The 135629-nt window shown below is 32.1% G+C and overlaps 13 protein-coding genes, 1 long non-coding RNA gene and 1 other non-coding gene across 28 annotated transcripts; 7 read left to right on the forward strand and 8 right to left on the reverse strand.

Annotated features, from left to right (window-relative positions):
- Nucleotides 1-11: 11 nt before the first annotated feature.
- Nucleotides 12-20333, reverse strand: LOC105255298. Of its 3 annotated transcripts, XR_003123661.1 has the most exons (4): nucleotides 19998-20333; nucleotides 19695-19819; nucleotides 761-975; nucleotides 213-251 (listed from the first exon to the last, which is right to left on the reverse strand). XR_003123661.1 is itself a non-coding variant. In XM_025414723.1 (3 exons), the coding sequence occupies exons 1-3, from the start codon at nucleotides 11099-11101 to the stop codon at nucleotides 75-77; spliced, it is 504 nt and encodes a 167-aa protein (XP_025270508.1). In that variant the 5' UTR covers nucleotides 11102-11427; the 3' UTR covers nucleotides 12-74. The 3 variants fall into 3 exon arrangements, 2 of the variants coding, with proteins under 2 accessions (XP_025270508.1, XP_025270503.1); XM_025414723.1 differs by lacking the exons at nucleotides 19695-19819; nucleotides 19998-20333 and adding an exon at nucleotides 10990-11427 and having other exon boundaries at nucleotides 12-251; XM_025414718.1 differs by lacking the exon at nucleotides 19695-19819 and having other exon boundaries at nucleotides 57-251.
- Nucleotides 20334-26685: 6352 nt separating this feature from the next.
- Trnak-cuu lies at nucleotides 26686-26758 on the reverse strand. Its single transcript has one exon. It is a non-coding gene; the product is annotated as a tRNA-Lys (tRNA).
- A 736-nt stretch (nucleotides 26759-27494) lies between these two features.
- On the forward strand, nucleotides 27495-35405 carry LOC105255299 (dentin sialophosphoprotein). Of its 4 annotated transcripts, none has more exons than XM_025414704.1 (7): nucleotides 27495-27724; nucleotides 28339-28675; nucleotides 28758-29014; nucleotides 29194-29298; nucleotides 29440-29529; nucleotides 29752-30126; nucleotides 30238-35405. In XM_025414704.1, exons 1-7 carry the CDS (start codon nucleotides 27676-27678, stop codon nucleotides 35169-35171), a joined length of 6147 nt encoding a protein of 2048 aa, XP_025270489.1. In that variant the 5' UTR covers nucleotides 27495-27675; the 3' UTR covers nucleotides 35172-35405. The 4 variants fall into 4 exon arrangements, with proteins under 4 accessions (XP_025270489.1, XP_025270491.1, XP_025270494.1 ...); XM_025414706.1 differs by having other exon boundaries at nucleotides 28378-28675; XM_025414709.1 differs by lacking the exon at nucleotides 27495-27724 and adding an exon at nucleotides 27736-27826.
- Nucleotides 35406-35567: 162 nt separating this feature from the next.
- Nucleotides 35568-40868, reverse strand: LOC105255300 (RNA exonuclease 5). Of its 3 annotated transcripts, none has more exons than XM_025414882.1 (10): nucleotides 40770-40868; nucleotides 39922-40081; nucleotides 39655-39824; nucleotides 39332-39578; nucleotides 39052-39250; nucleotides 38621-38840; nucleotides 38298-38442; nucleotides 37976-38226; nucleotides 37501-37897; nucleotides 35734-36027 (listed from the first exon to the last, which is right to left on the reverse strand). In XM_025414882.1, exons 2-10 carry the CDS (start codon nucleotides 40045-40047, stop codon nucleotides 35734-35736), a joined length of 2049 nt encoding a protein of 682 aa, XP_025270667.1. In that variant the 5' UTR covers nucleotides 40048-40081; nucleotides 40770-40868. The 3 variants fall into 3 exon arrangements, with proteins under 3 accessions (XP_025270669.1, XP_025270667.1, XP_025270666.1); XM_025414881.1 differs by having other exon boundaries at nucleotides 40714-40868; XM_025414884.1 differs by lacking the exon at nucleotides 40770-40868 and having other exon boundaries at nucleotides 35568-36027; nucleotides 39922-40047.
- A 312-nt stretch (nucleotides 40869-41180) lies between these two features.
- On the forward strand, nucleotides 41181-42918 carry LOC105255301 (general transcription factor IIF subunit 2). Of its 2 annotated transcripts, XM_011264515.3 has the most exons (6): nucleotides 41181-41394; nucleotides 41888-42039; nucleotides 42103-42192; nucleotides 42288-42412; nucleotides 42485-42628; nucleotides 42739-42918. In XM_011264515.3, the coding sequence occupies exons 1-6, from the start codon at nucleotides 41246-41248 to the stop codon at nucleotides 42895-42897; spliced, it is 819 nt and encodes a 272-aa protein (XP_011262817.2). In that variant the 5' UTR covers nucleotides 41181-41245; the 3' UTR covers nucleotides 42898-42918. The 2 variants fall into 2 exon arrangements, with proteins under 2 accessions (XP_011262817.2, XP_025270645.1); XM_025414860.1 differs by having other exon boundaries at nucleotides 41888-42192.
- A 109-nt stretch (nucleotides 42919-43027) lies between these two features.
- On the reverse strand, nucleotides 43028-45994 carry LOC105255302 (mannose-6-phosphate isomerase). Of its 2 annotated transcripts, none has more exons than XM_011264516.3 (6): nucleotides 45790-45994; nucleotides 44523-44850; nucleotides 44137-44452; nucleotides 43738-43905; nucleotides 43461-43663; nucleotides 43028-43384 (listed from the first exon to the last, which is right to left on the reverse strand). In XM_011264516.3, exons 2-6 carry the CDS (start codon nucleotides 44835-44837, stop codon nucleotides 43181-43183), a joined length of 1206 nt encoding a protein of 401 aa, XP_011262818.2. In that variant the 5' UTR covers nucleotides 44838-44850; nucleotides 45790-45994; the 3' UTR covers nucleotides 43028-43180. The 2 variants fall into 2 exon arrangements, with proteins under 2 accessions (XP_011262818.2, XP_011262819.2); XM_011264517.3 differs by lacking the exon at nucleotides 45790-45994 and adding an exon at nucleotides 45583-45693.
- Nucleotides 45995-46945: 951 nt separating this feature from the next.
- LOC105255304 (60S ribosomal protein L30) lies at nucleotides 46946-48320 on the forward strand. Its single transcript, XM_011264518.2, has 4 exons — nucleotides 46946-47015; nucleotides 47117-47161; nucleotides 47563-47708; nucleotides 48131-48320. The coding sequence occupies exons 2-4, from the start codon at nucleotides 47141-47143 to the stop codon at nucleotides 48306-48308; spliced, it is 345 nt and encodes a 114-aa protein (XP_011262820.1). The 5' UTR covers nucleotides 46946-47015; nucleotides 47117-47140; the 3' UTR covers nucleotides 48309-48320.
- Nucleotides 48321-48536: 216 nt separating this feature from the next.
- Nucleotides 48537-50090, reverse strand: LOC105255305. The gene is made up of 3 exons (XM_011264519.3): nucleotides 49876-50090; nucleotides 49337-49791; nucleotides 48537-49258 (listed from the first exon to the last, which is right to left on the reverse strand). The coding sequence occupies exons 1-3, from the start codon at nucleotides 49877-49879 to the stop codon at nucleotides 48611-48613; spliced, it is 1107 nt and encodes a 368-aa protein (XP_011262821.2). The 5' UTR covers nucleotides 49880-50090; the 3' UTR covers nucleotides 48537-48610.
- Nucleotides 50091-51957: 1867 nt separating this feature from the next.
- LOC105255307 (ubiquitin-40S ribosomal protein S27a) lies at nucleotides 51958-55209 on the forward strand. Its single transcript, XM_011264523.2, has 4 exons — nucleotides 51958-52014; nucleotides 54415-54528; nucleotides 54736-54953; nucleotides 55037-55209. Exons 2-4 carry the CDS (start codon nucleotides 54426-54428, stop codon nucleotides 55184-55186), a joined length of 471 nt encoding a protein of 156 aa, XP_011262825.1. The 5' UTR covers nucleotides 51958-52014; nucleotides 54415-54425; the 3' UTR covers nucleotides 55187-55209.
- Nucleotides 51965-54108, forward strand: LOC105255306 (ribosome biogenesis protein NSA2 homolog). Its single transcript, XM_011264520.3, has 2 exons — nucleotides 51965-52014; nucleotides 53208-54108. The coding sequence occupies exon 2, from the start codon at nucleotides 53250-53252 to the stop codon at nucleotides 54027-54029; it is 780 nt and encodes a 259-aa protein (XP_011262822.1). The 5' UTR covers nucleotides 51965-52014; nucleotides 53208-53249; the 3' UTR covers nucleotides 54030-54108.
- A 3265-nt stretch (nucleotides 55210-58474) lies between the features above and the next one.
- On the reverse strand, nucleotides 58475-65724 carry LOC105255308 (GRAM domain-containing protein 1B). 2 transcript variants are annotated; one of them, XM_011264525.3, is made up of 14 exons: nucleotides 65341-65723; nucleotides 65081-65169; nucleotides 64672-64966; nucleotides 64379-64574; nucleotides 63174-63454; nucleotides 62548-62700; nucleotides 61446-61623; nucleotides 60945-61103; nucleotides 60488-60609; nucleotides 60195-60387; nucleotides 59622-59846; nucleotides 59379-59535; nucleotides 59178-59298; nucleotides 58476-58795 (listed from the first exon to the last, which is right to left on the reverse strand). In XM_011264525.3, coding segments are annotated over exons 2-14 (2208 nt in total). In that variant the 5' UTR covers nucleotides 65083-65169; nucleotides 65341-65723; the 3' UTR covers nucleotides 58476-58669. The 2 variants fall into 2 exon arrangements, with proteins under 2 accessions (XP_011262828.2, XP_011262827.2); XM_011264526.3 differs by having other exon boundaries at nucleotides 58475-58795; nucleotides 59379-59532; nucleotides 65081-65724.
- Nucleotides 65725-66927: 1203 nt separating this feature from the next.
- On the reverse strand, nucleotides 66928-68249 carry LOC105255309 (ribosome biogenesis protein TSR3 homolog). Its single transcript, XM_011264527.3, has 4 exons — nucleotides 68043-68249; nucleotides 67610-67776; nucleotides 67157-67544; nucleotides 66928-67082 (listed from the first exon to the last, which is right to left on the reverse strand). The coding sequence occupies exons 1-4, from the start codon at nucleotides 68164-68166 to the stop codon at nucleotides 66964-66966; spliced, it is 798 nt and encodes a 265-aa protein (XP_011262829.1). The 5' UTR covers nucleotides 68167-68249; the 3' UTR covers nucleotides 66928-66963.
- Nucleotides 68250-68511: 262 nt separating this feature from the next.
- Nucleotides 68512-70949, forward strand: LOC105255310 (geranylgeranyl transferase type-2 subunit beta). Of its 4 annotated transcripts, none has more exons than XM_011264531.3 (7): nucleotides 68512-68555; nucleotides 68913-68986; nucleotides 69117-69221; nucleotides 69418-69774; nucleotides 70062-70206; nucleotides 70274-70449; nucleotides 70658-70949. In XM_011264531.3, the coding sequence occupies exons 2-7, from the start codon at nucleotides 68984-68986 to the stop codon at nucleotides 70868-70870; spliced, it is 999 nt and encodes a 332-aa protein (XP_011262833.1). In that variant the 5' UTR covers nucleotides 68512-68555; nucleotides 68913-68983; the 3' UTR covers nucleotides 70871-70949. The 4 variants fall into 4 exon arrangements, with proteins under 4 accessions (XP_011262833.1, XP_011262832.1, XP_011262834.1 ...); XM_011264530.3 differs by having other exon boundaries at nucleotides 68523-68582; XM_011264532.3 differs by having other exon boundaries at nucleotides 68531-68599.
- Nucleotides 70950-71127: 178 nt separating this feature from the next.
- Nucleotides 71128-73901, reverse strand: LOC112639752. Its single transcript, XR_003123657.1, has 3 exons — nucleotides 73615-73901; nucleotides 72217-72455; nucleotides 71128-71353 (listed from the first exon to the last, which is right to left on the reverse strand). It is a non-coding gene; the product is annotated as an uncharacterized LOC112639752 (long non-coding RNA).
- A 235-nt stretch (nucleotides 73902-74136) lies between these two features.
- On the forward strand, nucleotides 74137-84411 carry LOC105255319. Its single transcript, XM_020028800.2, has 2 exons — nucleotides 74137-74787; nucleotides 81570-84411. The coding sequence occupies exons 1-2, from the start codon at nucleotides 74566-74568 to the stop codon at nucleotides 82905-82907; spliced, it is 1560 nt and encodes a 519-aa protein (XP_019884359.2). The 5' UTR covers nucleotides 74137-74565; the 3' UTR covers nucleotides 82908-84411.
- The last annotated feature ends 51218 nt before the right edge of the window (nucleotides 84412-135629 follow it).

A 135629-nucleotide genomic window follows, 5' to 3' on the forward strand; every position in this document is an offset into this window, starting at 1 on the left:
CTTAGCAGCCTCAAATAGGATTCAAGTGTCATCGGGCATCTCTTTTATCTTAAATTAAGTTAAGCTACAAATTTTTACTTGAGAAAATGATGAAATGCCCGCTTGTCAACGTGTTGCAACTGTAACAATGGTGGTGAATCCGTCGGTGGTGGTGCAAATGGACCTGTGAGCATCGCTCGAAACCATTCTGATCTCTTGGCCAGTTGTTCTCGTTCGACGCAATATGTCCACGAATCGCCGGGCAATCCAGCCTGTGAATCAAAATTCATCACAATCATTCCAATGCGTGTCTTCAGATTGTGCATACGAATAGCAGTGCCTCCGCGTAATTTAAATTTTACTTTCTGCCATTTTAGGCAGTTTAATTGATTGAAGATTACTATTATATTCTCGATAGAATTTAAATGTTTCTTTAGTAATTTTTTATTCTTCTCTCTCTATTTTTACGTTTTTATCTCCTGTTCAAAAAAAGAGATAATCCAAATATATATATAATATATCATTGTATTGTATATATTATAGAAAGTAAGAAGATTCCTCTTACTAAATATAATTTTAAAAATACAAATAAATAATATTTCTTGATTTTTTCGCTTGTTAGAGGTTTTTCTTCCAAAAAATTGAATACCAACTTAAGTATCTAATAAAAATCGACATTATAAATAAATAATCTAAAAAAAAGTTTTACATTAAATTTTACTATATCGAAAATTATATTTAATCGGAAACAATTTACGTTTATAACGCATTAAATGCATACCTCAAGCATTACAACGTTGCAACGATCCCCGGCTTGCAAATTGTTCTCAGGCGTTATAAGAGATGCTCGAGACATGTCTATTGGAAGATCCTTCTGAGATGTCTTTGTCTTGATCAATGGCGAGATCTGAATCTTGGAATAAAATCTGCTTAGCAATCTTCTGTGAGATTTTTCGCGTTCCTTCTTAGACTGGATACGAAAGGATCGAGAATCGTCTATGTAAAACAATAAAATTTTATTTAGATATCTTTGCTCAAATACACAAAACACTTTAGTTATTTAAAAGTTTTCATGAAATAAAGCCATCTTACACGCTATAAAATAATGCATTTTCTATATTAAAAAAAAATAAATTATTCTATTTATTAATAGTAAAATAAATTCTATTTATTAATTATGTTATTGTTTTTTTCGAATTTAATATTTAATAAAATTAATATCTCTAATCTGGATTATTCTATTTATTAATTATTTTATATAAATTATTCTATTTATTATTTTTTATTTATTAATTATTCTATTTATTATTTTTATTATTTATTATTTATTATTTTTTCTTGTCCTGCAAATGCAGTATGTTGCATCGTTTCGCGCTTGCACAATATTGCATCTTCGGAAACACATCCATCATCGATAGATGTTCTGTTGCTGTTTTTTTTTTTTTTTTTTTGAATACTCTTTCTTGCGATAAGACTATTTATGATTCATGTCGCTATCTCATGGCGGTTCAATGATTTCGATTTTTGCGCGTTTTATTGATCATCACAGTTTACTTTACATTGACTGCTGTGCCAATGTTAAGAGGTACAGTATCTAATTTACACATGGGTTTGGCAGTATTTGCAGAAGATAAGACTTATGTTGTAATTACTTATTGATTTTTAATGATAGAGATAGATAACACAATATAAGTGTGTTCTAAATGTAATATATATGTATATATAGAATTAAACAAATATTATTACAAGATATATTGAGTGGAGAGAATGAGAAAGCGATTCGTGCAATTTTGCAAAATGAATGCTTGTAGTGTGACTCTACGAAAATCCAATATCTACAGATAAAAGTATATGAAATGCAATATGTGATATTCTTGTGCAATTTCTGCAACAAATAAGCTTATCATTTATATGAAAAACAAACTCTAAAAATAAATTCTTTGTGATTAAACTGGGAGAAATAGGGATTATTACATAATCATAAAATTCATTTCTTTAAATTGAAAATGTGATAAAAATAAAAGTAATAAAAGAGAAATTTATCTTTCTATAAATAAATAGATTCCTATAAATAAATATATTACGAATGACAAAAAAACAATAAAAATAATAGATAAGTAGAAAAATAATAATACATATACTCCAAATATAAATTCTTCATGATTAAACTGAGAGAAATAGGGATTATTACATAATCATAAAATTCATTTCTTTAAATTGAAAATGTGATAAAAATAAAAGTAATAAAAGAGAAATTTATCTTTCTATAAATAAATAGATTCCTATAAATAAATATATTACAAATGACAAAAAAATAATAAAAATAATAAGTAAATAGAAAAATAATAATACATTGCACTCTGAGTATATTTCGGATTTGAAGCCTCAAAATTAGATACGGTGATTTTGATATATATAGCTATATTATTGCTTATGAATTATTGCATTAATATCAGTTATATCAGCGATATCAATTAAGCTAAAGTTATCAAATCCAAATATCAATTTCAAGAGCAAATAACTTTATTTCGTAACGTGGGAGATGCACTATATACATGTGTATATCGAAATTGATAGTAACACAAGCGACATTAACACGAGTGAGATGCCGCTCTATTGACAAAACAACGAGGAATGTTTGATAGCAACCGTTTAGCCCGATTGTGTGTGAATCTTTTAATTCGAAACTCTTTTATACTCTAATCATCTCTGTACACGCATCTCTATTTTGCATTATCTGAATTAAATTTGCAAATCTTTATTTTATTTATTATATTATATTTTAGTCTCATCATTAATCGGTTCATGCATCGTTCTCTTCCCTTTTTCTCAAAAATCGTATTTTTTTATTATTCCTATTATTTCTATTATTTTTTATATATTTCTCTGTAATTTTTCACTCAGAATTCGAGGCTTGAATACATCTCCATTTTTCACTTTAAATATAAAATGGAACAAAGAATGCGATTAAAATGAGAAAGAAAAAAATTGCTATTAATTATTTATCATACACCGATTCAATTTAAAGCATTTTATATACACACATACACAAACACACTGTTTTATAATAAATTGCAACCTTAAAAAAACCTGTTATTATATCCCCGAAAATAATATTAATAATTTCCTTTCACACAAAAAACTCTTTTTCATGAACATAATTATTTCATGAAATCGAAATGCATTTGTCGCATTCACTAGAAAACACTTTGCTCATCCATCAATACCGTCAATGAACAAAACACATCTACTCGATGAGAAACTCGGGGAGGACAGCCCTTTCGAAACGAGAAATACCGTTCGACTGACAGATCGATCTGTGTTGAGCCTATATTGTGAGTGACTCAGATTCTCTCAGAGGGATCGGTTACTATAATGTGTTTAAATTTCATCGACCATACTAATACTTGTTTATAAACATCGTCGACCGCTTGAGAGACTGTTTAGACCTGGGAAAAGGCGCTGGGGAATATATGCTCATATCCGGTAAAAGGGACTTTATCGATACCGAGAAGCTACGGTCTATAACAGCCAAGGGAAACGGTTTATATTGTGCTTCGAACTCGAGACGAGTGTCGAAGAATGCGTTATCGTCTGCGCGACATCGTTCAAGCCTTCTCGATAAAGCTTAACACGATGAAATTGACAGAAGTATAATTTTTCTCAGAATTATTTGTCAATAGAATTTGCCCGAAAGCTTTTTCTTTATCGGAAATATAAATTTAACACGTGAATTTCATCAGTAAAATTATTCATCGCGGAGAATAGCGGAATTTTTCGGAGTTGAAGATGAAGAAAATAATAATCAAAAATTAAATTAAAAATACAAAGGCAATAAGTAGATCGTAAATGTAGATCGTAAATGTAAAAAAGCTAAAAATTATAATCAAATTAAAAAAATATTATTATTGCAAAAATTAGCAGACTGAAAGTTGTCTAAATAGACGTCTATTACTGTCAGCGTTTCTTACTTATGCGAATCTTCGATGTAACTTTTGATGACGACTTTCAGTCTGCTAATTTTTGCAATAATAATATTCTTTTAATATGATTATAATTTTTAGCTTTTTTAAATTTACGATCTACATCCATGCAATTATTCGATTCATTATGACTTCACGCTGATAAGTCAATTTAATATATTTTTGCTACGTTCAACTTGGCGCAGTGGTTATTGCCTTTGTATTTTTAATTTAATTTTTGATTGTTATCTTCAACCACTCTTTTTATAATTTTAATAAAGAAAATAATATTCTTTTTTTTTACAATGAGGCTGATGTGAGAAATATTGTTGCGCGATGACACAAGAACACCAGAACAAACATGCTCCTTTACACTCCGTGCGCTTAAGTAGATTTCCGGTAGGTAGAACAAATGCTAATTTTTGCAATAATAATATTCTTTTAATTTGATTATAATTTTTAGCTTTTTTAAATTTACGATCTACATCCATGCAATTATTCGATTCATTATGACTTCACGCTGATAAGTCAATTTAATATATTTTTGCTACGTTCAACTTGGCGCAGTGGTTATTGCCTTTGTATTTTTAATTTAATTTTTGATTGTTATCTTCAACCACTCTTTTTATAATTTTAATAAAGAAAATAATATTCTTTTTTTTTACAACGAGGCTGATGTGAGAAATATTGTTACGCGATGACACAAGAACACCAGAACAAACATGCTCCTTTACACTCCGTACGCTTAAGTAGATTTCCGGTAGGTAGAACAATTCCGTCATTGCGAGGAACGCGGATACGCGCCGATCATCCGGGAATATCGAAAAGGTGTTAATCGTCCAACAGCTGAAACGTCGTGGTTCGAATGGATAATTGCCGCGTGCGCTAAACGATCGTAATCGGCTGGTCTCTTTGACGACGTAAGATACAGGAAGGCACTAATGATATTCAGGACGGCCGTGAATGAGTCCGTTTGAAAAGTCGGGATCTCAAGTTCGTTACAGCTTATGCAGTGCAAAAAATACAAGGCATTGTCGTCGATGTACGTTCGTTCGCGAAATAATGGCGGTCCTTAATACACTGTGACGTAAGTTCTTTTCCATACGCACAGAAGATTTGTAGAATAATTAATAAATATCGCTCGTATAAAGAAATATATAATATTAAAAAATATATAAATATTATTATAGAAATTATATAAATATTATATAAATATTATATAAATATTATATAAATATATATATATATTATTATATAAATAAACAAAGTAAAAAATAAATAAAGAAAAAAATTAATAAATAATTGTAAAAATTTTACAGAAATAAAATCGACATACGCGGGAGCATTCTTGAATTACCGAGAAATACGCAAACAAACGTATGAATCATTGTGCACTTTTACAGTATATCGTATTATTACAAATATCCTAAACCAAGTCAATAAAAATTCACATTTTTCAGACCTACATTCGTGCATTACGCGTGTCACACATCACTTCGTATTAACGTAGCAGTAATTTATGACAAAGCGGAGCATCACATATTATGTACCCCATTATTAATCATCGCGTTATAAGAATTTCAATGTACGCGTGTGTTTATGAGTCGAGGAGTGGCTCATTGAAACAGACATCACGGATACTCGTAAACATTATTGATTGTGCATGTAACTGCATTAAATGTTGCGAAGAAAAATCATATATGTAAAGTTACATGTTCGATATGACAAGTTACAGAAATAAAAATTAAAACACTGATAGCGACGTGTAAATGATATAAATAAAAGATAGTTTCTTTTAATACTCTGTCTTATATGTGTCTTTTATCTTAAATCATGACATAATATTGCATAACATGATAAGATTAACTTAGGGTATTATCACGAACATTATAATCTCAAAACAAATGTACGTTTTATTTTTTGTTCTAATATAAACTATTTATTCAAATATTGCAAGTTTTTTTATGCTGTTAGATATTTATTTGTGTTAATAAAATAAAAAAATTCAATTCAACTAAAAAATATCGTTTTTATAATTTTTAAATAAGTATTATTCAACTTATTTATATTTCAAAAGTACAGTGATATGATTAGAAGCATGACATATTACTATACAATATAATTTCAGTCCGACCGGATTCTCGTCTTATAGTACAAAACCACTTGCGAAATCCGCGGATGTTTAGTGAATCACAGTTTTGCTAAAATTAGAATCACGAAATTCCATGCACAAGCGCTGAATGTCTCAAGAAATCCAATGAGATGAAACAAAATATAATTTGAAAGAATATACAAAGAATATAACATCTTTATCGAGAGAAATGATGAAAAAATTCAAATAAGAAGAATAAATGAAATACAATTACATATTTATGTATGATGCATGTGGGTCCCGTATTCTCAAGATATACTTGACGAAGTTTGTTCCGAATGAAAATAAAACAAGGGGAATTTGATAGAATTTAGCGCAACTACAGTGGTTAATGCAAACTGACGGCTACGCAAGTAATTAAGTTGAACGAGTATCCGCTCGACCTTAATCCAATTAATGCTTTCATTCTACGCACCCGCATTTCAACAAGAGGCAATAAATAAAAAAAGCATGCTCAAAAATTCCGAATATTATTTCGGACACTCGACATATTAAATGTGTCCCGATATTTTCCAATTTACGCATGTGCTGAAATTTTTAATCATAGAATAATAATAGATGTTACAGGCTAGAGATAAAAAGTTGCATTGCCATTATCTAAAAATCTATTACGATTAAAATGATGACAATTTTCGATATTAATATCGTTTTCTTTATTGTTCCTATTTATTTTCTATTAATTTCAAAACATCAGGCATCAGAATTAATAATATAAATATGTAATAATATTAATAAATAATATAAAAATATAATATAAATATAAAATATAATATAATATAATATAAATATAAATATAAATATAAAATATAATATAATATAAATATGTTATTACGAGTAGTTTTGCCATGATAATGGATTATTATAGCGAAACTAAAATATGAAATGAACCGTGAATAGCCAAAGAAAAAAGTTAATTATACTTCAGCGATATAATATCGGTCGCTTATTGCAATTATCTATAAATGCGATCATCGGGGTTCGCTAATTGATTCAGTCAAGCAGAAGATGTTGAAGATCTCTTCTTCACTCGAGTTTGCCCGCATGTATATTACAATTGTTTCTTCTCGAACGAATGTAAAGCTAAAAGTTGCTATTATCATCTTTAAATACACTTATAATTTTATTAATTTTACTTAAATATAGTACAATGGTGTATTGATTTAATTAATATTGTTATTGAATTAATAAAATTTCAATCATACCGATATTGTTGATTTAACATTATTTTTTTCTCAGTGTATTATTAATTTATGCTGATTAAATACTTTTCACTTAATTTAGCGAATGTCATTTTAAACTCTCGAAAATCCCTTTCTTTAACTCCTTTTATAGTATAAATAATTTAACTTTTTATTTTTGATTCTTGTTTATTCTTTCTCATTTGTCAAGCTTTAGATAGTAGTTTAGATAATAAACGTATAGAAATGAGACACAAGAAACGAGATGGACACACATACACATATGCACACATACACACAAATTACGTAAACTAAATGTTTAATCTAACTTTTTGCCTTCTTTCCTTCGTCAAGCTCTAATAATTTTAATAGTAAATATAATTCAGCGTGTGAAAATGAAAAACGAGAAACAAAGAAATGAGCAGACGAGCGAAAAAACGGCGAATTGAAACGGCAAATTGATTGAACATATCCATGACGAAGCCTTGAAATCCGATAATGACCTCTTCGTTCAAATCAATTTTGTAAAAAGTCGGAGTCAATTTTATCGCAATGCGTCTCGCATTCCTTTCGATTTACACATAGTTCCGAAAATAGCAAAAAATTCTAAATTTAAGAGAGTTTGAAGTTGATATTTCCTCTATGAGAATTTAATTCTTTGTCTAAAAAGGGTATTTAAATCAGTACAAACCGTGAAATGAAATACTAAAAAATAAACTTCTTTAATTTTACTCTCTAGTGTGAAAATAATTGTAATTTTTATTCAAATTTTTTATGTTTGGCAACAGATAATGTCATACACATAAACAAAATTTATGCCTTTTAAAATCAATTGCACGAAAAATCATCAAGTTTGCGGGAAACATCGCAAAGGGTTGTACATCATAAAGTATCACTTAAGGAGAATCGAAGTTCTTATCTAGTTGATCACCAGTTTTTACTTAAGATTAAAAAAAAAAAGATGAGCCGGAATTGATCTTTTGTCATATTTTTCAACAGATCGCCTAGTTGATACAATCGACGTTAATAAAATTCCTATACAGTACAAAGTCTAACCCCGAAGGTTTTCAATTAAGCAATTGAACGCCATAAAGGCGACATTTACGAGAGTATTCAATACACAAACATCTATTAATAATTAGATATTGCATCAACGACATGCACATAATCGATGCATCGCGAGGGTGACGAGGACAGCAACGGACGCGGACAATGCAGAAACGTGCGAATTGAATCGCCACACGTGGCACAGCTGCAGCCCTCACAATGTGCGAATGTGCGAAAAAATGTGTGCTACACGCGTCTCGCGGAAACCTTGACGATCATCGATGTCGTAAATGTGGTAAATGTTGTTGCTGAATTCAGGAAGAAGCATACCGCGTCTGATATTCATGAATAATTGTGCGTCGGTCGGAGTTTTTAACGACCGCAAGGTCTTCGCATTTGAGGGGATACCGCTAAGCGGATGAGAAATTGAATGTCAATAGAGACGTACTTGTGAAGAGCTAGATAACAGATACATCTCGCGAGTAGCATTCGAGAACTGGCCATAAACACAATGTTTTCAATGATAATACGCGAACATGGCCATGAATTTTAATTTTTTCTTTATTTAAAACGCGAACGAAAAAATTCTAACTTCAGTAATATGCAATTATGGATGTTTTACCTATTTTCAAAATATTGAGAATTTAATGAAAATTGTACAGAATGTCCTTACATGTGTTTAGAATCTTCAGTACAATTTTTAAATCGATTCACTAAAGCGTTCACAAGTTATAAGGATTTTAATTTGCACCGAATATTAACGTGTGTTCTTATGAGAATCGTATAATCACGTCGATTTAAATGACAAAAACACATATTTACCGAGAATTTCGCCTTGTGATAGATAGATGGCTCATTCAATTTCATTGAATTATATTTAATATCTTTTTAACCAGTTAGTACTTGTATAATATTATTTAACCAAATATTTACTCTGTATCTAAACTTTTGCAAATTTTAAACAAATTCTGAAAATTATTTCCATGTGTTTTTGTCATTTAAATCGACGTGGTTATACGATTCTTATAAGAACACACGTTAATTCGGTGCAAATTAAAATCCTTATAACTTGTGAACGCTTTAGTGAATCGATTTAAAAATTGTACTGAAGATTCTAAACACATGTAAGGACATTCTGTACAATTTTCATTAAATTTTCAATATTTTGCAAATAGGTAAAACATGCTTAATTGCATATTATTAAAGTTAGAATTTTTTTGTTCGCGTTTTAAATAAAGTAAAAATTAAAATTTATGGCCATGTTCGCATTTTTTTTTAAATATACTGATGAAAGGAGCCCGCCTCGATTGCCTCGTCCTTAACATATGTTGTCAAGGTCACTGCCCTGAGTAACATCCAAAAGGTTTTAGCCGTCGCTCGTTGTTGAGGCAGGCTCCCTTCATCGGTATATTTACCAAATACATCTCTGCACTGTAGCTAAGATCAAATTGTAATATTCCACACAATTTCTTACTCAAAATACACCAAAAGTGGATATATTCGTCAATATTGATTTTCAACTACTTTTTGCTGGGATTATACATATAAAACATCCTTAAGTCGATTAATATTAACAATAAGTTTGATAAATCTCTCAATCAAAATTAAGGTACTAAAGTATGTATTTGTATCCATACATTTTTACAAATCTTTTATTATTTATTATAAAATATCAGGTTTGTATTATATTATATATTAAGAAATTCATTGCATCATATGTATATACAGGGTGTTCCAGACCCGTACACTCCTTTTAAAATGAAAATAAATAGCTTTTATCAAAAATCGCGAACAATTTTTAAGTAAATCGGGTGCGTTCTATCAAATGGTGATATTTTCAACTTTTGATTCCGACTGGAAATACCATCCGAATCGAAAGTTGAATTTTTTTAGGGAAACATGGTTCTCTTTATTACAGATTTGAATTGTACGTGAAAAAATAAAAAACTTTTGTATCAAACTTTTTTTTTAAAAGTGCCTCTATCAATCTTAAAATTGACTTTGAAAGTAACTGTGATGAAATAATAAAGACAATTTTAAGATTGACAGAGGCACTGTTAGAAAAAATGTTTTTACAAAAGTTTTTTATTTTTTCACGTATAATTCGAATCTATAATAAAAAGTACCATGTTCTCCTAAAAAAATTCAACTTTTGATTCGGATAGCGTATTTCCGGTCGGAATCAAAAGTTGAAAATATCATCATTTGATAGAGCGTACCCGATTCACTTAAAAATTGTTCGCGATTTTTGAAGATTTTTAAAAGCCATTTATTTTCATTTTAAAAAAGGTGTACATGTGATCTGGGACACCCTGTATATTAAGAAACAAACAAATATTAATTTTTTTATACAATTTAGAAGACTTAATTTTTATCACATTATTAATTTTATTTAAACATTAACGAGTGAAAAAAGAGAAATATTCATGAGATCAAAAATCTTTCAAGAATGTCTCTCATCGATCTGCATTACTTATTTCTTTTAGATAGTAGATTAATTCAATTTTTTTTAATTTTACTGTTATAATGCGAGAGCATTGAATTAATTTCTTTAAACATTAATTTCTTTAAAAATTGAATTAATTTCTTTAAAAATTACTTTTCGTACGCGTCATATATAAAGAGATCATCAGATCATCAAATTTGATTAAAGGTGATGGACTTGTCTTACCTGATGCATAATTCATTCCGTTTTCTACACTATTTATCAACAAAGGTGTCGTATCGCGATCGCTTCGCTTCATGTATTTTTTGAAAAGAGTGAACACGTTTAACTTCTCCATCGTTTGCACTTCACATATAAATGATTGACACTCGATCGTCCTGATCGATCACACAATGATCCGCGTGTTATTGTGCGCAACTGCGAACCTCATCTCTCGACGAGGTCTTTTAAGAAAGGCGGAATCGGCGAAACCATATCGGTCGAACAACAATCGGCAAGTGAATCTGTCGCGGATCAAACGTCGCGTTATACGTCACGTCTCTAAGCCATACTCCCCTACTTGGATCCTGAACTTCTTGTAACAGGATTTGATTGGCCAATCAGGATAAAAAAATTTTCGCTTTAATCCTGATTGATCGGTTCGAACGATTCGAAGCGGAGCACGTTTCCAGTGTATCTACGAGAACATAATGAAACCGCGTGAATCATTATCGTTACCGGTACGTTGTAGCTCCTCTCCTCTCTACCCCGCGAGAGGAAAACCCGAGTTGACCTAGAAAAATATGCAATATCGAATATATAATCCTCGACTCTTTTTTTCTTATCGTCCGGACAGGAAACATGGCAGCGGATGCGGTGAACAACAAGAAGAAGAGGGAGAGAATAAAGTGAATGTGGAAAAGTAAGAGGGAAATGCTAGAAATGGAAGAAAACCAAAGCGAACGGGATATACGTTTCCACGATACGGAAAATGTGCGAATTTTTCCATACGCATTAATTCGCTAATACAAAGACGCATATCATGCATTCATAATCAATTTAATTATTTAATTATTTAATTATTTTAATTATTTTAATTATTTTAATAATCAATTTAATTATTTAATATTATTTAATTATTTTAATAATCAATTTAATTATTTAATTATTTAATTTAATTATTTTAATAGCTATAACGATTTGTATTTCAATAGTGTAAAATAGTAATGGTTCTCAATAATAGATCACATATTATTTAATTATGTTATTCTTATTCTCGTTCATATTAAGTTATAACATATATATTTATGACATATATATCTATATAATCATATCAGGATATATCTATGTATCTTGATATAATATCTTGATATAAAACATAATTCTTTGCAAAAAATTATAAGTTTACATTACAAAACAAAATTATTCAATTTTACGTAATTAAAACAACAATAAAATTATGAACTTAATTAATTGTTAATAAAATTAAAGTTTTAATTTAATTCAATGCAATTTAATTGACGTACAGCAATTTCATTTAATTTCGCGTAATTTTATTCAATCGATTTCTATAACGGAATTAATTTCGTTTTTATTTTGATATATTTCAAAGATTTTTTTCACTCACACAATAAATTAGGTATCAATCTTCAGCTAAAAAGGAAAAGTTGAAATCAAATTTAATGTTGCTACAAAGATTCCTTAATTCACTCGAATATTAATCGAACTTGATTTTCGCGGTTTATATAAATTATTTTATTCTTTGATTGTTTATATTATTGAGCGAAATTTTTGAATATTTAAGAACTGAATACAATCACAAAATAAGATAACGTCAGTGTTATACATTTTAATTTATGAAAGAAAACTAAAGCTTTCCCTTTCTTTATCTTTCTTGTTTTACGTAACAGTTTTACCAATGCTCGCGTTCGATAACCGATGAAAACTATCGTAGTTTTATCAGCAATGATAAATTGCGCGAGGTCACGAATAATTACCACGCGCATCGAGAAACGATACACTCGCTCTATCGATCGTCGTTAGGTAACTATAATAAATGTAAAATATATATTTAAGAAAATAATATAAAATTGCATTTTAAATACAATAATAATTACAAATTTTATATCTATGACACATTACTATTTATCGTTTATTTTATTTCACATATAACAATATTCTTTTAACATCAATTTTTCAATAATTAATAATGAGACGTGATCAATATGTAAGAATTTGCACTCCTTTTTTTCTCAGGTATTAAATATTTCAAAGAAATATTTTAATAATCTAAACGTTCCAATAATCTAAAATAAAACAATATGAAATTTAAACCAAGAAACAAGTAGTGAATCAAAGAAATCATCGAGAAATTTTCTGTTTTCCCATACAACATTACTACAATATTGCAATGTTGCAGCTACAAGATTCTGTACAGTAAGGGTCGTAATTTCTGAATCATTTCCAGTGGAATCATAATACAAGATACATCTTCTTTAAATAACAGTCGTTAACATGTAATATTTTAAGATACATACAAATATTTACTTCGCAGCTGCAGAAATCAAAGCAAGATTTATAGTATTTATAGTGTCAAATTATAATATATAAACAGAGCTATATTATTTGTGCTAGAGTTTCGTAACGCGAGATCGTCGTACCAGTGTTTACACTCGTCGAATGCATTAGATGAAGGTGTTTTTATACTGAATCATAAAGTAATCGGGATTTTATTGTATGTCATAGGTGGATGAATCAAGTTGCCAAAGCGGCTCGTATGTCCCATCGAGCACGCAACGCCCGGTGCATAAACTTATTACTCACGCGCATGCACGTGTCTACGGAATACATTATCGAGGATTACACTGTAATACTCGCGAATTTAAAGCGACCGAGCTAATAGCGTTATTCTCTAAGAATCTAAGACCATGGATAATTACGTACGCTATTATCATTTCTCGGGAAAAGGAAATCATCAACATCGAATATTACAGATTCATAAATTGCAGAATCTCATTTTCCTAAAATTTCTTTATTTTTCTAAAATTCCTCGAAATATTTATTCACGCATTAAGGATGTTTTGTATGTACAATCCCAGCAAAAAATAGCTGAAAATCAATATTGATCCATTTTTAGTGTATTTTGAGTAAGAAATTGTGTGGAATATTACAATTTGATCTTGGCTACAGTGCAGAGATGTATTTTTTAATATTTATTGTGTTTATTGCGTTTTGGAATTCCGAATTTTGTTAATCGAAATGATTAATTTTTGGCAGGAAATTTCGCCTTGTGACAGATACATGGCTAATTTCATTGAATTATATTTAATATCTTTTTAACCAGTTAGTACTTGTACAATATTATTTGACCAAATATTTCCTCTGTACCTAAACTTTTGCAAATTTTAAACAAATTCTGAATATTATTTCCATGTGTTTTTGTCATTCGAATTGACGTGGTTACACGTTTCCGATAAGAACACATGTTAATTCGGTGCAAATTAAAATTCTTATAACTTGTGGACGCTTTAGTGAATCGATTTAAAAATTGTACTGAAGATTCTAAACATATGTAAGGACATTCTGTACAATTTTTATTAAATTCTCAATATTTTGAAAATAGGTACAAAACATCCTTAAGGATGTTTTATATGTACAATCCCAGTAAAAAGTAGCTGAAAATCAATATTGACGAATATTACACTTTTGGTGTATTTTAAGTAAGAAATTGTGTGGAATATTACAATTTGATCTTAACTACAGTGCAGAGATGTATTTTTTAATATTTGTTGCGTTTTTACTGGAATTCCGAATTTTGTTAATCGAAATGATTAACTTTTGACAGAGAATTTCGCCTTGTGACAGATACATGGCTAATTTCATTGAATTATATTTAATATCTTTTTAACCAGTTAGTTGTATAACATTATTTGATCAAATATTTCCTCTATATCGAAACTTTTGCAAATTTTAAATAAATTCTGAATATTATTTCCATGTGTTTTTGTCATTCGAATCGACGTGGTTATACGTTTCCGATAAGAACACATGTTAATTCGGTGCAAATTAAAATTCTCATAACTTGTGGACGCTTTAGTGAATCGATTTAAAAATTGTACTGAAGATTCTAAACATATGTAAGGACATTCTGTACAATTTTTATTAAATTCTCAATATTTTGAAAATAGGTACAAAACATCCTTAAGGATGTTTTATATGTACAATCCCAGTAAAAAATAGCTGAAGATCAATATTGACGAATATATTCACTTTTGGTGTATTTTAAGTAAGAAATTGTGTGGAATATTACAATTTGATCTTACAATTAGCTACAGTGCAGAGATGTATTTTTTAATATTTATTGCGTTTTTACTGGAATTCTGAATTTTGTTAATCGAAATGATTAATTTTTGGCAGAGAATTTCGCCTTGTGACAGATGCATGGCTAATTTCATTGAATTATATTTAATATCTTTTTAACCAGTTAGTACTTGTATAATATTATTTGACCAAATAATTCCTCTGTACCTAAACTTTTGCAAATTTTAAACAAATTCTAAATATTATTTCCATGTGTTTTTGTCATTTAAATCGACGTTTCCCATAAGAACACATGTTAATTCAGTGCAAATTAAAATCCTTATAACTTGTGGACGCTTTAGTGAATCGATTTAAAAATTGTACTGAAGAGTCTAAACATATGTAAGGACATTCTGTACAATTTTCATTAAATTCTTAATATTTTGAAAATAGGTACAAAATATCCTTAAATCCCTTTTAATGAATCATGCGATTCTCCTGCGAAAATATTTCATTGTGAAAAATTAGGACAAAAGTTTTATAACATGCACGCTTGTTCTCGCTACGAGACATATGGTGCGACGATTCGATCGCGTTATTGATAAGCGAAGCGTGGCGTTTATTCGTTATCGATGCGGTGAGACAGAAGAGTTCGCGGGATATGCATTATGAATATGCTTCCAGGAAGAATTTACGTTCATCATCGTCGGAGATTCATTCATCTGTACGAAAGTGTGTAATCGCGACGCGACGAGAAGGCAACTGTACGCCGTCTGCATCGAACCGTGTATAATTGCACGATAATAGCCTATCGATACCTCGAATCGCGAACGGACTCGGACACACTTGTGACACTCGGTTTCTGTCCGAGTCGATTTACCTCAAACACGTCGTTAGCGTTTTTTCAACGCTCCTTAAACGCCGCGCTCGATACATTTTCATAATCTGACTCACATCTTTAGCGGGAGATCGTGCGTGACGCTCCGAGAAAACACTATACACGATCCTACACGCGTGTCGCGTTACTCGAGTCTGTTTTCTAGGACTTGTGCGATTTCCATGCTCGACATATCGTCATAAAATGATGAACAAGATAGACACTTTTAAAAGTTAAATTAATTTGCTATCATCTAACGCTAATTTTTAAAACCCCTCAATTTTTTTATAAAAAAAATTCGATGGAATTAAACAAAAAATCGAGAAATTTTTAAATTTTTACTTTCGCAAATAAAGGTTGCAAAAGTCTCATAAAAATAACAATTTTCACTTTTTTTGCATGAAAAATAAATAGAAAAATTATGTATATTTTATCTATTATTGATATAGACACTTTTTCTAAATATTAATGTACAAATAGATATTCACAAAAATCTTCAATATTAATAGTTTAAATGAAAAAAATATTTTTTATTTTATTTTTTTAATTTAGCTATTTGACAGATGGATCCATAAAAGTTGTTGCTCTCTAAAAGTGAATCAGTGAAAATATCACTAATTTAAACAGTAAAATAAGATTTCACTGAGAATCAGTGAGTATTTTACTGATCTTCAACGCTTATTTTTTTGTTATTTTATCTTATATCTCACTGATTATGGTCAGTTAAAATAAAATTCACTGTAAAATCGGTAAATTTTACTGTAAAACCAGTAATCGCTAGTTCGTTCATTTACCGCTACAATTGCTATCTCTCTCGTATTTAATTTTAGTTACAAGAATTATATAAAGTTTGCAAAGAGCGACATTTAAACTTACAATTAGAAGTATTACTTTGATTTAATTTCTGATACAATCTCAATAGAGAGGCTTCAGATATTAAATCGATCTTTATAAGTCGGACAAATAAATGTCTGGCGACTTAATAAAAATTATTCGTTCGTTATCTATTTAAAATAAGTTCAATATGCATGTAATATAAATAAAATAAAATTTTTAATATAATAAATATTTAATAAATATAAATAAAATTTTTAATTTTATATGAAATAGATGGAAAGCTAAATTATAGTTTAATATTACCGACAATAACGAAAGGAATATTACTGATATTGAGAAATATTACTGATTAAAACAGTCAAAATTATTGACTGATTCTTTCAATAAAATATCACTGACTTACAGTGCTGTATTTATAACTACTGTAATCAGTGACTATTTACTGTTTTTCAGTAATAATACACTGATTCACTTTTAGAGAGAATATGCATGTAATATAAATAAAATAAAATTTTTAATATAATAAATATTTAATATTTAATATTTATATATTTATATATAAATATTTAATATTTTTAATATAATAAATATTTAATATTTAATATTTATATATTTATATATAAATATTTAATATTTTTAATATAATAAATATTTAGTAAATATAAATAAAATTTTTAATTTTATATGAAATAGATGGAGAGCTGAATTATAGTTTAATATTACGGACAATAACGAAAGGAATATTACTGATATTGAGAAATATTACTGATTAAAACAGTCAAAATTATTAACTGATTCTTTCAATAAAATATCACTGATTTACAGTGCTGTACTTATAACTGCTGTAGTGACTATTTACTGTTTTTCAGTGATAATACACTGATTCACTTTTAGAGAGTGCGTTATTTTCTACGAGCTAGTTTATTCTTATTATTTTGGGGAAGAGACGCGCGGCTCGGAAAATTGTCGTGCAATTTTGTCGGGAGAAAAGTGCGCGTCAATTTTGCGAGCGATTCCCTCTTTCCTCTAAAGATGGCCGCTCCAGAACGCGCCGACGTGATCAATACTCGCAACTCGTGTACAGTTTGGGGCCAGGTATCTACATTCTCTGCCGCTGTAACTCGCCCTCACTCGGAGGAGGGAAAGAGGGTCTGTGCATCGGGTCGGACAAAGCCACCCCCCGCGATTATTATCGGGAAGCTTGCTAACGATTTTATTGCTTTCAAGCACCGCGCAGGTCTTAGTCAAGCTCCGACGTATTATTCGCGGAACAATCGTTTGCATTGTATTTATATGGTAATCCTCGCAAGATGTCTCATCGTCATTTCAAGATCTTCGAATGACTGAAAGATTAAAATTTAACGCAAAAATTCGTAATTTGCAAATCTTATATTTAAGATAATTATTTTATATTTTTATATTTTTATATTAATTATTTTATATTTGAGATATATGGCTTTTATATTAAATGTGAATTTATTCGATTTTTAACTTTCTCTCTCTCTCTCTCTCTTCAATTTAAAAAAATACTTACTTAAAGTTACAAATTTTTGAAAAAAAAATATCTAGAATTTTTCATAAAGAATTTTATATTTATGAAAAAAAATTAAAATTTAAATCTGTGAAACATCAAATGGTTTTTCAGAATTTGAGAATTCTTCGCTCTTGATCGCACTTCGATTTCTATGAATACGAAATAATCGATATCTTATGTCTTTCTTATGACAACGGAAATTATCGCATAATTTGCATGCGATGCGATTTTCCGCGTAGTATTCAACACTGGAATCAATAGTATCGGTAAACTCAAGGGAAGAAAGGAATGTCGCGAATCGAAAAAAAGATTTTTAAGACCACGTGCATCTTTATATATGCATACGACTAATAATCGACGATGTATTAAAAGAGTCTCGCATTTCTTACTTGATGCTATTTTTAAATATAAGATTATAATTGTTATTTACACATTTTACGTATGGCAAAAATTTTCGAAATTTATTTTGTTCAATTGTTTACTGATTTTATAATCGTTCTTAGCGATGTATAATGTATCACAGCTTTAACTTCTTCGTTAAATAAAAAGTGCAAATTTTAAATTTATCGCAGAAAATTATTTCTTCCTTAATTTTTTTTTCTTTTTCCTTTAATCGTTTATTGTTAGAATTAGTCTTCTCGACGATTTTTTTAATTTACTGACGTTGACGTTGTCGGTACGACAATGAAAATACGGCAAACAATTAACGTAGGCCTTAAGGAGATAATTATCCACGATTAAACAATCTGTGTTTTCTCGGTTGTCAGTCCGTGAAGATAATCGGCGCGAAAAACAAATGTTTATTCGCACCGTCACCATAAACAGGCTCTCGGTGCTGCCGTTTTATGTACGCCGAAATTTATCATTTTCTCGCTGGCAGACACATAACATTTCTGGGTCGATAAATATTGCCTTAATAGCGGCGAACCCTCTACAAGTCAAAATCGTGATCAACGAAGAGCTCGTGAAAATTGTTGAAAACGCGATAGCGCTTTATGTATATTCAATCCAAACACACACATATGCCTGTCCCGACCTCCAAGCATAGCATTTAGCAAAAATAATGCGTTTAACTAGATAAAGATTCTAATTTTAGTGCACTAAAAGGATAAAACAATTGATTATGCAGTCATATTAGTAGAAAATTTTTGTCATTTTTTATTTTGTCGGTTTTCAATTTTAATGACAGACAAGTTTAAAGTTAATTTTGAAATGCAAATTTTGAAAATGTCGTTTTACATATATAATGCTCGTTATATAATTGCTCTCTCTCTCTCTTTATTTTTTTTTATTTAATATTTAATTCTAAATTACTTTAGTAACACTTTTTAAAAATCAGCATTGTAACATAAGTAATACATCGAAGATTTATTTTTTATATAATTTATCAATTTGAACAACTACCTTTTTATTCTTCGCAAAATTATTGCTGGTTCCAAGCGCAATCCTTCCTCAAACTTGCATCGATTCGCATTCATTGAAAAATAAATTTATTCGGCAATCGACAAACAGCTGATGAGGAAACTGCACTATTTCATGAAACATTCACATTTAAATTTCACACACGAGGAACAATTTTTGCTACTTGCTAAAGCTTCCGATATTTTTCACCGTCGAAGAGTAACCGGAATAATTTAATTCGTAATAATTTAAAATTTATTTCGTAATAATTTAAAGGAGGAAAACGCGCATTAAAAAAATATGTACCACTGAGAGAATTGTGAGTCTCTTGCGGGGGGGGGAATCTGCACCTTTTCGTCTTCGGTTGCGCGCTCGCATCGACTTTCGCGAACAGGACGATTTTTTTTTTTTTTTTTTTAAACAACGTTTCCGCACCCGAGAAGCGGCTCGATGCGCTTTGGCCGATGACCGGCCCTGCAATGAACATACATATAATTCGCACGAAGGAACCGATGCCCCAGGCGTATCACCAGGCTATACATAGCGCGACTCGCGCGATGCGCAGACGCCTGGTATGTCCCGACGCTTTTACACATTAAAGTGGGATAAAAAAAAATATTAAACATTTTCCCCCCTCCGTCTTCCTCCAAATCACGTGGACGAAATGTTAAATAAAAGGAAAGAAATGTGAGAAAAAAAATCGCGCCTTAAAAAATCATCGATCGATATTTTTCTCTCGACGCGTCAATGACTCGAGTTAAAATCCGAGTTTAAACCGTACATATGGAGAAGAAAGAACTCTTCTATCCAAATGCCCATGACCTAGATAAATAAGCGGACCCACAAAAATAGCTGAGATCGGCTTTTCAAAATAAAGACAGTCTCTGACCTGCCTAATAAAAACAGTACCTTCATAAGAGTTTCATCAACAGAGTTTTTAAACCGCGATAATAAATATAAACTTATCGTTTCCCTTCCTGTAAGAAAAAAATAGGAGCAGATAATTATATATTTTTCGTAGAACATGTATACACAGTAAAAAACATTTTGTATTTCTGTCAAAATTTTCTCGTGTAAAAATTTTTGTGTTAAATTTTTAACATACTCTTACGTTAATGTTACATATTATCGTTGCGTTATTTTTATATTTCTGCGTTGAGTCAATATTCACCGTTTCTAAGAGTTAAAACAACACATTTAATATGTAAATGCACGAATTTTTGATGAAATATATTATATGTTAAAATGAACAGATAAATTGTGTTATTTTTCTTTCTATAACAGTTTCCATATGTTAAATCGACATATCTCTTTTGTTATTTATCATAAAAATGTAAGAATAACATTTTCTTTTAATTAAATTTAACATTATAAATATGTTAATTTGACATAAACTTTATTTCCAAATAAAGATTAAGTGTTACACTTTTGTGTTAATTTTTAAACATATTATTTGTGTTATTTATTTACATACTTGCCTTCTGTTAAATTAACATTAAAATTAGAGTGGATAAATTGGGACATGTGAAATATGTTAAATTTAACACAAAATTTTTTACTGTGTACAATTTGAAATAACTAGGATAATTTCGAATAAAAAATTAATTAAATGTGAAAAAAGCGTAAACATAAAAAAGAATTCAATTTAAACAAATATAAAAAATATTTGTATCGTCTGTTTTGCTTTCTAATTCTTTAAGAAGGTACATTGACACGAATCATAATATCGGCGCGGGGTTGAAGGCCAATCAATTCAACGCAAATTCATGCACCATTTTCGGTTGAACAATTGATTCGTGATTCCATGAGTGAATCTAATAATTTGCAACACTCGCACTTTAGATCACGACGCTATAGACAATAGTATAATATATTATAAAAAGTATGAATACGATATTAATTCTTTTATTATGATATTAATACTTTATTATGTATTAATACGATAATAACATTTGCTATTTCTCTTGAGAATTATTAAAATTACTTTGTGAATCAAGAAATTAGCTTCTTTTTTAACTTTTCAGGTTTCATAATTGAATGACTCACTCATCGCGACATTTTAAGATCCTAAACTAATTTCAATAAAACGGATGTTATTATGTAACATCACACTCGGTTTCTCAAAATGAACTTGTACGGTATTCAAAGGCATATCCGCTGCATGATAGATAAGGAAATATACGATCCAATCCAAGAAGCAATAAGAGGAGGTCAAGGGACACATAGCTTCCTGAGAAGAAACTGATAAAGAAAGACATTATCTTCCTAACAACTTGTCGTGATTCATCCCGTAAAGCATGCATCACATTGTTTGCATATTTTAATGAAAAGAAAAATACCGATATAATAAAATTTAATATCTCAAAATATTAAATATTAATTTAATATTAAATAAATAATAACAATAATAATATATTATATTTAATTTATTTAGAACAATTTATAAATGTAATCAAAATACGTATGCAACATAAATAAAATTAAACATAGCAAATTCAAACAAATTATTAATCTTGTTGCGCGAAATTTATATATTTCTAATCTATGAATATAATGTAATATTTTAAAAAAACTTTTCTGGAAAAAATTTTCGAAAAAGGCAACGTAGATTTATTTTGATACATAATTGAAAATAAATTTTTTTCAAGATGCTTTTTTAATTTCTTATTTTACTATATTTTTTAATATTTTGCTTCATATATATATATATATATATATATATATATATATATATGTATATATTTATTTATTTATTTTATTTTTTTATTTTTTTATTTACAATGCATTAAATTGTAATTAATTTTTCTTCATACAGAAAACATTCGAAACAAATATTGTGTTTTCCAATATTGTGAAAAATGAGTGAAAAGTATATCAATAAAGGAAAACTTCATTAATGAATTTCTTTCCTGTCAACTCTCTCTCTCTTCTATTGTTGAATCTATAAAAATATATTGCTGAATCTGTTATCGCCTGTCGACCAGGATAATATCGATTCGACAAGACGCAAGCGTACAGCCCTAACAGAATTAGGTCACGTTACGTTATCCGGTTATAAACATGGAGTCGATAGTCGCTGAAAATATGGATCGCGAAAGTCATTATTAAAAAACTTGGAGCTCTATAGAATCTGTTATCGCTTGTCGACCGGGATAATATCGATTCGACAAGACGCAAGCGTACAGCCCTAACAGAATTAGGTCATGTTACGTTATTCGGTTATAAACATGAAGTCGATAGTCGCTGAAAATATGGATCGCGAAAGTCATTATTGAAAAACTTGGAGCTCTATAGAATCTATGATCAAGGAGTGTTTAAGAATTTTTGCAATTTAAGAATTGAAATATTAAAATCGATTTAATCAAGAATTCCCGAAAATCAAATATAAAATATACAGGGTGTCCCGAAACTACCGCTTCATATTTTAAAGGTAGATTCTCTGGCCGATTTTTCCTCAGCGAAAATGTCGAAGGAGATCATTATTTTTTGCATATTCCCAATTTTTGTTATCTAATCATGTCTTTCTAACTAAACCTTAAATTAAAATTCTATTAAAGTAAACTCTACCTAAAATTAACTAAAGAATGTGACTTTATTAATATTTTATTCCCATAAGGCTTAGTTTCCGAAAAACCTTTTATTTTCAATCATTTATAACTCGAAAACTATTAGTGCCTCGACGTTTTCGTTGAGGAAAAATCGTTTTCAAATTAGACATTGAATCTACTCTCTAAAAGTGAATCAGTGAAAATATCACTAATTTAAACAGTAAAATAAGATTTCACTGAGAATCAGTGAGTATTTTACTGATTTTCAACGGAAACGCTTATTTTTTTTGTTATTTTATCTTATATCTCACTGATTATGGTCAGTTAAAATAAAATTCACTCTAAAATCAGTAAATTTTACTGTAAAACCAGTAATCGCTAGTTCGTTCATTTACCGCTACAATCGCTATCTCTCTCGTATTTAATTTTAGTTATAAGAATTATATAAAGTTTGCAAAGAGCGACATTTAAAATTAGAAGTATTACTTCGATTTAATTTCTGATACAAGCTCAATAGAGAGGCTTCAGATATTAAATCGATCTTTATAAGTCGGACAATTAAATGTCTGGCGACTTAATAAAAATTATTCGTTCGTTATCTATTTAAAATAAGTTCAATATGCATGTAATATAAATAAAATAAAATTTTTAATATAATAAATATTTAGTAAATATAAATAAAATTTTTAATTTTATATGAAATAGATGGAGAGCTGAATTATAGTTTAATATTACCGACAATAACGAAAGGAATATTACTGATATTGAGAAATATTACTGATTAAAACAGTCAAAATTATTGACTGATTCTTTCAATAAAATATCACTGATTTACAGTGCTGTATTTATAACTGCTGTAATCAGTGACTATTTACTGTTTTTCAGTGATAATACACTGATTCACTTTTAGAGAGAATATGCATGTAATATAAATAAAATAAAATTTTTAATATAATAAATATTTAATATTTAATATTTATATATTTATATATAAATATTTAATATTTTTAATATAATAAATATTTAGTAAATATAAATAAAATTTTTAATTTTATATGAAATAGATGGAGAGCTGAATTATAGTTTAATATTACGGACAATAACGAAAGGAATATTACTGATATTGAGAAATATTACTGATTAAAACAGTCAAACTTATTAACTGATTCTTTCAATAATGTATCACTGATTTACAGTGCTGCACTTATAACTGCTGTAATCAGTGACTATTTACTGTTTTTCAGTATGATAATACTCTGATTCACTTTTAGAGAATACCTTTAAAATATGAAGCGGTAATTTCGGGACACCCTGTATATTAAAAACGTGTGCTCGAAATCAAAATATATGTCTGTCAAAATATTACAATAATCAGCCGTTACCCGAAAAAAATTGTGCATCAAGGAATGGAATCCGCGGAGGTGTGAAGCGAATCAAAGCGGCAAGTAGTAAGCACTCGACTTAGTCAGACGCGACGAGAGATTTCGTCTCGACGCTCCTTATCTTACTTCTTGCGTACGCGCACCGATTCGTATATTATTACGTCAACAAAGTTGCTTGTACGTGACCCGATCCCTCTCGTTCATCAACTTAGGGATCGTGTTTCATACTAAATCCTGTTGGTGAAATCGTTATAAATATATAATCAGAACCGTAAATGAAGTGATCAGCGAGTTATCAAAGTGCAAACGTGCAATTTAAGTGCACAGAGACTAAATAACGCTTGCAAAATGTATGCTGATTCTCTTCCAACGCAAACTAACTATTGATTCACCGCAAAGAAGAAAAGAATCCTTTGTTTCGTGCAAAATATTTATTGAGAGAGAAAGAGAGAGGGAGAGAAAGAGAGAGGGAGAGAAAGAGAGAGGGAGAGAAAAAATTAATTATTTCTTTCGATAATTTTCTTAAAAAAAATCTACTCTAGATTCGTCAAAGCTTATCATTAAAATTAAACTCTCATTAAATTCTCAGAGTTAATTTTAAAATATTCTGTACATCTATTCGAATATTCACTTATAAAATTCAATTAATTTTTTTTTATTTAAATTCTATTTGAATTAAATTTTATTTAAATTAATTTTTTTTTATTTAAATTCATACATGTATGTTTATTTATCTATAAATTAAAATCTTAATTACAATTATCAAATTTGAGTATTTGCTCTTTAAATGAATAATGATGTCGAAAGCAAAAAACATACGAGTCATTATATGAAGCTACTGTCCATGTCCGCGGAACATGTGAAATGATTCAAGACTGAACTTAATGACACGTTATAGAGAATCTTTCGCGCGTAATTGAGATGAATCGTGCTTGGTTCGACGTCTTTATTTAATATAGCAGACATCAATTAGTTTGGATCTTGATTATTAAATCTAAATAATTATTAATAATAATTATCTAAATAATTATTAAATCTAAATAATTAAGCTAAATTATTTAAACTCCTTAACGTATTTTCTTTTTAATTTTTGTGAAATAACATGTATTCAAAACACACGAAACTCGATTGTTACGTTAGATTACAGTCTGCAAACAATCTAATAGATAACATGTTGTATTTTGAATAGAAAAAATTTAATGTATCTTGTTAATAATAAATAATTAATTGTATTATATTTCCCACATTTAATCGAACGATTATTATAAAATCATTTTAAAAATGCGATAATTATCTAAGAATATCATTGAACAAATTTTAAAAAAGTATAACAAGTCAATTGTAATGTTGAAAGTTATTTCATATCACTTCATTCATTTTAGTATCGCTATTATTTTTCTGAAATTTTCAATTTTTCACTATCAATTACTATTGTCAGTTGTCATTGTATACGATATTATGCGATTTCTATAAATATCAAACAAACTTTTTTAATAAATTAATCGAAATTGATGAAATTGAATTAATGAAATTACAGCTGAAATAGATCGATGTAGCCTCGATAACCAAAAGTCTATTCTATATATTGATATATATTGATTAGAGATTATAAAAGTATCTTTTTTCTTATCAGTATGAGTCTTTCATGAATTATACGCTTTATTCTTTAACTTTTCTTGTTTAAAAGACAAAAACACTGATAAATCAGCCAAGAAAGAAACAAATTCTTTACCTGATCAGGGACAGCCTTTCACCTTATACCGCGTGTATCTCTAATTCGCAGATGGATTAGTGTTGATAACGAATTATTATAAAGAGTATAGCGTAAGATATTCATCCTTGTTTTGTGCTTCCCCTGTAAAAAAGATAAATCAATTAGAAAAGAAAGTTGCATGTATTTCATAATATTATACAATTCTTATATCTTTAAATTTTTTTAAATATTTAACAATTTGATAAAAATAAACTTTAAAAAAATAGCTTTTTCAAAAATAAACTTTAAAAATAAATAATGCATTGTTTTTTTTCGCTAGTTAACAAACAACGATATGATAAAAAAAAATTCGCCCAACGTGGGGCTCGAACCCACGACCCTGAGATTAAGAGTCTCATGCTCTACCGACTGAGCTAGCCGGGCTTGATAGAAATCCTTTTTTGAGAGAGTCTTTTAAACAAGAAAAAAATAGTTAAACATTAATTATAAATATTACTACAAAAAATGTTCATACAAAATTGATTTTAAACGACAATATTCAATAAAATTCAAGATCGAATTCTATTTATAATTTTACATGCTGTACTTTGCTAATATATTTATGTGTGTTTGAGTATGTATTTTATACATGTAGATATATATTTTTTTTCTGCAAATATGTTCCGAATTTTATTGCAAATTAAGAATCACTTCACGCGGCCTTAAAATATCATTACAATCATATCTTAATAATGACTATGAAAATCTGTAGAGTAATACTAGTATACCTAGTCAATTTTTTTTGTATTATTTACACATATAATCGAAAATATCAAAATATTACTGGAAGCATATTTTAATAACTCTTACCAATAAATTTCAATAGAAGTCTGCACGATTTATCCCCAAGTATCTCCGTGAAAGTAGTTTTCGTTCAAAGAAATAGAACGCGCTAAAACTTTCTACAGTTCCCATAAATATTTTCTAGACAACGAAATTGAATTTAGTCCTAAAGTTCTTCGAGAATTATACGCGATCCACGACATCAAGCGACTGCGCGCGGTAATTACGAATTTAAATTAAATTATCTTAATCGACAGTCGATTTTGAAGGGAGACAAGTGACAGTTGTCTCGAGCGCTCGCCGGCAGATGTCGCGCGTGTCACGCGGACAACGGAAAATCGGCAAGGTTCATCGATCGCTGGCTCTAATGCTCTTCATGGACTTTCGAAATTCGTATCGGCGAGTAAACACGTGGTTTCTGATAACCTTTTTTCGCTGGCATTCGCTACGTGCCCATATCTCTCGCCCTGTATACGAATGATAATTATTTGACCGGCGCAATATAAATAATCCCAGGGATGCCGCGATCTGTGAGAGACTCAGACGACGATGCGGAGTCGAAAACAGGTTTGTATCGCACATTTTTTTCGGACTTACTGCGCGCGAGACGGTTGATTTTAACGGTCGATTCGACATTGGCTCCCGTTCATCGCCGAGCAGGACGTGAATGCAAGTGAATTTTCTCTGCTTATTCTTCTTGTTTCCATTTCTAAATGATTTTCTTGAATTTCTCTTGAGATTTCTCGGGATCGCTATCATTAAAATATCTCGCCGGTTTCGAAGATATCGATGCCTTGTTTATTTCCCCCTTTGACCTGTAACTGAATATATTGATTTGTTAGTTTATTAATATGTTTGTAATATTCTATATCTAGTCTTTTGATTTATTTTTTAATATTCTTTATTCTTAATTATTATTTTATATTTTTATATTTTATATTTTTATATTTCATATTTTTATATTTTATATTTTTATATTTTATATTTTTATATTTTTTATATAGACAATATGTGTAAATATTTTATATGAAAACAAAGGCAAAATTACAAACATATTTTCCCTAATTGCTTAATCGTACAAAGAATTGCTAGATTTCAAAATTGGATTTTTCTTTCAGATCTTGTTTTTATATTGATTTAGTTAACTTAATTTTTCGTTATTTTGTATATTGTTATCATAGGTCGTACACGATCTCAGAGGTTTAACATACATTCTACAGTGAATTCTCCATTGCGCCGTAGCAGCAGAATAAAGCAGAGTAAACATTCACCAGTCTCCCCTGAAAGCGATACTAGTAGCATCAGCAATAGTCAACTGGTCAGAAACACTAGAAGTCGAGCAACCATGGATAATGAAACATTAAGAGATGGTCGTACTAGGAAGCCTTCCATTTCTTCGGATATCAATGAATCAATAGACGTCGATATCGTAGAGACACCTAAGAAAAGAATTACAAGGAGCTATTTGACTGCTGGTTCTATTGGTACTCCTACTAAAATTAACACTCGAGCATCAAGGTATGCTATATCATATTTAATAGAATACATGATATATGTATAAAATTATTTGATGCAATGTTTTATTTGAAATAATTACCAGTAAGCGTTTTATACGAGCTGGTTCTGAAGCAAAATCACCATTGCCGGTGGTTAGAACACGTAGAACAAGAGCTAGTTCTGTCGATCCAGAATCTTTTTCTGAGCAAAATAGAAGTCAGCCTGGCACACCAATTAAAACATATAAACGACATGTGACACCAGGTTCTCCAGTTAAAGAAGAAGATGAAAAGAAGAACCTTATACCTTATGTACGATTGGATGCTACAATAGTTGAGACTGAGGAATTAACAAATTCAGGTAGTTTTTTAAATTGTTGCGTCTATTAACAAGTAAATATTTATGTCAAAAATCATATATGAACATATTATTTAATACCTAACATGTATGTGTTATTTACATACAACACATTTATATACAATTTATTTAATGTTTGTGTAGTCCGAATGTATAACAAATCTATTTTATTAAATATGCAGGAAACTCAGATTCTTCTTCAGAAAAAGCATTACGTTTCCAACAAAGCCAAAGAATTAACAAGAAAAGTCAAAGTATACATAGTGAAGTTGAAGAAGATACTCATGGTAAGCAAAGTTTTTAATTCAATATAATTCAATATAATTTAAAAAAAAATGCTTTTATCTTACTAAATTTTTTTGCGAACAAATCACCTTCAATTATCTTATCTATCTTAGTTATTAATACTGTTTCATCTGTTTATTCAGAATCAGAACAAGTACTTCGACTATCAGAGGAAAAAGACGAAATACATGAACATACAGATAAAATAACAAAGGACAATGAAACTATTCTTGGTAAGTAAAATTGAAAAATTGTTTTCCTATATCTTCAAATATTATAATTATACTTTTCTTGTACTTTAAAAAATACATCTATTACATCTCAAATTATTATATAGTATTAGATTCACACATTACCTTTATTACAACTACTTAAAAGTGTTACGCTTATACATATCAATTCATATAAAATAGTATAAGTCAAAATTTATATATTTTTTTTTACATTTATAATAGCTGGAAAACGCAAATCTGAGGAAAATTCATCTAGTAGTACAACTGATGAAATGCAGAACAATTCAAATCTTCTTTCAAGTGCTAAAGAAGAAGATAAACTGGAAATAATTAAAAATTCACCAGGAAAAGAAAAGTCAGTAAAATATTCGAAGGAATTAATGATTAAGATTGAAAACTTTATGAATCCTATGGAACAAAAAGAAAGCCCGGGTAACAAGGAAAATCAAACTCTGAATATTATTAGTGACTCGTTAGAAAGCAACATACAGGCTATTATCAATGTGACATCATCAACGAAATGTCTGAGTCCAATATTTGTGAATAAATCGTCAAATGAAAAGGAAACTAAATTTACTAAAAATGAATCAAATTTAGGTAAACAATATCACTCAAAAGAATCTATAATAAAATGCGACAGTTTATGCAAAAATGTTATTGATAGAATTGAAGAAAAGATGGATATTTCTACAGATTCTTTGATTTCAGATTTAACAGACAAACAAAAGTGTTCAGGTAGCCCTTCAATAAATGATACAACTAAAAGACAGAGCTTGATACATGAAGCAGATAATAAATCGACTACAAACGATACAAATGAATCAATTTTACTACAACATGAAGATGTAGAAGTAATTGACGAAGCTACTGTCAAAGATAAAACACCTATTAAACAGATAAGTAAATCTATTGAAAATACAATAGAAGATATCGCTGAATCAGATGAAGTCGTTAGCAAAAATTTTAACAAAATTGAATTAAATAAAAGTCCAAATTCGTCTAAAATACAAAGTAAAATAGAACAGGAAAGTGATAACACAAAAAACTCGAAATCTATTTCTATAATTGATGATAATGAAATTAAATTAGAAGAGCAATGTCAAGATCAAGATCAAAATAAATCTCCCTCAGTAGATTTAGTAGGCACATCATCAGTTAATAAAGATTCTAATGATCAATCCAATCCAGTAGAAAAACAGTCAATTATAACTCAGGATAATATTGATAATACTGATTTTACAGAACAGGAACAGAGGAATTCCTCGAAGTATGCAATAGAATCAGATTTAGAATCCTCCAATGCTCCTCTGGAAACATTTAATTCCACATCCAATGCATCAAATGAGGATAATGCAGAAATTCAAGATGTTCTTCTATCTCCTATTTTAACAGAATCTTCCGAAAAATTCCCAACAAATATGTCGTCTAAAAAAACAGAAACAAAAAGTACATTGAAAAATATTGCAAAACAAGACTTGACACAGAAAAATACAGATAATATACATGATCAGTTAGAAAAAGAAAAAGAGGATTTGCAATTGAAAAACCAGGAAGATACAAATACGAATATCGATCCTGATGTTAGTGTGTTTCATGCTAATCCTAGTGATAATTTTAACGAAAAAGAAATTGAAGAGGAAATGGATGTTGAAATCAGCTCAGTGCACTCTAATTCTCAGTTATTGAAAGAAAATGAAAGCGAAACTGAATGTGATCTTGTCTTGGTAGATAAGAAAGCATGGTTGGCTGCTGAAAACATAAAAGCGGCAAAAGAAGCTGAATCTTTCGAATATGATTCCGATGATACTGTGTTATTAAAGAGCCGATCAGACGTAAGAACAACGAATTATGAACAATTGCTCACAATAAATGAAGACTCATCATCAGAAAATCAAGATGCAAAGATGAAAGAAAGAAATCGTGATAAAAAATCATTGATTATGATAGAGGAAGAAGAAAGCGATAAAGAAGCAAGTAATTCATTTAGAAAAAAACATATGCTTGAAAAATGTAAGGATTCTTCACTTAGCTGTACGGAAGATGAATCGGACGATTTTATTGCGAATGTAGATAAATCTGTAAATGAGTTTAAAGCAATTTTGAATCAAAGTAATGATCGTTCTGTTTCCAAATTAAATAAATCAGGGCAAATTGTAAAAGCAATGAAACAATCATTTGAAACAGATGATGAATCAGATGAAATTGAAGATGATTCAAATAGATCAAACAGAAGCTTGCGAGTAAATGAGAAAAATAAATCTTTATCAGAATCAATGGAAAGAAGAAAATCATTGAATAAATCTTCAACAAAAGATATACCTTCAAGGCAAGAAGATAAAGTTGTCCAAAATATTTCTCTAAATAAATCTCAAAAAGAGTATTCAAGAAAAGGATTGGATGACACATTATATTTAGAAAAGAAAGTACAAGATTCGGAAAAAAAATCACAAAAGAAAAAACGTTCCTTGAATAAATCACAAGATACAGATGAAAACACGAGCAAATCTGAAGAGAAGAATTTGCCAAATGTTGAGACGTCAAATGATGATGAAAGTGATAAAGATGAAGTAGTTATACCAGTTATGAAGTTTGCTAAAAACTATTCTATAATAGCATCTAATGGATCAAATTCTGATGAGAAATCAGATAGCAGTGATGAAGATTCTTACATTCCAGCTATTCCACTTGAAACTCATAGCAATGATTCTGACAGTAATTCTGATGTTAATTCATTAATTAATTCTGATATTGAGAAAGAATATAATTTGAATGGAGGAGAACAAAAATTTTCTGATGATAATGTACCTGCTGATGAGTGCCGAGCTTCAGAATCGGAAGCTTCAGATCCTGATGATGATGGTTCAGATCTTGCAAGTTTTATAGTTGATGATGATGAAGTAATAGAAGAAGAAGAAGAAGAAGAAGAAGCCGATGATAATGATGATGATGATGATGATGATGACAACATTTTCCATGATGATGAAGAAAAAGAGGAAAGTAACAATGAAGAAGAAAATGTGAAAAATATGAAAGAAGCCGAGGAAGAAAAGGAGGAAGTAGATGTTGAAAGTATAGACGAACAGAGTACAAAAGAAAAGAATAAAGTTGCAAAAAAGAAGAAAATAAAAAATAAAAGAAATGAACAAGACATGGATATAGAAAAGGAGGAAGTGGATGTTGAAGGTATAGATGAACAAAATATAAAAGAAAAGAATAAAGTTGCGAAAAAGAAGAAAAAAAATAAAAGTAATCAACAAGATATGGATGCGGAAAAGGAGGAAGTGGATGTTGAAGGTATAGATGAACAAAATGTAAAAGAAAAGAATAAAGTTGCAAAACAGAAGAGAATAAAAAATAAAAATAATGAACAGGATGTGGAAAATGTGGAAAACAAAGCGGAAGAAAATGTTATATTGGATGAGGAGGAGGGAGACACAGAAGGAAACTCTATTAAATGTATTCCATCTAATACAAAAATGCTTTCACCTGAGGTAAAAAGCACAAAAATAAAACGAGATTTCAAGAAAAAAAAATCTGACATGGAAAACAAAACCATTTTATTAGATACATCACACTCAGATTCATCGATTACACAAAAGAATGAAGATATTGTTTTATTGGATACACCTAATTTGTCAGCTAAAAAAAAAAAGAGATCAAATGTACAATTTTTTCCAGAAAATGTAACAGAACAAGACTTGATGGAACAATCAAATAAGTCTGAAAAAATAAGAAAGTTGCCAAAATCGCACAAATTTATAGGATGTAGTACCCCAAAACTTGACACGCAAAAATTCGAGTTTACTGAAACACCTGAAACAGCGATGAGAATTTCAGAAATTAAGGATATCAAGACAGATGACACGAAAACAACACAGACAGATACTTCGTTTAAGAAAAAGAAATCCAAGAGAGATTCCATATTAAGAGAGAACGTCAGTTTAAGGGAATTTAATCCTACAACCGATGAGAAAAAACGATTAAATAGAAGTCTTCCATCCGACCTACTGGAAGCTATAGAAAAAGCAGGACTCTCGAAACCGGTACATTCCAAGATGAGTGATTTACGCAAAACAATGAATATCACTCATACTGAATCACCTACAATAAGATATCTCCGAAAAGAGAAATTAAATGAAAGTGCACCAGCATTAAGTATGGAACTTTATTCAAGAGAGAAAAAACCATCCTCTGCTAAAAAGGTAAAGGATATTGCACAAACTAGGACAAAATTGGAAAATGATGAAGAGGCAAGCACATCAGCCTTAAACGTGGAACTTGATTCAGGAGAGAAAAAAGTGTCCTCTGCTAAAAAGGTGAAGAATATTGCACAAACGAGGACAAAATTGGAAAATGATGAAGAGGCAAGCACATCAGCCTTAAACGTGGAACTTGATTCAGGAGAGAAAAAAGTATCCTCTGCTAAAAAGGTGAAGGACATTGCGCAAGCTAAAACAAAATTGGAAACTGCTAAAGAGGAAATACTTAATCTGATAATTTCATCTGGTGATGATGGCATACAAAAGCGTAGAAAGAAACAGAAGAAACGTAAAGCGCGAACGGAAGACATTTCAAGCGAAAATATCCCTGATGAAGCCTTGACTCAAGATGTGATGGAATCAGATGTTCCTAAAAAGAAAAAACGTATTAAACTTGCGCAAGAAATCGTAGAAGATGATAGCAGAGATAATCAAACTGATGAAAAGGAAAAGAAACGGAAGAAGAAGCAACTTAATGTTATTGAACGGAATGAAAATGTGAACGAAGAGGACGTGCTTCAAAAGAATATTCGCAAAAATAAAACGGAGTCGATGCGACGTAAGAGAAAAAATTATGAAATTGTAGATAGTTCAGACTTGAATTTATCTGCGGACGTAGTTCAGAAAAAATCTAAACGACAAAAGATAGCGGAAAGTGAAGAAATGGTACCAGTAAAGTTATTAGATATAAAGCAGAAGAAGAAGAAGAGAGAGGAAAAAATTTCATCGTCACAAATTCGAACCTCAGAATTAAAATCCACTAAGGATCTGGGATCTAATAAACTCCAAAAACAAAATATTCCATCAGATCCGATTAAATCCAAAAATATTGCTTTTATCAAAGCACGGAAAGAAGCCCTAGAAGCGATTCATGCTGCAGAGATGCGCATTAGGGCTAGAAATACAAAAGAATTAAAAAAGAAAAAGCGAGAGAATATCGAAAAGACTCAGAAGCAAGTTTTAAAGATTCCTGACAAGAAACAAAGAAAGGAAGTTACGGGGAAGAGTGATTCCTTACCATCGTCTTCAGGATTGAAACGACTTCCAGATGATGTGGTCGAAAATCTGACGGATCAGCCAACGAGAGCGAAAAAGAAACGTTCACAAATCCAGCAACAGAGTGGTCCATCAGTTTTGTCCGGCAAAAAATCGAAGGCAACGACTGCGAAGAACGAGGGTGGCTTGGTCGCATCGAGTTCATTTGGTAGCACCACAGAATTCACTGTAGTAGATCTACAAAAGGCTGAAAAACAATCATCAGGCAGTTCCGCAGCAGCTTCATTGAGAGAACGTATGCTCGCTAGGAATAACCGGGAACCCGTTTCGGCTTATATGATGTATCTTGAGAAGCAAAAGGCATCCTCAAGTAATCGATTTTTTTAATAATGCGTTTTGAAAACGTTCTTTTTAATTTTCACTAATATTTCATAAATTAAAAAAAAAAAACTTTATAATTCATATAAGATTAAGTTACTGTATTTACACATATGGATTTTATCATTATTCGACATTTTGAGCAAAGTGTTGTTCTAGAATAAAATATTCGTGTTATCAAGAAATAAAATTGGGAAGATGCTGTATTTTTTGATTGCGTGTATTAATATAATTTTCTAATGTCCAATGTATTTATATATACTTATCGCATAATATATAAATACATTGAACATATATTTGGTTTTTTTCTTTATAAGATTCCTTTTTTATATATAAAGCATGTTATGCAAATAAATATATTCTGCAAATTATTTGATAATTTTTTTTCCAAATATCAAGGTAATACAAAGGATATAAAATATTAACTTATTTGTACAATTGTATCTAAATTGATACATAGCCACGAGAAATTCTCTACGCTCTTATCCAATATTAACAAAAAAAAAGATCGTTATTTCTTTTTCTCATAGATTATTTAATAATTAAGATAGGTCCACAGCAACGGACTTTTTTAAGCTCGTATGACAATATCTGACGACACTTCCGTTTTGATATTCAAGAAACAGGCACCATTCGCGGCATTATTTTGTCCACCGAATATCACGCATGCAAGGCTGTTTATAGCATTATGTTGCCAAAGCATGTGGCTCCACTTATTCACAGTGTGCAACGTTTTCTCTACCTGTTCTTCCTTCAATTGCTCTTCTTTTATTCTCACGTGACACAACACGAAAGCGTGTTCCATTGCAATTTCTGCAGTTCGATCTACGGCGTGTTTATTATTATCCGCTATTACGAGACGTACCTGTGATTATAATAAATCGATGTTAAATATAATGTTGAAATAATTAAAATTACTTTATTTTTTTTTTTATTATTCCTATTTTTTGAGTTCGATATTTCTATCTTTTTATCAATATTTAATTAATTAAATTAATATGTATAAATTAATTAAATTAATATATTTAATTAATTATATTAATATATTTAATTATACAGGGTGTTTCATTTTAATCCGACCACCTAAATTTCTCGGAACCTAAGCAAGATAGAGAAAAATGTTTTAGACAAAAGTTGTATGGTTTCAAGGGGGACATAAGATGGTGTCATTAGTTTGATCTTGAAGAGCCACCTGAAGGACACGCGAAGGTCAGCTCCAACTTTTTAAATGGGACACCCTATATGCTTTTGCATATTCTTGTAGCTCATCTCAAGAGCTTTCCAAAACACTATAATTAAGTTAGTTTTCATTAAGTACTTTCCAAGTTATGAGGCTTAAAATCATTTTTTAATTTTACATAAACCGTAAAATATCTTGGTAAAATATTCAATTTTCGATTATTTTACCTTAATACTTTTATGTACAAAATAATGAGAGGAATCAATTGGTGTAAAGAAAAGACATAGTTATTTTTAAGAAAAAATATGTAATTGTTAATTGCAAATTACATATTTTTTTTCGAAACAACTATGAGTTTTCTTTACACCAATTGATTCTTTTCATTATTTTGTACATAAAAGTATTAAGGTAAAATAATCGAAAAATGAATATTTTACAAGATATTTTACGGTTTATGTAAAATTAAAAAATGATTTCAAGCCTCATAACTTGGAAAGTACTTAATGAAAACTAACTTAATTATAGTGTTTTGGAAAGCTCTTGAGATGAGCTACAAGAATATGCAAAAGCATATAGGGTGTCCCATTTAAAAAGTTGGAGCTGACCTTCGCGTGTCCTTCAGGTGGCTCTTCAAGATCAAACTAATGACACCATCTTATGTCCCCCTTGAAACCATACAACTTTTGTCTAAAACATTTTTCTCTATCTTGCTTAGGTTCCGAGAAATTTAGATGGTCGGATTAAAATGAAACACCCTGTATATTTGCTCAATATTAATAGTTATTCAAGACATTTATTAATTCATTTATTCCTATTTTTTGAGTTTGTTATTTTTATCTTTTTATTAATATTTAATTAATTAAATTAATATATATATATATAAATATATATAATATTTATTAATATATATAAATTAAATTAATATATTTAATTAATTATATTAATATATTTAATTAATTTAACAAAAATATTTAATTTTTGTCTTGAATAAATGTATTAATATCGAGAAAATATATAATTAAATATTAATATAATTAATTAAATATATTAATATAATTAATTAAATATATTAATTTATATATATTAATTTAATTAATTAAATATTAATAAAAAGATAGAAATAACAAACTCAAAAAATAGGAATAATCATGTACTAACTTGATCGGTTTTTGCGAAATTTTCATCATCCATGACATTAAAAGACGAATTCATCAGATACTTGGAGTACTCGGACATTATTTCACTGCTACCTATGATGGCGGCGGTATTTTTATTTTTCGTTATGTGATTAAATATCGATGTGGCATATTTTTTCATCTCCATTTTTTGTAATGCCCATTGCGATTTTTCCTTCTCCGTTTCTTCTCCCATTATTCTCATATTGCGGTCACCGAGCAACACGGCGTCCCCATAATCGACGCTATTCGCTAATTTTAACTGGACCAATTTCATTGAAGCCTTCGAATCCTCCGCCGAACAGTGTCCAGCTTTACTGTCTTGGATATTCTCTCCGAGAAATTCGCGCGCCAAAATCTGCAACTTTGTTTTCCTGCATCTGTGTAAAAAAAATGAAATCAAACAAATGCACACAAGAGACATAACGTCAATATTTGTGGTATTTCATGTAGAATACCTGTCTCCCGTAAGATTGAATATTACAGAAGTATCAATGATATAGGGATGCATCATTTTTAACGTATGCAGGTCAGAATTCAAGCTTTGTCCTACAAGAATCGCATCCGCAGGAAGTAGCATTTTTAATGTTTGCTGAACATCGTGTAACGTAACTGTGACATCGGTTAACATCTCTTTAGTAATACCGCTGTACCGAGTTAGATAATTCGTTATCGTGTTTTCCGGTTTCACCAGAGTGTCATAAACAACCTGTGAACAAAGATTAAAGCGCAGATTTATATGTATTTCCTTTTAATACGCAAATATTTAATGGTACTTACCTTCATATTTTCATCCACAATGGTGATTCTGGCGAGTTCTAGATTACCACTCGTTGTCAGACACATTTCGCAATCTAAACCAAACATTGGCGATGTTGCTGTGGCCTCTTCATAAACATCTTTTGTCAATAGATATGAAGCATATCTAAAAAAAAAAGTAATTATAAATAAATATAATTATAATTTTATAATAAAATTAAATTATATATTTGTAATAAAATAAAATAAAATAATAAAATTAAATTATATATTTATAATAAAATATAATTATAATTTTATTATACAATATAATTTTTGTGTTTGTATAATGAAAAAAATCTTACTTTTCTGCTAATATTCCCTTCAAAGGTACAGGATAATTTTCTTCCACCATCTGTGATAATGACAAAAGCAACTTTGTTCTACAAAATTTATCAGTAGATGGTAAACTTATATCGCATTCGTTCTTCACATCATCGTTTGCCGAATGCATTGGAAAAACGCTTCTCAGCAATTTTATGACATTTCCATTTGTTTGCAAAGCAGATTCCACAGAACCATATCCTGAAAAATGAGAATTACCTCCTCCGCATTCACATGACAAAATAGATAATTTATAATTGTTATATACTCTAAAAATATTTAATTATATTTAATTAATTAAAAATTTCTTACTTTGTAGATAAAATATACTTAAAAAAAAATTTATTTTAATGAAAGATACAAATCAGAAAGATTTTATAAATATACAATGTAATTATACATATATACATACTTCTTATTAATTTATCACTTTGAGTTCCTGTCAAAGGTACAGCTGCAAGCTCCTCTATTATGGATGCTCCATAAGTAGCAGGTGTTACTACCTCTAAGTGATATTTCAAATTATTTGTTATATGTGGAAACATGTTCTCATAAGCCATGAAATGATACGAAGACAAGCCTTCAATCACAAAAACTACAGTATGGCTTACCTTTAAGAAAAATTGTTTACTTTGAATCATACAATATAGATTAAAATAAGATATTATTTTTGATAATACTGTGACTATTACTTTGTTATATTTTTCAAGTTGACACCATCTGGCTGGCAGGTAGGGAGAATGATGTCCAAGCAATGAATATAATAGAAGATGCTGTATATCACTGAGAAATATTGGTATTCTACTCTTCATATTTGCAACATCTAGAGTAGCATTCTCACCAACTGCTTTAAGGGTAATCCTTGGAATTGCTTGAAGCTTTTTTTTACGTTTTCTAAGTTCTTGCTTTAGCTTTATGTATTCATCGCAATTGCTTAATCTGTATAAAAAAAAAAGAATAAATTATATCCAATATATAAAAGCTTATTCATAGAGCATATTCATAAATCAAATACCTGGGTTTTTTATTATTAAAAAGACTCTGTGACTCTGATTCATGACCATCTTCCTTCTTCTCGGAAATTTCTGAGGATGTATCACCCAAATCTTTATAAGACCGTTTATAATTAGAATTTCCTCCTATTATATTATTGTTTGGAGTGTTAGAGCTATCAGTGATTGATGTCTGAAAATAATTATAATTTAATAACAATGTGTATAGTCCTCTTCAAAATGTTATGCATATATTTTTACTTCAAATGATTTTAGATTTAAATATAAACCTGTCTCAAAGCCTGTAATTTTGCTTCTTTGTCTTTATCATTGAGTTTTGCAATTTCCAAAAATGCCGCCATCTTTGCTTTCTTCTTTTCCAATCTTTGTAATTGTTTTGTTGTCAATTCCTTCATAATTTAATATTTGATTATTGAAAACATTTATAACCTGCAACAAATACATATAATTAAATTTCATATTTATTTCAGGATATATATTTGTGTGATATAATATCTTTTTAGAAATATTTCATATAACAATTTTTCAACACTATGTTTAATAACTTTTAGATTTCAAACAGTTCTCTTCTCTATCTTCTCTATCTATATTTTTCTTAATATATAACGTGTCTCTCTGTATATTGGAAATACATTAAAATTTAAAATAATTTTTTTAATTTGAAATAACATGCTTTTTTGTTAAAGAAATACCATGCAATGTTGATTTGTGAGAAAAGTAACGAAATGAGATTGTGTGTTTAAAAATTACTATTTCATTATTCTTTTCATAATCACTTAATAATAGTTTACTATTTATTAAATATTGCACAATTTGCTAGATTATAAAATAATTTATCAATCAAATAATATGGTTCGATAAAATAATATGAATGGATGATAATTTAGATTTTATAAGAAATCGGAATATTGAATATATTTTATTGCAAACTGTAATAATTTAATTGTGAAAAATAAGACAGAATATTTTTCGCGAAAAAAAATATTTCAAAATAATAATAAATTCATAAATAATAAATTCATTATTATATATATTGTAAAATATATTCTGTAATACATTACCATTACAGAATCTTTTATATATTTGTAATATATCGGTTTCAGTAGATTAACATCACCTGCTTGAGAAAAATTCAGCATCTTTTACTCCGATTTAATAATGCAATGTGTTGTTAAAAATAAATTTCACGTTGATTCAGGTTAGAAAGTGTACAAATATCTTGTACCAACCTTTGACTATTAAAACACATAGTCCAAGGTACCAACTGAACGATAAAAATATACCAAATTAAATTTAAATAGATTCACCAATCAAGCTGAAGGTTCAAAGATTTCTTTGTTTTGATTGGAATCAGCTTCGAGCGATTTTCTTTCGAATCAAATTGAATATATCCAAAATTACCCCATGATTTCTCATCACTGTTATATATATTCATAGGATGTAAGCAGAAAGCAGACGATTCAGATAAATATTTCACTTTGCCCAAGTGCTTGTATGTTTAAAAAAAAAGGAAAGTATAATAATTACATCGTGTTAAGAGAAAGGAAAAAATAATCTTTTTTACTACACACTATTAAAAAAATAATAACGATAATGTCCACGAATACCTCGCATACGGAAAAAGAACTGGATTTAAGTAATGCTGGCCGTGGTGTGTGGCTTGTCAAAGTGCCTAAATATATAGCCAACAAGTGGGAAAAAGCACCTGGCAATATAGAAGTCGGCAAATTAAAAATTACGAAGTAAATTTGCCTATTGCTACATTAATTTGTATATGTAATTTAAAATTGTTCTTGGAGGTATAAAAAAACAAAAAAGAAAGTGTAATATTTGATGCAATATTTTGTGTCTGCTATGAAGGATTTATAGTTTGAAAAATATATTAAACCATTGTGCTGTTAATATAATTATAATGATAATTTTTATAAATGTAAAATTTTAATATCTAATTTTCTTGTTTGAGAATTATTTTATCTTATAATATTTATTTTATAATATTATAATTTATTTTATAATATTTATTTTATTTATTTTATTTTATTTTTATAAGTGTAAAATTTTAATATCTAATTTTCTTGTTTGAGAATTATTTTATTTTATAATTATATTTTATAATTTATTTATATATTTATTTTATAATATTATAATTTATTTTATTTTATTTTTATAAGTGTAAAATTTTAATACCAAATTTTCTTGTTTGAGAATTATTTTATGTTTGTATATCTTTTCTAGAAACCCAGGACAGAAAGCCGAAGTATCTCTCAAACTGTCAGAGGCTGTTTTGGCTCTGAAAGAATCCGGAGAAGAAGAGATTCCAAAACAACATAGATTAGATGTTACGACAGTTACTAGACAAATGCTAGGAGTATTTTCTCATGTTACCCGTAAGTTTGACACTACTTTCAAATTTGATGTTTATTTTCTGACAATATCTATTAATCTTACAGCATCCGCGAGCTCAGATGCAATTGTTCCAGAAACAGAGAAGCTTTTTATGGAAGGAAGGATTGTACAAAAATTAGAATGCAGACCATATGGTATATTACTTATGCAAATAAAGTGTGTTGAGAAAAAGATTTTTATATATATATATGTATGTTTTCCAAACATTTTTTGCTAAATATTTTTTTAGCTGATAATTGTTATATGAAGCTGAAACTAGAGAGTATCAAGAGAGCTTCTGTGCCACAAAGACAAGTTCAACAATTAGATAGAGTTGTACAGAATTTCAAGCCTGTATCTGATCACAAACACAATGTGAGTATTATCTTTTGATATTTTTTAACATAATTAGATTAAGATGTTTCATAAACAGTGAACATTTTACAGATTGAATATGCTGAGAAGAAGAAAGCAGAAGGAAAGAAAATGAGAGATGATAGAAATGCTGTACAAGATATGCTTTTTGCAGCATTTGAGAAACATCAATATTACAATATAAGAGATCTTGTGAAAATTACAAGACAACCTATTGTAAATATATATATATATATATATATCTTATTTATTCATGCAATATTTAAATATGTAACGTATTATAGAAGAATTTAATATCTCTCACATATTATATTCAAAAATTTTAGGTTTATTTAAAAGAAATCCTCAATGAAGTTTGTAACTATAACTTAAAAAATCCTCATAGAAATATGTGGGAATTAAAACCAGAATATCGACATTACAAGGAAGAGGAAAAACCTACCGAGGGTACTTCAAAAAGAGGCAATGAATCAGAAGATGATTGACATTTTTTTCTTATTTATACATGTTTATGCATGTATATATATATAAATATTTAGTTATTAATAAAATTTATTGAATATCTTTTTAATTACTGTAAATTTCCAGTAATGTATAATTTATAATTATGCTTAAAAGAAAAATTATATACAATCATATAGCAGTTAGAAAAATGGACGTTCCTTACCAAAAGTTATTTGATATACCAATTGTTTTAAAGACAAAAAATTAAGTATATTTTGCACTTTACAAACATTGCAAGAGATTTGTTAGTCGATTTTTATATCCTTAAATATTTGGAAATGCTTGAAACATCAGCATAGGATGACAGCCACATAAAACTTTAATTTCCACTGCTTCATTAGCAGGGATAAACAGAACAGAGCCGCGAGAAAATATCTTGGAAGATATTTCTGCTTTGCCACTCACTATTAATAGAATGCTGGCTGAATTCCTTGGTTTTAAATTGTGAGATGGTCGTCCAGGTGGTAGCTGGATATGTAATATAAATATATGCATATATTTCTATACAATCACAATTGTTGAATGGTAACACATTAAAACTCACAGTGATCTTGGCTACTGCAAACTCTGGGATCGGTGGACGAAAAACTTCGGTGAACACATCTTCTCGGAATGGTTGAATCTTTCTGGCAGAAGCTGACTCGCATTCAAACGATAATATTTGTATTAAAGTTGGCACATCTTTTGCTTTTGGTGTAAGTCCAGCTCGTATCACATTGTCTGAACATGCCATACACTCTATGCAATCTGAAAATTGAAAGTCGATATATAAGTCATTCATATTTTTATATTTAAATTTCAAAAGTTCAAAAATAATTCACCGCCAGAAAGATATGCATGAGGTATATTTGGTCCAATATATATGGCTTCGCCTGGCTGCATTGTTATATAATTGAACAGGTAAATTGTAAAACAGCCCACATCTCCAGGATAATCTGCATAGAGGCGTTTTAATACATCGGCTTTTATCCACTGCCTGTAAGAATCATCTAAGAGCAACTGGATATGATTATATTTTTCTAATAAAAATTTCTTCCTACAGAAGGGAGAATACAAAAATATATTCAGGATATTCAGTTAATCATGTTATAATTATTAAAGAAATTTTATTAATAATTTTATTTTTTTATTAATATTTTTATTTTTAAAAATGTTTTTTTTTTGTCATATGGGATTTTTGATCATGATTTATTTAACATTCTATATATAGAAATTTGTACCTGTATTGTGCAATCTGTCTATCAAACTTCTCAACTGTTGTGTCACTTCATTAGAATCACAGGTCATAAGACTGTAAAAACATTGTCGCAAAGCGTCACCAACCATAGAATCGGTTGCTTGAAGTAAACGGCGAACATTGGTTTCTCCTATCACAGAAAGTAACTCTGGTATATTACTCAGATAATCATTTATTTCATTGATTGGACGGAATCCACAGAGTGCTTCGAAAGGGGTCAAAGCTATCGCTAATTCTGGTTTGTGATTTGGATCCTTATAGATATTTGAATACAACTCGTGTAGTTCTTTTGCCTTTTCCTGAAATCATAAATCAATCATAATACACTACTCTTACGGTTAATAAAAAAATACAAATAATATATATTACCTTATTTGGATGCACTTGAATGGACAAAGCTTTATTAATAGACAAGACCTTAAAGAGAAAAGGCAAGTCAGAGCCAAACATTTGTATCGTATCACCTAACACCTTAGTATTCTCTTGAATATATTTCTGCAAGGAGATATTTGTGTCCTTGAGATACGATGGACCATTCACGTGAGTACCCATCCATAGTTCCGCGTAAGTCTTTTCCTCATCCACCACAAAATCAGTATTAGCTGATTTCATCAAAGTTGCAACAATACTGTCCATACCATGTTTTCCCCAATTATATGTTTGAATTGCACATTTGAGTTCCATTTTAAAGATATATCTATGTAACAAGGAACTAATTTAGTTTCAAATATTTGCATATGCAATAAGAAATAATTAAAATTATTTTTTATTTTTTATATTTGTGATCTCTATAACAGAATTTATATAGAACGCTAACAAGATTCACAAGGAGCTAATAAATTTTAAATATTTGCATATGCGCAGTAAGAATTAAAATCATTCATTTTTATACATTTGATTTTTATAATAGAATTTATATAGAATGTTAACAAGATTCTGTGCACAAATAATATTCATTGAATAAAACTTCTTAATATATTATATTATAACATTTATCTTGTAAGAGTTATAAGAAATGTTTGATAAAAATATATATCCTCCTATATAATATACATATATATTTTTTCTATAGATAAAATAATCTTTTATTTTCATATAATTCTATTCTCTTAAATTTAGCTTTATTTATATAATACAACAGATATTTTTAATTTACTATTATTATATTTTTACATTATTTTTAATTTACTATTATTATATTTTTACATTATTTTTAATTTACTATTATTATATTTTTATATTATGTATCAGTAATATATGCACACAAAAATGTGATACAAAATTTTCAACAATGATCAAAGAATTGAAATTTGCAGATCTGAGGAAGTTTATTAGTTCAGCCTATTTTTATCCATTTTTCAACAGAAATTTGATCTAATTATTGCTTGATAAATATACATATTGACATATTGAAAATGATAATCCTTACACAAGCCTGTAAGCGTGGCAACATGAATATTTCACTCTGTACTGATTATGTATGCATTTGTTTACATAATTTAGTGATTACTATATACATATGCTTCAAAAGTTCATAACCTTTTCTTTCCCTTCCTAACATTTTATGTACGAAACAATGTAAAAAAAGAAACGAGCAAACGTCTTCAATAAATCCAAGCATACGATATAACAATACCTGTATTATCTAAGTCGCAGTTCATCGTATTACTTTACAGCTTATCATTTCAATATAATTACGTGTACGCGTACTTCCTCTTGAAGATAAATCATAATTATTTTCTTTTTAAATAATATTATTATTACGACAAACTCATTCTTTGTGTACAAACGATCTGTATCTATAAAGATAGGAGAGAGACAAATATATTTATAATTGAAAAGCCATTAAATATTATTTTTACTAATATTACTTCCAGCTCTCTCTTTCTCTCTCTGATATGCAACACACACACACACATGCACATACAGAGTTAAAAACTGTTGCTCAATTGGCTCAATATAAGAGTTTTTTCCCTTTAATATTGCATTATATATTGTTTACAGAATGAGATAAGTAAATGAATGAAATAAATATAAATTATATATTTATAAACAAAATATATATATATATATATATATATATATATATATATATGTTATTTATATATTTTCTATAATAAAAATATTTAAACATTAAAAAGAGAGAAAAGAAGAGAAGAAAAAAATTGAAAAAAAATTGAAAAAAATTGCAAAAATACAATGTCAAATCGAAATTGCGTCAATTTACAATCATTATCTGAGATGTAAGAAATATCTGTCAAATTTATTATTTTCTATTTTTTATTGCCAAGATGTAGACTCGATTTGCATTACTTCATGATATCTTCTAAGGAATCTCTAATGAACAGTGATCTTGCTCTTTTTTTGCTTATTTTTTGTAAATAAATAAATATAATTTTAAATATAATTTATAAAATAAATAAATATAATATAAATATAATTTATATAATTTTAAATATAATTTATATAATAAATAAATATAATATAAATATAATTTATATATAATTTTTGTAAATAAATAAATATTTCTATCAAATATCTTAAAACGTAGTTTGAATTTAGCGCTAGAATAGTAATCAATCGAATGACCAATCACGAGAGTATCTCGTTTGACAGCCAATTATATCGACCTGTGTCTAAGGTAACCAGCAACGATTAACCAATCAGAGAGTCCTATTTTGAATTGGCCAATTGGAAACGTGGTCAATCAAGTACCCTCCACCAATCACATTGGAACACACATAACATTAGCCTTGTGTGTGTTTGACTTCTCTTTATGTATTTTATAGTTCATGTACATTGGTGCACAAGGCAATGATCTCATCTTCGTTCTTTCTTCTTCATCGTTCGTCTTGCCACGAGGTATGTTGTAGTATTGAAGATTTCTGAACGTTTAATATATCATTTTATTTGTATATAATTATATGAATACATAAAATTAATAATTGCGAATGTTATTACAGTCGTGAGAAAAATCACCTGCAAAAATGGTGGCCCAGAAGAAACAGGTAATTGCATTCTTGCGCGCCCACGTGCTCTCTTAGATAAATTTTCACAACGAAACTTAAAACATTTTTTTTACATATATTAAATATATATATATATATATATATATATATATATTAATATATATTAAATATATATATTAATATATTATAATATATAAATAAATTTATAATTTATATAATATTTAAATTAAATATATAAATTATATTATATTAATATATATATATATATATATATATATATATATATATTAAATATATATCTTCGATTCCACATCTATATATAATAAAAAAAGAAAAATATTTCATTAAATCTAAATATAAAATAAATCTTTTTTTATAAATTTTATTTCTCAGAGGTTAAATATAAATGATAAAAATAATTTTGTCGCTTATTTATTTAGAAAAAGGCTCAAGAGAGCATCAATACCAGATTAGCACTCGTTATGAAATCTGGTAAATATGTTCTTGGTTATAAGCAAACTCTGAAGTCCCTTCGCCAAGGCAAAGCCAAGTTGGTCATCATCGCTAGTAATACACCGCCGTTGAGGTGAGACTGAGAAGTAGCACTCCTTTTGTAAGAGCGAATTGATATGTTGAATAGGAACATAGTTTCTCTTAAAAGTAAATTGAGAAAAACATTTGATGGATATTAATAAATGCAACATGTGTATCTAAAATATAAATATAAGAATATCTTAATAGAGAGAACTTATAAAAGTTTCTATTAAAATTAGCTTATTATGTGTTATAAGAATTTTATATTTTATTAAAAGTAAAAATGTTACATCAAGTAAATAAATCATTTAATAATAATGAAGTTAATGAATTATCAATGACTATATCAATTTGCTTATTGTAAATTGAATAGGAGTTCTATGGAGTAGTCTCCTGCCCTTGCTTGTAAGTGCACAGGGCATTAAATTATAATTCCATTCATTTTTTTAACATAATTTAATCTATATTTAATAGGAAGTCGGAGATCGAGTACTATGCCATGTTGGCGAAGACCGGCGTACATCATTACACGGGAAACAACATTGAATTAGGAACAGCCTGTGGTAAATACTTCCGTGTCTGTACTCTTTCGATCACAGATCCTGGCAATTCTGATATTATAAAATCCATGCCAACTGGTGATCAAGCGTAATATAATTTTTTATTTAATAAATAATCTGAAAATCTTGAAAATTATTATTTATTTTCATCCTTATTTATCAATATAAAATATCCTTGCTCGTGTATTAAAACAAGCTTTGAATATAAATGTTATACATTTAAAACCATTAGTGCCTATATATTTAAAATAGTATTAAAATAGTATTTGTTTATATAAATATATAATATTACATTTTCTATAAAATATATCTGATATTAATAAAAAATATATCTGATATTATTAAAAAAATATATCTGATATTAATAAAAAAAATATAACAGGATTTATCACATTTACTGTTGCTGTGTATTATCGTCCAGCTTGCTTGCACATTGTTCTTCCAAGTGGTTTGGTTTGTTACATCGACGACATATCTGTCCTTGTGCAGGACACGCGGACGCAACGTGATCTTGGCCACATCTCCAGCAATTGTTTATAAAGGGAATCTGGCATTTCCATGAAAGATGATTGCTTTTGCCGCATTTTGTACATACTTCGCCAAATGCCGGACAACGTGATTGAATATGACTCGTTCCACATTTAGTACAGTTATCCACGTATTTAACTTTGCAACACTCCGTCAAATGATTAAATTGTTTACATTTACTGCACTGGACACCCCAAGCTAGACATCGATTTCGATTATGTTGTTTACCACATCTACTACAATCTATTACAATAGATGTGACATGAGCAGCATTTTGTTTTGGCATTTCTTCATTATATTCATTACATTTTTGTGCCATTAAATCTTCGCATTGTTTCCAAAAGAGAATAATATTGTTGAGATCTAACGATTGCAAGAATGGTATAAAATTTGTTCCTTTCCGTTCTATGAAAAGCGCAGCTTTTCCTGTAAAGCGTTGAGTGCTGATATCCTCTATAATTTTCTCTCTCACTATACTTGCAGGATCAGAATAATTATGTGCAGTAGCGGTGAGCTGCAAAAGACAAATGATTGCAACTTATAAATTATATTCATAGATATATAGTTATAACATATAGTTTCATCGACATACCTTTAAGTCATTTACATATTTATCGATATCCTCATTAACTTTTTTCTTATCTCGGTACATGCAATAAATATCAAATTTCTTGATTAATACTTTTATATCATCCTGTGCATTTTTATCATGAAAGGAAAATGTTCTGCAAATTTCTTGCCCAACAGGACCCATGCGATTTAAAAGCATAATACCCCACATATTTCTGTTGGCTTCCTCTTTATCAATATCCTTCATATAGGTAAGAAACTCATCTTTCCAAGATAACCACGTTGTAAAAAAATCATCTCTCGAAATAAACTTGGATGGCACAATAGCAGTTGTACTTGCAGGTGTATCTTTTGGAAAAATCTCATTTGCATTGGGAGAGTCTGCTTGTTCATTATTTACAGCTTGTTCATTATTTATAGCTTGTTCATTATTTATAGCTTGTTCATTATTTACAGCTTCTTGGCTAGAGGAACTACCTATTTATACACAATATTTATAAAGCAAATTTTTTTACAATAAAATTTGTTTTTTTGTTATTTGTGCAAATAATATCTAGTTACCCATTTTTATTTTACAATCACTCCTTTGTTCAATATATTTCTATGTATATTTTTTATTTGTTACGTATTTTTATATAAAATTTATTCTGTAAGAGAAAAAAGTTAAGTAAATAATAGGTTTCAACAGAAACAGAAATTAAAAAGCATAGAAATTTGATAATTCCACACTATTCATATATACGTGTTACTGTCATTACGTTACTATCAGAATGTTATCTTACTATGCAATATTGTTGTGATATATACAGGGTGTCCCAGTTATCTTCCGTCATCTTTCAAAGACAGATTCCTGGGATCATCCGAGACGATTTTTCCTCAACGAAAATGTCGAGGCACTAATAATTTTCGAATTATAAGTGATTGGAAATAAGGGGTTTTTCGTAAACTAAGCTTTGTAGAAATAAAATATTAACAAAACCACATTCTTTGATTAATTTTAAATAGAGTTTACTTTAGTTGAGTTTTAATTTAAGACTTAATTGCAAAAATATACGATGACAAATATCGGGAACATGCAAAAAATGATGGCCTTCATTGATATCTTCGTTGAAGAAAAATCGTCTTCAAATGATCCCAGGAATCTGTCTTTGAAAGATGACGGAAGATAATTGGGACACCCTGTATGTATGTATATGAACAGATAATATGAATCACATAACTTCTTCTATATGAGACGAACAATGAATCTGGTAAATCCCTAATATTCATCAAGGACAAAGTGTTTTTGAAATCTTTCCATAATTTTTCGAGATGTCAAATTTATTCAAGAACTTGCGTGGACACTATCTTTTGCTTCTGATATGTCCGAGATAATTATTGGATATTTAAAAATTGTTTTGGAAATATATCATAAATATATATAATCTAACATATGATTATGGCGACTTTGCATTGCGTATTTCATATAAGAGCGCGAGAACCATTAAGGTGCTTTTTCATGGTGACGCTCGACGCTTGATTCGAGCGTCAAAACTGGTCACGTGACTGACTTCATCTCTGGAAGGGGGAAATAGCAGCGTCAAGCGTCAAGTCAAGCGTCAAGGTGCGGCCTCATTGACGCTAAAAAGTAGCGTCAATCATTGGTTGAACAAGGAGGTAAGTATAGTTGCTTCATTGTTCAACCAATGGTTGACGCTACTTTTTAGCGTCAATGAGGCCGCATCTTCAAGCGGCCTTTTCATTGACGCTAAAAAGTAGCGTCAACCATTGGTTGAACAATGAAGGTGCGGCCTCATTGACGCTAAAAAGTAGCGTCAACCATTGGTTGAACAAAGAGGTAAGTATAGTTGCTTCATTGTTCAACCAATGGTTGACGCTACTTTTTAGCGTCAATGAGGCCGCATCTTGAAGCAACTACTTACTTCTTTGTTCAACCAATGATTGACGCTACTTTTTAGTGTCAATGAAAAGGCCGCTCAGGGTGGATTTTCACTTAATGCTCATTTTTAACGTCAAAAGATATCACGTGACAAAAAACGACGAATTGATATCTTTACTTTTAATGACGTGATAAGGTGCAATTTCATTGACGCTAAAAAGTAGCGTCAACAATTGGTTGAACAAAGAAGCAACTACTTACTTCTTTGTTCAACCAATAGTTGACGCTACTTTTTAGCGTCAATGAAATTGCACCTATATCTTTGACGTTTTGATCACGTGATATCTTTGACTTTGAAAATGAGCGTCGAGTGTCACATGAAAAGGCGCCTTTAGGCCGGTCTACAATAGGTAATTTAAGCCTTAAGTGTCGTCTACAATGGCAGTAGGATTAATGGATTATAGGTGTAATTCAAGAAATTGACCAATCACAGTCGAGTATTCTCTTAATGCTTGACTGTGATTGGTCAATTCCTTAAGTTACAGCTTTAATCCATTAATCCTACTGCCATTGTAGACGACGTGTTAAGCCTTAAAAGGTTGGACCAATCACAGTCAAGTATGAAGAGAATACTCGGCTGTGATTGGTCAATTTTTTAAGGCTTAGGGCTTAAATTACCTATTGTAAATCGAGACTTATACTTACCTAAACCCTGTTCACAGATGTCGCGGAAGCTGTCATTTCCGTTATTGCGAAAACGATTCTATTAAATACATCGTTTCTGGATCGTTCTCTTCCATATTTTCGCTGGTATATCGAAGGTAAGATCCAACGTGGTTTTCTGTAATTTAGAGGAAAAAAAAGCCCAAACACGAAGCTATCAGTTTATTTCCGCGTTTTACCATAAACATCGAAATTTCATCGATTTATGACAATTTACTTCATCTTATAAACGACGATGCAACGAAAGTAACTGCGAACACATGTCGACAAATGTGTATCCGAACACGCGCCTATCTTCACATCTGTGTGCTTCGATTAAATACGGAGCATCTAACATTCATTGCACTTAATTGTAATTGTAATTTATAACTGCGAAAAACTTTGGCAAAGACAACAATCGGATCCAACATCATCGAGGTTAAATCTTCTTCTTTTTTTACCGACTCGACACGTTGGTCGAAATAGCCTCCATTTCCCTCACATCGCTCATTTAGCCTTTCAATCTACTGATGTGTTTCAGATATTTTAATAATTTTTAAAACATCTCTAAAATTTAATAATTTTTTCCAAGAGATAAAATATGTCCTAAAAAATAATTATATGAACTAATTTTTTCACATATGTAATTATAAAAATATATATATTTTTAAAAATTTATATATTTTTAAAAATATATAATTAAAAATTTATATATTTTTAAAAATTATTTTTGTATTTAAAATTTTTTTATAATTTTTTTCAATGAAATTCTATAATTATTCTAAGCAAATCTATTATTTATATGACTAGAGAGCTGCAGACTTTTTTCATCTATATTATAGATATATTCTTTATAACAATTTATTAATACAAAACTGCTTATTAAGAATATTTATTTCTTTTAATTTTCTGGATCGAAGAAATACTAGAATAATATACTCAGAAAATCATTAATTAAAATAAAACCTGCTTTATGATGTCGAAGAGAAATTATTTTTTAATCCATATAAATGAATATTATCTTTGTCCCATTGTTATCTTTGCTAAACACAACAAAATCTATCTAACTGTTGTCCTCGTAAGGGATTATATATTCTTTATATTTCTTGAGTGACATTATTTAATAATTTTGAAATTTGAAAAAAATAAAAATCTATATGTACTAAATTGATGAATAATAAGTAAAGGTAGGTAGAGTATATTTGAAACTTTAAGTTATTATGTAAGGAAATTTATCTTACAAAATATAAGCAAACTTCTATATGTATGAAATTATAACTTATTAAGTTTCAAGTAGTAACTTCTTTTTCAGAGAAAATTAATCCCATACGAGAACAAAAAGTTACATAGAAAGATGCCACAGAATGAATATATTGAGAGGCACCGTAAACTTTACGGTCGCCGTTTGGATTATGAAGAGAGAAAGAGGAAGAGAGAGGCTCGTGCACCTCACAAGCGAGCGGAGCAAGCTCGTACTTTACGCGGGATAAAGGCCAAGATCTTCAATAAAGAGAGGCGGAACGAAAAGATTCAGATGAAAAAGAAAATTAAAGCACATGAGGAGAAGAAGGTCAAAGAGAAATCCGATAAACTACCAGATGGAGCGTTACCTGTCTATCTGCTGGATCGTAATGTTACCAATCGTGCCAAAGTATTATCCAATATGATAAAGCAAAAACGCAAGGAAAAGGTTGGCAAATGGGACGTTCCAATCCCTAAAGTAAGAGCGCAGTCTGAATCTGAAGTGTTCAAAGTATTGCGAAGTGGAAAGACGAAACGAAAATCATGGAAAAGGATGGTAACCAAAGTGACTTTCGTTGGAGAAAACTTCACGAGGAAACCACCCAAGTTTGAAAGATTCATCAGACCAATGGCATTGAGATTTAAAACTGCCCACGTCACTCATCCGGAATTAAAGGCAACGTTTTCTCTGCCAATAATTGGTGTCAAAAAGAATCCGAGTTCTCCTCTTTACACAACTTTAGGCGTCATCACGAAAGGAACTGTTATCGAAGTCAATATCTCGGAATTAGGTCTTGTAACGCAGTCGGGCAAAGTGGTATGGGGGAAATTTGCGCAAGTTACAAATAATCCTGAGAATGATGGATGTATTAATGCTGTTCTACTTGTGTAGAGAGCAATATAAACAATAGCTTATAAATTTTTTTAATTCTTAAGTGTTATTTTAATTCTTTAGTGACTGTAATTTTTGAAATAAAGATCTTAATTTATACCTAAAAGTATATATTTTATATTACAGAATTATTCCTTTATTTTTAGAATAGTCGCCAAAACACTCCTTCAAATGCATGTATAAGTCCTAATATATATCATTATATTCTAAGTATTTCATCTTAATGATATGTTAATGATATCTTAATTATAGTGATACTGTAATAGCATCGTGTTTGGACTTCAGTCTACATATATCAGTTTCTTTACATATTTAGATGCATTTAAAAATTTTTTTTGAAATAAATTTCTTATTATTTTAAATTTACATTAATTCCATGTTACAGGACCAGCAATAATGCAGATCTTTGTGAAAACACTTACTGGAAAGACCATCACCCTCGAGGTTGAGGCATCGGATACAATTGAAAATGTTAAGGCGAAGATTCAGGATAAGGAAGGTAAGCAAATCTTGATATGTAAGAATGTTTATGATCTATTTTAATCGATTTTGAAGATTTGCTAGAAAAGCATATATTGAAATGATCTAATTTGAAGAATTTAAAATCAATTTGAAATTAAGTGAAAAATATAAAGTTGTGTTATTTCCATTTTCTCTCAAATTTCTCTTAATTTCCAATTTTAAATTGGATCTTTTATCGTTTCAGGAATTCCACCAGATCAGCAAAGATTGATCTTTGCTGGCAAACAACTGGAAGATGGTAGAACTCTTTCTGATTACAATATTCAGAAGGAGTCTACCTTACATTTAGTATTGCGTTTACGGGGTGGAGCGAAGAAACGTAAGAAGAAGAATTACTCCACACCAAAAAAAATTAAGCACAAAAAGAAAAAGGTTAAGCTGGCGGTGCTTAAATATTATAAAGTAAGACTTTATCTCTTTCGAGACTTCCTTTCTTTTTTTAATAAAATATCAAAATATTAAATTTGGCGTGAAAAATATTACAGGTGGACGAAAACGGCAAAATTCACCGCTTAAGACGAGAATGTCCTATGGAACAATGCGGTGCGGGTGTGTTCATGGCTGCAATGGAAGATCGTCACTATTGCGGCAAATGCGGATACACACTTGTATTTAATAAGCCTGAGGAAAAATAAATATTTTTCCACAACTGTAAAAATTTGTAAAAATTTTATAAGGATTTATAATCTCCATTTTCTCCTTTTCTTCAGAGTACGATATACGATCCCAAAGAGCGGAATTCGCGTAAAAAACGGATCAGCGGTTTGCCAATCACAAGATTGTTAAATGAAGAAAATAATAAAAATCGTTTCGCGATTGACTATCCGCCTGATCACCTATCGCTCGTTTACCTCTTTAACGATAGACGTAATTAATTTCTTTCACGTAATAAAATATGTCTAAGAAACTAATTATATAAATTAATTCTTTTACATCTATATAAATTATATAAATTAATTATTTTACATCTATATTTATAGATTTTAGGAGAAGTTAATTTTGTATATAAAATTTTCTTATAGCAATTTTTTATTCAAATTCCGATAATAGTAATTATTAATGGAATATACATTGAAATTCTATAATTTTAAGTAAATCTATTATTTACAACAGCAGAAAGTTGCAGAGACTTTCCTCTCACCATTAACGATCATATACATATTCTTTGTAATAATCTAATATAGAAAATTGCTTATTCAATAAAAGTTTATTTCTTTTAAATTTATATCTAGATCGAAAAGATACTAGAATAAAATGCAAAATCAAAAAGTAGGAACTATTTTATGACATTTAATAGAAATTATTAATTTTTAATCTAAAGGAATATTACTCTATTATTGTACGTGTTTTATTAAATACAACAAAATCTATACAGCTATCTATACAGTCGTTCTCGCAAAGGATTATATCCATTATGTTCTTTATTCTTATTTCTCGTTAGTATTTTGAAAAAAATATTTTATATATATACTAAAATGATGAATAATAAAGAGAGGAAGGTATAAACTTGAAATTTTAAATTATGTAAGAAAAATGTATGTTACGGAATATAAATAAGCTTTTATACATGAAATTATAACTTATTAAATTGTTCAAGTAATATATAATTTCTATTTTAGAGAAAATTAATCTCATGCCAGAATATGTATAAGCTCTACAGTATATATAATTACATTTTAAATATAAATATTTTTATAATTTTAATGGTACGTTATTAATGATATTTTAATGATTTTTGTGATACTGCGATAGCATGTTTGGGTTTCAGTATACATATATATTACAAAGTTGCATTATTTCCATTTGTTCTAAAATTTCTCTTAATTTCCAATTTTAAATTGAATCTTTTATCGCAGGAATTCCACCAGATTAGCAAAGATTGATCTTTGCTGGCAAACAACTAGAAGATGGTGGAACGTTATCTGATTATAATATTTAGAAGTCTACCTTAGTGTTGCGCTTGCGGGATGGAGCTAAAAAATATAACAAAAAGAATTACTCTACTTCTACAAAAATTTTTATCCTTTTATTTGAATAACTTAAATAATTTAAATAATTTCATCACAAACATTATATTTAAAGTAATGAGAATTTATATCTTCAAAAATTTTTTTAAATGCATTTAAATACTTTTTAAAGAAGCTGTATCATATATATATCAAAATCCAAATATGATAATGTATATTACAGCATCAAAACCATTATTTTTTTTCTCAAACAGTCAACATGTTATTTTTTGTAATGTAATGAAAGTTATTCCTTGTAATCATTAAAAATTATTCTAAAAATATAGATAAGAAATTCTCAATAATTTCAAAGAATTATTCTAAAAATTATCTATTACTTTTCATAACATTTCTCTTACTTAAATATATGCAAAGTAAGTTTATATTTAATATACCATTATCGTAAATATTTAAACTTAATTATATAATTAATTATATAATTAAGTTAGTTATTTAATTAATATTAATAAACATGATTTAATAAGAATATTATATAATTATTTAAGTATTTATTTTAAGTCAACATGTTATTTTTTGTAAAAATATTATTTAAATATTTTTACAAAAAAAAACATGTTGATTGTTTGGAAAACAAAATAATGGTTTTTGCTGTAATATATATTATCATATTTGGATTTTAGTATATATATGACACAGTTTCTTTAAGAAATATTTAAATGCATTTAAAAAAATTTTTGAAGAAATAAATTCTCATTAATTACTTTAAATATAATGTTCGTGATTAAATTATTTAAATTATTTAAGTTATTCAAATAAAGGGATAATATAATATGAATAAAATTTTTTATAAATTTACCACATTTTTTATAAGTTTACCAAAGATTGATCTTTGCTGGCAAACAACTGGAAGGGGGTAGAACTCTTTCTGATTATAATATTCAGAAGGAATCTACCTTACATTTAGTGTTGCGCTTATGGGGTGGAATTAAGAAACGTAAGAAGAAGAATTACTCCACTCCTAAAAAAATGTTTATCATTATATTTAAAATAATGAGAATTTATTTTTTCAAAAATTTTTTTAAATGCATTTAATGCACCAAGTAAAAAAAAAATATATATATATATATATATATATATATATATATATGCCTTGTGCACGTTTAAAAAAAATTTCCGCGAACAATTAATAACATTGGAACAGGTAGACAAGCAATAAGTTATTAAATACATCTGAGATGATCAAGGTCTCCAAAACGACTGTAAGATAACACAAAAGAAACTAAGGAACTAAGTGTCGTACCAAGAGATATACAAAATTAAGACACACCGTATTTGGAAGTGGAAATTTTATACAGTGAAACTTTTCTTAAAATAGGATCATAAGCAGGACTGAGGAACTCAGTGTTCTCTTGTTTATTTTGTATTCTTATTTATCAAACTATTTTTTTTGTTAATATGTACATTTCAGAAACAATAAAAGTTCTGTACTACTTTCTTCTCAATAAAAAAGCTCTGTATCTAAAACATGAACAAATTTCTAATTGAATTCAAGTTCATCTAGTCGATATTTTGAATTGATTGATAAGATTGACAAAAGTCTACTTATATTAAACTTATTCTTTTATTCTTGTAATAAGCTATCTCCTAGTTTGGCATACATATGATGCATCACAATCCCTGTAATTAATTTCGTAAGTGACATTAGATTGACTATAATAAGAAATGAAAAGATTCAAATTAAAAAAATTAAATCTCATGAGAAGTATATTTTTTAATCATTAAAAGTTGTTCTTGCTAAAATGGATAAGGAATTACTAATAATTTGAAAGGATTGTTCTAAAAATCATCTATTATTTTTCATAACATTTCTCTTACAATGTTTAAATATATGTGAAGTAAGTTTACATTCAATATATACTATAAATATACTGTAAATATTTAAATTAATAATATTAACATAATAATTAATTATAATTGATCCATGAAGCTGTACATATAACTATTGATATTCTTAAAATAATAGGAAGAATACATTTAACACAGAGCTGGTAGACGTTTTCTTGTGTATGCAAAGATTTATCTACAATACGCAAATTAATATTTTACACAAAATTTTTGTATGATTTTGTGTAACAAAGCACATATATATTTTCAGATTTCTGATTTGCTTCGTCGTTCTGGATTTATACTGTTTAAGCTTGGTTTTAATATTGAAAACATTTTTTCTGTTGCAGTGGGATGAATACTCATTTGTAATTCCGTTAAAGATTCTTCTGTCTAAAATGAACATAAATAATATAAATGTAAAGATTAAAGAACTTTTTATAAAATATATAAAAAATGCAGAAAAATTATTTTAATAAGTCACAAATTCTTATATTGGGTCTTGAAATTTAAAAGAATAAGATAAGAATAAGATAAAGAGATATGTTATCAAGAAGACAGATTTTTATAAAAATATTAATAGATTCATATAAAGAAATACTTTTATCTCATAAATGATATTCAATTAATGAATTGCTTCAGAATTTTTATGAGTCTTGAATTTTTCTTCATTCAATATATGTTTATATTGTAAAATTAAATTGTTATTGCTTATCTATTATTAGTTATCTATTATTATCTATATTTTAGCTTTTTAATCTTATCTGAGACTTACTTGTCTAAGTAATTGTGCAGCAGTGTGCAAAACCCTCTGCCATTTCCTCATTTCTACATTGTGTAAACTTTCTTGCTGTTGCAAAAGGTTAATCCAATCCTCTTCAGTCTTTGGTGTATTTCTGAAAGCAGAAGAAAACGTGGATATAAAAAAATAAAATATTAAAATATATATTTTACAAAAGAAATCGATAATACATACTTCAATACATGTAAATCCATAATGGTATATGCAGCGGCTTCTTCCAATCCCCATAATTTATAATACAACAAGCCATTGATTACCATTAAACACAATACAGCCACTAGTAGCATTGAACTGAGAATCATGTTGGTGTCGCTTCTAGTATTAGCAGCTACTATGGAAAAAAAATATTGTTAAATAATTTAACATAATGTTTATAAAGGAAGTATATATTGTAGAAAATATTGGATTATATATTACTATGAGTGTGTGGCAAGTTGGAGGGCGAAATTTGATGATTCACAGATATATGCTCAGTAACATGTGTCTGCAATGTAGCACCTACACCTGTCGCACGCCGTCGTTTTCTCGTCTTTCTCTTTAAACCTCCACTTCCGCTACTTTCTTCGCACTCTACTGCCAATGCTTTTACTAAACTATTGAAATATTCTTCTAAGCCTGCCCAACAATTCTTTTCAATCACACCTAGTTTTTTTTTTGGAAACAATATCCATTTATTAGAATATTATATCTTGGAAAAAAAAGTATCGTAACTCAAAAAATATGGAATTTTTAGAAGAAAAAGCTCAATTAAAAATTAATACTTATATCAATAAATGATTGAGTACATTAGTAAACTAATTGTATTCTATCTGTGTACATTTGTCATATTTTGCATTCTATAGCAATTTTATATCTATAAAAATAAGTATAAATCCACAAATCTAATTTATGTATTTGATTTGACTTATTACAGTTTTCTAAAGATTTTTTTCGAGTTGCAATACTTTTTTATCAAACTACAATTTTTAGTCTTTAATTTTTTGAACTTACTCTTCATAATACCCCATATACTCTTTTTATATTTAATTTGCGAAAAAACTGCAATACTTGTCTCAATTTCCGAAATATTATTTATACAATAATGCGTTAAAATGCTAAAGGAATCGGCATAAGGAATACCAGCATTAGTAGTTTCCACATCTATACAATAAAGATGACCTGGTCTACTGCATGGTAACATCACCTGTAAAATATAAAAAATATAAAAAACCTAACTTTGAATTTACAAGAGAAAAGAAACATAATGCATTTATTATAAGTTGATAAGATAAAATTTTTTTTACCTGTGTTTCTGTAACTTGGCAAGTTCTTGGACCAATAGCTTGAGTCAAAGCTACCGTGAATGAAAGAGTTCTCATTTTTTGACCAGTTTGATTATTTATCATCCATGCAGATTGTATTAAATCTACATAAATGAAGATGTTAGAGAAGCATGATTAGAAATAAATTTATAGTTTCTGAGAGATACAATTACATACATGTTACACAAAAATGTTAGCAAATATATAATTATAAATGAAACAATTTATATTTCCAAATCATTTCGAATCTATATTTTTAAAAAATAGGAATTGTATGTCACACACACATACACACATATATCTTTACACAAATTTATATACAAAAGATAATTATTTAAAATGATTTAGAAACACAAATTTTTTAAATATACTAACATGCCTAAGACACATGCATTTTATGATACTACGTATGATAGTAATAACGGAATTATTTTGTTACCAGTGGTCTTGCGAGCAGTATGAAAATCTAGGAAAAATTTCGAATTTGTGAAAAGCAGAGTAAATAGTTGGTCGATGTGCATAGGTAATGTCGTTTTGTTAATTTGCCGACCTTCGTGCAAAGAAGTGCAGACCATAGTGCTCCGTATGTTCATTTTCACTGAAACAGACATTATCATGACTATATTATACACAGCTAATAAATATATTAAAATAATGCTGCAACATATATATAGCAGCTTATTTTAAATACATCATTAAAAATATCAGACTTTTTTTCTCTTTTAGCTTAGATTAGATAGAGAATTTATTATATTTGAAAATATTAAAATAACAATTTATATTTGTATTAAGGATATATAAGGATATAAAAATTTTAAAAATTTTATATTTATATATTTTTAATAATTGTGATATTTTTATTAAGAATTTATAGATTGTTTTTTAAAAGAAAGTTCTGATAAAATAAAAATTTTAACAGAATCTATCTGGAAATACTTACAGCCATGTTTCTCGGCCTCGCTTTCTGTTGTGTCACTCAAATCTGTTGGATCAGCAACAGGGTCTGGTTTAGGTATAGGCACAGCTGGTTGCTGAACTTGAGGTTCAGCAGGAGGCTGTTCCACAGGAGCAAGTTCCACAGCTGGAGGTGCTGAACTTTCCACAGTAGCTACCTCAGCCTTTGTTTCAATTAAAGAAAAATAAAATAATATATTAAATAGCTAATTTTAATTTATATATATATTTTTCAGCAATTATCATATGGAATTATTCATTTTTTATTTTTATTAATTCATTAAGTTTATTAATCTTTTGAAACGTAGAATTAATTACAAATCGAAATACATTTAGCTATCACTGCACACGCGTCTGTAACAAAATTTCGCCAGAAGCTGATTTCAATAGATACTGTTTACAAGTTTTACTAAGAAACCAGATATGGCGATGCTATCTATGAATTCTGAGAGAAGCCAAAGCTGATTTGATTTGGAAATTTTTCATTGAAATACAAAAGAGGAACCGAGTTAAGATTCCAATGAATAGAATATCAAATTTATGATAGAAATACTCGATAAAAAAATCTGAAAAGTCATGGATAGTAAATTAAAATATTTATCATAATTGTTAGCAATTAAAAATAAATTAAGAATAATTTTTGTTGATCTTAGAAGAATTGAAAGTAATCATTGAGATTTTAATATATATATATATATATATATATATATATATATATATATATATAATATATGTATTCAATATATCTCATTTTTTTAATTTCAGAAGAAAAAAAGGGACGAAAATTTTGTTTTTATTAAATTGTTTTTTAAATAAAAAACAATTTAATAAAAACACAAAAAATTTTCATCTTTTTAATTTAATATATTATTTAATTTAATAGATTGGTTTGTTACTGATTGATCTTTTCAACAAATTACTATTATTTTCATTATTATATATATTTTCATTATTATATATATTTTTATTATATATATCATATATTTCATCATTATATATATTTTCATCATACTGTTATTTTCTCAATCAATGCAATAATAATATAATGATATTATGTTTCAGGTCTTATAAAAGAAAATATTGCTTACCTCGGAAAAAGAATCTACAGAAAGACGAGTTGGTAATTTCTCTTCCTCTGCCGCAGATAATGGCGGTACATAATCCTCGTCATCGGAAGTCAAGCCTAATTCATCCCCATAACAAGCATGTACAAGTTGCCACATTTCAGCCATACTCATTGGCTAAAAATAAAATAAAATATTTTATTAGAAGACTATACATTACAAAGATACATTTTTTGAAGTATTAGAATAAATCTATTTGTAAAATATCTATACTTCAATTTTTTGTAAAGAAATATTTATAGAAGAAAAAGTCCAGTAACAAATTTCTTCAACACACTAAATTTCTTGAAAGACATCTTTATTTGCAAATATAAATATAAATATATCTCAAAATATTATATTTTATCTATTTTTATATCTATTTTATTATATTTTATTATATTTATTTTATTATATTATGAATTTTTATTATATTATTAGTTATTATATATTATATTATTATATTATTATTTTATTATATTATTATTTTATTATATTATTATTTTATCATATTATTATTTTATTATATTTATTTTATTATATTATATCTATTTTATTATATTTTTCAAAATTATAATAAAAAAACTTAATTGTATACAATGTATGCATACCTCACCAATAAGAGCATTTTGCCAAACACGAAATAACATTACATATGTTTTATCTCTTGCTCCAAACGATGTTAGGAAGAACTTGTCAGTAACAGTGCAAATCAGGATAGCATTTGGAATGACAAGTGCAGTTTTCTCTTTGGTAATAGATGTAACATCTTTCCAACGTAAGGAGACCAATGTCTCCCACATAAATATATTAGCATAGAAACACACATAATTTTGAGACACATAAAGTCTACCGTGTACCAATATCTCACGCTGAAGAGCACAAGAATAATCTAAAAATTATATTGTTAAATTAATAAAATCATAGAATGTCATTTTACAATTGTATGGATATAACAAGTGTAAACTAGTTAGTTTAAGAATTAACTGACAAGGAATAAAATATGAAATAATATATTATACAGGGTGTCCCAAAAGTCCCGGACCGGTCGAATATTTCATAAACTATGCACTTTAGAAAGAAATGTTTCAGACAAAAGTTGTACGACTTGAAGGGGGCTATCAGATAGTGGCAATGATTTGACATTTGAAAGTCACGTGAAGATCACCGACCAATTTCTTAAATGAAATCCCCTATTTTTTATTACATATTCGTGTAGCTTATCTCGAGATCTTTCCAAAACACTATAATAAAGTATTTCTTCATTGAGTACTTTTCGAGTTATGAGGCTTGAAATCATTTCTTAAAAAAAAATATGTAATTGTTAATTGCAAATTACATATTTTTTTCTTAAAAACAACTATATTTTTTCTTTACACCAAGAGATTCCTCTCATTATTTTATACATAAAATTATTAAGGTAAGATAATCGAAAAATGAATATTTCACAAGATATTTTACAGTTTATGTAAAATTAAGAAACGATTTCAAGCCTCATAACTCGAAAAGTACTCAATGAAGAAATACTTTATTATAGTGTTTTGGAAAGCTCTTGAAATAAGCTACACGAATATATAATAAAAAATAGGGGGTTCCATTTAAGAAATGGACGGTAATCTTCACGTGACTTTCAAATGACTCTCCCATGTCAAATCATTGCCACTATCTGATGGCCCCCTTCAAGCCATACAACTTTTGTCTGTAACATTTATTTCTAAAGTGCATAGTTTATGAAATATTCGACCGGTCCGGGACTTTTGGGACACCCTGTATATTTTATATGTATAAAAGTCGACACGTTTTAAACAGCACTTACCTACCACCAATCTTTCATCATCAGGCACATCTTTAAATATTCGCTTAAAATCCTCAGAACGTGACTTATAAGTCGGATAAAGTACATTATACCAGGAAGATTTTTTCTTACTCCGCTCACTGCGCGATTCCTTTTTACTTTCATGAGAGGAACTCTTGTTGAGTTCAGCCGAATCAGACGATTTACTGATCACATCCTGCACGAATATACATAACGAAATAATTATTTCTCCAATCTCTTTTCAAGATATTTTAAGAATACGTGAGAATTATAGTTTTAAAATTGATACATGCCTGAAACACCTGATCGTCGGATTTCGCACGAGAGGACTCTTTAGCAGACGAGTCGGAATTCAATCTAGAATACTCTCGCCTGGAATGAGCTCTTGGACTAGGACGTGGGGATAAGTTAGGACTGGACACAGGACTATTACGATCATTGCCAGACCCGCTGGTGATTTCTTGAACGTTTTCCACGGACGCAGCATTTCCCAGATTTGTCACCGAATTCTGATTACCCAAACCAGAAGAATTAATGCTGTTGATTACCTCGTGACTAGATATCAACAAATTCTCCACAGATTTGTTCCTGTCAAGAACAGAAAAAAATATCAAACATCAAATAAGCGTTATACACATGTTATTCGTGGAATGTAGGTTTTCTCGCAAAACCTTGCACAGACAAATTACTGGCAGTACATACATGCTTGATACCGAATGCTTTTGAACGTCTTGGTCTCAAAGTGCATAGTAAGTTACGCGATGTTAGCATCCACGGATTCGTGGCTGGAGCTGTCAAACATCAAAGCTTTTGAGAGAGTCTCCGGATCTGGGAGATAGACGTTAGATTGCGAGATAGATAGCGTATTGTAGCGTATATAAGCGGTGTGCGATCGTTAGTATGCGTTTAATTGGCGGACAGAACGTTTATCCACACAATGGGCATCGGGTACTTGCGCCTACCGCGATAAGATTGACACATTTCAGATAAAGAGCCAGCGCACGTCAGAGTGTCAAGCATCGCTCGCTTCATATCAAGGTAGCTCGACGAATGTTATCGTCGAATTCTGCCTCGTCATCACCCTGTTTTTCCTCTCGTGCTTATTTACGACATCGAAAAAAATTCCGTCTCTCGCGTGGAAAAAACGTCGTTTACATGCCACAACACATTCTGCCAAAAAAAAAAATACAACCGTGATATTCGAAAGCGATGCGTCGATCATCGAGCACGAAATGATCAACGTGACCTAGATTGTGCTCGAGATTCACGCGACGATCGACCCTCGGAAAATGAATCCGATTGGTGCATACGTCTAGTTATTTTTGACTTTCACCAATCGCTAGCGATTTTGATACTTGGATTTTTTCACGAAATGGAATTCGAATTTATTAAGGATGTTTTGTACATTTATGTAATATTTTATAATATAAATATTTTATATAAATATTTTATATATTTATATAATATTTGTATAATATTTATATATTTTTCTTCTCAAAAATAGTTTGCGAGAGCTTGAAATTATAGTCAAAATATATTTGTGAGTTTAAATTTCATTTTTTTTTAAGCAACATATTTTATACATTTTATGTTCAAAAATAATATAGTTACGATATTTTTTATTGATACTGTCGGTATTATTAAGGATGTTTTGTACCTTCAAAATATTGAGAATTTAATGAAAATTGTATAGAACGTCCTTACATATGTTTAGAATCATCAGTACAATTTTTAAATCGATTCACTAAGTTATAAGAATTCACAAGTTATAAGAATTTTAATTTGCACCGAATTAACATGTGTTCTTATAGGAAACGTATAACCACGTCGATTCAAATGACAAAAACACATGGAACTAATATTCAGAATTTGTTTAAAATTTGCAAAAGTTTAGATACAGAGGAAATATTTAGTCAAATAATATTATACATGTACTAACTGGTTAAAAAGATATTAAATATAATTTAATAGAGTTAGCCATGTATCTGTCATAAGGCGAAATTCTCTGTCAAAAGTTAATCATTTCGATTAACAAAATTTGGAATATTTCAGTAAAAACGCAATAAATATTAAAAATACATCTCTGCACCGTAGCTAAAATCAAATTGTGATATTCCATACAATTTCTTACTCAAAATATACCAAAAGTGATATTCGTCAATATTGATTTTCAGCTACTTTTTGCTGGGATTGTACACACAAAACATCCTTAATCCCAATTTTTTTCCTTCGATGACAAGTAAAATTGCGTCATGTATACGGAATTTAAACTTAAAGAGAATCTTTTTCATTCTTAAACTAAATTTTAAAAAAAATAAAAAAATCATTTTCGAAGATATAACAGTATTTATTGTCTTATTTATTGAAAAAATTAAATATATAAAATAATCAAGTATGCAAATTTCAAAAACATTATTATTTTATATGTGTTAATCGTGTTGTAATTTAATCACAATATCACAAATGTGTAATAGAAAAATAATATTTTAATAAATTATTTCAAACATATACAGGATCCTTTTTCATATATATGTACAAATTTGCAATACTTATCTTTGTCAATTATCTTTAATCAATCTTGTACTTTATATTTTTACATTGCCTAGTTCTTCTGTTATTTTTGAAGCTACGTCCTCGTCTTTCTCTTCTTCTCCCTCTTCTGCTTCTTCTTCCTCCGTATCACTTTGTGGAAAATCAGGGAGTGCTATAATAAAAGTATAATGAATATTAAATAAAATTAGATAGCAAGAGATACAGAGGTAGTAAGTCTATCCTTACCAAGTCTGTCCAATTTCTCTTGCCAGGCTTTGTCCAGGAACTTTTCTTGTACAGCAATTATCTCTTTACTATCTGCGCAAAGAGCATACTTCTCCAACAATTCACTATTCAATTCTAAGAACGCGTGCCCCCAAGAAAACTTTCCAAGATAAAGATTAGCCTCTTCTGGATATCCTGTTATAATCAAAGTAGCTGCTATAGCTTCGACACAACTCAATTGACAGGGTTTCCCATAGTTTATCGGGTTAGCGGCGACCAGAAATGGCAGTAGACGGGGATGAGATGTTTTCATCCTGTTGAAGGGAGTGTCGTCTAAGCGTGCCCAACTACAATCCACAACTGCGCAGCCGTACTCCTGTATGATTTCACGATCCGTTGGACATACGCACTGCAACCAAAGCATCGTTAGCATCTCAATCATGTTGTAATGTTATCGTATCTCAGTTTAACTACCTTATCTCCAACCGGAGTAAGACACAAGCCAGCAAATCGAACGCCCAATCGCAGTATCTTTATCAAGCCATGCCTCACCAGTTTTCTCCCAGAACACTTCTTGGGATCGCAGTGCTCCATGTCCCACATAGCCACGGGAAACGAGATCAGCGATTCATTCGAGGATTCTACGAATTCAATCGGAGATTATTTCAATATTTATTAATATTTATTAATATTAATAAATATAATATTATATTAATAAATATTAATAAATATAATATAATATTAATTATAATATCATATTATATAATTATATTAATATTTATTATTATAATTAATATTATATTATATATTATATTATAATAATAAATATTAATAAATATAAATATTTATTAATATTTCAATATTTAACTCGAGGTGCAAAAAATCTACAAAATTCATCCTGTCTAACCTGCCTCGTCGTCCTTGTCCGACTCTTTATCCCTCTCCTGATGATACCTCTGCTCCTTGCCGAGAACATATCGAGGTCTCTTCTCCAATAATTTGCTCTTGTTCTTCCTCCTACGTCCTGACATCCTTCACAGGTGTATCTCCTATTATCCTTCCAACGTGCATATATCATTACCTAAGTCAACTTGATCATAACCTACGAGAGACGAAGAGGGGTTCAGGAATAAAAGTTTGTTCAGAAATCCTATTCAAAAAGTGGTTAACAATTTAATTGACCAATCAGAATGAAGGGAACGAAGATTCCCTTCTTCTGATTGGTCAATTAAACAATACTTTACCCCAGCTTAAGTATTGTTAAATTGACCAATCAGGAGAAGGGAATCTTCGTTCCCTTCATTCTGATTGGTCAATTAAATTGTTCTATCCCCAGGTGAGATTTTTGAACACACCCTATATAGCTGGTAATATATTTCTCGTCAAACATTTTTCAAGAGCCAACACGTCACCCATGCATGTGTGTGGCATTTATCATGTGTTTACTGTAATTATTATTATTCGGTATCTGTCGTTAATTGTAAATTACATCGCTAACTCGATATTAGTCGGAATTTATTTGCTCTCATCGAATACATTATTATTTTAAGTGTGTGTTTTTATCGAGCGGTTTGTGTCCTCGTCTTCGATTATCTTAGATTATGTGCTTCTTCAATTGATTTTCCAACCTTGAACTTGCCAATATATTTAAATAAAAAATATATATATATATATAATTATATATTTAAATAAAATACATATCAATATATTTAAATAAAATATATATATTAATATATTTAAATTAAAAAAGAAAAATTAATTCAGAATTTAATTTCAGATTCGCGATGGGTATCTAGGAGATCACAATTATATTATTATAATTTATAATCATTACGCTACAATTACAGGATGGTAAGTCTAATCTATTTAGTTACTTTAAAAGAAAGTTGTAAACACAAGATAGAATATATTTAGAAAATAATATAAATAATACAAATTTCAATAATACAATTGAACTGATGTTGTATATTATTTTATTCAGACAACAGTGAAGCACGATATTGAACTACCAAGCAATATTCCAGAATTATTACTGGAGAAGCATGCAAACTATCTCATTTCGTATGGGACCAACAAAGATGAATACGTAAGAATCTATTTTAATCTTTTTTGTTATCTCATAAATTGTATAAAATTTCACAGATTTTTATTCATACCATTCTGTAAAGATATATTTAATATTTTAAATCTATATAAATTGTATATATTGAGTTTAGTTGGAACTTAATATATTTCATACGTTTATAGTACTTTCAAGATTAATATATATTCTTATGTTTTAGAATTATTCTCAGACTGAGCACATGAGGATGTCTGGAATGTATTGGGGTCTTACTGCTCTAGATTTAATGGGAAAGTTAGAGCAAACCAATAAAGAGGAAGTATTAGAATTTATTAAGCAGTGTCAAAGTGATAGTGGTGGTATTAGTGCCAGTATGCAACACGATCCACATTTACTTTATACACTCAGTGCTATTCAAATATTGTGTATGTACGACGCATTAAATGTAATAAACGTCGATAAAATTGTAAATTATGTCAAAGAGAGGCAACAGGCAGATGGAAGTTTTGCTGGTGATCAGTGGGGTGAAGTGGATGTCAGATTTTCGTTTTGTGCTGTTGCCACTTTGTCACTTTTGGTAAATATCATAGTCACTGTTATAGTATAATCTTTGAGTGCTTGAACAAAATGTATTGAAATAGAAACATTCAATTATTCCAACGAAAATTCTTGAGATAAAATAGATATTCTACAGAAATATTACTTTTTTGAGAATCCATAGACTCTAATAGTTTTAAGGACAATTGTCACATTAGCATTATATTAAATCTTAGAAAAAATAAATTTTTGAATTTTGTTTAAAAATCAAAAGGTACTCATAGAAAAAATTAAAAGAAATCCTTTATTGTTATCAACATATTTCAGAATCGCTTAGACGCGATAGACGTTGAGAAAGCAGTACAATTTGTATTGAAGTGTATGAATTTTGATGGAGGATTCGGTTCAAAGCCAGGATCCGAGAGTCACGCAGGTTTAATTTATTGTTGTACAGGATTACTCTCAATAACAGGTATATATAACATATGACTATATTGTATAGAAAATATAAAATATTGACTTATTAAAATATTTTCCAGGACATTTGCATCTGATAGATGCTGATCGTTTAGGATGGTGGTTATGCGAGAGACAATTACCTTCTGGTGGTTTAAATGGCAGACCTGAAAAGTTGCCAGATGTGTGCTATTCTTGGTGGGTGTTATCGGCACTGACAATCCTAGGTCGTCTTCATTGGATAGATAAAAAAGCCTTGGTAACTAAATATCCCTGAATAACGTTTAAAGAAATTACAAATACTTTTCAATCAATTCATATCATTTAAATCAGACATTTCTTTTATGATTTTATTCATTATTGTGATGCCTCTGTTAGTCAAATAATGATATAAAACAAGCGATTATAAATCAGTATCAATTATTTAATTAGCTAATACAGCTGTATTTTTCTATTTTTCATTACAGATCGATTACATTTTGACTTGTCAGGATGTTGAGTCTGGTGGTTTCAGCGATCGACCTGGAGATATGGTTGATCCTTTTCATACTTTGTTCGGCCTAACTGCGTTGTCACTATTGGACAAAAATTTCTCGTTAAAACCAATTAATCCTACATACTGCATGCCAGAATATATAATCGATCGTTTAGGTCTTAAACCGTCACGGCTCGATGCATGATTATATATTCGACGTACTCTCGTTATTTCTTTCACTTTTTCGTTAGAAATACACAATTATAGATTTTTTACAAAACATCTTTCGAGTTTTATGTATATGACTATCCTAACATCCTCAAAAACATGCTCAGATATGTTCAGCTAAACCTTATTCTACAATTTGAAAAATTTTACTATATTTTTCCAGTAATTGATTTGGTGGTAAACAAATTTAAAAAATTGCAATTTGCTTTCTTTGAAAAATTATGCATTTTTGGATGCACCATATTGATAGTCTTATAGAGATTCAAGAGTTTTGATTGTAAATATTATTTATTATATAAATATAAATATTATTTATAATACATATAAAGAGAAAAAACTGTCTTAAATTAATCAATTAACATACTTGTTGACTGTTCCTTGCCATGTTTTTTTTCGTTCGTTCAACTAAATCTTAATTGCTCTAGTCGACACGATCTCACGATTTCCTCATCAATTGTACCTGCAATTCTTGCATTAATACTGGTATTATATTCTATGCAAAGTTTATTTTTTTTGTATAACGATCGACTACAACGCGAAACAAAAACTCTAATAAAAAGGAGTTGATTTTTATCTGCCTGCTTTATTAACATTCATTTTCCTTATTATTCACCGAATCCGGTATATCTCCGGTATATTTTTACACAGATTCTTTTCGCCGTTTTCTAAGTCAGATTTTTCTAATCTGATTAATGGTATTTAAAAAAAATGTGGACATTTTATTTTGATATAATATAATTGCTCACAATATTGCACAAAAATGACCTCAATTTTCATGCCATGATGGAGTAAGAAATCACATCTAATATAGTAATACGGATATCAATATATTATATATAGAGTTAACAAAGTTCTCCCGCGACATAAAAAAAGAAACATAGAAACATAGAATTTAGAGAAAATAATAATAATAAAATAATAAAAATAATAAATAATAAAAAGAATATATATTATACATATGAGGTGTATCCTTCCTAAAATTTAATATTTTAATTATACAGATTTAAGCAATGTTAAGTAGATGTTTCCAAAAGAAATTATTGCATTTTCCAATTTTTACATGTGCTACATATCCTTATAAATCTATCGAAATTCTGTCGAAATAAATAAGCCGATTAAAGAAAACTTTACTTTTAATTCTAAATTTATTATAGGAAACAAAAATCTTGTAAATTTGTTTCATACAGAATAAATATGTACTTCTTATCTTATTTAAAATACTTGAATTATGACAAGTTAAACGCTAGAGAGTCACCCCAATTATATATTGCGAGTGTTTTATTGTAATTATTACGAATCTTTTCGTTTAGATGTGATGCGTACCTTTCGAAAATGCCTCTGGCTGACTTGTTCATGAATGTGAAGCTTAGTATACATTATATGAACAACGAGAATTGCCATTTTGTCGGTGAAGCACGAGGCGTAGCGACACGCCTCTTGCCAACAAAGTACGGGTGAGGAAGACGCTTTACTCCGATTGGTGTTTATCTTCTCCCACCCCTTCTGCTTCACCTTTAGGTTCATCGCCGGTTGTCGATCAAGATTAGCTTTAATCATATTAACTAGGAAAAAAAGATTCTCATGTTCTTCCGATAAACAATACAACAATATCGCTAATAATACTAAAAAATGGTTGTGCTGATATTCGCATGGTTCACCGAGACAGGGTTGAGACCAATATGATTTTAGCAGCCAGATTTGATGGTTCAACCGCGCGATAATAGTCTTCTTGTTCGCTTAGTTTTATTATCTCTTGCTCAGTAAATCTCGAGTTATTTCGAAACTAATGTTCACTATGTAACTTTAAATGTCGCCATCGTTATCTTATATTTATGAACGTAATGACAGCAACATTGTCGTTACGAAAATACAAAATAGAGATAGTAACATATTTTGTTAAAGAAATAAAATATATATATTATACATATACACGGTAAAAAACATTTTGTATTTCTGTTAAAATTTTCTCGTGTAAAAATTTTTGTGTTAAATTTTTAATATACTCTTATGTTAATGTAACATATTATCATTGCGTTATTTTGACATTTCTGCGTTGAGTTAATATTCACCGTTTCTAAGAGTTAAAACAACACAATTAATATGTAAATGCACGAATTTTTGATGAAATATGTTATATGTTAAAATGAACAGATAAGTTGTGTTATTTTTCTCTCTATAACAGTTTCCATATGTTAAATCGACATATCTCTTCTGTTATTTATCATAAAAATGTAAGAATAATATTTTCTTTTAATTAAATTTAACATTATAAATATGTTAATTTAACATAAACTTTATTTCCAGATAAAGTTTAAGTGTTACACTTTTGTGTTAATTTTTAAACATATTACTTGTGTTATTTATTTACATACTTGCCTTCTGTTAAATTAACATTAAAATTAGAGTGGATAAATTGGGACATATGTGAAATATGTTAAATTTAACACAAAATTTTTTACTGTGTATTTGTGAAATTAATTGTCGTTCTTCAGAAAAGATTGATAAAATAAACAAATGATAATAAAAAATAAATAATAATAATAAAAGAATAATAATAATAAGAAAAAATAAATAATAATAATAAGAAGAAGAAGAAGAAATAAATAATAATAATAAGATAAATGTAGTAAAGGAATATCTATATGAATTGGGATATATCATGAAATGGAAATTAAAAAACGACAATTGATCTCGTACAAACTAAATGAGAAAAAACTTTACTCTAGTTCTGCAAACAGGTCCAGACGCCGTCTCAATACGAGAGAATTGGACTCAGCGCGAAATTGCACCGCTTTCAATCCTCGGAACGAAAGTATGCTGGCGGATCGATGCGCGACGCGCGGAAGACAGGGCCTTCTCTCTTCGTCCTACCCTCTGGGGAGTAGTAATGTACCCGGTGCCGTACTTCGGCGGTGCATACACGGTGTCGCGGTGGACGCGCGCGCGAGGTCGATCGCGACACTCGACCGGATTGGCCGACGCACTGGCTCTTCCCGTTCGTTCGAGGGAGGTGATCTGAAGCAGCGGCGTTGCGAGAGAACCCGCCCTCGATATCCGCTCGAATGGATAGACGACGCCCTATTCGCGTCGCGGAAACCTCCCTCGGGAAGGTGGGAGAGCCACCGCGCCATTGGACGGAGGTGGTCGCACGAACTGGGAGCGAGAACCGGACGAAAACGCGATCCGCGACTGCCTCCAATCCGGGAGGTCGCGGGTAGGGGAAGCCCGTTGCGGGGGTGTGGGTATAGATCGGCCGCAGTATCCGCGGAGACGCGATCACGGGTACTCGGCGTGCCTGGGCGTGCGCTCTCGGGGGGTCTCTTCCCCGAATTGCGGAATAGCGCAACGAGGGTTTGTCGGAACCCGAACAGTGTTCAAGTCCTAAATCGTCGTCCGGATTGTTGTGATATTCTGTGATTTACGTGCGCGGCAACAGCGCGGGCCACGGCCCGAGGTCGGGTCCGATGGAGATCCTCGTCCCCGAAGAGCAGCTGTTCCGGTGCTCCCACCGCCAGTTCGCGGTCCGGAGGATGCTGGCGCGCGAGTATCGGCAAAGATCCCGGGAAGTGTCGAGCAACGTGTGAGGACGTCGCGTTGACGTTTCTTCCAGACGAGCGGGTATTCACGTGGACGCTAATTTGACTCTTTGGAATCGCGTCGAGCCCGACGTCGATGATGCCGCGACCCTCGCGCGATACCTACGGTGACCAGAAACCGCCCTACTCCTACATATCGTTGACGGCGATGGCGATATGGTCGTCGAGGGACAAGATGCTGCCGCTCGCCGAGATTTACAAGTTCATCGCCGACCGCTTCCCGTACTACAGAAAGGACACGCGACGATGGCAGAACTCTTTGAGGCACAATTTGTCCTTCAACGATTGCTTCATCAAGGTTAGTCCATCCGTAATCATCCATGTCCGTTTCGATTCGTTTCGATCGATGTTGGTCCGGAGATCAAGCTTCTCCGATAATACTCGTCGATTCGATAATACCAGATTGCTGCAAAATGTTTTTTTACTAAACACGCTCTTGAATAAGCTTATTATTTAACTTAACTTAATTTAATTTAATTTAATTTAATTTTTTATAAAAGCATATTTAGAAAACTCGCTTGTAGATGAAGAGAAACAATGATCGCCATCTCGATGAAGAAGAATTAATTCCCTCTTCGTCTGCGCCTGCAATAAAAACGGCAAACCGCTGAACGTCAATTGAAATATTGTCAAAGTAACACCTAGCGAATCGCGGTCGCGACCAAGAGCGTCGTCAAGACATGGCGAATAGCATGACGAATGGAGCACAGAGAACGGATCTTACCTTTTATGACTGACGCGATGTTGTCTTTTCAACGCGAATGTCCGGGTCCGTCCGGGAGCGACGACGCAACGCGCAAGGTGTCTGGTTGTTGTATTATCGGGCCATCTGTTTCGCACCTGCCAACGTGTGCGACCGCGCGATCACCGTCATGGCGCGTTTTACACGCGGTTCCTCAAAATTATACGAAAGAATGCCGGTTCTTTCGTCGCCTGTCGCCCGATTCTCGGGGGGGAGGGGTGAAGAGAGGCCTCCTAAAAAAAGTAAAACAGTTCCTCAAACACATTTCGCGCCGCGTCATATAATGCAAAAATCATTCACTCTCAAAGACCGCGAATGAATTTGATCAGAGACATTAACATTTCGATTTGCGACTTTTTAAACACTTTTTGAAACACTTTACTATGAAACAATGTACTTTAAATCTTTAAATTGCAATCTAGTGCCAGATTTTTGAAGCCAGAATTCTTGAAATAAAGCTCCCACATAATTTGATATATCATTCAATCTCAAAGACCGCAAATGAATTTGATCAGAAACATTAACATTTCGATTTGCGACTTTTTAAACACTTTTTGAAACACTTTACTATGAAACAATGTACTTTAAATCTTTAAATTGCAATCTAGTGCCAGATTTTTGAAGTCAGAATTCTTGAAATAAAGCTCCCACATAATTTGATATATGAAAATCATGTGGAAAATAATCGAATATTAAGAAACGCGATAATTATAATCGTAACAATAATATTTCAAACCTTTATATTACACTTGCTGTCTCATTATAATATAGTAAATAATAAGTTTATGATTCATATATTTGTTTCATATGCACATTGCACATGTTCACTGATTTAAGAATATTTTTATTACAGACATATATTTATTACAAACATAATATAATTAATTGTTGAGAATTTAGAATGCAAAAATTGCTCCAAAATATTGTTTGTGAATAACAAGCGATAAATTTATAATTTTTAATTCATTTTTATTTCTATTATAATTTCGAATTTATTTTAATTAATTTTAACACTATTATGTTTTAACAAAGGTTTTATTATTTATATAATATTTTTATTATTATGTATTATTTTTATTATTATGTATATTGAGCTCAAAAAAAGATGTATATTATTTTAAATATAAAATTTAATACACATATTAGAATTTAATAAAAACTATATGAAAAGTTCAGGCAATTGCGTTTCTGAAATTGATTTACTTAACGAACATTAGCTTTTATTTATGTATGTAAAAGTTTAGAATGCATCAGATACGATTAAAATTGTCTTTTTCGAGTATTTTCAAACTGTAGAACTTTTAATTTAGATTACTTTTATTAAAAGCTTATGCAAATTATAATATATATATTTAAAATAATATATATAAATAAAATTAACTTTATAGTTTTATATTTTATTATTAGTTTTCATAGAATCGAAAAATCACATTGCACAGACAACAATGTTTTCTTTTTCCAAGATAATCTATGTAAATAGATACAAAAAAACAATGTTTTCTTTTCTCTTGAAATAATCTATTTACATAGATTATTTCAAGAGAATCTATGTAAGTAGATACAAAAAAAAACAATGTTTTCTTTTCTCTTGAAATAATCTATGTAAATAGATTATCTCGAGAGAAAAGAAAACATTGCTTTTTCTGTATCTATTTACATAGATATACATTTACACGTACATCCATATTTTCTCAACAATTATTCTTATTTACACTTTTAAACTCAAACTTGTTTGGTTCAAATTAATCAATTTGAACCAAACAATCTTAAAATAAAACACGCAAAGTATTTTTATCAAAGCATATAAAATAATTTTGTTTTCGTAGATTGGATAAATTTTACCGTGTATATGGCCCTATTTCTAACAAATAATAATTATCGTCGCTAGAAAGCGTAAAACCATAAACGGAAAGTAATAATGTCTTTGCGAGAAATTTTCGAGAAATTTTATTCCGGAAGAGAGAGGTATCGATCGTATAAACGAATGAAACTAATGAAATTATTCGCATAAATGCACACATATTATAATAGATTATAATAGATTATGGTGCATTTATTTATTTTTTTTCCACAATTCTTCAATCTTAATTTGAAATTAATTTCTTTAACGATTTTACAATCTGACAATTGTCTTGCAAATATCTCCTCGTAGAGACTCATAAGATTATATTTTTTATTTAAAATCACATCGACTTTACTTAGAGTAAGACTATTTAAATTAAATTTGAATGTCGCGAAAGTTACAATAAAAAACATCAAGTCAAATTTTCGAAATGGAAACATCTACTAAAAAATAATCAATTAATTCATATATAAAAAAAATAATTTCATCAAATTGTAATTGAAGATGAAAACAATCAATTTCATTTTAAATATCAATAAAATACGGGTCTAATAATTATATAAATTTTGACATCTGTATATCTTACTGACTTCTTCAAAACAGTAAATTAAAAATATTCACATTTTAAGATAAGACATATTCCGCTAGAGATTTATGATTGTTTTTTAGTGATCATAATGACATTATATCATATCTATTAATCGTTACTATTTTAAAATATTTTATTTATAAAAGATGTAAGTCTATAAAATTTATAATGCATTAGCTATAAACATAATGCTAAAACTTTTATATTATTTATGCTTTTGACATTTTTGCACTTTTGTAACTTAACGTTTTAACATTCACGTCGGGATTTAAGCCTTTATTTATTATTATTTTATTATGATTTATTATGATTTATTATGATTTATTATAATTTATTATGATTTATTCTCACGACCCTTTGTAAACAAAATTCATATTTTTTGTGATAATGCTAAAAATCGACATCAATAATCGGAAAACGTGAATACAATTGCGTAATCGAGCCTAATACACAGAGTAAAAGGAGTAATATTTAAACAATTTAAATCTCTTGCAACTTTGCTTTTTTTTCAAGAGTACAGCGACATGCTTTCGATAAATGCAGGAAATTTATTGTCTCGATGCCACGATATTGAATAAAAATCGCTCGAATTTGCTCCAGCATTCGCACGTATCTCCTTCGCAGTCTCCCGCGCAAATGCTCGAGATCGAGGCTTGCCATAGTTAACTAGAAAGAAAAGTGGCGCAAAAGATGCGAACGCCGATCTCGCGTCTCGACCTCTTGTCGAGGCGTGGTACTAATAATAGCGACGGCAATATATTTCCCTCTGCGCGCGCGAGATCTGTCCGGGCAACAGGTTATGCCTTTCCGATCGAATTAACTCGGCCGATCGGCAGATAATCGTTTCGCGTTATTAAATGTAAAACCTGTTCGTTCCTGGCCAAGTAATGAACCCCCGGCTCTCTACAGCTCATCAATCGCCGCTAAGGCCTGCGCCTTTATATCGGCTATCGCGGTGGACGACGCGCACTAGGCGCCTTTCCGTAGGGATGAAGGGGAAAAACACGGGCTATAGGTGAGCCCGGGTGTGTAACATGAGCGATCGTGCCTTACGAGATTCGCGTAATTGCCTCAAACATTGTTCCCACCGATAGCGTTCCCGATCGCTCATCAGAGATATCAATTAAGGCGCGACTCCCACAAACGTGTGGATTTTCGAAATAGCGCCTAATTTCGAGTTTTGAGGATGTGACTTCTGTTCCTATTAAATTATTTTAATTTTAAGCAATTATTATTATATTATAATGAATAATGATTATTAAATGCAAATAAGGATTGATTTTATTTTATATCGTATTTGATACTTGTACACTGTTTACTTCTCCCTCAAAGAGTTAAAAACTTTTTTTCATATTGTTCAATTGAATATTATATAATCTCTGTTTCCCCCTCTCTTTTCTTATCTTATATCTTGTATTTAATCTTTCGTATAAACAGCTGTCAAACTGTCAGACACGCTTTTAAGTTATGATCCATGAATATTAAATGTAAATATATATATATATATATATATATATATATATATATATATATATATTTTAAGTGTGAAATGCGCTTACTTACGGAAGTAAAGACATTTGTGACAGTTGGTTTATTAAAGCGAGGTCTCAACAGATGCAATTTCGAATTTGCATCGAATCCTGAAGCTCTTTTGACGCGACTGTAATTTCTTATCAGAAGCTTAGAATAAGATTTGGAAGCAGCAGCCCGTCACAAATAAATGTTTGACTCAAAATTGATAACGACTCAATGCGAAATCCATGTAATTTGTTTTATTATCACGTTATTCGCCATCGCGTGCTGATCGAGCTGCCATTCGACTGTTCATACAGTGCTAAATTTTGACAAGCTTCTTGCACAAACAAAGTTGCTGATATAAATTTTGTCATCGTGTAAAGCGTCTCTTAAGCGATTCAAAATTAAATAGATCTTTGTGAATGTCAGTATACATGATATTAATTTCGCTTTTCGATTCCAAGTAACTCATTCGAGACGCGTAATTTCGGGATTATTTACATTTATTGTACACTGAGAAAAATCGTTTGATCTTACCAACAAAACGTATATGATTGAAGGCATTTTGGTTAAATCAAACAAGAATTTCTACTTATCATGATAAGACTCGATTTTTTATAATTAAATAAGAACGTTTAATAGATTTTACTATAAGGATTTGATTAGTATTTTCTGTTGGATCTATAAAATTTCTTGTTACATTAATTTCTTTGCTTGCCACTAGGCAGCAAGCCATTCTTAACTTAACTCATATTCAATATTTGCCATGAAATGTATATAAAAAACTAGTATCAACATTAAATCCAAAGTATACTTTTTTTCTCTTACGAGCAGTAGTGCCAGAAAGAGAACGCTGGCTCTCTGATTATGTGTGTTTGAGCTGCATCCTCTTCTTGCATTACTGTTTATCAGTTTAATTTCTAACAAACTGAACTTAAAATAATTTATTCAATAATCTGGATTGAATTTATGCAATAATCGTGTTTGAATTCAGAATATTAAACAGACTTTTGAGATTAGATGGAAAAAATTTTAGACGATTTGATGCTGGTGAGTTTAGTATTATTAACCAGAAAATTTGGATAAATTTAACAGGAAGAAATTAATCAGATTCATCTGGTAATTCCTACAAGAATTCTGATTCGTCCATTTTCCAACAGACGTACTGGTTGAATCTAAAAAATTCTAATTAATGCAACCAGATTTTTTTCTCAGTGTAGTATTAACATTAAATTTAAAGTATTTCTTTTTCTCTTACGAGCAGTAGTGCCAGAAAGAGGACGCTAGCTTTCTGATTATGTGTGTTACAACTGCATCCTCTTCTTGCATCACTGTTTATCAGTTTAATTTCTAACAAACTGAACTTAAAATAATTTATTCAATAATCTGGATTGAATTTATGCAATAATCGTGTTCGAATTCAGAATATTAATAGACTTTTGAGATTAGATAGAAAAAATTTTAGACGACTTGATGCTGACGAGTTTAGTATTATTAACCATAAAATTTGGTAAATTTAACAGGAAGAAATTAATCAGATTGATAATCATTTGATAATTCCTACAAGAATTCTGATTCGTCCATTTTTCAACAGACAAACTGGTTGAATTTACCAGAATTCTAATTAATGCAACCAGATTTTTTTCTCAGTGTAGTATTAACATTAAATCCAAAGTATATTTTTTTTCTCTTACGAGCAGTAGTGCCAGAAAGAGGACGCTAGCTCTCTGATTGTGTGTGTTTGAGCTGCATCCTCTTCTTGCGTCATTGTTTATCAGTTTAACTTCTAACAAACTAAACTTAAAATAATTTATTCAATAATCTAGATGCAATAATCGTGTTGGAATTCAGAATATTAAACAGACTTTTTGAGATTAGATGAAAAAAATTTTAGACGACTTGGTGCTGGTGAATTTAGTATTATTAACCGAAAAATTTGACAGATAAATTTAACAGGAAGAAAAGGAATTAATCAGATTTATCTGATAATTCTTACAAGAATTCTAGTTCGTCCATTTTCCAACAGACATACTGGTTGAATCTAGAATCCAGAATTCTAATTAATGCGACCAGATTTTTTTCTCAGTGTACACAAAAAATTCAAGAGAATTATTTCTAAATTAGTTTCCTTCACGCGATAGTAGAAGAGTAGTATGCCAGTCTGGAATTATCAAATTAATGAGCATGAAAGCGCATATTTCCGAAACGGTACACGTATTACTCTTGAAAAGTTTGTCACAGGGAATACTTTGGCCACGAGGTACAGCGATTAAAAGACGTATATATGACGCAAACGACGCTGTCGTTCTCTTCTCCCAGACCCAGAACGGAATCTCACCCGGCGAGTGATAAGCCGGCGCTGACGTGATAAACCGAATGACCGGATTTCAGGTGCCGCGCGGTCCGCATCGGCCGGGAAAGGGAGCCTACTGGGCGCTGCATCCCGCCGCATTGTCCATGTTCGAGAACGGCTCGCTCCTCCGCCGACGGAAACGATTCAAGCTGCACAAGCCGGACAAAGAGCTGCTCAAGTCCGAGCTACAGGCCCTCGCCTCGGCGATGCCGCCGCCGTTGCCGCCTCCACCTCCGCCGCCGCCGCAGCCGCAGCCGCAGCCGGAACCGGTCGCGAGCACCGGCGGGATCGGCGTCGGGGACACCGGCGCGACCTGCTCGGGCAACGGTCTCAGCCTGGCGAACCTCCATCGTCTGCGGGACGACCTTCTCCGCTGGGAGATGCAGGAGAGGCGGATGATGGTCGCCAATCACAGCGACTTCGCCGGCGCGGCCAGCTTCGGCCGCTTCGACGGCACGTCCGGTCTGCCGACCGGACCGGCCGCCCCGGAAGCCGTCACCGCCGGCTACTACTTGCTGTCACCCGAGGTCAGGCAGAGACTGACGGGCGGCACCGACGGCGGCAACGAGATCCTCAGGACTTACGAGGCGGCCGCGTTGCTGCACTCCGCCGCTTCCTGGAACTTCCCCGGCTTCCCGACAGTCTCGCCGTCGTACGCGGTGTCGCAGCTGCCCTATCTGCAACAGACCACCGTCAACAGGTCGCAGACTATTCATCCGGTGACGCGGGAGATCCGGGACGAGCGCCGGGGCGACCGTCCGCTGGAGAACGGGCCGGTGATCGTCGCCAGGGACAACGAGACGGTCTTCCCGGGGGAGAGCGCTTACGAGATCACCGGCTACAATCGCGACAAACTCGAGGAGGAGCCGCTTTCGTCGCCCTCGTCCTCGTCCTCGTCGTCCAGGATGAATCTCTACCGGAGTATCGTCGTGCCCGTCGCCGCCTCGCCGCCGCCGACGTCGCCGATCTCGCCGACGTCGCACGCGTCCAAGTCGTCGTCGTCGTATCGCCACCTGTCGCCCATCTCGAGTCTGGTGGTGGAGGTCGAGCGCACCCAATTGCCCTCCGGTCGCGAGGACCCGGTCGCGGCCACGGTCCTTCTGACCACGTCCAATCCCGAGAAGAGGGTGAAGAAACCCTTCACCATCGAGAACATTATCGCGCCCGATGATAACAACGAGAGCAACGGCGATGGCGGTGGTGGCATGGGCGTTAATGCCGGTGTCGGCGACGAGGAGATGGCCAGCTCGAGGCTGTCCGACGAGTCGATCGCGAAAAAGTCCTCGCTCCTCGTCCCGAGGCCGCTCTACGCCGGGTACACCATGTCGATCGCGACCACGGGAGTTCAGAGGCCTTCGTACGGCACCGCCACCTGAATACCTGCCCGTCGGTTCGTTACATCGGACGGAATAATCGAACAAAGTCCACGAGAAACGTCCTACGAGCGTCCGTTCCCAAGATTCAGAGAATCACCTCCCTTCGCCGCGCTCCATGGACACATATTTTATGCCATCCGTGTATACAGGGTGTCCCAGACTTAACGGATCATCCGTTGATGGTAGATTCCTGAGGTCATTTGGAAACGAAAATCTTAATACCAAAATGTTGAGGAAGATGTAGTTTCGGCGCTATACAAGATTCAAGATTACCAATCAGCGCGTTTCGTTCTCCTACTCAGGGACTAGCGCATCAAGGGGCCCGCGTACAGCGCGATAATATCGATATCGATAGAAGGATGAATATAAAATGAAAAATAGGATGGATAAAAAATAGGAAAAATAGGACACTAGTCAGTAGTTTGGACATTTTTGTGAAGTCTTCCTCAACATTTTGATATTAGAATTTTCGTCCGCAAATGATCTCAGGAATCTACCATTGACGGCTGATTCGTTAAGTCTGGGACACCCTGTATACGCCTGGTATACCCTGTACTGCGCCTTCGCTTATCTAATATTCTCCAGGAGACAAAGAGAGAGAAACTCTTACCACTCGACAAGACAGACGACGTTCCCTCGTTATAGCTGTGACCGAATCGGGTTTAATGTTCATACATATGTATAAAGTGGATGTGTGTTACTTCTCCCTCGTTAGAAATGTGTGAAAAAAATCCGTTTCGATGCCAAATTAGATAAGCAAAGGCGTAATGTATTGTACTTACGAGAATCCGTCGAGAAGGATCCGCGAGAATCTCTTCGACTCTGAAAAGTTGCTCTTTACGACTTCTCGAAATAGACATTGTCTTGTCCAGCGAGACAATGGGATTCAAAAAAAGAGATGATCGTGGACGCTTTTCGCCTCGAATCGCGACGCGATCGATCGGCTGTAATCGCTGCGATCCTCTGTCCAATTCGCGAACGGTAGACGTGACGCAAATTATAGGGAGGCATCGTATAGACAACGCGTTAGAGTTCCTCATTTCGTAAATACCGTCTTCTTTTATCGAGAGATAAAAGCTTTGCTTGCTGATATTGGTTTTCGTCGCAGGAGTCGCTTAGTCTCGAGAAATTTACGAGCTGTCCGGGCAGTTAACAGTTATAGTTACTCGTAATCTACGACTATTTTATGACACGCGAAGGCGGTCAGTTGATTATTGTCAACCGCGATACTCCGAAAATATGTAATTAACTAATTAGACGATCTCTAAACGATTAAGCGCGGGCGCGAGCACAGAACACCAACGTTAGATTTAATATATAAATTTAACAGTGTAAAATTAACTTTGCGATATACAGGCGTATCGCATAAGGTGTCATAAGGTGTTTTCTCCGAAACTATTAAAGGTAGCGAGGATATTTCTTTTTGCAATTTTTATGGGGCCTTTTAAAATGACAGATGGGGAACCGTCGCAAATCTCTTAAAAAAAAGATTTAAAAAGGCGATACCTTATTTTTTTATTTTAAAGTAGCGTATTAATTTTTGAACAGATCTTTTTTTAACATGACAATATTTACTTAAAACGGTTTTTCATATTTTGCATAATTAAATAATTATAACGAAGAATGCTTTTCTTTAATTATGTAAGATATAAACGAAGAAATACTTTTCTTTAATTATAAGATATATAAAAGAAACATATTTCAGATAAATGTTGTCATATTAAAAGAAATCTATTTAAAAATGCAGAAATTTATATTTACTATTCCATTTAAAAAGTGAGGTATTATCTTTTTTTAAGAGATTGACGGCGGTACCCTGTCTGTCATTTAAAAGGTCCTAACAAACCATAAAAAAGAAAGAACAGAACAGAATATCCTCGCTACCTTTAATAGTTTCGGAGAAAACACACACACTTTGTAACATTTTATGTGATATATTTTGTATATGAATGCCAAAGTATATTGCTTTTATATTGTAATTACATTTAATTGGAGTATTTTATATAAAAGGAACCAAGTGCCCTAGATTTAACCAATCGATGAAATCTACAAATTTCTTTCTTTCCAAGAATATTTATAAAAAAATTTATTATATACATTTTTTATAATAATCCGGTAACGGATAATGAATGTAACATATTTATTAATTTGTTTTTTTTTTCATGTGTATTTATTCACTTGTTTTTGTAAAAATGTAAATATATATTTATAGATTAATGTATAAATAATTTATTAACACTAAATTTTAAGAAAACCAATCATCGATTTCAGAAGTAGATTAAGATTTACATTATTACACCGTAAATGATTATTATTATGTTATTTTTACGACATGAAGTCTTACATCGAAAAAAAAATTCTCCAAAAATCTATATTTTAGATTCATATTATCAAAATATAAAGACACGAAGGCGCTTGATTCCCTTTATACGGAAAAAATCCAGTTAATAGAGATCGATATGAAATTTGTAAAATTTGAAACTACATCAATGTCACTAAATAATGCGATCTCTAATTGTATCAATTTAATTATTCAAAATGTCGCGTTCATTAAAAGAAGAGGCTGCTCGTTACATTCGTACATTTGTGCATCCATCTGTATTCTATACTCACTCGAGTGAAAACGATTTGTAAATGTAGAAACGATTAGTAGCGAAATAAATTATTGTATATACGTAAAATAAGGATATATCTAAAAATAAGTGTTGTTTCTTTGATTCTTTTACCGAATAATCCTTTTAAATTTTATCCTTCGTCGTCATTCACTATTTATATATTTTTATAAATTAAATTTATGGTTTTAAATGTCATCCACAATGGGAACTTCATATTATAAATATATATTTACAGGACATTTTCTACTCCTTTGCTTATTAATTTTTCCTTAAACATTTTAATTTGAAACAAATTTATTTTGAGATTTATATATATTTTGTGTCTGACCACTGCCTCCTCCCTTCTTCTCTTTCAAAAATATAATTTCAAAAATATAAAAATATCTATTTTTTAATTGGAATTCTTTTTTATCGATATAATTATAATATTCATATTTAATGATATATCTCTTGTTTTAATAACCCTTCAAGTGTTCAAAATTAAGCAGTTTTCGAGATTTATGCACATTTTCAATTTTTTAATTTTTTTTCTTTTAATAAGAATTTCATATATTTTGACAGAAACTACACACGTATATATTTTTCGCTGGGAAAATTTTGAATTTATATTGTGTAAAAATCAAAAAACAAAAGTAAAATATATATTAATAATAAAATATATATAAATCTTTTTTTAGAAATTAAGATTTAAGTTTCTTTAATCTTTTATAATAGCATATAATGAATTTCTAAGATTCCAAAAACTTTTAAAAACGATTTAAAGTGTTCATATATCATGCAGCACATTAATAATTTGCAAAATTTATATCTATCACAAGACCAGAATAAACTTTAAGAAAAAGTACAATTTTATCGATTTTTTAAAAAGTCCAATTTAATGACGAAAAAAAAACAAATTTCAAAGAATGAATATTAAATACATCTCACGTATATTGCAAGCTTTCTCAACAGAAACTCTTTTAGTATTTCTTACAATCATCTATACACAACGCATGTCTCAAGCTGATGAAAATCCAGGGGATTCACTTCTGCTCCAACCTATGATCGTGTGGCATGGACTGGTACATTTATGGAAAAATAACATGGTTACATTACTCGTTACACGCATATTCTCGAGATATGTAACCGTTATAAAGTCATATTTGATAGGTGCGCGTCGGGAATACACGGACAGAGAGGCGTGTGTTTGTCAATTAAGTGGAAAAACGTGTTGATTTCACGCATGGCTCGGGATTACGGGCACAATGGAGATTGTTTAAAAGCGCTTTGTTGTCGGGAATGGGAAGCGCGGACCACCATGCCGCGTCGAACCGTGGCCGCGACCCATCCCGACTTTTTTTCAACGTACCCGGCTGCCTTTCTGCGCTCTCCTTCCATGGGAGTCCGCGTAGCGTGCGTAATAAAAAGGATTATCCGTAATTTCTGCCTCTAATGGAGACGGGGGAAGATTTAATAAGGACTACTTCAGCGAGTCACGCTCGTTGGTGGGTCTCGTTGCGTCCTGCGATACATCTGACAATGAAAGGAGTGTAAAATACAGATTGCCAGAGAGTGTAAATAGTTTTTCGTATCGATTCTTTTCTGCAAATCTCTGATAAATGACTATGAAATATTTCGGAATATTTTAAATATTTTAAATATTGATGAAATATTTTTTTTTAATATTGAATATTTTAAATATTAATTTTAAATATTTGCCCAATAAATCTAATTAAATAAAATTTAGAAAATGTTTACTGAACTGTATTTGCAGCAAATAATTTGTAAAATCCTCTCAAACCATGTGTCAAAAATATATTTGTCGATTATAATTTAAAAACGAATATTGTTTTCGTGTTAAAGATTATTGAATTATGATAAATATATCGTTCGTTATTTCCTACATTAGACTTTCCACACAAACTAAATATCTTAATCATTTCTAAAAATATCGAGAAACTCGCAAACGATCAACGCGGCGATTCAGATCAAACCGCAATGAGAATTATCGGACATAATTCCGTATCTCGATTCGACAGGAAAGTAAAACGGACCGACGTCGAAAATGCGCACGATTATGCGAGATACCGCGATTGGCAAACCGTCATAAGCGACTAAATAATGGCGACGCGATAGAACGCCATTATTACTTTCCATCGAGAACGATTTATGGACAAAGCAGTCGCGATAGAACTCAACAGCGGCACATCGACCTCGTACGATCAATCGTTACGCTCTATAACTACGCGAATCGATTATCGTTAATAAAGCTCGTTAAGCCAACGCTCGGCAAACAAGTCTCTCTCTCGGTAGGGTATAGTCCCTCACCTAGAGGTCACCTGGACTAGTAGTAGTTTTACGTCAACCAGCAGTTCGATTTAGCGTGCACCGACCGCTAGCACTAGTCGTAAAATATTTAGATAAGAGGATCGCGATGAGATAAGATGTAAATACGATGCCTATTTTAGCGAGATTAAAAGTAAAAAGCGAGATTAAATTTAAAAATGTAAAATGTAGATAGAAACAGGCAAAGCAGAAAGTCCAAAAAATATCAGATTCGACAAATATATTTCTTTTTTTTATGTTTTATCTTTTTTCTTTTGCTTATAAGTGTTACTGTTTAGTTTAATATAAATATGTATTCAATACCCACAACAAAAATATTTTAAATCTATATATAATCTTTTCGTAAAGAAAATAGTTGTCATATTTCGCGAGATTATTTTTTCATTAACGATATATGATAATAATTTATTCAGTCGTAAATTTTAAGGATGTTTTGTATGTACAATCTCAGCAAAAAGTAGCTGAAAATATTGATCAATATTGACGAATATCCACTTTTAGTGTATTTTGAGTATGAGAAATTGTGTGGAATATTACAATTTGATCTACAGTGCAGAGATGTATTTTTTAATATTTATTGCGTTTTTACTGAAATATTCCGAATTTTGTTAATCGAAATGATTCACTTTTGGCAGAGAATTTCGCCTTGTGACAGATACATGGCTAACTTCATTGAATTACATTTAATATCTTTTTAACCAGTTAGTACTTGTATAATATTATTTGACCAAATATTTCCTCTGTATCTAAACTTTTGCAAATTTTAAACAAATTCTGAATATTATTTCCATGTGTTTTTGTCATTTAAATCGACGTTATACGTTTCTCATAAGAATACATGTTAATTCGGAGCAAATTAAAATCCTTATAATTTGTGAACGCCTTAATGAATCGATTTAAAAATTGTACTGAAGATTCTAAACATATGTAAGGACATTCTGTACAATTTTCATTAAATTCTCAATATTATGAAAATAGGTACAAAACATCCTTAAATCCTTGACATAAGTGTATACTATCCTTCGGTGAAAAATCGCGCAAATGTTTTGTTTAATATTTTTAAAGATATAAGCACAGTTTAAATAGTATAATGAATATTACAAAAATATGGATAAATAAATATTTTTGTACATATAATTTTAGAAGAGAGAGAAAGAGGAAATTTTGGGAGATAGCTTTTCTTGGGCATTATTTTCTTTTATATATAATAAATGTACACGTGAAATAAATTTTTAACACACCGCAAATGTGTGTGTGTGTGTGTGTGTTATAAAAATCGGAGTAGAATTTGAAAAATCAATGTTGAAAGTCGGCCGTTTATCCGATTAGATTAGTAGTAGATTACGAGAGCGCGCGTTCGCGTTCGGGTCATTATTTGTGCCATTATAACGCGGTCCGAAAGCAAGGACTTAACAAGGCTTGGAGCAAATTCATGCGGGGAAAAACAACGAAGTCGGAGGATCGAAGCCGTGGCGGCTTCGTACGTGCCAATCTGCAGGATAGAAAGGGACACAAACGGAATTACCTTTGGTCTCTACCTTTCTCAGTCCTCTCTCATCGTTGCCTTCGCTCCTCTTTTACTCCTCCTTTCTCTTTCTCTCTCGCTCTCGCTCTCTCTTTCTCTACAACCTGTTCGGCTTTTATTGAAAGCAACGTGGGCCGCGCGAGTGCTACGTGACTCGGTGATAAGGCTCGGTGCGATATACATTGTGCAAATCGACGAAACCAAACTCGTTACTAGGCAAACATTCCGGTTGAAAATCAACCTAAGGCCTGCGAACGATGTTTATCCCAAATCAAGCCACAGATGCTTGTCGAAAAATTGAATTTTATAATATTATTATATAATGTTATCGCCAATATCGATATATGTATCTGAAAATCAGTGAGGAAAAAAATTGTATGTACAAAATATACACACAGTAAAAAATTGTGCGTCCATATGTTAAAATTTTCTTGTGCTACCGCGTTTTGATTAGTACTTTGATGTAAAATTAACATACGACTTATATGTTATTATTTTTACAACGTTTTCGTGTGTTACATTTATGTCAACTTCATAACTTAACACTTTGCATATGTTTCTTAGAAATGGAATATTATTTTTAACATAATCATTTTAAACAATCTACATGTCTAGTTTAACATTCTAAGAGAAGTTAAAGTGAATCTTGAAATAATCTTGAACTTTGACATACAAAATAAACAAATTTACTAAAATCAAGTGTTTCTATTAAATAATTTAAGTTAAAATAATTACTATTACATGTTAATGTCCTCAACATTTTTTACGAGTTATTGTAACTATTTTTTCATGTAATTTTTAATTAATTTGCATGTTATTTTTACATTACACTTAAAGTCACAATAACAAGAATAAATGCAAAGTATTGTGTCAATTATTTAACATTTTTAGTTTGTCAATAAGTAACATACGACGAATGAGTTATTTCAACTTATATTTTAATTTAGAGTGGACTTTCTGAGACGTGTGAAAAATGTTATAATTAACGTTTAATTTTTTACAGTGCGGAATGAAATACGATGAATTCAAAAATATAAGGGAGAACAATTTTTGAAAAAAATTAATAATCCTTATTCTTGCGCCATACGTCAAAAGTATCTTGACAACAACTGATGCGAGTTAAATATATTGGTTCTCCGTGATTTTGAAAATCGATGTCTGGTACCGTCCGGAGCAGCCTTAAACCGCTGCGTGTCCAAGAGTTCTATGCCCGATTGTGGTGTACATCGGATCCACAGGGAGTTCGTTGCGCTTTCGCGTCCCGCGAGTAAACAAAAGGCGCAACGGAAGCGACGGGAACCTCAAATGATTCAACGGAGAAGGAGAATTTGGCTAATTTCGCCGCGGCACGCCACGGACAATCTCTCCGTCTTTTGTGTACGCGAGTGTACGTTTTCTCCTCTCGCGGGATTCCTTCCACTTTGAAGGGAGCATCCCTTGCGAGTGAACAATGCGTTTAATCTTCCTCGGGTTTATTAGACCCATTTCCATTCTTCGAATGTAATTTTGTAGGTAGTTGTAGACATGTCGCTTTTACAAGTTTTCATAATTAACTCATCGTTTTTTTAACAAGCCTTCGCCTCGCTAAATACTTTTGCAAAAAGTACAACGAGGTAAGTATATTTCATTCGATTACTTATTAAGGATGTTTTGTATGTACAATCTCAGCAAAAAGTAGCTGAAAATCAATATTGACGAATATCCACTTTTAGTGTATTTTGAGTAAGAAATTGTGTGGATTACAATTTGATCTTAGCTACAGTGCAGAGATGTATTTTTTAATATTTATTGCGTTTTTACTGAAATATTCCGAATTTTGTTAATCGAAATGATTAACTTTTGGCAGAGAATTTCGCCTTGTGACAGATACATGGCTAACTTGATTGAATTATATTTAATAAATAATTCCAAAATAATTGCCGGTTCCTGTTTAAGGATATTTTGTATGTACAATCCCAGCAGAAAGTAGCTGAAAATCAATTTTGACGAATATCCACTTTTGGTATTTTGAGTATGAGAAATTGTGTGGAATATTTATATTAAATTTGATCTTAGCTAGAGTGCAGAGATGTATTTTTTAATATTTATTGCGTTTTTATTGAAATATTCCGAATTTTAACTGCATGATAATTAAGAAACGAGCAATAAAAGCCCAAAACGCGGATGGTAATGCGTAAATTTCAAACATTAATTGTTCGCGAAAAAATTTTTTAACGTGCACAAGGCATTTATACATATGTTTTACTTGGTGTATATGCCAAGTTATAGATTCTCATGTTTTGAGAATTCTATAAAACCCCCTGAAGAGATGTAGACAGGAAAAATATCGGGGCGAAGTAAAAAATTTTTTCGCGAATAATTAATGTTTATGAAATTTACGCATTATCATCCGCGTTTTGGGCTCTTATTGCTCGTTTCTTAATTATCATGTTGTTAAAATACATAGAGCCGAATTCTTTATCAATTCCGAATTTTGTTAATCGAAATGATTAACTTTTTGACAAAGAATTTCGCCTTGTGACAGATACATGGATAACTTCATTGAATTATATTTAATATCTTTTTAATCAGTTAGTACTTGTATAATATTATTTGACAAATATCTGTATCTAAACTTTTGCAAATTTTCAATATTATTTCCATGTGTTTTTGTCATTTGAATCGACGTGTTTATACGTTTCTCATAAGAACACATGTTAATTCGATGCAAATTAAAATCCTTAACTTGTGAATGCCTTGGTGAATCAATTTGCACTGAAGATTTTAAACATATGTAAGGACATTCTGTACAATTTTCATTAAATTCTCAATATTTTGAAAATACATACAAAACATTCTTAATGATACCGACAGTATCAATAAAAAATACCGTAACTGTATTTTTGAACATAAAATGCATAAAATATGTTGCTTAAAAAAAACTGAAATTTTATATGTTCATCAAATATGTTTTGACTATAATTTCAAGCTCTCGCAAACTATTTTTGAGAAGAAAAATATTACATAAATATTATATAAATATTATATAAATATTATATAAAATATTTATATTAGAAAATATTACATAAACGTAAAGAAACAAAAATAGTTCAATTATAATACTCATTTTTTCTATATCATCGATTTAATAATTTATTAAATAATTTTTTCTCAAATTTTTTATACGAGTCCCCGGAGGCGTTAATGTCACATCAGAGGAGGCACCACGACGGCGATAAAATTGACTTCCGAATCCGGTTCCGAAATCGGTTTCTCGTCGTCGAACGAAGCGATTCGAAGAGCCAACGTGTCTAGGAAACGTTATAGGAGAAACATCGAGAGGCGAGCTCCCGCTGCGGGCTTTTTCGGTGGGTATACGCGCATCTCTCGTCGAGGGCGAGGAAGAGGAGAGAGCCTCCAGGCCGCGCTCCGTCCGGAAAGATGTGCGAGAGAGCCTCGGAGGTACGAGACAAAGATGAAAAGATGAAAGGCATCCCGCCTTCAGCCACCGCCAGCGCGGCGCGTTGCTTCTGCCGCCTTCTTCGTTGCTGCTTCGCGCGCTGACGCGGTGTCTGGTCATCAACACCTGAATCCCAAGAGCGTTTTCTCTCGCGTCTCTCTCGCGCCTCGCTCTCCGTCTCCCTCCGCGCCCTCCTCTTTGTTCCTCAGCCGCGCTCGCTCGGCCCATTTCGTTCCCTCGCCGCCGCCGCGTCTAGCCTTAAGGTACTCCAGGGCCAGTTTCTCTCTACCTCTATTCGGGCTTCTCCCTCGCCCCCCCCTCCTCCTCGAAACACTCCATCTCTCACGCACGCACACACGCATGCTCCCCCTCCTCCCTCCCTCTCACTCTCTCTCTCTCTCTCGCTCTTTCTCTTTCTCTCTGTAACTAACGCGGCGTAATCTAGGCCCGACTGATGGATGGAATTCCTCACCGAGAGGTGCCTCCGCCGCAAAATCGAACCAGAAAAAATTGCCGACGGACCGAATGCTTTAACGTCGCTTTTGTTGTCCGCTCCGCGTTCCGATCCGACCTAAAGGGCTAACCGCTTCGGCGCTCGCGGCCAAATTTCGCGACGAATTCGAAACGGTGCGATGCGAAGGAGGATGGGCGAGGGAGATTCGTGATAAAAGTCCGAGAAAAGGTCGATCCCGGGTCGCGGCCGTCTCGATGGAAACTACGACGATCGAGAGAGACACCAAGGTTCGACGATGTAACGTCCAACAAGTAATGGCTTTTCGGATACGCGCATGTTCGGTAGCGCGCGAGTGTGCCTCCGTCTGTCTGTCTGTCTGTGTGTATGTGTGCGGTCGAAGCGAACGAGCCCGAAGGCACACCTGTGACCATGCGAGAGCCACGCTGTCTGGAAGTCTCGGTCGCCCATTCTCGTTTCGGCGTGAGCCCCTTTTACCGAGGCTCGCCCGAAAAAAGGACCGAGAGATGGTCGGAGAGAGGTTTCTCGGAGCGGCTCCGAAAGAGAGAAGGTTTATTAATATTGTGTGGGATCGCCTCGTCTCGCCTCGCCTCGGCCCCCGCAGAGCGAGTGTGTCTACGAAAGAGTAGCTTATTTTTTATAGCGCCGAAACGCACGAGTCGAGTGTTGACTCGGCTCGACTATGTGACGAATAGTGAGAGCCGCCACGTCGGGATTAACTACTGCCGCAAAAGCCGGAGAATGAGATTTCGGCCGTTTATGTTGCGCTGCGCGCACGGATCGAGATATCTCGGGACCCTAGACGCAGCGTAATGTGTGAGAAATGTCTATATATGTGTGATATATGTCTATATATACGTAATGTAAAACCTTCTATTTTTAGGAAATTTAAGGATGTTTTGTAGCTATTTTCAAAATATTGAGAATTTCATGAAAATTGTACAGAATGTCCTTACATATGTTTAGAATCTTCAGTACAATTTTTAAATCGATTCACGAGTTATAAGGATTTTAATTGGCATCGAATTAACATGAGTTCTTATGGGAAACCATGTCGATTCAAATGACAAAAACATATGGAAATAATATTCAGAATTAGTTTAAAATTTGCAAAAGTACATATGTTTAGAATCTTCAGTACAATTGTTAAATCAATTCACGAGTTATAAGGATTCTAATTGGCACCGAATTAACATGGGTTCTTATGGGAAACGTATAATCACGTCGATTCAAATGACGAAAACACATGGAAATAATATTCAGAATTTGTTTAAAATTTGCAAAAGTACATATGTTTAGAATCTTCAGTACAATTTTTAAATCGATTCACGAGTTATAAGGATTTTAATTGGCACCGAATTTACATGGGTTCTTATGAGAAACATATAATCACGTCGATTCAAATGACGAAAACACATGGAAATAATATTCAGAATTTGTTTAAAATTTGCAAAAGTACATATGTTTAAAATCTTCAGTACAATTTTTAAATCGATTCACGAGTTATAAGGATTTTAATTGGCACCGAATTTACATGGGTTCTTATGGGAAACCATGTCGATTCAAATGACAAAAACATATGGAAATAATATTCAGAATTAGTTTAAAATTTGCAAAAGTACATATGTTTAGAATCTTCAGTACAATTTTTAAATCGATTCACGAGTTATAAGAATTTTAATTGGCACCGAATTAACATGGGTTCTTATGGAAAACCTATAACCATGTCGATTCAAATGACAAAAACACATGGAAATAATATTCAGAATTTGTTTAAAATTTGTAAAAGTACATATGTTTAGAATCTTCAGTACAATTGTTAAATCAATTCACGAGTTATAAGGATTTTAATTGGCACCGAATTAACATGGGTTCTTATGGGAAACCTATAACCATGTCGATTCAAATAACAAAAACACATGGAAATAATATTCAGAATTTGTTTAAAATTTGCAAAAGTACATATGTTTAGAATCTTCAGTACAATTTTTAAATCGATTCACGAGTTATAAGGATTTTAATTGGCACCGAATTAACATGGGTTCTTATGGGAAACGTATAATCACGTCGATTCAAATGACGAAAACACATGGAAATAATATTCAAAATTTGTTTAAAATTTGCAAAAGTTTAGATACATAGTAAATGGTCAAATAATATTATACAAGTACTAACTGGTTAAAAAGATATTAAATATAATCAAATTAGCCATGTATTTGTCACAAGGCGAAATACGAATACTTCTCTAAAAAGTTAATCATTTCGATTAAGAAAATTTGGAATGTTTCAGTAAAAACGCAATAAATATTAAAAAATATATACATCTCTGCACTGTAGCTAAGATCAAATTGTAATATTCCACACAAATTTCTTACTCAAAATAAATTACTCACCAAAAGTGGATATATTCGTCAATATTAATTTTCTGCTACTTTTTGCTGGGATTGTACATACAAAACATCCTTAAAGCAACATAATATAAAGTTTAATTAAATATGTTAATTACAAATATATAATAAATACATATATATAATATATTAATTACATATATATAATAAATATTTTATTATGAGGCTAATATAACTGCTCATCTCGTGTTTACTCTTTTTTCTTGCTACTTATATTTTGCTATTCGTTTTGTTACTTGAATTTATTATTCATCTTCGTGTTTCTCGTTTAATCATCTTCATTTGATGAAAATTTTGTTTGTTTTCTGATACTAATATTTCTATTTTTTTATAAATTATTTGTATTTATGTATGTGAAATTTTTTTATAACGCGTTAATTAAAAAAAGGGAAATTTGTTTTCCTCGAATTTCTTTATATTTAAATAAAATTCAAATAAAATTTTCATTAAGTAAAATAATTAAAATCAGAAATATTTCTATATCCTGATTTTAATTATTTTACTTAATGATAATTTCATTTGCTTTCTGATATCAGTATCCTTATTTTCAAAAATTATTTGTATATGTATATGTATGTAAAATTCTTTTATAATGTCTTTAAATTAAAAAATTTAAATAAGAAATGGAAATGTACATTTGTTATATTTGAATTTATTATATATTTTCATATTTCTGATTTTAATCATTTTTCGCTTAATGAAAATTTTATTTGCTTTTTCATACCAGCATTTCTACTTCCTTTAAATTGTATTTGCACTTGTGTGCGTGTGTGTACGTGTGAAATTTGTTATTAAAAATAAAGAGAAGGTTTAGCAATTATAAGACTTTGTTACATTTTGTCTGAATCCTTAACTGTTAATGCGATTCACCCTTCAAGCCTATTCACACGTCTGTCCTTATATAATGATGTTTTATATATTGTATATATACATATATCTTACGCTTTATAATATATGTATTTGGGGTGCGCCTATGCTATCAGATTTTTTAAGAACAAGTTCTGACAGACTGATGTCAGAGATAAAACATATGATTATAGTTTAACTCTTTGTTCATTATATTTACTAATGTTGACACGTGTATCTAAAGATATGCTTTTATGAAATCAATTATAAGAATAAAATGTTTGAGATTTTATGATAGGAAATGTCTCCCCACACAATTTGTGATTTTAATTTTACTTTAATGACAAACAACTTTAATGACAAACTCTGACGACTTTGTAATTGATGTTTCCTTAATAAATCCTCCAGGGATATAATCATTTTTCATAAAATTTCAATATTAAATATCTTACATAAAAAAGAGATTCATATATTAAAATTTTATTAAAGTGAAGTGTTTACTTGAAATTAGCTGAAGATTAAGTTTGTTTCTCGAAAACTCGATTCGTAAAAAACTTGTCGTTTTCAATGTCGTTTGTATTATATTTTTATATATAATAATTTTGGAGACTGTTGATGTCATAAAAAGGATCTCAATCTGATTTCAATTGTTTCAATTGTGTTTTTTCATATATATTGTTTTTGAAACGTGTAATTTGAAAATTTTTTTTAAATGATTATAAAATACTACATAAATTTGTGTGGCATATATTACTAAATATTTATTTGCATATTTTCTATTATCTTTTTTATTGCATTTTAATGGATGCTTTACTAAGTGATCCTATACAGATAAAAAGTGTAAAGTGTAAAATTACAATAGTATATCAGAATATGAAGTTTCGACTTTGAATTGTTATAGAATTATTATAGAATTAAATAAAAAATTTCAAAGACAGTTCTCGTAAAAAATTAGCATTTTAATATTTCGTCATAAATCTTGAATATCAAGATTAATGATTCTAATGTTCTATCGAAATTTAATGATTCGAAATTCTTCACAGATTGAATATATTAAATAATCTAACAGAGACAGAGATTCGCGTAACTTTGGAGCAAAAATATACTCATATAAGGCTACTTTATATTAAATATATGAACACCTAGTTGACATATGATTAACATATGCTGGCAGCTCATGAATTTATTCTAATAGATTCGATCAAAACTACGTAGTAAGAGCCGGAGAAAATTTGTTTTCGATCATCCCTGCTACTTAAGGATGTTTTATATGTACAATCCCAGCAAAAAGTAACTGAAAATCAATTTTGACGAATATCCACTTTTGGTGTATTTTGAATAAGAAATTGTGTGAAATATTATATATATAATATTATAATTTGATCTTAGCAGTGCAGAAATATATCTTTTAATATTTATTGCGTTTTTACTGAAATATTCCGAATTTTGTTAATCGAAATGATTAACTTTTGGCAGAGAATTTCGCCTTGTGACAGATACATAGGTAACTTCATTGAATTATATTTAATATCTTCTTAACCAGTTAGTACTAGTATAATATTATTTGACCAAATATTTCCTCTGTATCTAAACTTTTGCAAATTTTAAACAAATTCTGAATATTATTTCCATCTGTTTTCGTCATTTGAATCGATGTGGTTATACGTTTCCCATAAGAACACATGTTAATATTCGGTGCAAATTAAAATCCTTATAACTTGTGAACGCTTTAGTAAATCGATTTAAAAATTGTACTGAAGATTCTAAACATACACAGAAAAAAATAAGTGTTAAATCAAAACTTATATACTTAAACTAACGCGTTCATTGTTTCGTATATACGCAACAATTTATAATCTTCTTAGAAGAATTTAATAATTTTAAATTTCAACAATATTACAGTTTTATTTTAATATTGTAATTGTCACCTCAAGAATATACAATTATTTAATTCTACTTTAAGAAAATTATAATATTTGATTTAAAAATGTTATCTTCTATCTAACATTGTTTCTTTTCTATTCAAGAAAATCAAATCTCAAATCATAAGAATATATTTTTCTTGATCAAACTATATAAAATGGCTTCATTCAAGTAAGCAACTATTCGAGCAATTATATTTTTCTTTAATTAACGCAATAAAATCTCATTTCAAGATTTCCGTGTTAAAACTAAATATATATTTTCAAAACAAGAATGTCCTTCCTTTCTGCGTATGTAAGGACATTCTGTACAATTTTCATTAAATTCTCAATATTTTGAAAACAGGTACAAAACATCCCAAAATATCCACAAATTACATTATTCCACAAATTATATTATTACACATTCCACAAATTATATTATTTTTTTTTATTTTCGTCCAAGATTGATATTCGGCTTTTCTCATTTCTTATTTCGCCGGGCCGCGTTATTGCCTCATAAACAGTTAACCGCTGGCTGGCTACCGGGTTTCTTCCTCATCCTGCGGGATTGAGCTGCTTCGAGCTCGACTCTCGTCGCGTAATATCGCGGACGCGTCGTTCGTAGAGCGCACCGAACGAAAGGTCAGGATAGGTAGATAGGACATCGAAGTGTACACGGAGGCGGGAGCAGCGGAGTCGCTCGCGGTTTGGTTGGCTGAATGCGAATCGTGCCAGATGTCGGAAGAAAGGCGGCGCGCGCTCGCGCTCGAACCTGGTTGGGTTATCCGAGAGAGAAAGAGAGAGAGAGAGAAGAGCAGCCGTCACCGTCGCCGCTTTGACGACGACGACGACGACGACGTCGCCCGCTTATGTCGTAAAGTCGACAATGTTGCCCGCGTCCCGATTGTTATCGGGCTACCCGAGGAGAATCGCGCGTGCGTTTGTTTGGGATGGGTTGCGAAATTGCCGTCTCTCTCTCTCTCTCTCCCTCCCTCTTCCCGTCGCGCACCCCCATCTCGCTCTCGCACCCCCGGAAGGGCCGCTCTCTCGGGGTTGAAACGATTACGCCCTACACATGTTCGGGGTTAATGGTACGCGAATATTACATTCGCATTCGAAACACTCCCGACAATAAGGGTGGAGAGAGTGCGCCGTAGTGGTTTGGCACTGGTGTGTGGGAAATCTCGGCGCGGGACGGGAGATGAGATGAGACGCGGTGCAGACGAGAACGAGAGGGAGGGGAAGGGGGAAACCGTGATCTATCGCGTGCTCCTGGAACTGTTGGAACTTAACGAGCCGATACATTACGTGTCGTGCAGTATCTTACAATAGGAAGATGGCGACCCGACCGCGCGATGCGTCCCATAGTCGGCGGGGGGTGTCCTCGGTTTTATTTCGTTATGTCTCAACGTCGCATCTAGCAGAAAGAATCTAGCAAACGTGCGGATAATTCAACATACGACATTCCGAAAGAGTGATTCCGTGACGGATCATCGCGATTTACCGAGAAACTCTAATGGAAATGCGATAAAACGCTACTAATTGATTCGACTCCCTTTAATGAGCATTGAAACAAATTAAGCGAAACGAAACGACGCGCCGAGGGAGGGAGAGAGGGGAAATCGACGAGGATTTCGACAAGAGGAACAAATCGCTCGGTCTTGTTAAATAAGAAAGAATGCCTCGAATCTCCTCCAGGAGCGTAATCGAGAGCGGCCGGAATAATTACGAGGTAGCAGCGCGAGAATCCGGAACGGAACGCGTCCTCGCGATGCGTTTCCGCGGCACATCATTTGCTTACGTATACTATATATTATATACACATACGTCTCTCATATACACGGATACACGTGTGTGTGTTGTGAGCGCACACACGGGAAGCGCGCGAGCGTAACGATCCCGATAACAGCGCTCGTTAATCGTCCCATCCATCGTGCTTTAATTACACATCCGTGACGGATGTTCCTTGGCAAGTATAAGCCCGCCGGGCTCGACTGGAGGTATAAACTCCAATGCCATAAACTAATATTTCGCAGCGCCGCGTCCCCGTTTCCTGGACAATTTCCTGTGCTTTTCCCTCGCGAAAGACGCTCTCGCTCTTCTCTCTTCCCGGCCCCGCGTCGCGGAACGAAATTACCGTAACAACGTGGTCGACGTAGGCGGAGACCATCTCGGTAAGCGAATAGTAGCCTAACCGCTCGTTCTTTTCGTTCCGCTCGTACGCGAGCGAATGGCGAGCTGAACGCGCCGCGAGTTACAATAAGGCATTCTTTTTTTAATACTCGCAATTTTAGAACACTAACGCGATGCGCTTCTCGTAACAAGATCCTGGGATATGTAAAAGACGTGAGTCTCTACACTCTGATCCAAAGAAAGAAGTTTTTTTTGTACAAATTGTATTATATGAGGGGAAAGATAGATTCAATTAGATTCGCTTGTTTATTCGAATCAATTATTTATTTAGTTAAAAATAATTTATCAATTATTTATTTATTCGATTATTTATTTGGCGTTATTATTTCCGGTGATTAGTTGTAATAATGAAAGCTTGCTTTAGAAATTTATAAGAGGAGAGAATCAAATCAATTCAAATTTTCCATTCAAATTTTGTACAAAAATTCCCTATTTTTTTAAGATATTTTTTTTCAAAATTCCAGATGAAGAGAATATTTTAAAGATTTTTTAGCGCAACTTTCTAAAATAAATTTTTTCATTACATTTTCTAATGCTTTTCGATGTATTTCTCGTAACAAGATCCTGAGATATGTAAAAGACGCGAGTCTCTAGACTCTGATCCAAAGGAGGAAGTTTTTTTGTACAAATTGTATTATATGAGGGGAAAGATAGATTCAATTAGATTCGCATGTTTATTCGAATCAATTATTTATTTAGTTAAAAATAATTTATCAATTATTTATTTATTCGATCAATTATTTATTTGGTGTTATTATTTCCGGTGCCATTTATGGCTTGTCGCGTATACTTGTCATAATCTCCTTCAAAAATTTCATGTTTAGTTGTAATAATGAAAGCTCTCTTTAGAAATTTATAAGAGGAGAGAATCAAATCAATTCAAATTTTCTATTCAAATTTTGTACAAAAATTTCTTGCTTTTTTAAGATATTTTTTTTCAAAATTCCAGATGAAGAGCATATTTTAAAGATTTTTTAGCGCAACTTTCTAAAATAAGTTTCTTTATGCATGCGTTTTCTAATGCTTTCCACTAATGCGATGGAAAAATATAGAGCCATTCAAGTTTCAAACATTAGATTTGCAAATATATTGAAAAAGACTGAATAGCTTTTGTAAAATAAATGTTTTTGATAACATTTTCATTTTTTATCACTAAAGATTATAATAAAAATATATACTACATATGCGTAATATTGACATTTTGTTAAGATATTAAATATATAAAAATAAAAAACATATAGATATATATTTTAACGCATAATTTACTTAGCTTCCTGATTGTTTGCGATAAAAGCAAAATTATTAAAGAGAAAATTCTTTAAAAAGTCCTCCGAGTTCCAATATAAAATTCCAAATAAAATTCCAAAAAATTGATTTTTCCAGATACAGAAGAAATTTCTCAGAAATTCAAGTTTTTCATATCTTTCCAAAGAATAGATTCTATTATAATTTTAAAATCGCAACATTCTCTCAAGATAAAGAATTGTATGTATAAGTTTATATATATTTACTATTGTTTTCTGATTGTGTATTGTACAGTTATATATTTTAACTCTTGAAATCTGTGTTTTTTTCTTTACTACACAATACATCAAATGCAATTCTGTCGCGAGTTTTGTCACGAATATAAATCACTCGAAGCCGACATGCAACTTTTGAAAGTAATAGTAAATACTTTCACTACACATAATACACGAATAACTAATCTATTAATAGAGCACATTTTTCTAAGTATAATCGGCCTGAGGATCCACGATTGTGTTATACGTGCAGTTTGCACAATTGTAAAGATTCCTTAGAATATATATATTTTCTCGATTCGAGATGCAGGGGAATCCTCGCGAGCGCGAACACGAGGGCGCGAGAGCATGATATGTTTTGCCGGCGCGTTCACCATCGTGTCGAATCAGCAGCGAGGGCTGGAATCGACAATACAGGGCGATATATACAGAGCGCGCGTGTATTACACGATGGGGAGAGAAAAGAGAAAGAGAGACAGTTGGTGAGAGGGAGAAGGAGAGAAACGCAGAGTCCATTATATTCGAATTACGAGCGCGCTTCGGGGTGACATTGTACGGATTGCACCTCGCGTTTGCCGCGCGGAGAATCTGTCTCTCCCCTTTTCACCGTAAAGGGAAACAAGGGGGTGCGGGACGCTCCTCTCCCTCGGAACGCCCGTAACAAATCGGCCAATGAATCGAGCGGTTATATTTAAAATAAATCGCCCGTGGAGCCCGCTATTCGTCATCGATCGCCCGCAACGGTTCAACGTCGGCGAGAGCGATCTCGAAGGACGTTTTCCTATCATCTCCTTTATTAACATCCTTTATTAACATCGTTAAATCGAGGATCCGAACGACCCCGCGACGCAAACATTCCTCGGCGTGATATTAATTTAGAGACCCCTTAAGATTTTTTTTTACACGCAAAATATCCCAGTTATATTCCCCTTCTCGCCTTGGAATATATTAAAATTATTTATAGATCTCTGGAAAATTATTCGCATTCAGATGGGAATTGAAATTATCTTGTCTCGTTCCGGCAGCAGTATCATCTGCATTTCCGATCACGAGGTATCTGTCGGAATCGGTCTGCCAATACCACGCGATGAAAGAAGCGATCGAAGCGTGAAGTTTCTTTTTTTTCCCATCGTAACAATTTGCTCGCCCGATATATCGGAATCTCGCCGATCGTTTCAAGAACCTATTCGAATGCCCGCGGATAGGGTAAGGATTGAGAAACGGGAGCGTTTCGATCGGAATATTAAACATCCGAGATCCGATGCCTAAATCCATTGTTTCCCTTCACGTTTTTATTTGCGCGAGATGAGAATAATAAATATTATTTATGCATTTGCATTTGATATGTAAAAGTGTTAACCTTCCATAGTCCGGATTTTTTTTCGTGGATATAAAAAAATTTATATAATGTGAAATCGACAAATGTCAACCTTTGAATACAAATTAACAATGAATTTATAATTTTCAATTTTTTTGGATTTACTTTGATATCTCAAGCTGGAGTTGACAATCTCTACAGAAAATCTTATCGGTTACCAAGGAGATGTTATAAGTATATGATCACATTGCGCTTTAAAAATTAAATTAAATAAAAAAATTAATATATTGGAATGTGACTTCAAAGTCACACGAGGCTACAGAGGGTTAAATTAATTCGTTGAAATGTGTAGCTTGAATAGGAAGAAGCTTTGGGAAAACCTTCACGTTCTAATTATTGATTCGTCGATGATAAAATTCATATATGTATAGTAGACGCCAATGATGCCTTAACATTCGTCACATTCGGAGCTAGTAATAATTAGACGTGTCACATCAAGCTATTCATGCATCAAGACTGTTAGAGGAGGAACCGATAATATTTGTTTTGAAATTATGTCTACAATCTTCTGCAAATTGCATTTAGAAATGTTAAACAGATGAATGTGAATACAATTTCACAAATGCAAATAATTTCCAAAATAATTGCCGGTTCCTGTTTAAGGATGTTTTGAATGTACAATCCCAGCAAAAAGTAGCTGAAAATCAATTTTGACGAATATCCACTTTTGGTATTTTGAGTATGAGAAATTGTATGGAATATTTATATTAAATTTGATCTTAGCTAGAGTGCAGAGATGTATTTTTTAATATTTATTGCGTTTTTACTGAAATATTCCGAATTTTGTTAATCGAAATGATTAACTTTTGGCAGAGAATTTCGCCTTGTGACAGATACATGGCTAACTTCATTGAATTATATTTAATATCTTTTTAACCAGTTAGTACTTGTATAATATTATTTGACCAAATATTTCCTCTGTATCTAAACCTTTGCAAATTTTAAACAAATTCTGAATATTATTTCCATGTGTTTTTGTTATTTGAATCGACGTGGTTATACGTTTCCCATAAGAACACATGTTAATTCGGTGCAAATTAAAATCCTAACTTGTGAACGCTTTAGTGAATCGATTTAAAAATTGTACTGAAGATTCTAAACATATGTAAGGACATTCTGTACAATTTTCATTAAATTCTCAATATTTTGAAAATAGGTATATACAAAACATCCTTAAAATAACAGTCATAAATAGCACCATGCGACGTGTTTAGTTATTACCCCGTTAGAAAAACATAAAATTATATGACAAAATCTTGCATGAAATTTGACTTACAATTATATGGATATATTTAAAAAACAGATATAAAATAAATGTAAAAATTGATCTTTTATAAAATATTAATAACTATTTCCAATTAATTTCTAAATAAAATAATAACGATGTGGCGAATTATTTGTTAATGCAATTATATATAAATTTTTCCTCAAGTCACGATGTCATTATAAAATATTTTCACAATTTTCCTATCAGGATATTGGTCCCAAACGCAACCAATTTCATATCAAGGCATTATTGGCGCCTACCTATACATATGTGTGATTCACGTCGACGATCTTTCGCAGATCGCCCAGAAGCGTTTATCGCGTCCGATAAGTAATTCCCCGCCGAAGCACGAGAGAGAGAGAGAGAAAGAGAGAGGGGGAGAGGAAAGCATCACGTGTGCGGGTGCGACGGCGGCATTAGCGAAACGCACATACGAACTTGCAAACCGCGACGGAAACCTACAGCGTACACAAAGAGCGCATTAGCCCTGGCTATAAAATAAAATAGCTAGCACCCATTCCCCTATTCTCTCCGTTCACCCGGGGGTTGCGGGGAGCGAAGCGCGCGCGCGCGCGCGCTCGTTCCCTCTAATGCGCCGACTTATTTACACGCACACGCATACGCGGCGGGCGAATCTACGAGCACGAGCAATCGTAAACGAGTTATGTAACCCCGTGTGTTCTCCTGCCGCTTTGCACGGCAGTGTACATACGCAGCTATATAACCGGGAGAGCCGGCCATTATTATACCGAGAGGCCGCATCGAGCCGAGCCGAGCCGAGCCAGGCCGCGAAAGATGACGACGGCCATTTTGCGCGGGCAACGTCCGTGACGACGCGTACTCGGCCGCGTCGGTTGGTTAAAAGAGAAACAATTAACTTCCCACTCGGGCTTCGTATTCTTTCAATTTCCCGTCGGCTTCGCCCGCCGTTCGTCTTTCGGATCGAGAGCGACCGTTCCCGATCTCTCTCTCTCTCTCTTACCTTCTCGTCGTGTGATGTATGGGGGAGAGGGTACACGAGGGCGATACGCGTCGCGGCGTTTCTTTATATCGCCGAGGTTTCGGTGGAAAAAAGCGCGGACACGCCGCGCGACGAGAGAACGATCGCGAGGAAGGAAGCGAGAAGGAGAGAGAAATTTTTCGAGTCATCGTAACCCCCGAGTCCTCTCGGGGAGAGAACTGGTCTCCCTCTCCTTCTCTCTTTCTCTCTCTCTCTCTCTCTCTCTCTCTCTCTCTTCTCACCGATCTTTCATTATTATATTTCTTCGGGCATTGTTATTAATTCTTCACGGCGGGGGCGCGGCTAAGAGCGTAAGCTTGTCACGTTCGAGGACCCGTGACCCACCCCCGGTCGCCCGAGAAAGCGCTGTGTTTGCAGAATTCATTGAATCATTGCCATTCCGCGTGGCACGCGCGCGCCGTCCACCCTCGCTCGCGTCAGTGAGGGGTGGGGAGGGAAGGAGGGGTGCAATTTTTCAACGGGTAATCGGCTCTCCCCCCCCCTCCGTGTCTATCGCGAGTTTTCGAAAACTTTCTGGAGATGGGATGAGGGGGAGGGGAAGAAGGATGCTCCGAAAGAAGTAATAATTGCCGCTGTCCTCTTCGATAATTCATTCGTGTATAGTTACGACGATAATAAATCAGCTCGGGATACGCCCGGATAAAACGGGAGACGAGCAACGAACGAGATCTCTTCTCCTTCGCGGCGCGAGACTGGAACGAAAGGTAGTTTGTCGTGACTTCCCACGCGATTACGTCCGGTCGACACGCTACTCCGCTTTTTTTCCAGACCTCACCGGACCTACCGCGCGCGCGCGCGTATATACCTCGCTTTCAACTGTCATTCGCAGGGAGAATCGGGAATTCTAATGGGGTAATTGTGGGTAAATAATTGATATTTTTCATCGATGCATCGTGTGTCTCGTTACAGAAAAAAAAATGTCAAATCAAAACTTATAGACTTAAACTAACGCGTTCATTGTTTCGTATATACGACAACAATTTATAATCTTCTTAGAAGAATTTAATAATTTCAAATTTCAACAATATTATAGTTTTATTTTAATATTGTAATTGTCACCTCAAGAATGTTATCCAAAAGTCTCAAGGCTACACAATTTTAATCCCGAAACTTTTTTAGATTATTTTCCTCTCAGATTTGGGAAGAGAGATAACTAGTCTTTTCAGGATCCTAAAATTAAATGAGAAACATTAAATATTAAATGTAATAATATTATGGGAAGAATATCAAATTGTTCAATTGTTAGTTTTATTACACAGAAAAAAAATAAGTGTCAAATCAAAACTTATAGACTTAAATTAACGCGTTCATTGTTTCGTATACGACAACAATTTATAATCTCCTTAGAAGAATTTAATAATTTTAAATTTCAACAATATTATAGCTTTATTTTAATATTGTAATTGTCATCTCAAGAATATATAATTATTTAATTCTACTTTAAGAAAATTATAATCTTTGATTTGAAAATGTTATTTTCCATCTAACATTGTTTCTTTTCCATTCAAGAAAATTAAATCTTAAATCATAAGAATATATTTTTTTTGATCGAACTATATAAAATGGCTTCATTCAAGTAAGCAATTATTCAAGCAATTATATTTTTCTTTAATTAACGTAATATAATCTCAAAATTTCCATATTAAAACTAAATATATTTTCAAAACAAGAATGTCCTTTTTTCTATGTATTTTGAATATGCTGTAACTTGTCTTTGATATCGAGACTACTTCACGCCAACTATGAATATCTAGTAAAATGTGCTATTATGTGTCTTCCGGAGTGCATTTTGGAAAAATAATCAATTGCACCTGTTAATTGAATAAAATTATAAAGCTGAATGATGGAGATTTTTTTATCTTTTCATCTATATAATTTATATTATTAATTTTTTATATTGATTTCAATCGTTTCTTTCTGTTTTTTATTTAATGACATCGAATAGATGTGCACATATTGGCCAAGGCAACGAATAGAAATCAATTATAAAAGAAAATTCCTTATCATAAATATTATTTATACATTAGAGAAGCTAAAGTAATCGTGAATATTAAGTCTAATTCGTTCTCCTTCTCAAAGATTAATTATCCAATGTAATTACCATTGTCACATGATATTAATCATGTGATAAACTTTCAAAAATACATCTACGTTTCCATGTTTGATATTTCTGACATTTTTCTAATGACAATTCAATTAATAAAACGTTCTGTATAATTCTGTATAATACAAATATACGTGTTTTATCATGCGTAAATAAAAATCCCTCTAGAGTCGGCAAATAAACGGGACAATTTTTCTTTAGACGATGACGCGAAAGCAAACGTTGCTGCGTTCCTAGTCGCACGAGTTTGTCATTGTGTATCAACGACGGTAGCATAATTGTATGCAATTACGCGTCTAATGGCAAAGCGTCTCGAGATGACCGAGTCGAGAGACACCGTCTTTGACTCGTTCCCCGAAAGGACGCACGGAAAAGAAGTAATCATAGACGAGAGAATCGGGTCGAATGCGGGTAAAATGCATGCGCGAGGAACAATGGCCGCCGAGACGGAAAGGATGCTTCCCCGAGCATATTAATTTGTGCGTTTTATATGCGTGTCGAATGACGTATCTCGCGCGGAAACAAACGCATCGTTGCATCCTGCATTCGGATAATTGCGGCTTAAGTGCTCGACCTTAAGCACGCGGGATTGTCGTTTGTTCTTTCGTCGGGTTTTTCTTCCGTTTCAGAGCCGGCTTTTAATCAAGGAGCTTCGTGTACACGTCCTATTTTATATCCCCCTGTCGAATGCGTTGCGCTAACAAAGTATACACGCAAGTTTCTGAAACTGATTTATATTCAACGATTCGGTGAGAGAGGGATGTAATTTGCACTTTGTCACGTCGTACTTTACACATTATTATTAAAATATTGAGACAAGCCTTGAAATAAATCGTGTCAAAAGAGTAAGAAAAAAATATAAATACATCTGATTTTAAATGTACCTTTTTTGAAAGTGAATTTATATAAATAAATTTATAAGTATAAAACTAATTGCTTCTCTTTAATATCTTGCATCATAATTTTATTAATTTTTGAAACTAATTAATAATTAATAATTAATAATTTTTTGATAATTATTAAAATATTGATATTATTAAAATTGAGAAACAAACCTTGAAATAAATCATGTCAAAAGAGCGATGAGAAAAAAATATAAATACATCTGATTTTGAATGTGCCTTTTTCCCGAAAAATGAATTTATAAATTTTATAAGTATAAAAATAATTGCTTCTCTTTAATATCTTGCATCGCAATTTTATTAATTTTTTAAACTAACTAAAAAATCTTTTATTGATAATTATTAAAATATTGAGAAACAAATCTTGAAATTAATCGTGTCAAAAAAGTAATGAGAAAAAAATATAAATACATCTGATTTTGAATGTGCCTTTTCCGAAGGTGGATTTATATAAATAAATTTATAAGTATAAAAATAATTACTTCTCGTTCTCATATCTTGCATCGCAATTTTATTAATTTTTGAAACTAACTAAAAAATCTTTTATTGATAATTATTAAAATATTGAGAAACAAATCTTGAAATAAATCATGTCAAAAGAGCGATGAGAAAAAAATATAAATACACCTGATTTCGAATGTGACTTTTCCGAAAGGTGGATTTATATAAATAATTTTATAAGTATAAAAATAATTGCTTCTCTTAAATATCTTGCATCGCAATTTTATTAACTTTTGAAATTAATCAATAAATCTTTTCTATTATATTATATTAAATGTGCCTTTTCCGAAAGGTGGATTTATATAAATAATTTTATAAGTATAAAAATAATTGCTTCTCTTTAATATCTTGCATCGCAATTTTATTAACTTTTGAAACTAATCAATAAATCTCTTCTATTATATGCAAACGTAAGTACATATTTTTAAACTTTGCAAAATGTAATACGTGCGAGATGTTGGCTATCGATCACTTATTAATTATTTTCGCTGCTACAATCAGTCACATTTAGCATTTAGATGCGATGCATCAATACGAGAAGCATTTATTTAATTTTGACGTTTAGCTAGTAGCCGTACGATAATGCGATTTGGAGTTTCAGAGTGGCAGTGCTGCAACGACAAAGGTGGAAAGGTAGAAGGGGAGAAAGGAAGGAAGGAAAGAATAAAGAGAAAGAGGTCCCTCTCTCTCTCTCTCTCTCTTTCTCTTTCCCGAGGGGCCGCTCTCTTACGAGGATCAAAGATTACTCTCCAGCCGGATCGACATTGTTGCGAGCGAGAAGCGCCCGACTCGGTATAAAAAGGAAAGGGAGAAGAAGAGAAAACACCTAGAGTCCGGCATTATAACGAGGCTTATTATTTACGCTGATCATTATTTTGACGGCGCTGATCGGCCACCGTCCATCACTTTCGTTCCTCCTCTCGTCCTCCCTGCCATTCTCTTTTCTTTCAAGAGATCCCGCTTCGCCGCAGCGAGCCCTCTCCTCATCCCCCACGCCACCCGGCCCCGCTCTTTTATTATCCTAAAACTCTTCGTAAGTGTCACGGCCAAGACCGATATCATAAATTCGCTGCCGCTCGAAAGAATCACCGTAAAACGAGCTCCTCTCGGCTAGACGGAGAGTACCAAGTTATTAATTAATTGCGAGTCCGCTTGAGGAACGTTCTTTTTCGTTGCTCACCCTCGCGGAATCGTCAGGCCGCGCCGAGGAGATTGTTAAGCCTTTCACGGACTATGATTGCTAAATCGACTACCGCGTACAAGCCAATGTTATGCTTGTTATATGTATAATTGCAACGTTCTTACACGCTGTTTTAGATTAAATTTTACAATATCGATTATTCATCTGGTAAACCGATTATTTAATGTTTGTCGCATCATACTTCGAAAAAAAAAAGAATACTTGGGAATTTATAATAAAATATATAGTGCTCATATGCAAAAAATGCTTCATCGATATAATTTAATCAACTTTATTGACAGCTTTTCCATTCTGTTTATAATCATTTTCGATTCTGTTATATTTCTATTTATGATTTATTATTATATTATACATTTTATTATTATACTTGTGATTTATTATTATATTATATACTTTGTATTATAAACTAATAATTATACGAGTAAATCATTTTTATTATGGATGAATATTATTAATGATTAAATAGTCTTGAAATCTCAAATTAGGATAAAATAGATCATAATAATTCCCAGAATTTTTCAATTTTTTAATTTATATCTCTTGAATTATTTTCTTAATATGATGTTATATTAAAAACCTAATATATCCATATCATTAATAAATAACAAACGATGACTGAGAAAAACAAGTACAAATTTTTTATTAAATAATACGACCTACAGAAATATTTTAATTAAACGTTGATGAAAAAGTGTGTTATTTTGTGAAAAAAAAAGATATGAAACGCGAGGGAGAAGGACATTTAAAAATTATTTCTTTATGGACAATAAAATAATCGATATAATTTTAATCAACTTTATTGAGAGCTTTTCCATTCTGTTTATAACCATTTTCGATTCTGTTATATTTCTGTTTATATTTATGATTTATTATTATATTATACATTTTATTATTATATTTGTGATTTATTATTATATTATATACTTTATATTATAAACTAATAATTATATGAGTAAATCATTTTTATTATGAGTGAATATTATTAATGATTAAATAGTCTTGAAATCTCAAACTATAGGATAAAATAGATCATAATAATCCCCAGAATTTTTCAATTTTCTAATTTATATCTCTTGAATTATTTTCTTAATATAATGCTATATTGAAAACCTAATGGAGCTTTTCCCAGCTCTCAATAAAGTTGATTAAAATTATATCGATTATTTTATTGTCCATAAAGAAATAATTTTTAAATGTCCTCCTCCATATCATTATAAATAACAAATGACTGAGAAAAGCAAGTAAAAATTCTTTATTAAATAATACGATCTACAGAAATATTTTAATTAAACGTTGATGAAAAAGTGTGTTATTTTGTGAAAAAAAAAGATATGAAACGCGAGGGAGGAGGACATTTAAAAATTATTTCTTTATGGACAATAAAATAAGAATGCAGCACGAGTTCCACCCTTAACGTTTTGCTTGAAAAATCGAAAATCATCCCGTTGTTCTTTGTCAGCGGAAAAGGGCAAAAGTATTTGTACGTGAAAATATGAGCGACGTTTCCTCTCTCTTACGAAGTGCCGCGAAGGCTACGAAAAATGTAAAAACACGCGAAAACACGGACAGAGTATCTGTGCCTTTAGGGCCCGTCGACGGGAAGCAAAAACGCGCGAGCACTTTTTTATTCTCCGAGGCGTGGTCGTCATGATTGCGCGTTCATTTGTCAGAACATAAACGGTAAACCGGGTTAGCAGCCGTTCTTTCTTTTGATTCTCGAGCCTCGCGTTTTTCGCGTCACGTCGTCGCATCGCGTCAAAGAAGCTAAACGACCCGTAGTTTTATACCCGCGAGATACACATTATATTAACGTACGCGGTACGCACAATATAACGCGATCAAATTATGTATATGTTATTTTATGAAATACGCGATGAAAAAAAAAAAAGAACCACCAGGGATCGTTTATCGAGGCGGAATTTATTTCATCGCGAGCTTCGACGAGAGATCCCGATAACGATAACGATGAGGTAGAAACGATGAAAAAAAAAAAGAATAATATTAATAGCAACGATAATAACGGAGAGAGTAATTACCATTATGCGCGAGATCCATTACGAGCCCTTGGGATCAACGGATCGCGTGCGTCCCGGCGCTATCTGATCGTTACAAATACAAATAACAGCGTAATAGGTATCGCGTGTGCGCATTGATAACGTTCCTGTATAAACGAGTACTTGTTAGTACAGTCGACGAGTTGTAGTGCAACGGGAGCGAGGAAAAATTGGCGTCCTATCTCTGCCTCGCCTCTTCCTCTCGATCCTTTCGAATCGCGGAGGAAACTCCGACGGGAAAAGATCGTCGTCGAGATTACCGTGAAATTTCACGCCAGTTTTCCAAACGCAACAAACGCTTGCGAGAGATCCGAGATTTCTCAGACGGTGCAAACAAATCGCCGTCTCTATCTTGTCGTCACATTCGGGTAATGAAGAGAGATTTACCTTGGAATGAGAAACGACGATCAATAAATTATTAGTCTCTAGCGAAGGAGAGATGTCCTTTTGTCGGAGAAAAACTATCAATAGTCCAGTCGCCGTGACTTCATCTTGTCTGACACTAGACTCGTCATCCTGCGATATAGAGAGAAATAAAATAAAAAATAAAATTTAAATATAATTTAAAAAAAATTAAATAAAAATAATAAAGAATAAAATTTTGATTGATTTCGAGGGTATGCGTGAAGTGTCGTGATGTTTATTTATTGTCCGGGTCATTGATGATGTGAAAACATGCCGGGTAAACTTGTAATGTTTTGATACCTCGGGTATGTTTACTTTTTTTCTGCGTCAAAGAAATGTTGAGATCGACGATTCAACAGCTTTCTCTCTATTCGTGATCGTCATTCAATGATTGTGGCCATTGTATTCTGATGTGTCATTGTAATTATGCAAAAGATATGTAATTTTATTTATAAAAAAAATATACAACTTTACTTGTCACGTTTCCAATTTTAGATTGAATTTTTTGGTCAACTTTTGGGTCAATTCATTTAAGAAATTTACCCGGGGTTTGACCTCGTTTGTGCTTATTTTTTAAGTTACTTTGAGCCAAATAAATATCGGGTTTTATACATTTTACGTCGTAGATTAGTTTTCTTTATTATTTTATAATTTAGATAATTTATTTAAAGTCAATTTTTATGAATTTTCCGTAGATTGATTCAGGTTTGGATTTATTGATTAGATTAAGTCGTTTAAGGAAGAAGGGAAGAGGATCTTGTTCGTTCAATTAATAAAGTTTGCTTTATTTGATAATTAATCCTTTTTAATTGAACACAACGGCCACCTTTTTGGGGCATCTAACATCGAAATTTTATTATTAATTTAAAATTTGACTATTTAACTGTTGCCACACTTTTTGGCAGCGACAACTAGTCAAATTTTAAACTTAATTAAACTTTCGAAAATATTAAAAAGGATTAATCTCAAACTATCCAATTATTTATTTGTATACTTTTTTCCGAAATTAGTAATGTTACAAATTGCGATTCGAGGCTAAACGATTGATTAAGTGATTATCACGTCTACTACTACTACTTCTGAGCTGTCTGACTGATTTCTCTCTTATTTATACCAAGCGGCAAGAATCTCCGCGCTGGGTTTTTACCCTTGTTTCTTAGGAATTTTTTAGATGGGAGGTGATTCTTGTCCACGTTGAAATTTAATAATTAATCAATAGTTCTCACTATTGATCAATATAACTTATCAAATATAAACGAATATTTACACAATAAAGAGTAAGATAACTAATTTTTGTAAAAGTACATGAATTTATATATTTTCGTTATAAATAGCGTAATTGTTACACTACTTATGTATGTAATTTTAAATTAAATTTAATATGCGAAATTGTATAAATACATATACAAAATTATTACATAAACATTTCTAGAAATCTACTTCTAACATGTAAATTTATTAGTACAAGATGCTTACCATTTAAGATAATAATTTTATCTATGAAATATAAATTTACTAATGTATGTAAATATACACCTTTAATAGTTGGTCTCAATATTACCCACTATACAGTTGTAAATTTACACAACAATTTTTTACCGTGTAGAATAAGTCGTATTCATAAATAAAAAATATCAAAGTCATCAATCGGAATCAAAAGTGTCGACGGGGCCTGCGTAGATCCTTATCGAAGATAGACACGAGGGACATTACCGCTAGTCCGATCGATTTACGATATCACATCGAACATCGCAATATCTAATATCGCGTCACGGTGAAGGAAAAAAAAGGAAGGAAAGTGGAACGCGATGATCTTGGAATGAGTTTCTGCGGGTTAGGTGGAGAAAAAGAGGGAGAGAGAGAGAGAGAGAGAGATTCGGGATCGTGTAATAGATATCTCGTAAATAAAGTTCTCGAACGGGATACTATTAGACTGTATATAGCACGTAATCGCGGCGCGATCGGAATCAGGTCTCATTATACGCACGGGTATTGAGTCGGGCTACTTAAGTGAGGGAAGGAGAGAAGGAGAGCGAGCGAGAGAGAGAGAGAGAGAGAGAAAGAAAGCCATATATATAGTGGGAAAAAAAGGAGGGGGTGGTGCGGTGGTGGTGGTAGCGATCATTGGCCATGGGGTGAAGGCGGAGAGGATCGAAGGGTATACGTTTACGACATACGTTGCCACAAGCCCGTGCTGAGGAGGATGAATCCTAAGCAATTTCTCGCTGGTCGGAGCTCTTTGATGCTTTGAACTCTCACCGCGCTGACCGATCCTCGCGCTGTAATCACGCGGAGCTTCGCCACGCCCCGAAAAACACCTCGGATCCGTACTTCTCCTCTCTCTCTCTCTCTCTCGCACCTGTGGCCTCCCCCTCCCTCCTACCTCGACTCTCTCGCGCTCGCGCGCTACCACCTTCCCCCTCCCTTCCCGCCGCTTCTCCGGCATCCCGCGCGTCCCCCCCGCCCCCCGCCACTATCTCTCACCTTGACTCATCCCTCCCCCGCCCCCCCGCCCCTCCGCGCTCGCTCACCGACGCGTCCTCGCTCCCTACGGACTCTCGTAATCTCGGCAGAGGAATCTGATTATTCTAAACTCTTCGATCGCGCGGCAGGATTTACCGTCTCGATCCTATCTCGATGTTGCGAGAGACGTGCCGCTGCCTCTCTCGCGAGATACGGATGTTATCGTCGTTCCTATCGCTGCGAGCCGAGCAAAATCGGCAGTTACGGATACTTTGTGAATTTTCAACGCATTTTCAAACGTATTAACGGATAACGCGCGAATGTAAAAGCGAAAGCTGCGGAAAATGATATTTTAGACAATAAGTAGAACGTGTAGGAGGAGGGCGGAGGGAGTTTAATCAGGTGATTACGTCACCGATTGTGAGAAACCTACAATATTTTCCAGTGATATCATTGAGATAATTGAAATTCGTTTTTTTTTTAATCTACTAGAATAATAACTATTTTTAATAGATTTATTGTTATTGTAAAAAGAGATACTTTAATGTTGCAATTGTGATTCCGATTAATCCTAATTTAATTATTAATAAAGACGTTTTAAATTGTATACAAATAGTAATTGTATACAGATAATTGAAATTCGTTTTTTTTAATCTACTATAATAATAACTATTTTTAATAGATTTATTATTATTGTAGAAAAAGACTACTTTAATGTTGTAGTTGTGATTCCGATTAATCCTAATTTAATTATTAATAAAGACGTTTTAAATTGTATACAGATAATTGTATACAGATAATTGAAATTCGTTTTTTTTAATCTACTAGAATAATAACTATTTTTAATAGATTTATTATTATTGTAAAAAGAGATACTTTAATGTTGCAATTGTGATTTCGATTAATCCTAATTTAATTATTAATAAAGACGTTTTAAATTGTATACAAATAGTAATTGTATACAGATAATTGAAATTCGTTTTTTTTAATCTACTAGAATAATAACTATTTTTAATAGATTTATTATTATTGTAAAAAGAGATACTTTAATGTTGCAATTGTGATTCCGATTAATCCTAATTTAATTATTAATAAAGACGTTTTAAATTGTATACAGATAGTATCCGCAGTACTCGTAGATATATCGATGAGACAAATTAATAATAGCTCGTTCGTATTGAAAAGATAGCTACCAGGGATGTAACGATATAATCGATATATCCAATATCGAAATTGTCATTTATAACAAATTCACTAAAAATATAAAGTTTATAAAAAAATAATGACAAACAATTGACAAAATATTTTTAAATTATTTTACACATTTATCTCTGAATAAAAATATCTTTTCATCCCTTGATTAATTTTAATTTGATTATCTGGTGATATCAAAAGAGAGATTTCAGATTCGAGCACTTTAAAAAACTTTTTCTCTTTGTATTTCCATAATTAATCACACAAAAAATTATTTTGCATCAATTTTATATTTTTTAATAAGATTATTTTCGCTTTATTGGATAAAATAGTAACACTCTTAAATTTAATTCTCTTTTTAATCAATTTAGAATCAATATTTATATAAACACTAAAGATTAATGAATAGAGTAATTTCGGTTTCCTTGAAGAATTTCATCAAATGAAAAAAAGAAGTGAAAAGGACGCCTAGGAAACAAATTATTATGGAAATTGTTTTTACTAATATCTAAAGCTGTACATACTTTGTCGTTTATTTTGATTTATAGCCGCACGATATTTTCACGATTATTTCAAGCCTATCGATATATTAATATATCAACTATATTATTTAATTATTTACTATTCCTCGCTTATGTGTAAACCATCCGATAAAAATATCGACGATATCGCGCGCCCTTATCACGACGTATCCAAACGTATTCAGCAACGATATATCAATTTGTCCCTGTATCGAGATTATGTCATCGATACGCATCGACTTAATCGCTGCGGGACGATGAAAAAAAAAATCACCGGACGAACAAGGGCACGTTGCCGACTAACGCAGCGATCCCCCCCCCGCGCTCCCCGGGCTGCATCCGGTCGGTATCGAGAGGTCTCACCATTACACCCTATTACGTACGCCACTGATCATGCCACGGGATCGTTGATCTACCACTCCTTTTCTTCGCACTCGTTCCCGATGATCGGAGCTGCCTCGCAGTTGCGCGGCGGTTGCTAAGAAGAGGATCTCCGCAGGAGGAGGAGGATGGGGAGGAGAGAGAAAAGAGCCCCTTTGGAGAGAAACTGCGGTTCTTCCCGGGCGTGAGGCGAGGTTGCGCGCCGCGCTCTCTCTTTAAACCGCACCATAATACATCGGAAGAATGGCCAAGGTGGAGAGAGAGAGCGAGAGAAACTCGTGCAGCAGACAGAGGCTCCTCCAACCCTTCTCGCCCCCCCGTACCCCCGCTTTGCCGTACGGTCGGCTCCGCTAGTCGTTTCACGCCTTTGCCTTCGCCGTCTTTCTCCATCCGTCGAGGGGCCCGACGCCCGAGGGTGGATGTTGCCGAAGGTGGTATTAATTGGCGCGAGAGGAGCTCGGTCGCTCTTATGATTAGTCCTCGCAGCCGCCGCCGCCGTCGATCCTCCCTCGGGAAACCGACCTTACGTACGTCCACTTACGTCCCGTACAGGTATCGCATACAGTGTTATATGCAGCGTTAGCTCTTCACTACCGTCGCGCAAAGTATACGTACCCAGCAAACACGAAATAACAGTTATATAACATGTTATGTAACAGTTATAGAGGGTGTCGTATTTAATTGACGTCCACTATTTATATAGCGATATTCCTCGTGGAAAATCGAGTTGAAAGGTCCTGATGCGTTTTTTTCTGTAATGAAAAAAATTTGAAACCATTTTTTGGAAACCATTTTTTTCTTTTATAATGCGGAAAAACATTATTTTGCATTAAAAATTATATTTTTTCCGTTAAAAGCGTTTCCTTAAATTTCGTTAAGGAAGCTAAAGATCGGTGCACTGAGAAAAATCGTTTGATTGTATCAACAAGACGTGTATGATTGAAGCCATTTTGATTAAATCAAATAAGAATTTTTAATTATCATGATAAGACTCGGTTTTTTATAACTAGAATATAATAGATTTTTTATAACTATTTAATTTGTAATTTAATTTGTAATTTTATTTAATTTGTAATTTTTTATAACTAGAATTTAATAGATTTTATTATAAGGATTTGGTTAGTATTTTCTGGTTGGATCTATCAAATTCTTTCTTGTTACATTAATTTCTTTGCTTGCTTCTTAACTTAACTCGTATTCAATATTTGCCATGAAATGCATATAAAGAACTAGTATTAACATTATCCAAAGTATATTTTTTTTCTCTTACGAGCAGTAGAGAGTGCCAGAAAGAAGACGCCGGCTCTCTGATTGTGTGTGTTTGAGCTGCATCCTCTTCTTGCATCACTGTTTATCAGTTTAATTTCTAACAAACTGAACTTAAAATAATTTATTCAATTCAAATTTCATCTGGATTGAATTTATGTAATAATCGTGTTGGAATTCAGAATATTAAACAGACTTTTGAGATTAGATGGAAAAAATTTTGGACGATTTGGTGCTGGCGAGTTTAGTATTATTAACCAGAAAATTTGGTAAATTTAACAGGAAGAAATTAATCAGATTCATCTGGTAATTCCTACAAGAATTCTGGTTTGTCCATTTTCCAACAGACATACTGGTTGAATCTACCAGAATTCTAATTAATGCAATTATATTTTTTTTCTCAGTGTAATATTAACACTAAATCCAAAGGATATTTTATTTCTCTTACGAGCAGTAATGTCAAAAAGAGAACGCTGGTTCTCTGATTGTGTGTGTTTGAGCTGCATCCTCTTCTTGCATCACTGTTTATCAGTTTAATTTCTAACAAACTGAGCTTAAAATAATATATTCAATAATCTGGATTGAATTTATGCAATAATCGTATTGGAATTCAGAATATTAAACAGATTTTTGAGATTAGATGGAAAAAATTTTAGACGACTTGGTGCTGGCGAGTTTAGTATTATGAACCAGAAAATTTGATAAATTTAACAGGAAGAAATTAATCAGATTCATCTGGTAATTCCTACAAGAATTCTGGTTCGTCCATTTTCCAACAGACATACTGGTTGAATCTACCAGAATTCTAATTAATGCAATTATATTTTTTTCTCAGTGTGCTTATTAGCGCAACTTTACTCAATAATTATCGTTTTATTAAGCATTATAGAAAAAAATGGTTCAGGACTTTTCGACTCAATTTTCCACGAGGAATATCCCTGTATAAATAGTGAGCGCCAATTAAGTGACACCCCATATAACAAGTAACAATTATATTGCCGAGTAGAAAATTACGACTAACAATTAGATAAGTGTTCCTTGGTGCTTGCTGGATACGTACGTAACGAGTAACCGCGAACGTTGGTCTCGGGATAATATTTCGGGGTATCATCGGAAGATATCGGGCCGGTTTAGGAGCGGACGCTAATACAGCTGGGCAGGTAGTGCATGCCAAGGCGAGATAATTACAAAGCGCGCCTCGGCCGCCAAGTCAAACAACCTAAAACATCAACCTGCCCCGGGGCCATAGGCGCCCGAATCCGTGGACGGAATATTTTCCATTTCGAGATGTTACATGTGTATACATATTACGCATCTAACGGCAAGAGAAAGAGAGAGAGAGAAAGATATATATATATATCTCGCGCGTTTAAACGTAAAGGCATTCGTAAAGCAGGTAACCGCGGACTCTGTTGGCGGGATAGCAGCCGGAGCCTTTCATTCCGAGATCCGAGGGCGAGCTAATCGATTTGAAATTGGGCCCGTGACGGTCTTCTTTGGCGTACCTCGTGCTCGTTCAATTTATTTGGTGGCCCCGACCACCCCGGCGTAGCCGGGGCCTCCGCATTGTTCGTAACAACAGTGCCCCGCACTTTTTTTACACGGCATCGAAGACGAATCACCGCCGTCACGGTACTCGCGCGTACCGAAATATCTTTTGTCGCTTGCAAAATTGAAAACGTCCGTAAACTGACGTAAGCGACGCCGACCGCGCAACTTTCTCTCTCTCTCACTCTCTCTCTCTCTCTTTTTCTATTTTTCTCCCCGTCTCCTTCTCTCTCTCTCTCTCTCTCTCTCTCTCTCTCTCTCTCCCTCTTTCTCTCTCTCTCTCTCCCCCAGCAAATCGCGTTTCACGAAATTAATCGCAGTTTGTCTTCCTTCTTTTTTCTCTCCGAGTCCTGGAAGGAAGACACTCGTTCTTCCTCCCTATTTTGAAGAGAGAAGGAGAGAGAGAGAGAGGGAGAGGTCGTTTCTCGGGTCGACCACAATCGGCCAAATTAGTCGGGTTTCCACGGGGTGTGGCTTGGGTTAGTTACGCTTTAGGTGTCGGGTGGGTTGTGTGGAGAAACAATTTGTTTGTTCTGTTAGGCGGCGCGCCACGCTAATGACACGTTATGTCGGCGACGCGAGATCGAGATGCGGGACAAAGCGGTACCTGGTGGTATATCGCGAGTAATCCGAGTAGCTCCTCTTCGGAGTCGTTCGCGAATTAATTGCGTTTTAATCTCTCTTTACGAGCTATCCTCGATAGACGCGTATTAGATGCCGCGGATGGACGAAGGACGACCTCAGGATGCGGCCTCAGGAATTCCCAGAGATATTTTAAGGATTCCGAGAGCGTCGTAAAACCCCTCGCACTCTCCACCGCCGGCGAAAGATCGAACATTGGCGAAGGAGAGGAAGAAGAAGAAGAAAGGCGCCCGCGCGAAAGTGATGGCCGGTCGTTAAAGATCGACTCTCCCGCGATGCCGCTTCGCCTCTCCGTCTCCCGAGGACGGACAGAGCTGTCTTACATTCGTATCTTGTAATCGGGATTTACACACGTGTCCCCCCCCCCCCCTCCTCGCCGACTCTGACCTCGTCCTCGGCAAAGTCTCTCGCGTCCAAACAATTCGCATTCGATCGTTTAATCTCAGCGTAACGCGGACTCTTATTCGCGCAAAGTAATCATTTTATTTTTTATTTTATTATTATTTATTTTTATTTATTATTCATTCATTATTATTTATTTTTATTTTATTTATTATATTACTTTATTTTATTTATTATTTATTTTATTTATTTATTATTATTTTATTTTTGCTATATTATTTTTATTCGTTATACGGTTTACCTTGTTATATTATTTCCATTCGCGGAGATACGAAAGATTGATAATGAGACACCAATATTCATCGATCGGCTGTTGTCGAACGACGCACCTGCGTCAATTTCCACGGAGGGGTGGTCTCTTTGCTTCGCCAAAGTTCTTTTTTTTTTTTTTTCAGCCGGCGATCCGCAAGTTTGTACGCGACAGAAAAATTCTATACGTCGCCGGGGCTAACTTTATTTATACAGGGAACGCGAGCGCGCGCTCGTTCGACGCTAACAATAAATAGAAGCGTAGTCGCGAATGCCAGAAGAAGAGGCGGTAACCTACCATTATCGTGTGCTCCGACGTCCTCGCGTCGTAACGTTTAGTCACGCGATCCTTCGCCCTCCTCGCAGATCTCGGAAGGGTGGCAAAGATGGAGAGGGGGGGAGGGGGAAGCGGGGACGACGTACGAAAGTAATAACGCGCGCCAATTAGTTACGAGAGAAGTAGGCAAAAACGCGAAACGTCGCTCTCTCTCTCTCTTTCTCAACCGAGTAGATAGGATAAGTACTACATATTTGGTGGACGTTAAGGATGTTTTATATGTACAATCCCAGCAAAAAGTAACTGAAAATCAATATTGACGAATATATCCATTTTTGAAATTAATTTTACTTTTTGTTTGAATTAACTAAATATTAAAATTTAATGCGAATAAATGGCGAAAACTTATATTTATGATAATTATCTTCTTGTTTTATGTTTCTGTTTTTATTTCAGGACAGCTACACCAGCAACGGTATCCAGAGCAGGGATTTTATATATCAATCCACGAGATTTAGGCTGGAGCCCGTAAGTAATAAACACATTCGCGTATGTGATAATGAAAATTCTGAGATGAAGGATGTTTTGTATGTACAATCCTAGGAAAAAGTAGCTGAAATAGTAAGAAATTGTGGGATATTACAATTTGATCTTGGCTACAGTGCAGAGTATTTTTTAATATTTATTGCGTTTTTACTGAAATATTCCGAATTTTGTTAATCGAAATGATTAACTTTTGCCAGAGAATTTCGCCTTGTGACAGATACATGGCTAACTTGATTGAACTATATTTAATATCTTTTTAACCGTTAGTACTTATATAATATTATTTGATCAAATATTTCCTCTGTATCTAAACTTTTGCAAATTTTAAACAAATTCTGAATATTATTTCCATGTGTTTTTGTCATTCGAATCGACGTGGTTACGTTTCCCATAAGAACACATGTTAATTCGGAGCAAATTAAAATCCTTATAACTTGCACGCTCTAGTGAATCGATTTAAAAATTGTACCGATTGAACGTTATTGTGACTTTAAGTGCAATGTAAAAATAACATACAAATTAATTAAAAATTACATGAAAAAATAGTTACAGAAACTCGTAAGAATTGTTGTAAGACATTAACTTATAATAGTAATTATTTTAACTTAAATTATTTGTAATAGAAACATTTGACTTTAATTTTGATTATTTTGTATGTTAAAGTTCAAGATTATTTGAAGATTTACTTTAACTTTTCTTAGAATGTTAAACTAGATATGTGTTTTTGCCATTTGAATCGACGTGGATTATACGTTTCCCATAAGAACACATGTTAATTCGGAGCAAATTAAAATCCTTATAACTTGTGAACGCTTTAGTGAATCGATTTAAAAATTGTACGGAATATTCTAAACATATGTAAGGACATTCCGTATAATTTTCATTAAATTCTCAATATTTTGAAAATATGTACAAACCATCTTTAATACGCCTCGCTTCTTTCTTTTTCGCGAACGATTGATTTCCAGTCAAATTCGCGAAGACCAAGGGCGTAGATCGCGAAAGAGAATTTCGATGAAGGGGAAAGAAAGAGAGAGACAAGAATAAGAAAATAAGAAGGAGCGCGAGGATAAGAGGGAGGAAGCTCGCGCGGAGGGAGGACGACGAGGTGGAGGGGTGAGAGGGGTGGAAAAAGACGGAGCTAACTCGTAGGTTCGGGGCGGAGCACGTCCCTCGCCGGGGCACAAAGCGGCCTGAGGTATAAATTGGTTTGTTTGCCGCGGAGATGAAAGGGGCCGCTAAATGCTATCTTTAAGGTGTCGGATCAACGCAAATGTGGCTGAGTTACTCGTAATTATAGGATACTCGGCGGAGCTCTCGGGACCTACGCTCGGAGCTCGTCCGCGTTTCACCTCCGCGCTCCCCTCGCCCGCCCGCTTACTCGCTTGCTCGCCTGCCTGCCCGCCCGCCCGTCCGCCTGCACCAACCCCCTCCCCCTCCCTCTCGCATCATCCTCGCCGCGGCCCCCCTCGCCACCCCTCCCTCCTCCCGCCCGCCCCGTCGTTCGCTCCGGAGGTTCGCTAGCTCGCCTGTCTGGTCTTTCCCCAGGCTCTGCCTCGTTGCCGCGAATCGCACTGGCGCGCATCTCGGTGGACCCGCTCCAATTCCTCTCCTCAAAACATACATACGCTCTACCTACGGTCTCGATTCGGCGATCGGATTCCTCTGGATTAGGGACCAATCGGAATCGCGATTAGGGACCAATCGGGAACGAATCCCCCGTGTTTCGATACAAATAGCGTCGGAGCTGCTCTTCCTCCCGACAAATTTCGTAAATATATTCATCCATCTCTCGAGTCGCGAACACGTCCGAGGAGGAGGGTCGATTCGAGACTCCTCGAGTGGGAGAGGAACCACCCGGGTGGGAGGGCGGGGGGAGGGGGAGGGGGAACGTCGTCGATCGCGTCGGGCATCGTTCTTGAAAGGATGTAAACAAACTCTGACTCGTATACGAAACTCGCTCGAGAGCCGAACTCGTCGATGTCGAGTCACCACGGCGTAAACACGATGATCGGCCTCTTCGGGGAGAGCCTACCCCCCCCTCCTCGCCCCCCACCTGTACTCCTTCTCGGCGGCGGTTCCTTTGACGCCACCTACGCGTCGCGATACACATCGCACCTTCGGATGAGGATAATAACGAGATCCCTACGCCATTGACGATGCTCTTTATCTCACTGTTTCCGACGAGATGCCTCTCTCCTCGAGGAGGAGAAGAGCCGCGTAGGGATACTATGAGGCCGCGAGGGGTGGAGAGGAGAGCGGGGGGGGAGCGGAGGGGCGGGGGGGAGGCGAGCGGCCGACATATTATAGTACAAAATAATAATTCATAAATTATACGCGCCACGTCCGTTTAGTGCGGTGGCTCTCCGCGGCTTAAGTATACAGCTCACTGCACGCGAACGAGACGGGGACGAGACGAGACGAAATGGGACGGGACGGGCGCGAGAAAACTAATCTCTATCTCTCTCTCTCGCTCTCTCCCTCTCTCTCTCTCTCTCTCTCTCTCTCTCTCTCTGTCCCTCTCACGCTCTCTCTTTCTCCGTTCGAGCGACAGATAGCGGTCAATCAGCGACGAATCAATTGTATCGGGCAATAATCGGAGCAACGCATCAACATGCAAGAACAACGGCTTACATGACACGACGCGCGCGCGCGCGCGCGCGAGCGCACGCTCGGCGGCTTTCATCCGCGTGTAACGCCGTAACCGGTAGCGTGCCCGTTGCCCGCGTGTGTAATTTGCATTAATTATCTTCAGACCTCTCCGCACGCCGTTTGCCGTGAGCACACGATGAGGCACGGAGATACGGAAAACGATGTATCGCGTATGCAAATAAAGCGAAGAGGAGATGAAATACGAGTCGAAACGCGAGATTCTTTCGCCCCGGCAAAATGTGAAATCGCCGGGAACGAATGGGATGAACCTCGAGCCGATAGCTTAACACATTGTGCTTCCTTCTTATCGTGTATATTTCGCTACTCTGGTGCACAGAAAAAAAAAGGATATTCTTGTTTTGAAAAGATAGTCAGTTTTAACATGGAAATCTTGAAATGGAATTATATTGCGTTAAGGATGTTTCGTATGTACAATCCCAGCAAAAAGTAGCTGAAGATCAATATTAATTTTACTTTGTTTGAATTAAGTAAATAGTAAAATTTAATGCGAATAAATGGCGAAGACTTTTATTTATGATAATTATCTTCTTGTTTTATGTTTCTGTTTTTATTTCGGCACAGCTACACCAGCAACGGTGTCCAGAGCAGGGATTTTATATATCAATCCACAAGATTTAGGCTGGAGCTCTCGTAAGTAATAAACACATTCGCGTATATGATAATGAAAATTCCGAGATTAAGGATGTTTTGTATGTACAATCCCAGCAAAAAGTAGCAGAAAATCAATATTGACGAATATATTCACTTTTGGTGTATTTTGAGTAAGAAATTGTGTGGAATATTACAATTTGATCTTGGCTACAGTGCAGAGATGTATTTTTTAATATTTATTACGTTTTTACTGAAATATACCGAATTTTGTTAATCGAAATGATTCACTTTTGGCAGAGAATTTCGCCTTGTAACAGATACATGGCTAACTTGATTGAACTATATTTAATATCTTTTTAACCAGTTAGTACTTGTATAATATTATTTGATCAAATATTTCCTCTGTATCTAAACTTTTGCAAATTTTAAACAAATTCTGAATATTATTTCCATGTATTTTTGTCATTCGAATCGACGTGATTATACATTTCCCATAAGAATACATGTTAATTCAGTGCAAATTAAAATCCTTGTAATTTGTGAACGCTTTAGTGAATCGATTTAAAAATTGTACTGAAGATTCTACACATATGTAAGAACATTCTGTACAATTTTTATTAAATTCTCAATATTTTGAAAATACAAAACATCCTTAATTAAAGAAAAATGAAATTGCTTGAATAATTGCTTACTTGAATGAAGCCATTTTATATAGTTCAGTCGAGAAAAATATATTCTTATGATTTAAGATTTAATTTTCTTGAATGGAAAAGAAACAAATGGACAATGTTAAATGGAAAATAACATTTTTAAATCAAATATTATAATTTTCTTAAAGTAGAATTAAATAATTGTATACTCTTGAGGTGACAATTACAATATTAAAATAAAACTATAATATTGTTGAAATTTAAAATGATTAAATAGTCATGAATGATCTCGATTACCAATGTAGCGTTGCAAATCGGTAAAATCTCACTAAAAAAATCAATTGGTGGTTGTTTCAATTGAATAACAATGTTTCTTAAAATACGTTATAATCTAAATGAAATAAATTTAGCCATATTATATTTCTAAAGAGATATCTGAATTGAATCGAATTTTGTTTATTTTTTTACAAGATTATTTTAAGAGTGAAAAAGTAATATTAAATGAAATAATAAAAGTAATAATTGTATAAAATATATAAGATTCTTGACTTTTTGAATATAACATGATTATACGTGTTTCATTCCAGATATGTGTGTATGTGGATTTTTTTCAAATGTCAATCTAAAATAAAGAAAAATTACATCTTGCAAATGTATATAATTATTACTAATTTTACAGTGAAATCTTGTTGTAAATGAATGACATATAAAAGGTAGAAAAGGAGATATTTTTACCGAGCATATAAGTGAAATATTCATTAATCTCTGGTGAAATCTTGTGTCACTGCCTTAATCAATTTTCACTGATTCAATTTAACAGAGTAAGAACTCTATTAGGAGAGAAATTGACATTGAGGCTTTCAATATTCGAATACATAATTTAATATACGAGATAATTAAATTATTCGATTTTTAACATCCATCATTCAGCGAAATCAATTTAAACGATACAAATTTCTCTCTCTCTCTCTCTCTCTCTCTCTCTCTCTCTTTTTCTCTTTTGATTTCTCATGGAACTGGTGCTTTTATTATAAATATATATAAAAACCCTGGCGTAGCATCGTAATAAATGTACGAGAAATTGTATAGCTCTCTCGCCGATATGTAAGACGCGTTAAACTACGTGTCAGTCTAGACATACGTTAAGGACATAACACGTATCGATTATCGTTCCGAAGCGTATACATGCTTTTGCGTCTCGGATCGTCCACGTTGCCTCGAATGTTACACTGAGGGAAAAATTTTTTTAAATCAAAGAAATTTGTTTTCTTGAAACTTTTGCTTTAAATGGAAGGAATTGTTTATTTCATTTAAGCAAAAGCATTTAATTTTAATTAAATATGCATGTTATATTAAGTACATTATTTTCATTTATATATTTTTTATATTTAAATACTATTTTCGTAAACTATATATACTATAATTTATTAAATTAAATATATTACTTTTTAAAATTAAAAGATTTAAAATTTTTGGAAAAAAAAATGCATTTTAATAAATATTTTGTAACATTAAAATATAAAAATATTTAATTAAAAATTATATTTTTTCAAGCATATATATCTTTTTAAACATATGTAAATAAATACTTAACTTAAGCAAACAGATGTTTTGAATACAAGTAAATACGTACGATTAGTACCCACCGAATAAATAGCTTTCTTGAGTTAAATAAAATTCTTTTATTTCAAGATAATTTTTTCCTCAGTGTACGTATGTGCGTATTTACTATCGTGTGCTGCGGTAAGAGGGAAGGAGAGCAAAAGAAGAGAGATGGAGGGGGAGAGGGGGAGAGAGAGAGAGAGAAAGAGAGAGAGAGAGAGAGAAAGAGAGAGAGAGAGAGAAGAGGTTAACTCACTCGTTGCAGTTCGTTGTAGTCGCGTCGACTCGAGTTAGCTCGTGTGTGAGACGGGACGAGACGAGGCGAGACGAGACGAGGCGACTCATCACGCTTGTTTTCCGCCTGCCCGCGATTAGCGAGAGTCATCCTGGGAGGCCCTTCTTTCGCGCCTCTCGAGACGGTCTTCCCGGCTCCTTATTCGCGAACGAGAGGACCCTGGAGGGTCCGGGGTGGAGATTCGGAGGGGGTGACGTCAACGGAAAATTCACCAGCGATCGATTCGACGAGGATGACAAAAGTGACAAGAATGACAGGTAAATCGCTCACATGATTTTCTTCAAATTTCCTCAATAATAGATACGTAGACCTCTTTTAGAGTATCACACACACACAAAGATCTTTAACAAATTAGTCGATCGCGGACTTTCACCTCCATTCGGGTTAGATCAGTATCGCGCGTATCTTCAGGAGCTTGCGACGCGAAGTATGCCGCAGGTTGCGGAGACGCCCTGGGGGCGAGGCGCGGAGGAGGGGGAAAGGCGTCTGGTAACGAGATTTTATCGATAGATCTTTCGAGGCGCGAGAAATCGTTTCGCGATCGTTCGAAAAATTCGCGGTTTGGATATTTTTATGACGTAACGTGAATAAAAAAGTGTAACTGTGTGTGTACATCATGTCGATATATGTAATGATAAGATGAGTAATGCACGAAGATTTCTTTTTTCATTATTGATAGTCCGAGTATATCATTCGAATTTTCGAAATAACGAAATTTCTCGAAATATTTCACGTAGACGCCAATAATGACTTAAGGATGTTTTGTACATATTTTCAAAATATTGAGAATTTAATGAAAATTGTACAGAATATCCTTATATATGTTTAGAATCTTCAGTACATTTTTTAAGTCGATTCACTAAAGCGTTTACAAGTTATGAGGATTTTAATTTGCGCCGAATTAACATGTGTTTTTATGCGAAACGTATAACCACGTCGATTCAAATGAAAAACACATGTCTAGTTTAACAGTCTAAGAGAAGTAAATCTTTAAATAATCTTGAACTTCAACACACAAAATAATTAAAATTAAAGTCAAATGTTTCTATTACGAATTTAAGTTAAAATAATTACTATTATAAGTTAATGTCCTATAACAGTTCTTACGAATTTCTGTAACTATTTTTTCATGTAATTTTTAATTAATTTGTATGTTATTTTTACATTACACTTAAAGTCACAAAAATAAATGTGAAGTATTGTGTCAATTATTTAGTACTTTTAGTTTATCAATAAGTAACATACAACGAATGAGTTATTTTAATTTAAGGATGTTTTGTACCTATTTTCAAAATATTGAGAAATTAATGAAAATTGTACAGAATGTCCTTACATATGTTTAGAATCTTCAGTACAATTTTTAAATCGATTCACTAAAGCGTTTACAAGTTATAAGGATTTTAATTTGCTCCGAATTAACATGTGTTCTTATGGGAAACGTATAACCACGTCGATTCGAATGACAAAAACACATGGAAATAATATTCAGAATTTGTTTAAAATTTGCAAAAGTTTAGATACAGAGGAAATATTTGATCAAATAATATTATACAAGTACTAACGGTTAAAAATATATTAAATATAATTCAATCAAGTTAGCCATGTCACAAGGCGAAATTCTCTGCCAAAAGTGAATCATTTCGATTAACAAAATTCGGAATATCAATAAAAACGCAATAAATATTAAAAAATATATCTCTGCACTGTAGCCAAGATCAAATTGTAATATTCCACACGATTTCTCATACTCAAAATACACCAAAAGTGGATATTCGTCAATATTGATTTTCAGCTACTTTTTCAGCTAGGATTGTACAAAACATCTTTAACGTATGAAGTTGATCGCATTCGGGATTAATAATGACTAGTTATTATTAAGTTATTATTAATCTCGAATGCGATCAATTTCATATGTTAAGGCATTATTGGCGCCTACTGTACATCTTTTGTATTATTATATTATAATAATAGTAATGCGTGTGTTGAAATAAATTAACTGTGTATATTTATTATAAATTTTTGTAACGTACATCGAAACATAACTTATATTAGCTTGTTCGGATATGACGAATTCTTTGCGGAAATTTGTCCAAGTCGATACAGTACAGACCATTGTTGTTACATTGCAGCAACATTGCAATATTGTCGCAATATTGCTGCAATATAACAATGGTTTGTGCTGTATGGGAGTATGTGACTTTTTCTAATATTTAAGGAATCTCTCGAATTTAAAAGTGGTGGGCAAAGAAATTAAAAGCAAAGCATTCTAATGGAGCACATTACGTTTCATTCAATTTGTCATATATTAATTACGTTAATTAGCGCTAAACAAGTGATGAAAAAGAGGTTTCATCCCGTCTCCCTTGGGAATTTTTCCGACATAATATTTCCTTAACGACGTGATATTTACAACAAGAATAATCGCGCATTACTTTCAATTCTCGATTGAAAGTGTAGTTAATTATATATTAATATTCATGGGCCCATGTTTTATGTGCCTTTGTTTTCACATATCGCTCAATCTTTATTTGATTCTAGTTGAGCACGTTTAATAGCTGCTTAATACAATGTGCAAACTGCAATAAAATTAAATGGCACAAGGCAAAATAATTAGCGATGAACACACATGCAATACGCTTAGTCGCGACAGTCTTATACAGATACGCAGGGAACTATCCTGCAACGATTTATGGATTAGGGGAGTGACTCGGCCGTTTAAAATTTATCTGTTAGATTAACAGCTGTTGTATCCTCACATTCTCGACTCTTCGACATTCGTTAAAAGAGCATCCTTAAATCTTTGATATTTTGTCTACAGCTCAAGTATTTCGATTATTCTAAAGAAAAAAATATTTTACATTGAAAGATACACATGTATATCGTTTAAAAAAAATAAATATACAAAAATAAATACACACAATAACATTTTCAATATTTATATTTATTTGCAATATTTTCTTTTATTTATTTGTTTGAGTAATTGTTGAAATAGAAACGAGTAAAACGTGGTTTAATATGTTTATTTCGTTTAAAATTTATCTGTTAGATTAACAGCTGTTGTATCCTCACATTCTCGACTCTTCGACATTCGTTAAAAGAGCATCCTTAAATCTTTGATATTTTGTCTACAGCTCAAGTATTTCGATTATTCTAAAGAAAAAAATATTTTACATTGAAAGATACACATGTATATCGTTTAAAAAAAATAAATATACAAAAATAAATACACACAATAATATTTTCAATATTTATATTTATTTACAATATTTTCTTTTATTTATTTGTTTGAGTAATTGTTGAAATAGAAACGAGTAAAACGTGGTTTAATACGTTTATTTCGTTTAAAATTTATCTGTTAGATTAACAGCTGTTGTATCCTCACATTCTCGTCTCTTCGACATTCGTTAAAAGAGCATCCTTAAATCTTTGGATATTTTGTCTACAGCTCAAGTATTTCGATTATTCTAAAGAAAAAAAAAATTTGCATTGTAAGATGCACATGTATATCGTTTAAAAAAATAAATACACAAAAATAAATGCACACAATAATATTTTTAATATTTATATTTATTTACAATATTTTCTTTTATTTATTTTTTTGAGTAATTGTTGAAATAGAAACGAGTAAAACGTGATTTAATGCGTTTGTTTCGTTTATTGCTCGAAGACGATACAATGTTTAGAAATTATCGTGTAATAATATGGTCGATGATGTTTTCAGCTCCGACGAGGGTCTTGCGCTGCCAATGTTTTGCGCTCTTCTGATTGCATCCTCCCGACGGACACACCCGACCGACGGAAGCACGTGAGTCACATTTCCATTTTTTCCAATAATTTATGCATAATTATTGCCTCCCTCAAGCAAACGAGATACTCTCGATGATTCTAATGAATTTTTTTCAATGACAAGTTAATCTGAGAACAGCTGATAATGTTGACTATAACTCAACAGCTGATTTCCATATGTTATTATATAATGGGAACTATTAATATTTTACATCATATATTTTACATCATAATTACATGCGTGAGAAAATACATAAAATAAATGGAATAAATTTTCTTGCAATTTCAATACGCAAGTTTTTCTATGGGAGAAGGCAATTATGATTGCGACGCGTAAAAGGCATCCTTCTACCGACTTATGCTTAGCTTTCTATGACATATTGATACCGCATTCATGTCGGTAAAACGTAAGTTTCTCATTATGTAAAACTTTTCGTTTGATATGACTTTAATTTTGACGGGTAGAATGGTCTTCAGTTGGCCGGAAAGTTTCTATTTCTCAACTTGATTGGTCTTTGTTCTCTTGACTCCTTAATTACTACGAGCCGTATATTTACGAGCCCATCTCGTTGCACGTTAAATCCATTTTAGACCATTTGTAATTTGCGTATTACTACTTGTCGCATTAGAATAAAAATAGATGCGAAGAAGGAGACTTTTTTTATTACAAATACAAGTTGTAGTCATATATGTAAACGCAATACATATAATTATTGTGTAATTGAATGTGTTTCCACCGACTTTTTATATTTCTTGATTCGCTATCTTATTAATCATGTGTTTATACATTTGATGAAGCGTGCATTGCGAGTAATAATTAATTGCGAATTATTGATTGTAATAATATTATAATTTACTGTTATCGTTGATTGATAATCAACACGCAAGGAGAGAGCTGGATGTGTTTTTAACATTGCTTAGAAAGCAGGTTATTCCACCTTGCGAGATCGAGAAATAGTTACATTACAAGATGTACAAAAAAATTTCGAATTGTTTATATATGATTATTTATCAATATATTTTTTTGCTCAATTTTTATCCATAAATATAAAACATATGCCTCCTTTTCTCAGGGACAGTTATAATCCTACAAATATTTACATTATTTTATAAGAGCTTCTGGATGGGATCGCATTTCAAAGTTTATCGTGAATTATCGGTCGTTTAAATTGGGCTTAAGCGTATTCGAGTAGCAATCGAGTGCGCAATGTCTCTCTCGATTTGGATGACTCGAATGCGGTCTTTTCGATGCTTCTGGTTCGTGTTCATCTCGCGCGTCTTCGGTAGGTCCCTTATAAATACCAGAAACGCGCGTTTGCCCCGAAGGCGTTCTTCGGCCGAGTAGAACCCGGACGATGAGCAACCGTAAAGGTCCTGGAGCACTAATTTATAGCCGACCGCCGCAATACCGGTAATCTAATTAGTTTAATGATCAAAAAATATTTCCCGAGTCCTTCTTAATCCGAGACAGGTAGCGCCGGCTTCGTCTGAGCGCGTTCAATGTCGAAGCTCATTCGCAAAAATATGCAACTCTGTGAAAATTTGATTTCCAAAGAGAAATAAAAAATAACGCGAATCAATTCGATGAATATTGCGATAAAGAAAAGATTATTAAGTATGTTTTATATGTACAATCGCAGCAAATATTAGCTGAAAATCAATATTGAATATATCCACTTTTGGTGTATTTTGAGTATGAAAAATCGTGTGGAATATTACAATTTAATCTTGGCTACAGTGCAGAGATGTATTTTTTAATATTTATTACGTTTTTACTGAAATATTCCGAATTTTGTTAATCGAAATGATTCACTTTTGGCAGAGAATTTCGCCTTGTGACAGATACATGGCTAACTTCATTGAATTATATTTAATATCTTTTTAACCAGTTAGTACTTGTATAATATTAATTGACCAAATATTTCCTCTGTATCTAAACTTTTGCAAATTTTAAACAAATTCTGAATATTATTTTCATATTTTTGTCATTTAAATCGATGTGGTTATACGTTTCCCATAAGAACACATGTTAATTCGGTGCGAATTAAAATCCTTATAACCTGTGAACGCTTTAGTGAATCGATTTAAAAACAGTACTGAAGATTTTAAACATATGTAAGGATATTCTGTACAATTTTCATTAAATTCTCAATATTTTGAAAATAGATACAAAACATCCTTAATTTAAAAAAAATGAAATTGCTTGAATAATTGCTTACTTGAATGAAGCTATTTTATACAGTTCAATAAAGAAAAATATATTCTTATGATTTAAGATTTAATTTTCTTGAATGGAAAAGAAACAATGTTAGATGGAAAATAACATTTTTAAATCAAATATTATAATTTTCTTAAAATAGAATTAAATAATTATATATTCTTGAGATGACAATTACAATATTGAAATAAGACTGTAATATTGTTGAAATTTAAAATTATTAAATTCTTCCAAGAAGATTGTTGCGTATATACGAAACAATGAACACATTAGTTTAAGATACAAGTTTTGATTTGACACTTACTTTTTTTTTGTAATATCGATGTGTTTTCGCAGAAAAAAATAGTCATTAATGATCTCGGTTATCAATGTAGCGTTGCAAATCAGTAAAATCTCACTAAAAAAATCAATTGGTGGCTGTTTCAATTGAATAACAATGTTTCTTAAAATACGATAATCTAAATGAAATAAATTTAGCCATATATTATATTTCTAAAGAGATATCTGAATTAAATCGAATTTTGTTTACTTTTTACAAGATTATTTTAAGGGTAAAAAAGTAATATGAAATAATAAAAGCAATCTTATATAAAATATATAAGATCCTTGACTTTTTGAACATGATTATACGTGTTTCATTCCAGATATGTGTGTATGTGGATTTTTTTAAAATATCAATCCAAAATAAAGAAAAATTACATCTTGCAAATGTATACAATTATTACTAATTTTGCAGTGAAATCTTGCTGTAAATGAATGACATATAAAAGGCAGAAAAGGAGATGAAAATACAAAACATCCTTAATCAAAATTTTTTTCGACCGTTAATAAACGATGTATAAAAAACGCATATATTTTAAAGAACATAATGATGAACACATAAGAAGTATATTTTTACAAGTCTTATTACAGAGTTCCACAATAATTTAAGCTTGATAAATTATGTAGAGTAAATGGAGATTGATACGATTTGCGATACTCGCGCTATTAAATCTGTATATTCTCGCGTACAAGAAACATACATGAATTCTTGTCCTTGGGTATCCGCAACAATTGATTCCGGATAAACGATAGGTCCAATCGTTGGAAGAAATATACGCGATTGCGAGTCAAATGTGGTTACAATGTCGCGCGACAGTAGGCTTCGCTCTAGCTCACCGGTCGTTTCGTTATTGTCAGTTTAGCTGACTCGGTTGGGTTTCGCAAGGCGTTTCACTCGCGTGTCCAAAATTCCGCATCGCATCATTGTGGAAGCCGGACGGCACGCGAAACCAGATGCGTCATCGCGAAACAGATAATTACGTCGCAGTCGATAAAGGGTGACCACTTCCTCGAAAC

The sequence above is a fragment of the Camponotus floridanus genome, unplaced genomic scaffold (genome assembly GCF_003227725.1).
Source record: "Camponotus floridanus strain SB8 unplaced genomic scaffold, Cflo_v7.5 scaffold113, whole genome shotgun sequence".
Taxonomy (NCBI): domain Eukaryota; kingdom Metazoa; phylum Arthropoda; class Insecta; order Hymenoptera; family Formicidae; genus Camponotus; species Camponotus floridanus.

What these genes read in the sequence shown, in the direction of transcription:
- LOC105255309 (XM_011264527.3), bottom strand. Translation starts at nt 68,166, where the DNA reads ATGTCAGGACGTAGGAGGAAGAACAAGAGCAAATTATTGGAGAAGAGA. An exon ending in GGACAAGGACGACGAGGCAG is followed by an intron (nt 67,777 to 68,042) that starts GTTAGACAGGAT and finishes TTGAATTCGTAG; the next exon opens with AATCCTCGAATGAATCGCTG. An exon ending in TTACTCCGGTTGGAGATAAG is followed by an intron (nt 67,545 to 67,609) that starts GTAGTTAAACTG and finishes CTTTGGTTGCAG; the next exon opens with TGCGTATGTCCAACGGATCG.
- LOC105255307 (XM_011264523.2), top strand. Translation starts at nt 54,426, where the DNA reads ATGCAGATCTTTGTGAAAACACTTACTGGAAAGACCATCACCCTCGAG. An exon ending in GAAGATTCAGGATAAGGAAG is followed by an intron (nt 54,529 to 54,735) that starts GTAAGCAAATCT and finishes TTATCGTTTCAG; the next exon opens with GAATTCCACCAGATCAGCAA. An exon ending in CGGTGCTTAAATATTATAAA is followed by an intron (nt 54,954 to 55,036) that starts GTAAGACTTTAT and finishes AAAATATTACAG; the next exon opens with GTGGACGAAAACGGCAAAAT.
- LOC105255299 (XM_025414704.1), top strand. Translation starts at nt 27,676, where the DNA reads ATGCCGCGATCTGTGAGAGACTCAGACGACGATGCGGAGTCGAAAACA. An exon ending in TGAGGAATTAACAAATTCAG is followed by an intron (nt 29,015 to 29,193) that starts GTAGTTTTTTAA and finishes TTAAATATGCAG; the next exon opens with GAAACTCAGATTCTTCTTCA. An exon ending in TAAAAATGAATCAAATTTAG is followed by an intron (nt 30,127 to 30,237) that starts GTAAACAATATC and finishes CTTTGATTTCAG; the next exon opens with ATTTAACAGACAAACAAAAG.
- LOC105255301 (XM_025414860.1), top strand. Translation starts at nt 41,246, where the DNA reads ATGTCCACGAATACCTCGCATACGGAAAAAGAACTGGATTTAAGTAAT. An exon ending in GGCAAATTAAAAATTACGAA is followed by an intron (nt 41,395 to 41,887) that starts GTAAATTTGCCT and finishes TATCTTTTCTAG; the next exon opens with AAACCCAGGACAGAAAGCCG. An exon ending in TATCTGATCACAAACACAAT is followed by an intron (nt 42,413 to 42,484) that starts GTGAGTATTATC and finishes AACATTTTACAG; the next exon opens with ATTGAATATGCTGAGAAGAA.
- LOC105255308 (XM_011264525.3), bottom strand. An exon ending in GCCAAGTTACAGAAACACAG is followed by an intron (nt 60,388 to 60,487) that starts GTAAAAAAAATT and finishes TATATTTTACAG; the next exon opens with GTGATGTTACCATGCAGTAG. An exon ending in ATGGATTTACATGTATTGAA is followed by an intron (nt 59,299 to 59,378) that starts GTATGTATTATC and finishes TTCTGCTTTCAG; the next exon opens with AAATACACCAAAGACTGAAG.
- LOC105255300 (XM_025414884.1), bottom strand. Translation starts at nt 40,047, where the DNA reads ATGAAGGAATTGACAACAAAACAATTACAAAGATTGGAAAAGAAGAAA. An exon ending in AATTACAGGCTTTGAGACAG is followed by an intron (nt 39,825 to 39,921) that starts GTTTATATTTAA and finishes AATTATTTTCAG; the next exon opens with ACATCAATCACTGATAGCTC. An exon ending in TTCAATCTTACGGGAGACAG is followed by an intron (nt 37,898 to 37,975) that starts GTATTCTACATG and finishes TTTTTTACACAG; the next exon opens with ATGCAGGAAAACAAAGTTGC.
- LOC105255304 (XM_011264518.2), top strand. Translation starts at nt 47,141, where the DNA reads ATGGTGGCCCAGAAGAAACAG. An exon ending in TGGTGGCCCAGAAGAAACAG is followed by an intron (nt 47,162 to 47,562) that starts GTAATTGCATTC and finishes TTATTTATTTAG; the next exon opens with AAAAAGGCTCAAGAGAGCAT. An exon ending in AGTAATACACCGCCGTTGAG is followed by an intron (nt 47,709 to 48,130) that starts GTGAGACTGAGA and finishes TATATTTAATAG; the next exon opens with GAAGTCGGAGATCGAGTACT.
- LOC105255306 (XM_011264520.3), top strand. Translation starts at nt 53,250, where the DNA reads ATGCCACAGAATGAATATATTGAGAGGCACCGTAAACTTTACGGTCGC.
- LOC105255302 (XM_011264516.3), bottom strand. Translation starts at nt 44,837, where the DNA reads ATGGAACTCAAATGTGCAATTCAAACATATAATTGGGGAAAACATGGT. An exon ending in TTCAAGTGCATCCAAATAAG is followed by an intron (nt 44,453 to 44,522) that starts GTAATATATATT and finishes TTATGATTTCAG; the next exon opens with GAAAAGGCAAAAGAACTACA. An exon ending in TCATGCATATCTTTCTGGCG is followed by an intron (nt 43,664 to 43,737) that starts GTGAATTATTTT and finishes TTCAATTTTCAG; the next exon opens with ATTGCATAGAGTGTATGGCA.
- LOC105255310 (XM_011264531.3), top strand. An exon ending in GGACCAACAAAGATGAATAC is followed by an intron (nt 69,222 to 69,417) that starts GTAAGAATCTAT and finishes CTTATGTTTTAG; the next exon opens with AATTATTCTCAGACTGAGCA. An exon ending in TTGCCACTTTGTCACTTTTG is followed by an intron (nt 69,775 to 70,061) that starts GTAAATATCATA and finishes AACATATTTCAG; the next exon opens with AATCGCTTAGACGCGATAGA.
- LOC105255319 (XM_020028800.2), top strand. Translation starts at nt 74,566, where the DNA reads ATGATGCCGCGACCCTCGCGCGATACCTACGGTGACCAGAAACCGCCC. An exon ending in TCAACGATTGCTTCATCAAG is followed by an intron (nt 74,788 to 81,569) that starts GTTAGTCCATCC and finishes ACCGGATTTCAG; the next exon opens with GTGCCGCGCGGTCCGCATCG.
- LOC105255305 (XM_011264519.3), bottom strand. An exon ending in AATATGTAAATGACTTAAAG is followed by an intron (nt 49,259 to 49,336) that starts GTATGTCGATGA and finishes TGTCTTTTGCAG; the next exon opens with CTCACCGCTACTGCACATAA.
- LOC105255298 (XM_025414718.1), bottom strand. Translation starts at nt 20,178, where the DNA reads ATGTTCATTGCAGGGCCGGTCATCGGCCAAAGCGCATCGAGCCGCTTC. An exon ending in GACTCACAATTCTCTCAGTG is followed by an intron (nt 976 to 19,997) that starts GTACATATTTTT and finishes TGTTTTACATAG; the next exon opens with ACGATTCTCGATCCTTTCGT. An exon ending in GCAACGTTGTAATGCTTGAG is followed by an intron (nt 252 to 760) that starts GTATGCATTTAA and finishes TTTGATTCACAG; the next exon opens with GCTGGATTGCCCGGCGATTC.